The sequence below is a fragment of the Hydractinia symbiolongicarpus genome, chromosome 2 (assembly GCF_029227915.1).
Source record: "Hydractinia symbiolongicarpus strain clone_291-10 chromosome 2, HSymV2.1, whole genome shotgun sequence".
NCBI classification, from domain to species: Eukaryota; Metazoa; Cnidaria; class Hydrozoa; order Anthoathecata; family Hydractiniidae; genus Hydractinia; species Hydractinia symbiolongicarpus.
Genome location: NC_079876.1, coordinates 13,042,602 through 13,186,780, shown reverse-complemented (window position 1 = coordinate 13,186,780; position 144,179 = coordinate 13,042,602). Strand labels below are relative to the sequence as shown.

General features: G+C 34.3%; 7 protein-coding genes and 2 long non-coding RNA genes across 14 annotated transcripts; 3 read left to right on the top strand and 6 right to left on the bottom strand.

The window, feature by feature from the left end:
• Positions 1-13,027: 13,027 nt before the first annotated feature.
• On the bottom strand, positions 13,028-15,242 carry LOC130629512 (uncharacterized). Of its 3 annotated transcripts, none has more exons than XR_008981964.1 (4): positions 15,224-15,242; positions 13,538-13,618; positions 13,305-13,428; positions 13,028-13,167 (listed from the first exon to the last, which is right to left on the bottom strand). It is a non-coding gene; the product is annotated as an uncharacterized LOC130629512 (long non-coding RNA). The 3 variants fall into 3 exon arrangements; XR_008981963.1 differs by lacking the exon at positions 15,224-15,242 and adding an exon at positions 15,009-15,027; XR_008981962.1 differs by lacking the exon at positions 15,224-15,242 and having other exon boundaries at positions 13,538-13,692.
• A 15,737-nt stretch (positions 15,243-30,979) lies between these two features.
• On the top strand, positions 30,980-32,101 carry LOC130629804 (tigger transposable element-derived protein 6-like). The gene has a single exon (XM_057443162.1). It carries the CDS (start codon positions 30,980-30,982, stop codon positions 32,099-32,101), a length of 1,122 nt encoding a protein of 373 aa, XP_057299145.1.
• Positions 32,102-44,747: 12,646 nt separating this feature from the next.
• On the top strand, positions 44,748-67,114 carry LOC130629511 (uncharacterized). 4 transcript variants are annotated; one of them, XM_057442744.1, is made up of 11 exons: positions 44,748-44,873; positions 52,151-52,178; positions 55,380-55,821; positions 56,290-56,317; positions 57,194-57,453; positions 57,540-59,991; positions 60,221-60,475; positions 60,562-60,608; positions 65,146-65,627; positions 66,053-66,115; positions 66,261-67,114. In XM_057442744.1, exons 3-10 carry the CDS (start codon positions 55,401-55,403, stop codon positions 66,068-66,070), a joined length of 3,963 nt encoding a protein of 1,320 aa, XP_057298727.1. In that variant the 5' UTR covers positions 44,748-44,873; positions 52,151-52,178; positions 55,380-55,400; the 3' UTR covers positions 66,071-66,115; positions 66,261-67,114. The 4 variants fall into 4 exon arrangements, with proteins under 4 accessions (XP_057298727.1, XP_057298731.1, XP_057298730.1 ...); XM_057442748.1 differs by lacking the exon at positions 66,261-67,114 and having other exon boundaries at positions 66,053-66,119; XM_057442747.1 differs by lacking the exons at positions 44,748-44,873; positions 52,151-52,178 and adding an exon at positions 52,206-52,988 and having other exon boundaries at positions 53,076-55,821.
• A 16,443-nt stretch (positions 67,115-83,557) lies between these two features.
• On the bottom strand, positions 83,558-99,080 carry LOC130629510 (putative hydroxypyruvate isomerase). Its single transcript, XM_057442743.1, has 8 exons — positions 98,840-99,080; positions 91,811-91,921; positions 90,662-90,761; positions 90,401-90,518; positions 89,717-90,052; positions 89,201-89,270; positions 87,646-87,780; positions 83,558-84,037 (listed from the first exon to the last, which is right to left on the bottom strand). The coding sequence occupies exons 1-5, from the start codon at positions 98,958-98,960 to the stop codon at positions 89,969-89,971; spliced, it is 534 nt and encodes a 177-aa protein (XP_057298726.1). The 5' UTR covers positions 98,961-99,080; the 3' UTR covers positions 83,558-84,037; positions 87,646-87,780; positions 89,201-89,270; positions 89,717-89,968.
• An 11,108-nt stretch (positions 99,081-110,188) lies between these two features.
• LOC130629509 (calreticulin-like) lies at positions 110,189-111,872 on the bottom strand. The gene is made up of 4 exons (XM_057442742.1): positions 111,397-111,872; positions 111,064-111,207; positions 110,751-110,981; positions 110,189-110,491 (listed from the first exon to the last, which is right to left on the bottom strand). Exons 1-4 carry the CDS (start codon positions 111,775-111,777, stop codon positions 110,414-110,416), a joined length of 834 nt encoding a protein of 277 aa, XP_057298725.1. The 5' UTR covers positions 111,778-111,872; the 3' UTR covers positions 110,189-110,413.
• A 3,794-nt stretch (positions 111,873-115,666) lies between these two features.
• LOC130629507 (calreticulin-like) lies at positions 115,667-117,330 on the bottom strand. The gene is made up of 4 exons (XM_057442741.1): positions 116,854-117,330; positions 116,521-116,664; positions 116,208-116,438; positions 115,667-115,948 (listed from the first exon to the last, which is right to left on the bottom strand). The coding sequence occupies exons 1-4, from the start codon at positions 117,232-117,234 to the stop codon at positions 115,871-115,873; spliced, it is 834 nt and encodes a 277-aa protein (XP_057298724.1). The 5' UTR covers positions 117,235-117,330; the 3' UTR covers positions 115,667-115,870.
• A 3,780-nt stretch (positions 117,331-121,110) lies between these two features.
• Positions 121,111-124,335, bottom strand: LOC130629506 (calreticulin-like). The gene is made up of 6 exons (XM_057442740.1): positions 124,175-124,335; positions 123,220-123,622; positions 122,314-122,644; positions 121,981-122,124; positions 121,668-121,898; positions 121,111-121,408 (listed from the first exon to the last, which is right to left on the bottom strand). The coding sequence occupies exons 1-6, from the start codon at positions 124,251-124,253 to the stop codon at positions 121,331-121,333; spliced, it is 1,266 nt and encodes a 421-aa protein (XP_057298723.1). The 5' UTR covers positions 124,254-124,335; the 3' UTR covers positions 121,111-121,330.
• A 1,532-nt stretch (positions 124,336-125,867) lies between these two features.
• Positions 125,868-142,617, bottom strand: LOC130629504 (peptidylprolyl isomerase domain and WD repeat-containing protein 1-like). The gene is made up of 19 exons (XM_057442739.1): positions 142,477-142,617; positions 139,737-139,839; positions 138,831-138,931; positions 138,482-138,577; positions 138,021-138,108; positions 137,842-137,944; positions 137,487-137,630; positions 136,811-136,885; positions 136,645-136,725; positions 136,420-136,513; positions 136,020-136,073; positions 135,533-135,576; positions 135,293-135,367; positions 134,649-134,773; positions 134,444-134,501; positions 133,792-133,874; positions 132,625-132,737; positions 131,451-131,602; positions 125,868-126,528 (listed from the first exon to the last, which is right to left on the bottom strand). Exons 1-19 carry the CDS (start codon positions 142,583-142,585, stop codon positions 126,385-126,387), a joined length of 1,842 nt encoding a protein of 613 aa, XP_057298722.1. The 5' UTR covers positions 142,586-142,617; the 3' UTR covers positions 125,868-126,384.
• Positions 129,021-130,547, top strand: LOC130629505 (uncharacterized). The gene is made up of 2 exons (XR_008981961.1): positions 129,021-129,658; positions 130,214-130,547. It is a non-coding gene; the product is annotated as an uncharacterized LOC130629505 (long non-coding RNA).
• Positions 142,618-144,179: the final 1,562 nt, after the last annotated feature.

Genomic DNA, 144,179 nt, shown 5'->3' with positions numbered 1-144,179 from the left:
TATTATTATTATTATTATTATTATTATTATTATTATTATTATTATTATTAGGATGTTCCTATTTGAAAACAGGATAGCCTGACATCCTATGTATAACGACAACCGGCAGGCGTTGGATCAATTATATTATTGTTGTTGCGCGAAATTTATATTATTGAGATTAGATCCAATAAAAAAAATTATTATTTTATTCCAAACAATATTGATTTCCTCTAACTTAAAAATAGTGATAATAATTGATTCAATAATTATTATTGGTAATACGTTGATCCAATTATTATTTCCAACCGCGGAAACAAATTGCCGTTTGACGATATCGGATAGCCTGCCATCTCTAATTTTTTTCACATATGGCAAGAGAAAATGTTTACTGTATTGGGTATCAGCAGTATTGCGCCGGAATCGTGGAAAAGTCTTTTGCAAGTCAATAGACAGGGAAAGTCTTTGTTAGCCCCTTGATTATTGTTTTCTTGCGCTTTAGGTCATAACTATGAAACCTATGTTTTTATAAAATTACCGATCAATTATATCTTGTGTATTTTTTAATGCAACGATGCGTTTCCTTTTTATTAGGACGCTGACCCACCCCTGTGTAAAAACCCGCATGAATTTGCCCTTCGCATATATATCCCTGCATTTTATGCTTGCTTGTCCGCCTGTCATCATGAACAAAGAAATTACTGATCGGATAGTCTAAAATAACGCAGTGGTGCAACCGTTTCTAACACAGATAGACAACGTATATTATTGTTATAGAGAGGATTTCGGTTTGGCGATTAATGATTTTCCATTTTACTAAGGCCCAGTATAAACGACTTATTTTCAAGTTAAGGAGAGAAAATGTTCCCAAGTACTACAGGAACGAGAAACCGTTCGAAATATTCTGTTCAATTATGAAGACTTCAATTGACAAGATACTTATCCTATTTGGTATGGAAAGTCGCCGCGCCGGAATTATTTACATCAGTAAAATGCTCGGATTAAGTGAAGTCGACTTAAAGTCTAGACCTTCCCTTGCAACATGATAATGCAAATATGTTGAAGAACACAAAATAAGCAATTTAAAAACAGTACAACGAATTAAAAACATAATGTGTTTAAAAGGGGGAAAGGGGGCGGAGTGGGGCAAGATACTCTAACTACATAAAATGGCACCTAAGTTGTGCACGAAAATTCAACTACATACCCGAATAATATCAAGGAAGATATCGCGCCCTAACACAGTGATTATTTGAATATAATCTCTATCATAATTAATACCCGTATACGTCTGTTTGTCACGTAAAATGATAACCATAGTAGCGAAACATGAATTGCGGTACATAAAGGGCATGCGAACCGTGGATTTTTCCACGGGCCACCGATTAGTATTTTCTAAATAACAATGGATCTTTAAAAGCATATATCTTATCAAAATATGCAGACTGACGTCAGCAAAAGTTATTGCTGACAGTCATAATTTGAAGCATTAGTTTTAATTGTCTCGTCATAGATCACGTTTTATGGCTTCTAACCCAAGACAAGGTAAGTTATGGGGGTAGGGCAGTTTTGGCTCTCTCCTCCCTCCTCCCCCTCCCTGACACCCTATACTTCGGCATGCATAGGGTAAAAATACACTGCTGCCTGAGGAGGAGAGAATGAAATTACTTTTTGGAGTAGAAAAAACCTGTACGAACATACTTTGGAGAACAAAAAAAAATCATTTTGCTGGCCACAGCACTGACATAATTATTAGTGTACAATGACGAAATTTACATTTTCACCGGAGGAGATTAATATAAAAGAGTAAATCATTGGGAATTTTTAACCATGGGCTTCTTAGCTTTGCTGGATGTGAGCAAGCTGTTACTGTTTGTAGTTGCTAGCATTACATTTTCTTATCGATAATCGACATTCGTTGTTGGAATTTTATTTCACAGCTTTCATCAAAAAGGTGAAGAGCTAAATTATATTAAAAGTGAAGAAGTTTTAAAACGATGTTAAAATAGCGGAAGGTATAACTAAACATTGAAATTTTAGGGAAATTCCTTTGAATCAATAAGATTGACGCAGTATCAAGTATCAAATAGCATTATCAAAAACAAACTATAAGCATAAATAAACTAAAAAGCTATATGTATTATGAAATTCACCCTTTTTTTCTTTGTAGATTTTTCTCTCGTAATTTATTCGAGTGCGCAACTGAACGAAGGTGTACTTCTCGAACAAGCCACATGATTCTAGATGAGTCCTCACTCTGTTTTCATCTAAGCTTCCACCTTTAATTAGTTCTTTTCCATGCATTAAAATTAATTTTAAATCATGTTTCGGAAACAGTGATTTTCGCTTCATGGCACACGGTGGTGTTTTTCGGTACGCAACTTGTCATAAACCTGTCTAGGTGACGCAGTTAGAGTTGGTACAGCTGCGCATTTTTGTTTTACCTCCGACGAACTCACATCATTATTGACAGGAAACACCTCTTTCAGCTCTTTAATCTCTTGTTCTGACCACACTTTTCTTTTGCTTTCTTGTCTAGCTGCTTCGTTTGACTTGTCAGCTTGGAAAAGTTCTTTAACTGCTGTTGACCCAACCAAGGAAGACTTCTCCATATTTCTTAGGAAATAGTGTTCCTCTGCTGTCCTCATGCTGTGTGTCATCAACGTGGCGGCATCTTTTAAATTACAGCTTTCCGATTCTCTTAATGCTGTGCTAACAGACTTCCGAATTATATTTGCTGAAAGATTTTTTGGAGGACATTTATCATTAAAATTACCAACTCTGTCCCACTGAAGATGAAGACGTTTACTAATGTCCTCAGGTGACACTTTCTTTCCTGACCAACATAAAAATACATACTCGCATTTTGGTAAAGTTTGTGGTCTGGCAAATTTCACGTATGTTGTCAAGAAATCAAATTCTTCTTCATTAAGGATAATTTTAGCTGGGCCATAGGTGTCAAGTGTTTTATGGTCCCAAACATTTATTACACATTTTCCATCAAGCTTCGCTGCCCTATAATATTCATTCATTGTGAGGTTGGCCGTCACACCAGATCTCTGTGCAATTGATAAATGAATAACAGCATATAAATAATCTCTTCGGCGCAATACTCCGTCTGAGTTAGATTATATCCTATGTCTTCCTTTAAAAGTTTTAGTATGGCTTCACCCTTTTTTGCTCCCTTGTTACTGTTAAGGTATCTTCCTACTTGCTCCTGATCAATGAGCATTTCTCGGTCGTCTGTCATCTGCTCAAATTTTACCAATTTCTCTTGCACTTTAAAAATTTTTCTCCACCACCGCAATTTTGAAATAAACGTTGTAATGTCTTGATGACTGCTGTTCATTACTTCTTTTTCCTCAGCGATAAAAAATTCGCAAAAGTCTATTAGACTATATAAATACTTTTTGATACTGGTTGTTTTTTTCCGTTTCTTGACAGTGCTTTGTAATATATTTATCCCGAAAATCATTACCTCCATTTCTAAAAACGACGCTTAGGTCATCCTTTACTTCCATAACACGAAATATACGTCGTATTTCATTCGCAGTCAGGTAAACTGCCCTACGTTTTCTCTGTCTATCAGGGCCGATCCTATAACATATGAACTCTGTAACCAAAGTTTCCACGTTACTAGCAAGGTTATATATTACAGATTCGTTCTTTTCATCAACAGGCTCAAATTCACTTTCCTCACTTTCACTTTCCTTACCAAAAGAAATAGATTCGTTTCTGGTGTTGCATGCAGTGTTTTCAACAACGATCATTATTCACTGGAATCTGAACAGATTGCACGAAACATTCCTCTACGTCATTTTCGTTCGCCTTTTGTTGTAACTGTTTAATAGGTGCAGTTGAAGTTGATACAGTGCTTTCCAATGTTCTATTTAAAAATACTTCCGAGAAAGACTTTCTTGGAGATTCGAAAACATTGCCTTGTATAAAAGGGGCGTCTACCTTGGGTGCCTGTTTCAGCAAATGATAATATAAAGGACCTTTTGGGATATTGTGTTGTTTCATGACGTGATCAGGTAGGTTTGTCCTCACCATCATGCAATTTTTAACAGAACACATTCTCTAGCGATGATAGTTCGGAGCTTTTTATCAATTTTACTTAACTTTTCGTTGCCTGTTTTTGGTGTGCTACTAAAAAACTGACTAGATGCTGGTGCAGCACTTTCCCAGCTCCACTTATGCTTTTGCCTTAAATGTCTTGTGATGTAAGTCTGTTCAACATCACACACAGGGCATTTAAACTTTCGATTGGTCCTTCTTCACTACCTGTTTTATTCTGTTCTCTCTTTTTTTTTCTTTTGACCCAAGCAGCAGCTCAATATTGTTATGAGTATAAGATTTACTTGAATCGTCATAAATCTTGGTATTACAAAAAACGATTTGAGAATTCTTCTTAGTGGTATCTTCGTTAGAGTTTCTAGCCTGCAATTTTCCTTTCTTTGAATCAGTAACTGCAAAGTCGACCTAGATATTGATGACATTATTATTTTAAGACTTGTCAAGCACCCATACCAACGTCTTTAATAAGCGACTATAGGAAAGGTGCAATCTTCAATAAGCGTCATAATTTTATGAGTACACATTTTTTTCGCTCCTGACCATTATGATTCGATTGGATTGACTTACAAGTGAATTTTTGGTTACCGTAATGCTTCGAATATATTGTCCTCTTCCCTCGAATAGACGCTCTCCTTTTCAGTCATTTTTCAAATAAACGCCCCCTCTACTAGACACCCCCTCTAACATAAGCCCCTCCCTCATAAGGGGGCGTTTACTCGAGACGATAGTAAAAGTATATATAAAAATCAATAACTGTTATCGTTTTGGTATTTTATTTGAAATGAAATTTTATTGGTTCTATTATAATATAAAAATTTCATAAATACAACTAAATACAATCTCTCATATTTGATACATCGGTAAAATAAGGAAATTTTCTATAAATAACAGCTGCTGCATCCCGTTTCAATATGGAACCAAAGCGTGTGAGAGAATGGAAAAATGATATTAAGCAAATTAACTTAACAAAATTGAACAAGCTAGGTCTTGAAGGTGGAGGGAGAAAATGCGTAGATGAAAATTGGACGCAGTAGCCGCTTTTTGTTTTTTTAATTTTTCTTGAACTTCTAAACTGAGCTTCAAAGGCTTTAAATAATTAGAACTTTTCCGCCATGGTAAATACTTTCCTTTATCACCGTAATCGTATCGAAGCTCTTCGTTTACGTCGATATCTTTACTTGCGACTAAGCATATCTGTGGCATTTCACCATCATGCTTTATTACCATTCGACAGTTCGAAAAACATTGCGGTGAGTCGTTGACGTATCTTGCCATGCAGTTAGAATTTGTTGCATTGACGCAAAGTTTATTATTTTTGTCAGAGAAATAAAAAAGGTATCTGGATGAAATATTTTCTCCGTACTCTTTTGCGAGATCATCTGCTTCCGTCGCACTAACTAAACTTCCTTTGTAGCTGAGCAAAGCATCTCCGTTTTTGAACCACTTTGTTGCAAAGACACCATAGCCTGATAAAAAGAATTAAAAAATTATTAAACAGCTTCTATACCAGATCAATAGATATAATCTTGCGTATCATAATTCCTCAATTTTGTAGATATTTGCTAAAAATAATAAACTTAATCGACTGCCTGAGGTTGATCCGTCACCAGTCGGTTAGGGCGCAATATTTTCCTCGATATCATTCCGATTTTTTCGTATGGTGTGGAATTTTCGTGCCATTTTATCTATTGTTTTCGCGGTCAAAACAACGGTACTCTTTGGATTAGAGAAGTCATTTTCACTCACTCAGCATGAATGTTTGAGATAAATATTTCCATCAGTTGCTACCTAGGGACGATTTCTCGTCGATGATGATTAGCTGTTATCGGCGAAAGTAACACAGTTGGGCAAGTTCACGCGTGTCGGTTGCTATTGATTGACATATTAACTCATTCTATTTAAACAAAGGCGGTCGCATATAGTTACTAGTACCGTGACACCGTATTAGTAACTATATTGATACTTTTGATATTTATATTTAGCGCCATAATTGAGCCTTTTATTAGAGCGCGATTTTGTTAAAAAAATTAAAAATTCATGCGCCTTTTTAATAAGATATAGCGTTTATTTGGTGCATTGTTTGCTTGGCTGAAAATTAAAAAAAATCCTTAACGTCCTTGGCGTGAATAAGAGATAAAAAAATAAGGCTTAATTATAGAACTCCAACGACGAAAATCATTGTTATATCAAAACATTCGAAACAGATACACGGGTCTTTTAAAGAATGGGCGTGGCATACCACCGACTGGAAAGTTTTTAAACTTTTTTGGGTCGGCTACTAATTGTTACTAAGTTAAAGTATGTCCGAAGGTCATTTCCCCCTCCTTTCCCTCTTCCCATCTCCTGTCTGACGTGAATAATGTTAAAGAAAAAATCAAATATTAAATACTCACCGATTACTGTGTCGATTTGATGCAAAGTAAATCCGTGGCCATCTTCATGGGCTTCCTCCCAATCGCGTACCAAAAATCGATTATCCTGCATGAACATGAATTATTATGTTTTTTACTTTTCCATATAAAGCCTAGAACATTTTCAACATACCTTCGGTATTTTATATTTCTTTTATTTTCAAGGTTACCTCTGTGTAATGTTACAGACTTTAAAAACTGGATGATGACACAATGGTTACTTAGATGTATATAATTTTATTACCTTTTTCCACTTAGGAGGTTTTGAGGTAAACAACCAAAGATCATATTAAAATACCTCGTGTATCAATGTAATGTGCAGTAAAAGTATATAATAGTAACTCTTGGAGCAACATATATTGTGGGAGTAAATTCCTACACACGGGTGAGAACGCAGTGACTTTGGGTTGGTAATTATTTGCATAATTAGAATGTAACATATTATAACTTACACGGTTTCTGAGTGTATATGCTTTCTTTTCAGTATCCATTGTGTTCGTTTACAAAGTCAAGGTGCTAAAAGAAGAAGATGCAGAGTAATTATTTGGGTTGACAGGCTAATCCGTTGAACTTTCCATAGCCTGAGATTTTTTCGCGGATTGTTGTTATATCTCGGCAAACTCGTACCCAGACTGATAAATTTTAATCTTAATAATAAAATCGGATAGTCTGACATCTTCACGTACATTGCTCTTTTGACTCGACAAACTCGTACCCAGACTGATAAACTTTAATCTTATTAATAAAATCGGATAGCTTGGCATCTTTACGCAAATTGCTCTTTTGACTCGACAAATTCGTACCCAGACTGATAAACTTTTAATCTTAATAATAAAATCGGATAGCCTGGCATCTTCACGCAAATTGCTCTTTTGACTCGACAAACTCGTACCCAGACTGATAAACTTTTAATCTTAATAATAAAATCGGATAGTCTGACATCTTCACGCACATTGCTCTTTTGACTCGACAAACTCGTACCCAGACTGATAAACTTTTAATCTTAATAATAAAATCGGATAGCCTGGCATCTTCACGCACATTGCTCTTTTGACTCGACAAACTCGTACCCAGACTGATAAACTTTTAATCTTAATAATAAAATCGGATATTCTGACATCTTCACGCACATTGCTCTTTTGACTCGACAAACTCGTACCCAGACTGATAAACTTTTAATCTTAATAATAAAATCGGATAGTCTGACATCTTCACGCACATTGCTCTTTTGACTCGACAAACTCGTACCCAGACTGATAAACTTTAATCTTATTAATAAAATCGGATAGCCTGGCATCTTCACGCAAATTGCTCTTTTGACTCGACAAATTCGTACCCAGACTGATAAACTATTTATCTTAATAATAAAATCGGATAGCCTGGCATCTTCACGCAAATTGCTCTTTTGACTCAACAAACTCGTACCCAGACTGATAAACCTTTAATCTTAATAATAAAATCGGATAGCCTGGCATCTTCACGCAAATTGCTCTTTTGACTCAACAAACTCGTACCCAGACTGATAAACCTTTAATCTTAATAATAAAATCGGATAGTCTGACATCTTCACGCACATTGCTCTTTTGACTCGACAAACTCGTACCCAGACTGAGAAACTTTTAATCTTAATAATAAAATCGGATAGTCTGACATCTTCACGCACATTGCTCTTTTGACTCAACAAACTCGTACCCAGACTGATAAACCTTTAATCTTAATAATAAAATCGGATAGTCTGGCATCTTCACGCACATTGCTCTTTTGACTCCACAAACTCGTACCCAGACTGATAAACTTTTAATCTTAATAATAAAATCGGATAGTCTGACATCTTCACGCACATTGTTCTTTTGACTCGACAAACTCGTACCCAGACTGATAAACTTTTAATCTTAATATTAAAATCGGATAGTCTGACATCTTCCCGCACATTGCTCTTTTGACTCGACAAACTCGTACCCAGACTGATAAACCTTTAATTTTAATAATAAAATCGGATAGTCTGACATCTTCACGCACATTGCTCTTTTGACTCAACAAACTCGTACCCAGATTGATAAACCTTTAATCTTAATAATAAAATCGGATAGTCTGACATCTTCACGCACATTGCTCTTTTGACTCGACAAACTCGTACCCAGACTGATAAACTTTTAATCTTAATAATAAAATCGGATAGTCTGACATCTTCACTCACATTGTTCTTTTGACTCGACAAACTCGTACCCAGACTGATAAACTTTTAATCTTAATAATAAAATCGGATAGCCTGGCATCTACACGCACATTGTTCTTTTGACTCGACAAATTCGTACCCAGACTGATAAACTTTTAATCTTAATAATAAAATCGAATAGCTTGACATCTTTTGCCACATTAATCTTATATCTCCACATCAGATTCACTAAGATTAAAATTCGGGCAATGGCTTTAATGTCCCACTATAAAGTATAATTTATAATTCCCCCGGTAAAGGTTAAAAGCCTCACAGACTTTCTGTGCTCTCAGGCTATGCATCTTACAAATAAATGCACACGTAGACACACAAAGACACAAAATAATTCTTACTCAAAAATACTGTGCTTTCACTTTACTTCTAAAACGTTGATGATGGTAATGTACTTTCAAAATATCAATAATATTTAATTTTACGCCAATATCGTGATCACTGTTCGCCTTTTATAAACATCCCCCAATATCAATTACAATTTTTCACTACGTTGTCGTTGGGTCATCTAAAGTATCTGGTCAAGTTTTATTGTTTTTCATCATATAGTAGTTTTAACATTTAATCCTTTTATTGTTGCATATATCGATCGTTATTTATGAGTATATAAAGTTTGTAATTATAAATTTGTAACTTGGTTTGGTGGTCATTCTTACCTATTAGATATTATCCTATCGAAATGGTCTCCAGTCTATTAGGACAAATAAATAAATGAATATTTACTTACTTACTTAATTCAGGATAGTCTGGTATTTACACTAAATTCCCTTTTAATCTTAATACTAAAATCGGATAGCCTGACATATTTTTTAATATTTCTCTCATAACTCAACAAACTCGATACACAGACCTACAATGTTTTATTATTTCTAACAGATTTGTGTTTCCATTATCAAAAAGTGAAGAAGAGCCCTGGGGAGGAGGTTGACATTTTGTGTTGTGATTAGCAGTATGATTTTACTAATTTTGCGTTAACGCGGCGAGTTGCCGTAATTGATCACCGCGGTTAAAATAGAAAATAAAATATGATAATGCTATGGCCGCGAATTTTGCAAACTAGAGACTTTTGATTTCGCTGATTGAATTTGTTTCATCTACAAATATTGAGAAAATATTATAGTTGTTTATATCTAGGTCTCAATATTTTGTATAGCTACTTGTAAAGTATATATGTAAAAATACCCCGACCGGAGTTAGCATTTTGTATGTTAAAATTTGTCTATTATTGGTCCTTAGTAGTGTAGTAAGTAGAACGTACTAGATAGTTGAATCCTTGAGTCAATAACATTTTTACATTCACAAGATATTTCGTCATATTAAAAAGTCATGACTTACCAAAGTATTGGAAAACAACTTTATCAATGGCGTTATATTGTGTCAAATATATCTAGTTTGACAGTCTGTTTTCTATTCCCATCAAGAAGCTAAAGTACTTTTTTTTCGCAGATTACTTTTAGCACATTTTGGGAGCTTTTAATTCTGATACTTTTCAAAACTAAGATTGTGTTATTGTTGTGTACTACTAATTCTATTTAAACCAGACCATGATATGTAGAGATTTGTCGGGTACTTCTTAACCAACATTTGACCTAAAATCATAACGACAACCTCAGTTTCTTTGATTTTTTTTACTATACTAGTCGGTAACCCGTGGGTAAATTCACTAACTCGCCCGTCCTTTATTTGCCGCATTATATGTTTCGCTACTGCGGTTATCATTTTGCGTGACAAACAGACGTATACAGCTATTATAAACAAGCAGGGGAGCTTTAAACGCCGGGATCAGCCACAAGTAGCTGTGTGACACTTCGTGGAACGCCCAGTAAAGTACTTAATAAGACCCGCAGAGTCGAGCGCTTCAGTGTAGGAATGAAGTAAAGCACACACAAAATTATGGTGTTTTATTCTCCCACAATTTTAGCTGAAATAAAAACACAGTTTACAACCCGTTGGTACACCGTTATGGAAAAAACAGTTGACCAACCTTTTATATTTTTCAGAATATACTCAAAGCTGAGCAGTTAGGTAAAAAAAGAGGTAAAAAATGCCGCGCATAAAATTTATCGCAACTTCGGTTAAATAGAAACACAGGAAATAGCCTGTCGTTAACAATGGGATGAGCGCTTGGTACAGGTATACTGTCTCGAACATGCTATATATGCAAAATATATACCATTTTCCAAAAAATTATATCCTAACAGCCCGTCGTTGCTCCGTCTAGCTAAAAAATCACTCAGCAATTTTTCTTTGTGGAATATATTTTCATGACTGTTATAAAAGTTGTAGTTACTTAACGTGGCTACGTGCCTCAGCTTTTCACATGCCTACATGCCTTAATTTTTGTGTGATAATTCTTTTTGTTGGATACTCCTCGTTGTTGCTAAAGAATCCAGTAGTAGGCGTTGTTAGTCTACTCTGAGTCAATGGAAAATCACGTGTTTTTTGTTGTTGTTGATACTTCAATGGGCCTTCACAATCTTTTTAAAAGCCTTGCACAGCAAAATTTCAACGCCTTAATTTTAAAAGGATTCATCTTTCGCAAAAATTATTTCCCTTAATTTCCCAATTATTTCGAATCGTGAAGGTTTATTAATAAAATCCCAATTACCGCAGAAGCACTAGGGCACGTAAGTACATAAAGTACGTTGCGAAAATAAGGCGCGTAGACACATAAAGCACGTAACCACGAGGGCACGTAAGGCACGTAATTTAGCAGACCCTGTACATGGCTAGAGAACGAGATGATATACAATCCCGATCGATATTAATACTTTTTTTCCGGTCCTTTTAGTCATCGCACAGACCTGTTCAACTGGTCTGTACCAGAGTGATGCTCGTATCACCGTCTGAATGTTAGAAAAAATACAGATGCCCTGCTTGATTTTTTCACAAACTCGTAGCCAGACCGATAACATGTTAATCTTAGTAATAAAGGTGGATAGCGTAACATCTTTTCACGCATTGATTCTATATCTCCGCAGAAGAGTCGTGCCCAGACCTTATGAATTCTATTTTAAATAACTCCTTTGGTGCATTACTCTTATAACTTGACAAACTCGTACCCAGACCGACGATATTTTAATCCTAGTAATAAATTCGGATAGCCTGACATTTTTTCGCACATTGCTTATATATCTCAGTAAACTCGTACCCCAACCGACATAATTCAATTTTAAGTAATAAATTCGGATAGCCTGACATCTTTTCGCATATTACTCTTAACTCGACAAACTCGTACCCAGATTGACGACATTTTAATCCTAGTAATAAATTCGGATAGCCTGACATCTTTTCGCATATTACTCTTATAACTCGACAAACTCGTACCCAGACCGACATAATTCAATTTTAAGTAATAAATTCGAATAGCCTGACATCTTTTCGCATATTAATCTTACAACTCGACACACTCGTACCCAGACCGATAACATTTTCAACTCACTATTAAATTCGGATAGCCGGCTATGTTTTTGCACATTGCTTTTATAACTCAGCAAACTCGTACCCTGACTGTTTTGCTAATATAATTGAAAACTAGTACCCAGGCTGACATTGTTTCAATCTCTGTAATAAAACGCCAGTTCCGTGTGTCTGTCTGTCATTTTTGCAAAGTGGATTATTATATTCACTACTTTCTTTGATAAAGTCTATAAAACATCACCTATAAATTTGTTCTGTAAAGTACTAAACTTTGATGTTAACATAATGTTGACGTCAAAGGAAAGTATATTAATTAATGAAGCAATTACATTGCACCTAAAACTTTGAGGCCAAATAACTTGGAAATTTTTCACCGCGTGGGTAACTAAGGACCACCTTGGAGCAATTTGGGTAAGTTTCCCAAGCCTGGGTCCCCCATCCGTTTCGGAAGAGACGGGTCGATGACGTCATCAGAAAATATACAAATTTCTTAAAATAATTTTTTGCATATTTGTTCGTTTTTGCTGAGGTCAGCAAAATGTTTAAACCCTCATATCTCCTTAAGTGTTTGTCCAAAACAAATGATCCTATACATTATTTAAATCAGCTATTCAAGCTCTACACCATAAAGGCAACAAGTAAACAAATTTCCAAGAAAAAACATTTTGTCTCTTGACAGATCCTAGCTGACGTCATCAAAATTTAAATAACGGTCCCATTTTCATTATCCTGTCTAAGTGGATTTTTCCACAGGCTTTATCGACTAGTTCAAATACTAATTTTAGACCTTCTTGTTTTTTAATGATGTTGGAAGACCTGCAAAATTTTGTATATAGTCTGTATATTATATTACAGAGGCCTGTATATTATTATACAGACCACTGCTTTTAACAAACAATAAAAAGTTCTATCGGGAGTGTGATATAAAGATAAATAATCATTCCGTTACAGTGATAAAAGTTCAATAAACTATAAAAATATTGTAAGAGTTTTTTCTTTATTCTCTTCTTCTTTTGCAGATATGACTTTCTCGTAAAACAGCATTAAGTTTTTCTAAAATATAAAATCATCTATCCAAATCTGGACAAAACTAAACACTATGCAGTGACGCACTTTGTATGTTTCATGGTGTCATATAAAAGAGTTTTGATAAATTAGCGTGTTGTAATATATTTATACGTTATACATACCTTGAACCTATAAATTAGATCCATTTCTTTAAATTTATAAATTACATCGGTATACTTGTGCTGTCATTAGAGAGCTTCAATTTACACTAAGGTGCCACCATTTACCTGGATACATAAACATGTGCTAAAAAATCACATTGAAATGTGATTAAACATTGTTTTTAACTACTCCACAAAGCAGTTTGTGTACACTCTTACACAGGTGCAGTAGGTGAAAAAAAGTTACTCCATACCTGAAATATCGATAATCCCCAGATTGCACATATTCTTGCCTTTTTCATTTCAGTGCTTCCCATCAGGTAATATTATGAACTCTAAAGTGAAATTGTTTAGAAATATGAGAGGTTTAAAAAAATTTTTAACCATGCTTTCACAGAAAATTGCCCACAATTAAGGACACTATCAATTCAATTTAACAATTTAATTTTTAAATTGTCAGTTTTCTTAATCATTGCTTAGTGTGATATATATATATATATATATATATATATATATATATATATATATATATATATATATATATATATATATATATATATATATATATGCAATTTATAAGTATTTGTAAGTTCTTGTTAGATTATCTAGGTAGATTTTTCCAGACACTTTTCAAATATTTGCAATAATTTTTTTACAATGCACTACAAGAATATGTTAAAAAAATAATTCGAAATAAGAAAATTCTAGCAGTTTTCCAAGTGAAAGGACAAAAAAATTTCAAACGTAAACAATTACTAATAAAACCTTAACAAAACACCCTGATTTTCTACCAGTAGAAGAAATAGTACTAGCAGATCCTATATTATGCGTAATCAAAGCTTATCAAGGTCTATAATTACTGGACAAACTTTCCATAATTTATAAACAGACACAAAATGATAATACTTTAACAATATCTACAAAGTTTCTGTTACTGTTTTACTGTCACAGTATACAAATTGTTTTGACAAAGTAAAACATTTTATCACTTAAATTACAACTGAGTTGAAACTTTTATCCCAAAGTAAAAGAAATTAAGAATGTAGTAAATAAATTGACAAGAAGAATTCTCAAAAAAATTAAGAATATTTTGCCTATGCTTAGTTTAAATATATCTGGAACTTCATCGCAAACTGCGTTTTGACAAGCTTTAGAATAATCTCTTTTTCACAATTAAACGATATAGGTCAGATATGTGATTGAGCATCCTGAGACTCATTTCCTAAACATGAATATATATCAAGAATATAACTTCAGCAAACAGACAAATAGTGAACTATTTTTCTTATGTGGTGCTTGCTGAATTAGTGTAACAGAATTAGTTTAGAAATTTAAAGAGGCAGACAAGATGACTGGGCACATGATAGTCAAAGCCCTGAATAACATATTATCGTAATTATATTTATTGTGAATCATATAGCTATAGTTTCAAAAGTATGAAATGATTTAAGATAATGCTTAGCTAGCTATCTAGATTCGTGGATGTGCAGGCTAGAATTTTCTAATTTTTCCAGATCAGTCATGAAAAAGAATAGCTAGCTAAAGCTACAGAGCACACCTTTCGACTTGCTAACCTTGTTTAATAAAGTTAAATTTCTCTAAAGCACAGGGCTGTGCTATCTAGCTACAGACAAGAGGGTCATTATTAGCTATATATTTATTTTTTAAACAATTGTCAAGTTATCACAACACCAGGCACCTATAAAGTTACACACTCAAACTAACCATAGCAATAAGTCTTGTATTTTTAACTTCAATGTAGCTAGCTATATATATTTAATAGTACCATAACAACAACTCAATATGTATGTTTAGATAATCACGTAATTAGGACTAATACAGCTATTAGTTTAGAAAAACTTTAGTCTCCGTATAACCTATATGATTAGATAGCTAATCATATAGGTTATACTTAGCTTATTAAACAAGCATCCTCTTACAGAGATGGTCCGCCAGACTGTCAACCATTATTAAACACAAGTGGAAATGTTAACGGCGGTCGACAAGGATGGCAGGCTATCCTATGAAGATGGCAGGCTATCCTATGAAGATGGCAGGCTATCCTATGAAGATGGCAGGCTATCCTATGAGATGGCAGGCTATCCTACGAAATTGCAGGCTATCCTATGAAGATGGCAGGCTATCCGAAAAAGATGTCAGGCTATCCTACATCCAATTAGGAACATCCTTATTATTATTATTATTATTATTATTATTATTATTATTATTATTATTATTATTATTATTATTATTATTATTATTATTATTATTATTATTATTATTATTATTATTATTATTATTATTATTATTATTATTATTATTATTATTATTATTATTATTATTATTATTATTATTATTATTATTATTATTATTATTAATATTTTTATTATTATTATTATTATTATTATTATTATTATTATTATTATTATTATTATTTATATTTATTTACAGGTGTCCTAATCAGGGTTCATAAAGACAATCCTGGTATCAATAAGGTTCCTGTATATACAAGTATATAATAAATAATGTTAAAAATTTTAAAAATGATAAAAAAAAATGTATTATCTATAAGACAAAAAATAAAATATACAAGATAGTAGAATAGGCGAATGTGCTGGGATAGATAGTTTCGACACCACACTGAAAAAGACATGAAGAGGAAATACAAAACTGATGGAAAGGAAATCTAAGTGCGCAGAGGTAATTAGACGCGACGCTGTGTGGGAACAAAAGTAAAATTTAAAATTTAATAACCCTAATGCTTCTTTTAAATAAAATAAAGAGCAATAAAATAAAATAAAGCAACAGGTAATATTGGTGTGATTTGTAAATGGGTTAATGCAGAGGTTTTGTTAAGGGAGCTCGGATTGTGTCAAAATGGAAAGATGGAAACATACAATCAAATTTATTCATCACCAACAGACATCATTACAAAACAAAAAATATAACTTAAATGTCACCAGTGAAAAAATGAATGTCTTCCACAAATTTATTGGATCCCTAAAATGCACAAAACGCCAACTAAATTCAGGTTTATCATCGGGGCACCTCAATGCGCCATTAAGCCATTATCAAAATCCATTTCTTCCATTTTAAAGCTATTCAGTTCTCAGATTCAGACTTACCATGAAAAGTCTCATTTTTTTTCTGGTTTCAAATCATTGTGGGTCTTGCAGAAAAATGAACCGGTTATCACAAATATTCCGAATGTAAATTGTAGGACTAGAGTAAAAGGTCTGTCAACCTTTGTCTTTTCGACACTTTATACGAAAATTCTACATCACAAATTAATTTCCATTTTAAATGAGTTGATTGACTTTTGTTTTCAAGGTGGGATAAGCAAACATGTTGTGGTAAATAAGTATGGTGCTTAGTGGGTCAAAAGGACCTAAAGAAAAAGAATCTGAAGGCCTCAAGAAAGTTTGGCAACACCTTTAGATTTATTGATGATCTAATTGCTATAAACGATGATGGTTTGTTTGAGAGGCATTTTCACGAGATCTATCCTCCTGAACTTGGGTTAAAAAAGGAGCTATTGGTGTCAAAGCATCATTCCTAGATCTAGACAATAGGACGTTTTCATTGTGTATGTTTGATAAAAGAGATGACTTTCCACTTTCAATCGTAAGGATGCCTTATAAAAGTAGTAACATGCCATCAAAGATATTTTACTCCTCAATTGGTGCTGAAATACTTAGAATAGGTCGCGCAACTTCAAACATGGCAGACTTTGTAAGATCATCGAACAATATTTCAGCTAGAATGAGGAAGCAAGGTGCTAAGATGGACATGTTACAAAAAACTGTACGGAAAATCTACGGACGACATGATGTTCTTCACAGATTTGCGGTAAATTCTAAACGCTTCTGCAAAATTTTATTGCAAGGTCAATAAAAAAAATAAAAAATAAAATAGAAAAAATAGAAATAGTAAACACTTTTGTTATGACTACTAGGTTAAGTCACTTGAGAGGGAAGTTGAGTCACTGCTGATGACCCGAAAGGGACCTTAGTTAAGGTGAACTCGCTCAACTTCTTAGTGCACCAGTTATTCAGTGAAAGGGTTCGAAACTGATGGCGTACTTTGTTGGATTGGACACGTAGTAGTCATAATAAAAATAAAAACAAATAAAAGAATAGTAAAACATAAAAACAAATATATTTATTTATCTTGGTTGATCGCCTGTATGTCATGGTATTGATAATGTTAAGAATGGAACGGCTGGTGGCTCTCCGTTTGTTTGTAGGATGTGTAGTTGGTAGCGCTCTACATAAGTGTATTGCCAGCGGCAGTGTTAATACATGGTAATGTTTATCAATACATTGTTGTTTTAATTTTGATCTTCGTCAACATATACATGGTATTTATGGATTAGTCTTAGTATTCAAAGAATTCATGTTGTATCGGTTGGTAGCGCTCCACTAGTACAGATGAAATGTTGGAGGTAGCGCTCAACATAAGTGCACAAATAGTGGCAGTGTTTGTGTTAAGTTTAAGTCTACTACAATTGATAATTTTATACTGTGTTCTCCTATTTTTCTTATGATTTGTTTTTACTGCTTGTACACATTTATTTTCTTATTCTGATCAGTAGGTTTTGACGTATTTCTTAACAGATTTCTATAACTATCTTGATTATTACTCTACAATGACAACTTACTATAGCTGCTGAGATAGATAATAATATTTTGTTAAAATACTTTATGTATCTTTTAATTATTTAGGTACCAAATACCATTGCAATTTTTTTTTATAATGTAATTAACTAAAAGAATTAGATTCTCAGCATTTTTACTTTGAGAAATTTAGACTGAAGCATCTTGAAAGACAACGTCATTATCCCATAATCAAATAGAAGAAAAGTATAGTTTTAATTTTAAATTGAATATAATTTGTTGCTATTGTTAGTGGGGTAAGAAATAAAGGCAGATATTAAGCAAATTACCTAATTTTGTATTAGACAATGTGTTGTTTAAACCTTTACGTCAGTTTTCTATCGCTAACACAGTTGTTTTAAGGTTACTTAACAAAGGGTCATTCATCAATGTTATGAAAAAATTAAAATCACGTTAAATAGTAAAAGAAATAACCCTGGTTTCGCTATCAAAGGGGAATATCTCGCGCTGAGATAACTGTTCTAACTCTCCTGATTAGTCATTTTAGGGCGACCTGACTAAGCTGTGCTGGACTCTTTCCCAACCTACTAAATTGTTTGAGGTGATTCCCCCGGATATATGATACCAAAATAATACTAGTGGATACAAAGGTCAGAATAATCAGGAAGATTATCCTCAGTTACTGTAGAAAGTTTATCATTTCTTGAACATGATAGTTTAGTAGGCGACGTTTCGGAAGATCCCCTTTCCTTCACTGGGCAAAGTAAGATGATGTTGAGCATGTATTTATATAATTGCAGAGGATCGAAATTCACAAAAATTAACCAATCAGGAACAAGCTGATGATTACAGTTAATCACGGTAATTAACAATTTTGGACCTAGATATAGATAACTACTTCTTCTGTAGGGCTGGTAACCAAATTTCAGGAAGTTGATACAAGATGTTGGTTATGTGTTTATCACGTTCTACACTGTTGATACTTTCTTTAATCTTCCTAGCAGTTGTTCTCGATTCTCTGTCAATAATTATCTTCTCATCCCAATTAAACTGATGAGTTCTGCTCCAGCTGTGGTCCGCAATTTCGTTTTTCTTAACATCTCCGTTTCTCACTGCGCGCATGTGTTCTTAAACTCGTAGCTTAAACGTTCTTTTTTTCGTCTATATACACTGCATCACAATTTTTACAGGGTATTTTATAAACAACATTGCTTTGTTCTTCCAGGTTAATTTCTTCTTTTAATTTAGACAAAGTGCTTCGTCGGGTGTCATTAGAGTTAGAAATGAATTTGATTTTGTATTGCCTTAAAACTCGACAAAGGATCTCGCTGGGACCTAGCACGAAGGGAAGGAATACTGATGCGATAAATTAAGGTACTGGCCGGTGTGTGTTAGTTTACGATACACTGAAACCGAAAGGGAACCATTCTTGCGTTTGACCAAAGTGTTTAGGAAAGCGATACTTCCATCTTGTTTAGGCTTAACAGTGAATTTAATTTTTGAATGTAGACCGTTGATATGTTCATGGAACACTTTTAGATGGGATCTTTTGATTATGGCGAATACGTCGTCAACGAATCTTTTCCAAACTTTCGGACGTCTGTCTGACGTGACTAATGCTGTTGCATGTGCTTGCGTGTATATTTCTGCGACTACTGATGATGCAGGGCCTCCCATGGCAATTCCGTCTGTTTGAGTGTAAAGGTTGTTATTAAACAGATACCATGTTTTGATTAGAACAAGTTAAATCAAACGAATCTTTGTCTTTTCACCAAATACAAACTGAAATATTTGTCCTTTCACCAAATTATTACTCAGTATTGAATTGTTTTATACTCTTACATTGCTTTTTAATGCATATAGTTGAAGAATCTAGGAAAAAAATTAGGCGCAAATAGACTTGTTTCAATATTTTTATTGAGATCTAATATTGAAAATTAGTTCGACTTAATTCACCCAACCAGAATATTTTATAATGGTTTGACGTAACTTCTTTTGTTTTAAGTAACGGATTGTTTAAAAGTGTGTTGAAAGATTGAGCATATTCAGTTATTTAGTTTTCAACACGTTTTATTCTTTTGTGCAATACTATGAAGGATATTTAAAAAATAATATAATATTATTATTCTTCTGTCAATATTTTTTCGTACAAAACGTTGAAAACTAATTGAAAAAAGCGATAATCGTCAAAAATATTCTTACGTCTATGTCGTGCTTAATAAAAAAAAGAAAATGAGAATGAATCATTTTATTATTTACTTTAATCCACTCAGGCAGAAGATTAGGTTGTTTGCAGGTTTTGCTAACTTCAGCAGTGCATACAAAAAAATTTGACAAAATGTAGTTTATCTGTTGCCTGTAATGCGTACAGATTGGAATGCTGACAAAAATAAGCATAGGATCATGTGTGTTCGCAAACGTAAGGACATATAAGTGTTTTAAAATTTTAAAATTTGCCGTCAGTAAAAGCTCTGAAGTACTTTAATAATATGCACTGTAAAATCCACTTAGGAAGAAGTACATTGGAAAAAAAGAATCGTAACTTGTATTTTGATGACGTCTGCCAGGACCCGTCAATGCACAATATTTTGTTCCTGAAATTTGTTGACACGTTGTGTAGAGCTTGTGTAGAGCTTGAAACGCTAATCAAAATAATTTATAGGATCATGTACAACACAAACAATAATAATAAATTCAGAAATAACACATCTCAAATATTTACATCTTATAAAGTGATTACGTTTGATTCGTTGAAAACCTTTAATATTTCAATCAGAAGTGTCACAAAACATCAAATTTATATCTGGAAAATCATTTTTTGGTTGCATATTATCCTGTTCCCCAAAAATATACACAAAATGTAAAATTACCGGTTAAGAACACCAAAATTTTCATAGTATGATGATCTGTAGTGACCTTTGTCAACCATTTTGAACTTAAATGTCAAAAATGAATAAGGAGTAAATTTGAATCACCAAAGATATTATTTTTGGAAAACATAGTATATATACGGTCCGTCCTCAAAAAAGTTTACACAAATTATAAAATCAAAATCAAATCAACAAAAATCAGTTCATTTAGCATGTTTTATAATGCCATTGCCCATAAATCTTCCACAAAACGGTTATGAAACACATCAAATTATAGAATAATCAGGCATTTCATAAAATATCAAATTCAAAAAGTTTTAGTCAGAACAATTAGTAATTGTTTCGTCATCACCAAACACAATTATTACTACAATTTTAAGATTTTTAACAAAAACGTGAAACCATGGAATTATCTTTCAGCAAAAATGACATCACATACAGTTTAGTTCTCCCCAACAAAAGTTTATAATACGAAATATGAACGAGCCATTAGCTTACACAACAGCCTTCATTGCAGTTCAATTCCACAAAAATTTGTGCTTTCAGTATATTGCATGTGGTCTTTTTTCCACAAAAGTTTACACAAAATTTAAAAAACACCAGTTTGCAAAACAAACAAAAACACAAGCAACCATACAATCCTCTCACAAACTAAAATAAAGTCATAAATCCACGTAAATTTCCAATCAAATTTCTACAAGCTCCTGTAAAAATAGCCTGGTAATTAACATGCAGGCTGAGAAAAGTTTAACAGGATGTCACAAACAAAACAATAAAAAATAATTTAACACACACGCTTTTAAGTCTGAAAAAATTTGTTCCACTTGTCGTGGTGCCCTTGCAAAGTTTACAGGAAATGCGAAAAGAATTATACTCTATGGGCATAAAAATACATCACACTATCCTGCAAAAGTTCAAGTCTTTGAAAGATTTTGTAGGTAGCTAGCTTGTTACATCATAATTCGTGCTCATGAAAGAAGAGAAGTTTGGAAACTCAAGTAGCTAGCTATTGATAATTAAATAAGGGGAATAACAACATAAGTCAGAGGTTAGGTTTAGCTATGGGATGGGGGGAGAAACAGGCCTTGGAGACTAACATTAGCTAGCTAACAGTAGCTAAGACACCCAGTTAAATATACCTTAACTGGGGACACTTAGCTAAAGCTAAAGCTATCTATTTATGCTTAGTAAAACCAATATAAAGAGAAAAAATAGTAATGTAAAAATGACAACATTACAGTGAGTTCAAAAAACCAACGTTTTCCGTTTGTTAGCCAGCTAACAGCTTTATGTGGCGCCGTAGATTAGTGGTTATAGCTCTCGTACTCTGTGCGGGAGACCGGGGTTCGATTCCTCTTGACGGCGATTCAACATGGGCGAGTGAATGTTACCATAGCCCCGGGTTAACCCAAGCCATGTGAGGGAAATTGGGAGGATCGCACACTGTGTGGGCCGTTGGATGTTGCCGGGAGTTGTCTAGTAGAGCGCGGGCTCTAATTGGGTCTGCGTAGCTCAAAATGAGCATTAAATACTCTAGGACTCTCCATCTACGCCATGGCCCTTCCTGAAATAATAGACAGGGTATATCCCTCGATATTTGTGAGGCTAGCCATGTAAAATATGCACATCTATTATCTGTAGCATTTTGAATTTTAGGACAAACACATTAGTTACGCGCCAGGGGATACATTAATTATGCAACAAAAACATAAACAAATATGGTGGCTAGGTTTTTTTTAAAAAACGCGGTAAAATATAAAACTTTTAGAATTTGAGGCTTTTAAGTGCCTTTTTCTGGAAAATGCGAGTCTGATTGCTCCAGCTACATAAAAACCAAATGTCTATAAATATCAAAGTTCTTACTTTTTGTGATTTCAAATTCACTTTAAACTTTAGCCCTTATTTTCTACTTCCAATTTTACTTTACTTCTAGCTCCACTTCTCACTTCCAACTTAGCTAAATCTAAAGCTATCTATTTATGCTTAGTAAAACCCATATAAAGAGAAACAATAGTAATGTAAAAATGATCACATTACAGTGAGTTCAACAAACCAACGTTTTCCGTTTGTTAGCCAGCTGACAGTTTTATGTAGCATTTTAAATTTTAAGACAAATACATTACTTACGCGCCAGGAGATACATTAATTATGCAACAAAATGTAAACAAATATGTCGGCTAGGTGCTTTTTTTAAAACGCGGTAAAATAAAAAACTTTTAGAATTTGAGGCTTTTAAGTGCCTTTTCCTGGAAAATGCGAGTCTGATTGCTCCAGCTACATAAAAACCAAACGTCTATAAATATCAAAGTTCTTACTTTTTGTGATTTCAAATTCACTTCAAACTTTAGCCTTTATTTTCTACTTCCAATTTTACTTTACTTCTAGCTCCACTTCTCACTTCCAACTTCACTTTTCTATTTCTTCACTTGGACATTTTTTTTGGAAATATGCTTTTTTGAACCACGTTTTTTACTTTTTTCAAGATAAAGTCTTCGTTTTTTGTGGGTTTTTTTGGTGGCGAGAGGGCACCATTTTTCGAAAGTTAGCCGTTAAATTTATTTCAGCAAACCAAATTGAGTCGTTTTCATCACGTGATGTAAACAAAATAAACCCGCTAGCAAAATAGACATCATTTTTTCGGCGACTTCAAAAGAAAATTAACACATCCACTATGACCGTCACATAATACACTCCGTATTATTATAAAAGATGCAACTTCACTTGGTATGTGATTGAAGAGAACAATCACAAGCGTGTGTCTCTTTATGTCAAATATCGAATGACGTTGTTTAACTCTATACTTTGGTCTTCATATGTCTTACTTATTTTGAAAAAACACAGCAGTAATTTTAAGGTGGTTCCCCAATAAAAAATCTATGTTTTTTGGAATTTTCAAAAGTACTTCATTCTGATGCAAAATTTATCAGTGAATTCAAAAGTGACAAATACATGGCATGAAAAGTTCTAAAAAAGAAGTTAGGAGCATTTTTCTTGACCTTGGTACGATTTTTTGCCCTTAGCAACACCCTTAGCAACAAGCATTAAGGCTGTGTTTCTTAACGGATTTGCGTGAATTTGACGGGGGAAATTGTGCCCGAACGAGGGCCGAGCATATAGCGAACGTTTGCCGTTTTAAGGATATACTTTGAAGCCCCAAAATAGTTGATCAAAGGGAAGCAACAGGCAAGGTAAAATGTAGAAAAATGGGTTCATTTGAAAGCAGAAAGAGAACTAGAGCAAGGAAAAGAAAGTTTAATCGTAATCAACATTAGAAAACAGTTGTTTTAACAGCTACCAGTACAACTAAGTCAGTAGCTAGCAATAATAAATTTGAGTATTACAGATTCATCATCAACAAAAGCGTTGCTCCCAAAATGCCATCATCGACTACAGATACCCCACTGGTACAAATTGTTTTTGCTTCTGCCAAAACGTTGAAGCTGGATATTTATTAAAAAAAAGATGTGGAGAAACCAGAAAAAGCTGTAGGGGATTGTTATGTACTTTTTAATACAAGTATTTTAAAGGAAATGGTTGGATGAGGACATCCGGGAGATGTCCCACTTGTTCATCAGATGTCAAGTTTGAGCACGACATAGAGATTAAAAAGGGACTTTGCCATTTCTTACGTTTATATTGCATTAGTTGTCATTATATATTGCGGCTTCAAGAAAGGTAAAAGAAGCCAAAGAACAAGAAAGAGGGAGAAAACCTTTTGACACAAAAATCAGAACTCCAATAGCTTTTCGGGAGATTGGTCGTGGACACACCATGATCACGTATCAAAGCCAGCAGCAAACGGTCATCAGTACCTGTTAAATCTAGGTGAAAAGTACTTTATGCCAAGAGGAAAGGATACCAGGATAAAAACCTGGAAAAGGAAAGGGAAACCTATTCAAAAGGAGGATTTTAATTGATTTTCTTGGCTTTTTTTGTATTTTTTTAATATATTTCGACTTTTACGGCTTTTTTCTGCAAAGCACATTTTTTCAAATTCCGACAAAGATATCTCATGAAATATTTATGCTGTTTGCTTCAAATTTTCAGCAAACTTAGTTCTTGTTTTGGTCTATGTACTGAACCAAAAAATAGCACACTTCTTCTGTAAATTTTGGTTTTATTATACATAATTTCTTGAAAATATAACCAAAATATTTGTGGTGTATTGAATTAACGATATTTAAAAAATGGCTGATAATTTTCACTTTTTTATTGCTTCAGTACATGCATACAGATGTGAACCATCTCCATTGTAAGTTTAAGCTTAAAATAAATGTGTTCATTAGTTATATTTGACAAAAGAAAGGACAGTTTTTTAGACAAAATCCTAATTAATTATGTGCATAATTAATTTTTGAGTTTTAAAAAATATTTTTGGGTTTTTTTGATATGGGGAAATTGATTGCACCAAAAATTCTTTTACGAATATGTTCATGTAAAAATATAATTTTTTTATTGGGGAACCACCTTAATTGGAAACTATTTTGATAAGATAATATCAAATGACGATCTATAACAGGTGATAATTTGGTGATATTAATATGTATTTTTAGTAAACGAAGGGGCCAACGCAAGTAGTTTTATAAACTGTATACATATATCTCACAAAGAAAAACACACAACGTTCTGACAACGTATATAATTTCTTAAGCACGTAATAGAAAGTAGTTGTTAAATGTGATGGATTGAACGTATAATAACATAACAATAAAATCTGTCTTCATTTTGACAAATTCAAAGTAAGTTAGGCTATAGTATTCAATATCTCATTGAAGCATGTTTCAAAGTATCATACACAGTAAACCTAAAAATTTGTGGTTAAGAAAGTGAATATTATCTTTACTTTTATACCCGTATTCTGTTTAAAATGGTTTAGACACAGCTTGTTTTCGCAAGCCGCGCAGGGTAATTCCATTACCTTTTACTAACTGGTGAATGAAAATGCTGAAAATATCACTGCAGCAAAGATGTACTACGGCATTGGAATCGTTTATACCTTGACGCTCCTTAAACCGATTTAGTCTTCATAACAGGAAGTACACAAGTGATCAATCATCCAATATAACAACGATGACAACGATAACGAACGATGACAACGATAACGAACGATGACAACGATAACGAACGATGACAACGATAACGAACGATGACAACGATAACGAACGATGTTAGCTTGCAAGTTGCAATTAGTCAGTTAGGAGTTGAGATCTTTTTTTTAAATTCACAAGTTTCGATTTACTTTTTGTCTTTAGAGTCAAGAACAAAAAAGTCCCCTAAGAAAATGTCATCTCACCTTTCAAAAATCTCTGTCATAATATTCACAGGTAGAGTTGTTTGTTGTTTCTTTTATGTTACCTATAAATCATTGCGCACATTTTAGGGATAAACACGTACATGTAACAAACATTTTTTTAATACGTAGACGCTGCAGACGTTTTTCTACACAACTAAAAGTTTCCACATTTTTCCCTGACAATCTTTCGCACTTTAAACGACTTTCTGTCCACCTGCTGCAAAACGTTGGTGAAATTTCTTATGGGCCTTTATCTTGATAATTCACGTCGATTAATACCGGCTTTGGTGCAAAAGCAAAATTATTTATCTTTAGCTGTAATATTAATAAAAGACACGTTCGTTGCTGATAGTTCTTTCATATCTGAAGACACTAAGGGGTGTATTTAACACAAAGAAAGTATAAAATTTTAGCAGAATGTTCTTGGGGATTCGTCGTACTGCAGAAAAGTTCCGCGTTTTAAAATCAGTTACTGCTATTCCTTTTTATTCTTATTTTGTTTCAAACCTTCGTAAAATCAATCACACTGATATTATGTGCACATCATTTTAATACCCCCTGAATTGTTCCTACTCCAACTAGGCACATTGCAATGCAAATGATATACATGACAACATGATTAATCACCATGGTAGACAATTGTGTTTAGTTTAGTTTAATGACAGCTTATGTGAAGTTAATACCGAGGTAATTAAACGTTTTTATTAAAAGATATACGACGCTTACACAGTCAAAACTTTTTGAAAATTTTAAAAAACTGACTGGAAGTTAAGAAAAACGAAATCAGATTTCGATTTTTTACAACATTGTCAAAACAATGAATTGATTCCTGAATTTCTACAATTTTGATTAGCAAACGGAAACGGAAAGAACAACGACACGTACAGAATAAGTCACAAAATCTCACTCAAAAAAGTGTAAATTAGAAGTTTGACGACAGATTTCAATACTAAACAAATCGAAGTAAAAAGCTTACTTAAAACATTTAATTTCGTACACATTTCATTTGTGTTCCTTAGAGGTGATGTTTTCTTGGATAAACCAAAGACAACCAAAAAAAGAAGAATTTTAATCTTGTGAAATAATAGTCAGCTAAAAGCAATCCAGAGAAAGTTATTTTTTATTTTTGTAGAAAACTGTTGTCCGATTTTCTGAGAAATCTATTTTAGTTAAAGGACTTAGATTTTCCATTTCACGTAAAAGGCTTAGATTTTAAGATTATTTATCTAGCTATGAGTTGCTCCATTGAGTGGTCAAATAGGTTTGATATCCTTTCTAAAAACAACACACAAACGTACTAACTTTCTAAAACACAACTCTACGATTTCGTCCAAAAATTACATAAGAAAAGAGGACATCCTCTGAGTTAAATCATTGTTTTTAAAGAACAACAAAACTCTGAATTGTGACTTCAAAAAAGGGAAAACAAATGGGAATTCTCTTGCAAGTCTCCCCAAAACAACCGAAAATTGCTTTCGTTTGCGAACGTTTTTTTTCTCACCTACAAAACAAAAACAACATTGAAGGGGCCGCAAAACGGTGCAAGTAAGATCTCCGTCGTGGACGTTACTCTTTATTCTCGCGCATTGTAAATAACAGTGTGTAATCAACAGACCACTCAAAATGTAAAATTTAAGAAATTATACGCCCGTCATAACTACTTCAGACAACCTTTTTATGAATAATTACTTTTTATGATGTATTTGCCACTTTTGTTGCTATTTCTTGCAAAAAGAAAACATTTTCTTTTAGTATTTATTTAAATTGTAATGTCAAGAAAAAAATGAGAAAACGCATGTTTGAAAAAGAAGAACAACCAGTCAATGCATGTACCTGATGTATCACTGTACAACAACAACTTACTTAAGCTGCCGAGAGGATAATAATATTTTAAAATGGCTTGTGAGAAATTCTCCCGCCATTGTTGTATTCTCTCCTTCGTTAAAAAAAATATACCGCCTTTTTCTCTTTTGGTCATGCACTCGTCAATGCCTGCAAAGTATGTGTTGGTCTCTAATGAGAATCCGTCAATCCATTTATCCATAAGTTGGGAGTCTGTGTCATCAAAAAGTACCATAATTACTTTGTCAAAAGTTATCGAGTTCTAAAGAGTCAAATTTAAGTACTCTTTAAGGCATCGTAATTTGGTACGGCTGCCTGTGCTGATTGAAATAATGTACGATGCCTAACAACCACTTAAAAGCTATAGCCCAGATAAGTCTTAAGACTTTTTTAACCGTCTCAAAAAGTTCACTGAAGAAACACTAACAGGATATTTAAAAAACTACGTATTTTTTCATCCGCACACGCTCAAATACCAGGAAATTTTAACCGCATCCTAAGTAACTTTTTTTGCAACAAATCGAACAAACTTCTAAACATGTCCTGGACCTTGAAAAGTAATAGAGTACAGCTGTGTTCAGCAATAAAAATAATGTATAGAATTCTGCTTATGCGACGATAAGTATGGATGAAAAATATCATACCGAGGTTGCTCCTGTCGTGTCTAATTAAGAGAATTGCAAACAGTTATCTCATCGCAGGATGTTTCCCTCTGTTAGTGTTATTTTTATGTCATGGTTATTTTTATCATTTGATGTAATTTTAGTTTTTTTATAACGTTCATGAATGAACTCAATGAGCTGTTTTCAACTTAGCATAAATCTTCCACAGAAAGAAGATTTTCCATGGAATCTTTTCATAACTGAAACTCCACTTTGCACAGACAAAAAGCGGGAAATCAAATAGTAAACAATTATGTCTGTTTTTAAAAAGAGAGTTCTGATACTGCTTATTCTAAAAAGAAACCTCTTAAGAAGAAGGAAACATAAAAAATCTATATGGGTGTGAAAATTCTATCAGGGAAGAAAAGTAAAGAAAGAGTAGAACGTTCTTGTTCAGACTTTACATCAACATGATCACGAGTTGTGTTTTCGCTATTTTTGCAACCTTTGTTAAGCAGCCTTAAAAACGCACAAATTACCCAAATTACCCCAGATTTTTCCTGGTTCTTCAGTGAAATCTGTAAAAATTCGAGAAATCAGATTAATCACGTGTTCAAAATATATACTGCACGATCCTCCTTTGATGACCAAAGTTATAAATATTGCCGATTATAAGGATTTCATGGAAATTTATTTCTACGTTTTAAAATTGAGACACATCGCCTTTATTGATGTATTATTGTAGAAGGATATAAAATGACCAATATTCATCTGTAAATGAAATAACATAAACTTTTCATGACTTTACATTAAGCCTAGTTTACGCTACAATACAACCTTGCATCATGACAAATATCATAACAAATTTGACGCAGTCAAGCTGACATTCGCCGAAGGCGTAACAATTAATGAAAGCGAACTAAATCTGCCAAGTTCTGCGAAGATAACCCACTATTCATCGTGTGAAAGTCAACTGAGTACAGAAACAACAATAAGCAAAGAGCAAAAAGTCATATTCTAAAAAACGCATGTCATCAAATGAAATCAGAAACATATAAGGATTTATCACCACCCAGTTATCATCAAACGAAAAGAAATGAGTAAAAACATGCTAAACACATACATCGTTAAAGATATGCCAATACAGTGGAATCCCCCTAAAGCGGACACCCTATAAAGCGGACAGCCCTCTAAAGCGGACAAAAATTTTTGCACCGGCAGAATTTAGGTCAAACTCTCATAAAAAAATCTCTATAAAGCGGACGATTATAAAGCGGACACTCTATAAAGCGGACAAAAATCTTTGCACCAAATGACAGTTTCCCTTATAAACACTCCCTATAAAGCGGACAATGGAAAAATAACGAGATGAAATGTCACTTTTTCTTAAAATTTAAACCATTTTACTTAGTACATCTTTGAGTTTTGTTATTTACCGAGTCCAACACTTTCCTTATATTTTTCTCGGCCCACTCAACTGCCTTTTCAACACCAATTAATTGGTACTGGGCAGGAATTCCTAGTCCGTAGCCAGCACCACGGTTCACTCGCTTCCCAGTCACTTTACATCCGATGGTACAGTTAGGAAGCGACATGAATTTGTTGAATAGTTTGCTAAGGTTTTTAGGGACGTGCCCAACTACTTTATCGTCATCTGTAACAGCTACAGCAAACTTGTCATGTTCGTTATCTTCTTCCGCTTTTAAACAAAAATTCTCTTCTCCGACTTTTGGGCTCCATATGTCCATGTAAGCATGGTATCCACGGATAAACGAGTCGAAGCGATATTCTTTCTGTTTTATAAGGATAATTTCAATCTGTTGGTCAATGTTTTTGAGAAGCATCTCATTTAGTTGAACGTTCGACATATCTGTGTTCTCTTCAGCTTCTTTAACTTTAAAATAGCATTCGAATCGTGAAGACATTGCAGCGTAAAATTTTAAACTGGAAAGAATTTCGAATTTTGAATTTCTTATGCACATTCAACATGGCAATGTCGAAGCAGCAGCTTGCTGGTAAACTAGCGAAGAAAACTTTATCATTAGATGATAAGATCAAGTTTTTGGATTTCGCCAAAAAAAATCCAGAACTTGGATGTAGAAAACTAGCAGACATTTACAAGATTGGAAAGACAGCCGCAGCAAATATTTTAAGAGACGAAAAGAAAATTCGTGAACAACATGAAATTTTTCGTGAGAAAACAAAAAAACGTAACCGCCATGGCAAGTATCACAAGATAAATGAGATCTTATTCGAATGGTACAAAAGATGTTGCGCTTCTAACATCTACCCTAATGGTGTAATGCTTAAAGAGGAGGCGTTGGAAATTAAAGAAAAACTTTAGAACAGCGATTTTGATAATTTCTCCGCCTCTGACGGTTGGTTGGATCGTTGGAAAACAACATATTCCGTCAAAGAACGTCGTATTGTTGGTGAAGCTGGTGACGTTTCTACAGAAACGGTTACTTCCTGGATGGAGAGGATCAAAGAATTGGTTGAAGGTTATTCACTAGAAAATATTTGGAACATGGACGAGTCTGGCTGTTTTTTTAAAGCTCTACCGGCCAAAGGGTTAGTGGAAAAAGGAAAACAAGCAAAAGGTGGGAAAAAGTCAAAGCTTAGATTAACTGTCGCTTTTTTTGTAAATGCAGCTGGGGAAAAGATCGACCAGCCTGTTGTTGTCTGGAAGAGTAAAGTCCCGCGTTGTTTTAAAAAATTGAAAGATCCATCGCGTCCAGCTAACGTTCACTACTTTTCAAATCCTAAATCTTGGATGACATCTCAAGTAATGGAAACTGTACTGGCACGTTTTAACAGAAAACTTTTATTTGAGGACAGAAAAGTTATTCTTTTTCTGGACAACGCCACCTGTCATCCGGAGTCAATAATAGGCCAGTTTTCACAAATCAAAATCATTTTCTTACCGAAGAACACAACTTCAAGGCTTCAACCATTCGATGCGGGGATCATCCAAAACTTCAAGGTGAAGTACAGAAAAAGACTGGTCAAATACGTGCTTGCAAGGATCCAGGAGAATAAATCTGCAACTGAAATTATCAAGAGCGTAGACATACTTATGGCTATTCAATGGGTTCAAGATGCGTGGAAAGAAGTAACCAACTTGACCATCAAAAATTGTTTCGAGAAATGTGGCGTAGTTCAAGGAGAAAGTGAATTGATGGAAGATCAAGAAGATGACTTGGAATTTGAAGCTCTGGTGAAGGAATTAACTGAAGATATGTCTGCTGCAGAATACATCGATTTTGACGCCGATGTTCCAGCTTCGGAGCCAAGAATTAACGAATTAGAAATAAATTGGCGACATCAAATCCGAGAAGCTAGCATTAACGCAATTGAAAATCCAGAGATGGCATGTCAGGTCGAAGAGATTTCCGAGGATGATGATGAGAGTGAAGACGTGGTTGAAGAAGAAATGCTTGGTTTCACCGAGCTAATCACTATGCTTGATAAAATTAAGCGATCTACTATTTTTGATGATACATGCCAAGAAATGTTGTCAACCATTACGAAAAAGATTGAGGAACTTCAGCTTCAAAATAGAAAACAATCCTCAATCAAAGATTATTTCAAATAGGGAGAAAAACGTGTATTGAAAGACTTATAAGATAAATGAAATATATCTTCGTAATATAACTTGGTTTCTTAGTTTATAACCTTAGCAACACTTAAAGGTTGGTTGCAACACCGACAAATTTGAGCTGCTAAACTTACTTTACACAGCCAACTTGGGTTCTTTGCTCGATAAGCTAAATCTATTGATGTTGCCGTCTACCCTAGTGTTGCAAGTCACCCCATGATACCCGCCAGTACTACAAAAAAAGCTTTTTTGGTCAAAATTAGGTCTAAAACTAATTTTTTGGTCAAGTTCCTATAAAGCGGACATCCCTCTAAAACGAACACTTTTTTTTGCACCAATGGTGTCCGCTTCAGAGGGATTCCACTGTACTACAACTTCATAACCTAAATTTGTATTATCCAAAAGCAATTGAAGAATAGAATAATGAGCTTATTCCAAACTTTCTTCTTTTTTTCAAAAACAAAGATATTAACGAACATCTAAATGGAAATTTTAATTCGGCAAAGGCTGTGGAGACAGAAGTTGCCTGTATTCTCCGGAAAAGCGGAGCGATTGGTCGATTTCGTGTTAAAATTCCACGATAAACCTCAGGACTACAAAGACAATAAATTACTATCAAACAAATTAGTCATCTTAAAATTTCCTGCATGAATAGTGAATTCTCATCCATAAGTGATCATGTCTAATCATTAGACGACAAGAGCTTAACTTGGCTAGACAAACAGTAGTAATAACCACGGAAGCTAAATGGGTTTATCTCTGGGATCTTAAACTAAACGACGTTGACAACGATAACAGATGACGTACTTGCTGCAATGATGTGCAAGAATTTAGAATGGGTGAAGATGGTGTACAATATGCATACAGGCCACTATTTTGACAGAAATCCTCTGCTGGCTACTAAGTTTGGATATAACCGAAAATTGATCTAACCTGATTTACTACTGAAGACAGTCCAGATAAAACCATTATACGTAGAGGGGCGGAGTCGTTTAAAACTAGAACTCATTCAGATTCGCCGTTGTCCTTCTTGAAGTAAATAGCTGCAATATTCGACACCCTTGGTTTATTAACGACTTTGACACTTGTTGAAGAAATTTAACGACAACGAAAGAATACAACTTTATCGAAATGAAAACTCGTTCTGCAAAATACACCACAAAAATACCGGGGAAAAAATTTCGAGTAAAACTTTAAATTGCTATATGTAAACGAACGAAAGTGAATGTTTAAAATGTCAAAAAAATTTAATTTACTTGAGCTTGAAATCAAATTGCTGGACGTTTTAAATTTTATAGTCCGAATGCACTTAAACAGTACTTAGTTATCAGATCGAAATCTTTAAGTGGTTCGTTCGATACTAGAGCTATAGCCTCTCTTCTCTCTTTGGGCAAGCTTTTCTTGCTATATGACTACTTTTTTCACTTCTCTACTTTTGGAGCATTTTCTGCTTATGAAGAAGTTGTTCCTGTTGTTGATGTTGAAATGAAACATCAAGAACGTTTGATACTGAAAGAGTATATAGAAAAGTTACTTCGTTACTATTTTACTTCTGAGGAAGTCATTTGTGACATTTCGCGTTTTCCGGGTGCTACAGTAAAATATGTACCACGGGCGCCACATTAATTGGCAATATTAAATCTTTTGTCGGCAAAGCACGATAATAGAGTGGCACTATGACTTAAAATTCGCAGAGAGCTTAGTCAGAAATTAGTCCAGTACAAGGCTCTGTACAAAATTTATAAATGAAGTTGGTGACTGAAATGAAAAACTTCATCGCATTATCATATTTATCATTAGACCATGTAGCGTTTTGCAGCTCCTCATCCTTTGGAGTCTCTATAAAAATCTTTGAGCAATCAATAATTGCAACAAAATCATTGAACTTATATTCTTTATTGGTCTGAAATATAAACCATACAGCTAAAAAATTTAGACATAGCTGTAATCCAACAGGCAAATATTTTAGACGTTGTTGCCACTGAAATTTTGAAACAGTCTGCTAAGTTTTTAAACAATAATCCTAGCCTCAACTTCATCAAAACCAACAAAAACTTGGAACGTAATTTACGTGTTTGACCAAATTTCTTTAGCTGAAATTAGCTGATTTTTCTTCACTTTTTGTATGATGGACTTCATTACATATATGAGGCTTTAATTGCTGACAACGCGCAGGGAAAAACAACAATGAAAACTGCAGGTTTGGCGGATATGAGGAGTCTCGGAGGATGTGTGTGTACTGTATATAATTGCAACAGAGGTCAACAAAGACCATAACAAACTGTCTAAGACAGTTTCTCGTAAATGTAGTAGGGTCAACAAGGACCACAGAAACAAACTGTCAATCAATATAAGTAACACAAACTGTCAACAAAGACAGGTTCTAACAAACTGCCAACAAGGACAGCGTAAGATTGATAGGTCATGAATAGCAAAATATTACTTAAGAATACAAGCATGAGTTTCAAATACACAACACACCACCAAACTTGACAAACTATAACAAAATAAAGATGTGTAATGGTACCGCCTACCAGCGCCACCAAACTAGACAAACTATAACAAAAATGAAGAAGGTACGTGATGGTTCCACCCACGAGTAGGTGGCCCAGTGGTGTATAGACTTCGAGAAAGGCCAATTACCTGTGCATCGTCAATATGTAGATAGCGTCTATAGGCATCACTGGTCCACCTGCCTAAAATCTGGATAGTGCTGTCAGGCACCCCTGCTGACGCTGCCGCAGAGGCACCACTGACACAAAAAGAATGTGTATTGATGTGTGGAGTATTAGGCAAACACTAAGCCAGGAGGTTAACTATATCCTGACGAGTCAAAAATTTAAAGTCCTTGTAAATGAATAATGGCCACCCTGGGCCTGGATGACCAGCTAAGAAACGGTTCATACACTAAACCGGGAAAACTTCGGTATTGATTGCGCCAACCCTAATCTGACAACCAACACGAAATGGATCAGTTTTAGACGGATATGAACCAGCATGACCGAATTGTCTGCGGAAAATTGGATATACCCGAACAATAAATTAGTGGATGGGTCGAAGTGACGACTGGATTGATAGGTGTATTCAGAGCAGCGCAACAAGCCAAAGAAGGCCAAAGAGGTAGCAACTTTGAAACGTAGACGTTCATAGACTGTAGCTTGGAGAAATTGAATACGGTAATAAATTAAACACAAATTCTGGTACGTAATTGGATGCCTGCGCGGCCGAGTGAGACAAGCGCCTTGGACTCTTTTGATTCCCCATAGGGTGTAAAACAATCGACTTATGTCTGCTATTCGAGCATTAGTTGCCGGCCATGATGGAGTGATATTGCAAGCCTGCGATGTAAACACGAATGGTAGTGTGAGATAAGCTTTGTGCCAAACTAGAAGTGTAGCGAATTAGAATATCCTCGTTCAACGGCCAGGGAGGATGAGACCACCTGTAACAAAATCGCTGATATGGAGCAAGGCCAGTAGAGTACGTGGACCTAGTGGTGGGTGGCAAAGCTTTAGATTGAAAGTACTGTGAGGCTATGCTAAGATGGCCCAGATGGTTGTTTTGACTGGTGTGGGTGACTCGTCTGCAGACTGAAGGCGTTGTTTGAATCGACGAACCTGTAACGGAGAGAGAAGATCAGCTTGTATCCAGGAATATGTTGAAGCAAAATATTAATGTTCAACCGCGCCGTGAATAAAAATAAATGGCGAATTAACGACATGATGTGTTTATCCCGCGATGTGCCTGAACGCCACACACGGACTATGGACGCGTTGTCCGTGTAAATAATAATCTGTAGATTGCGCCATTCGTGATCCCACGTCCTAACCGCTGCTACAATTGCAAAAAGCTCCAATATATTAATGTGAAAAGAATGAAATGCCGTGGGCCACGGAGCACAAAACCAACTATTGCGAAAGACAGCACCAAACCCTACCCCTGATGCATCCGTAAAGAGGCTAAGTGAAGCTGTGATTGGGTCGCCTTGTATAGCTAGGTAGAAAGTCCACCCACCTTGAACGTCTAAGCGTGCCTCCCCGTTTAATGTAATATGATGATTGAGTGATGCACCTGTGGTAGACAAATCAATCAACCGACGGAGGAACATTCTACCTGGCTTTACTACTTTGGCAGCGAAAGATAATGAGCCAATCAAGGAAAGCAATTCACGTTTAGTGCACTTCTTCCTATCAGACCAAGCCAATAAAGATTCGTGTAACTCCCTATACTATATAGTGCACATGAACTGAATGGATTCCATGTAACTATTTATTTCTGCTGCAGACCTCCCACAAAGGAAGAAATCGTCTAGGTAATGGATCACAAATGGAATAGCAAGCTCAGTGAGGAAGATCCAACATAGCAAATCTGCAAAACAGTTACACAAGAAGGGTGAGGAGCTGCTGCCAAATGGCAAGCGAGTGTCCACAAAATAATAACACTGCCAACAGTATTCTAATAAACCCCATTGAGCTAGCTTAACAGGGCAAAGGCGAAAAGTATGCTTGATGTCAATTTTGGCTAAGAATGCTGTGGGACCCAACCCGGACACCAGTTTTAGGGCATCGTCAAAAGTGGAGTATCGCACCGAAAACTCTTCTTTGCATATGCCTTCATTAATAGCATTACCTCTAGGTGAGGAGAGGTCTAAAATGATCCTGTAGGAACCGTCCTTTTTTGGTACTGCACCTAAAGGTGAACAATGCATAGGTGTAATGGGAGGGCTTAGAAAGGTCCTGAGGTGTGGCCTCGCGCTAATTCTTTAGCAATTGCCTCCCACACTGGTCGAGAATTGAGCGTGCAGATAGTAGGTTACGTGGCCGGGTAGCCGTACATGGTTTATGAAAGCCAATGTCAAATCCAAAATATAAACCAGATACAATGAATGAAACTAAAGAAGGGTGGGGGGCACGAAAGGGCTGCCCACTGCATGCGAAGTTTGAGGGCGCTAATTCGTTCCCAGCTGCTGACTCAGTACGAAGGGGGCAGCTTGATGCAAGATGTTCATAATTCCGGCATCGGGAACACAAGACCTGCAGTGAGGCACTCCGGAGATGACGGTTATAAAGATCGTCATCTACACGGTTCCATGACAAACCTGAATCGAAAGCTATTTGGTACCTAAACATGCGATCGTATGTCGACCATGCTGTAAACGTAAACTGCGAGGCAAAGTCACACATGACGGACTGATAGTGTGAAAGCTCGGCTGACCGATGTGGAAAGAAAAAAGTGAAGCACCGGATAAAATTATTCCATGCTAACATTCAAGATGAGAAGTTACTAACCTTTGGCCGGTTTGATTGCTTGGGCATTAATGCAACTGACGGGCTAGACTCACCTAGAACCTTAAACGTAAACTCGTCGGAAGATGAGGCGGAAGCAGGCAGCAACCTATCGAAATTAACATACTCACCTTTTTTAATCTTGTCCAAAACAGCCTGAGGAAGTGCCGGCAAGGGGGCAGGGCGCGCTGTGGTTGCGACCGTAAACCCAACCTGGGCTGGACGAGGAAGACCCTGTGGAAACTCAACCCCCCTCAGAAAAAGGCTCCTCGTGACCTTAAAAGAATCGTCGTAATTCTTCTCTGATCAAATCAGTCACAACAGCTGTTGTGAGGATAGATGACTCGACAACGTCAGTGGTCGAAGTAGATGATGCCTGACCAGTGAAGACAATTGATGACTCGACAGAGTTTGACTCGACGCCCGTTGCTGTGTTGATCGGCTGACCACGTGTGCGGAGTCTGGTCGATCTCGTGGCCACGTTGGTTGACAGAATTGATGCCATACATGTAGTCGTCGCCGACGTACCTGCCACCGAATTTGGCGTATTGTAGAGCGAAAACAGGCGACGAGCAAGTATTTGGGGCGACCCCGAGTCGATTAAATCTAATGCGCTACACACTAACCGTAATGTTTGCACGGGCAATGTGGTCCATTCTGCCAGACTCTTTTTGTCTGCATCTGGCACTGGCAAGGCTACTCCAGAACGTCGTCGAACAGCGACGCAAAGAACTATCATTATCGTGAGGTACGTAAATCTAACAATAAACATCTTTCGTCACGTAAATGATTATTTACGGAACCAATTAAAGGATAACAAAAGATTAAATAAACCGATTAAAATCACAACTACTGCTGGCTAGCACGAGCGAAAGAGGAACCGTGAAGCTAGACCGTGACTAAAAGAGACGAACGAACAAAGTTAAGATTGGAGCCCAGGCCTGTGAAACTAAAATGGCAACCACAGCTACGTGCTACCGTACTAATGTCAGTCCATGTCGTTTAGCAATTAACTAAAGTTAAGTAAAGTTAACTACCTTTATTGCATCATGATGATACTGTTAAAATATATTATATATCATATAAGTTCATACAAGTTATATTATATATATAATGGCTGATTTCACTTTTGATACACCCGAACATACAACTATATTGTCTTTCAAATGAGGAGAAATAAATCGTATTGTTTTTAAATTCAGCCACCCGTTTGGCAAATGAGTAAGAATACTAAATTATAAATAATTCAGCACTCACAAAGATGTAAACAATACTGGTATTTTTAACAGACTGTTTTATATTTAAGGTCTACCGTGTTGTCGTTCTGCAAAGTTTTAGTAAATATTTACCGTTTTTATGCGAAAAGCGACAAATTGTTTTAACTTTACGAATATTTTTAATATCAAAACTTCTTATTTGTTTGTTTCAGTTTATTATGATGGCTGTAACATGTAAATTGATTTATTATGGAGCAGACCAAGCCAGTCGGTCTGGTCTTCAAAGTCAACACTATCATCATGAACTTTTATTCAGTAGCCGTTTTGTGCACAGTTTGCCATTTGTGTTCTGGGACCGAGGTTGCTTAGTTTTATAAAAAACTATCGCATTTGAGTATTAACTTGAATCTAGAATGCAAAAAACTAACTGTGTTTTTGAGCGAGTATAAAAAGTTGATGCTGTTTGTTAGTAATATTTTTTAAAAGAAGAGAAACTTTCGATGTTATAACGTCACAAAGAGAACTAATTGAAAATATATCAGACAATGATTGTACTTTAATCCAAAGAACGCTAGCTAGCTACCTACTGAGAAAACCAAAGAAAAGCAAGTGAGTTGTTTACAGTTTAGGTTAGAGAGATAAATTTAGGTGTGAAACGATTTTTTAGCCGTTTCAACTTTAAGAGTTCAACTCTCCCTTTAATATTAAGTTCCTTTTTGTGTCTTGAGCCTGCTTTCTTCAGCTTGCTTTGTGTACGGACTTTTTAATAAGGATACACTACCAAAAATATGTCAGAATTTAGGAATATCCTAAAAATAAGTCCAAGCTCGATTGTTTATTTGAGATATGAAAATTTGCATGACGCACAAAATTTAATTTTAAGTTTACTATCTCATTGCATGTCAAATAAACTGAATGTTTTTATCCACTCAAGGAAAGCATAGAGCCGTTAAACGTAGCAGAATTTTATATTGTCTATAAAGTAATTAGTGAATATGTTCTACGTAACAGATTATTAACATCTTTTTACAATATAAGAGGCTTCACTAGACATATGGATAACTTTAACACAGTGCCAAATAATAGCATTCCTTACGCCCACTCTTTTTAATGATAATTGATATATAGTTTTTAATGATACAATATAATTTAATGATCAATTTTAATAGAGTAAACAGATTATGTGTCAGCAGATTTTATAAAAAACACACTGAGTGACATGAGAAAATGTCGATGTTCAAAAATATAAAATAAACTTTGGCAATTAGTGTAAATTCGTGGTACCGCCTAGTATTATTATAAGTATTTATACATGTGAGATCAAATTGAATTGTACCTCAGGAAAAAACAAATAAATGTGAATAAGTTCATATTATTAAACAATAAAAGAAACATTTTATTTTGCCTACTTCATAATATTTCCCTAGATATTTGAAAATAAAAATGACATAATTGTACCCATGAGTGGGCTTAAACGACCATCATTACAGCTTGTTTCGCATGCGTAAGCGAATGTGATACATGTCTATGACGTAAAGACTAGAAATCAAGACCAGAATGGGTAAAAAGCTATTAAACAGCCTATCATTTTCAGTACGCTTTACACATGTTTGTATTTTTTTAGTAAACATGTTTAAAAAGAACTATGCATATAGCTTTATATATACCTTTATATATATATTGATAGCGACACAGCCGTGTTAACTTTTTCGCCTTTTGGTATGAGAGGGTAGATACTGAAAACAGTCAGCTACTGTGCAACCTCATTAGAATATCGAAATACAAGTCAATCATCTCTATTTTTTTCTATTATACGCCACTCTTGTTGTAAATCAGACGTTTAAGAAAGGGAAGGGGAGTAAGAGATAAGATAGGACTGCTTATGTGATAAGAACAAAAACCTTTGCGAGTCGACGATTATCTATATTTTTTCGCGATTTTTTTTAGAATGTTCAAAAACATAAACTTTACTGAGAGGGATAAAAATTGCAAAATTGCAAAGTTTTCTGTTCTTTGAACGCATTTAAGCCGGTACTTCTCCGTATGACCGAGGCATGTCCCCTTCCCCTGAAAGTGACGAAAGAGTGAACCTATTACTAAAAAACCGGGCAAAAACTTTTGTTAGCACATCGGGGGATAATTAGGAACTCTTTTTTCTAGAATTTTCTTCCACGAATTTCGAGTTATATAAGATGTGTACAGGCTTTACACAATTTTTTTAGGGTCGTTTATCCTATAAGCAAGCGCCCTATTACACCAAATGACAAAAAAGTCCTGGGAACGAAGTTACGTAATCTCTTATACTGATAAAAACATGATCTTCTGAGAATCGCCGAAATATACGTCATGATACTAACCAAGCTAAACTTTCTCATTATAAAAGATAAACATTGTCTCTGCAGATTTTTAAAGGACGTTTTAAGTCGCCCGGTGTCCTGGAACATTCCTTTTTGAAGCCAATGAGTTGTTTTTGTGACGGTTTTTGTAATACACAAAGGAAATCGCGCCGGCGTTAATAAAACACTAGGTGAAATAAATATGATGTAAAAATGATTGGGACATTGTTGCTGGACAAAAGTCTAATGAGTTTAACTCCGATGTTATGGTTTAGTTTAAGGATTTTATACAGGCCACCTACATCAACCTAGAGCGACGACGGGCAAGGCACTCAGAGCATTTTAAGATAAAACCATCAAAAAAATGAGAATATTTTCGGGTCACATAAATTCAGTTAAATCATGCAAAAGTCTAGTTTTCATCCGACAAACAATATTGGCGCTGATCTTCTAACTTCTCATAAGACCATTCGGATTTCTTCTCTGCTGGGTCTATAAATTTCTTCCACGTTATATTAAGAATTTAGTCTTTATAGCTTCACTTATAATAACTTTTTAAATCTTCTCCTAAGAATTATTTTTGTCTGTTCCCATTATATTTCATCAGAGAATACCGCAGACGCGTATAATACTGAAACCTAGACTGCAAAGATTCTGGTCGTAGCATATAAGGCAAGCGGTATTATGATTTCTCTGGTTGGCGAGGAAGGTGTTCTGGAAGAGGCTGTAAGTTGAAAAGTACATTTCGAAATACCTCAGCCTTTTTCAAACTTGCAAAGATTTGTTATTATTTTGATGCATAGGAAGGTAGTCTGTATTGTGTTCTATACATGAGTTTTGCATAAAAGGAGGAAGAGTGTTTAGGCCTACAAATATTAAAAACTAAAATACATCAGAGAATCAAATGACTTCCGCAGTGAATTGTATTTCGGTACTGTTATAAAAATTCCCAAATATTTAATTTAAAGGAAAGCATACAAAAAGCATTTCTTTTACAACAACATAATTGGGAGAATGAAAAACGCAAATTTTGCATAAATAATTCTGATATTTCAACGACTGGTACAATATTCCTGCAAAATTATTTTTTTGTTATGTTGGCTTGGTTCAACCATTAGGAAATAATTCAAACATGTTGCGAATTCTTTAGAATGCTAAAATCAATCTTGTTCCCAGACTCTTTTTTCGGACAGTTTTGGCATGATACAATTAATAAGTAGTTTTATTCACTACTTTTTTTTGATATGATGTAGATCAAGAAATTATTACTGTAACAATTTACTTTTGAAAATTTTGCTATCAGAAAAGAAAAGAATTTTCTAGCTGCAAGGGTTGATTTACCTGTTATAAACGAGAACAAAGGACTCAAGTTTGAACCTTTTTTATATTCTTGTCATAATTGAGATATACAAACACGAGTCACAAGGAGTTACCGCATTTTTAATTTTGTTAAAAGAATACACACATAATAGCAACTTTGGCTCTACACAAACTCTGTCAACATATTTTCGTGATAAAGAAAAAAATCTCTAATTAACAGATCTTGTCAATAGCATTCCAACTCCAACGCTTTTCAATGATCTAATTTAAACAACATACTGCGTCTTTACGTAAATGATTCTAGTTGTCATGTGTTCAGATTATCTGTCATCAAATTCATTAATGAAGTCAAAATTTCAAACTGCGTCCGTAGTTTCAGCAACTCTATTAGTGATTAAATATTTTGGCAATAGCAGTTTTTTGTTGTCATTCGAAGGAGTTGAGCTAATGGCAATGAAAAATTTATGAGTACTTAAGGATAACAAAATAGGCATGTTTTAGCTTTTATTGAAAATAGGGACTTGAAGGCTTGCCTAATAGCAACTTTGACTCTAAACTCTGCAACATATTTTCGTGATAGAGATAAAAATCTGAACTAAATTTCTAATTAACAGATCCAGACAATAGCATTCCAACACCAACGCTTTTGACTGATATAATTTAAAACAACATACTGCGTCTTTACGTAATTGATTCTAGTTGTCATGTGTTCAGATTAGCTGTCAACAAATACATTATTGAAGTCAAAATTTCAAACTACGTCTAGATCAGTTGTCAGCAAACTCAATAATGAAGTCAAAACTTTAGCAACTCTATTAGTGAGTAAATATTGGTGATTATATATTTTGACAGCAGCAGTTTGTTGTGGGGGTGACAAAGCGCCCGCGGGTCATAAATCCTGAACCACTTACGCTTAAGTGATGAAACTTGGCACAGTTGTAGAATGTCTTAGTACAAACTCATTCCAGGCAAAAAATTGATGACGTCATAGGGATCATAAATGACGTCATATATATATAAAATTTTCTCCTCCTGATAATACAAAAATTCTGACAACGCAACAAAACTGCTTTATATTGACTTCCTGAAAAAAAAATTCTAAATAAAACACACCATGTGTTCAAAAATGGCGGGACATTCCAGGAAATTGAAATTTTTTTTGCCGTAATCTATAATATAAGTTAGAAAAAGTCATCAAATTTGAACATTCAATATCATGCACAAAAAAAGATATGCTCAATTAAAATTGCCGCGGGCACCTGATATTTTTTCCTTATGCTTACAGTGTGATTGTTTTCTTGAAAATCGAGAACTTGTCGGTAATTATTTTTGCGAAACAGACAGAATAAATATTTACAGTTCAATTTTGTTTTTGTTCAGACATTAAAGCTATTAAAGAGTAGTGCCAGTACCCTCCACCGTAGAGATTTTGAGTTAAACTGTCACTTTAGGTTAGTGAGGTTATATTTATTTAAGGAGTTTTGTGTTTAATTCGATTGCTTAACTTATACCTCAGCGGTAGTTATTAAGCATACCTAAATACTTTTGTGAGATAAACGCAATATGGAACGATTACTACAGTTGAACAATCATCTGACGATTATATCAAATTACAATGATGCTCGGTTTATAGGATTAACCAGATATTGCACTTGTTCTTAAAAATTATCGTCATATTTTTTTAAGTAAACTGAAAGTAACTAATGTAGTGAAGTCACAAAGACGTGACGTAGATATTTAACTATCTTTAGCTTTAACTAATTGAAACTATTTTCAGTGTGATTCTGGCTGAGAAAAGTGTTTAATTTTAAAAAACATTAAAAACGGATTTTTTATGTGTTGGTTTTCTAGATTCATAGAGATTACAAATATGAATAGCGATTCTGGCTTTCTTAAAAAAAAAAAAAAAAAGTTTGAATTTTTAATGATTTTTCCGTCTAAAAAAACTTTAAACAGAAGGAAAATGAAAACTGTATATAAATCCGTCAATTTCAATGATTATTTTTCTCTTTTTCTTTTATTTACACACTTTTTCTGCTTTGGTTTTCCATTTCTTTTTCGCTCTTCCTTCTCAGCTTTCATTTTCCTCTGCTCAATTACACTCACTTGAAATGTTATTTAACGCAGTGACTGGTACAAGTAAAATCAGCAAAAATATTTGGTCAGTTAAACAAATCAGTAAATATGGTTGGTCGACAAAAAATAATAGTTACTTAGCAAGAATTTGGTCACTTTTTGACCTCACTTGTTTATCAATAAGGTAAATTAACAAAAGATACTATAACCGATAATGACTGCGTATCCTAATTAGCTAACATTATATAGCAAAATCAAAAATAAAAATAAAACTTCTGTGATCTCTGTTTAAAATAATATACGGCTACCGTAAATATGAAAGAGATTTGATTGGTTATAAAATTGACAATTGGTTTTGTATTACGTTGCTAAAAATGTTTTTATAATTTTGTGAACAAAGAGATAGCTATCTATAGAACCAATCAAATAACTCGCGACAGTCGATAAAATCAGATGGGCTTGGTAGAAAAAACTTTACCTTTCAGTGAGGAAAGACATACAGATTTTTTGAAACAAACATCGCTTAAAGTCACAGGCAAGTTTTCTGGTTTATTATTTTTATTTTTTTTATTCTTCTTTCTGTTTATCTTTATGTGTTCGTGTATTTGTTCATTTGTTTGTCTATTTGTCTCTAGTTGTGGCTGTACTTAAACCCGAACATAATTTTTGATATTTTCTAGTCTTACACATTTGCTGATAATTTTTGAAAACTTAAGAACATCCGGAGTCTAATTTTTTAAGCTATGAATATTTAACAAGAAAGTTTAAGCGATTTTATTTTATTTTTAAAACTCACAAAGCAATAGAGAAAGTGAATTATTTTCATCTTTCGAGTTATAGCATTATTTTGCAGGGATGTCGAGTTTTTGAAATGTACTTTCAAACAACTATGAACTTCGGAGTTTAGTGGCTTCCACGAAAGTCAAGCTAAACGCAGGGAAACGTTTCATGGGTATTGGAATAAAAAAAAAATCTTTTATCATCTTGAATGTGATATTGGACACGGCTTATTATATATTTGGTACCCATATAACCATTTTTCAAACTGGCTGTGTATTCTCAGGTTTTCGTAAAAGTATACAAAATATGGCTAATAAAGCTAGTTGAGGCAACATAAAAGATTTTAAAATTGTTTCGAGGGTACTGTTGACTGCCACTATCTGGCGCTTGTCAAGAAACTGAAAATTTTGTTCCACATAGGTGGAACTTTTAAATAAAAATAAATTCTATACACTCTTTCTCCCATATGCAAAGCTAACAAAAAGTATTTTATAAGAAAAAGAACATGTTTTATATTCACTTTATCGGCGAAACAAACTTTCGTTTTCACTAAAATGTGAACGTAGCTCATTTTACTGCTAAACAGTCTTAGCTAAATGATAAAAGAGAGGGAAATAAAAAATAGAAAGTTTATCATATAAAACAATTATTTTTAATCTACGTACTACTAAAGTGTATTATTTTTTGAGCTGTTTTTTTTACGCAATAAAATTTAACGGATAGAGAGAAAATACTAAGGACAAAGCGCTTACTCCAACCGTCTCATTTACCTTTTTTCTTTGAGTGCACAATGACATATAAAAACATGTTTATTATGCAGAATTGTAGAGTAACGTTGAAAAACATAAATTCGTCCACACAAATTTCAAACTTAGTTCGTGAGAAGGGTACTAGGTACAAAGTAGCTACAAAAAATGTGTTGTCATCATCTCATGACAAATGTTACGTAAGTAAATAAACACTTATATATGTTTACATTTCAGACAACTTCTTTTATTTGTATTGAATTATGTTGTTCTTCTATTTTGTTTATGGTTAGTCTCAGTGGATAACACTTTCGAAATAAACTCCAACAGGGTGGAAAATAAAACAAAAGTACAAACTTATTGTAATTGTTGGCATGACAGGTTATAGAAACATTAATTAAAGAATATTGGAAAATTAAGTGGCACGTTTTAAAATAGCAAAAAAATTTGGTCAATTATAGATTCTGACAAAAGAAATTGATACAGAAAGTACAAGAACTGACTCATCATGTCATCTCATGACAAGTTGTGTGCAATTAAATAAATAAACACTTGAATAACACTTTTCGAAATATACTATAACGAGGTTGAAAATAAAACAAAAGTACAAACTTATTGTCGTTGTTGTTGTCATGGCAGGTTATATAAACTGTAATTATAGAATGGAAATTAAGTGGCATGTTTTAATAAACTAGCAAAAAATTCGGCCAAGTAGAGATTCTGATAAAAGAAATTGATACAGAAAGTACAAGAACTGACTCATCATGTCATCTCATGACAAGTTGTGTGCAATTAAATAAATAAACATTTAAATATATGTGAATTCTTGTAACGAAAAGTAGCCTATTTATTACGTAGAAAAAACAAAGTGCCAAAAACCCTTTTTAACCCTCTCAGAGTAATAAAATTTGGCTATTACTCATAAATACACCACATATTTCTAAGAAGTTCTTATAATCAGGGAAATAACTTTCTTTATGATTTTCTTAAGAACTTGAAACTCTTAACACAACTTTATTTCATCATATGATTTCATCAAGGGGAATAATTTTGTAGAGTTTAAACATGTTATTAACCGGATTTCCCGATTTTCTTAAGTTAAAATCAGAAAAATCTGATTTATGGGCAACTTTACTGAATTTTTAGTGAATTATATAAAAAACTGAAAATAACATTTTTGGCTATCATTATATCATTATGGAATTAAGGTATATATTATTTTTTAAAAGAAACCAGTAAAACAAGTAGCTACTGGCATGAAAATGGTTATGACAAGTTGTGTAACTAAATAAATAAACACTTGAACATATCTGCATTCTAAACTACTCCCTTCTCCGTGGAAACACTTAGTATGTTCGAAGAAACAATATTGCGTCCTTTTTTTAAAGAATTAAAATTTATAATACGTCTTAAATAATATTTTAAAAGTAGCTATGCCCAATGTATCAGAAAATTAAAAATAGCCATGTGATCAAATGTTTTTGCGTATCATGAAAACACATCATTATATAGTCAACAAGACGTATGATATACGCAAACAACCTCGCGAATAAAGTTTACAAAAAGCTGTCTATCAAATTGAGATTTTTGTTACGAAGTTAGACACGACATATTTTACTATTCAGATACGCAATAATATTTGTTACACACTTATTTTTCAAAATTGATTTCAGAAAATTCCTCGAACTTTTAATATTCGATGGGTCCGTCTTGGGTGAACCGACTGACAGGAAGAAGAAAGACCACAAACCCACAAACCCCAAAATTTGCGAAATTCATTAATTCAGTTAATTCTGCCTACATTCACTTTTAAAAAGTTTGGTGGAAACACCTTTATTTACTAGTTAGTTAAACAAGTGTTTTGAACACTTGTCTTATCTTTTTAAAAAAGAAAAAAGAAAAAAAAAGTAAAAATAGTTACTAAGATGAGATTCGAACACACGACGACTCCCGTGTCGGTGCTCAGAGAGGAAAAAATTTCCATTCTTGTAGGACACATTTGCGTTTTAATACAAGCTCACGAGCTTGTAATAAGACGAAGTGATAGCGATAAGTTGTCATGGATAATCGAGAAGAAAGTAATAGTGATAGATTTTTTACATATACAGAGATTGGAGAAGTCTAAAGAATAGAAGCAAGCGTATATTCAAAGCATTACGGTACAAAATTAAAAATAGGTGTGTACTAAAAGTGGTAATTTTTTAATGATATTTTGGAGTGTGTTTGGAGTGTGTTAGATAATTTTTGGCATAAACAATTTCGTGGTCAGATAGACGAAAGTAAAAAGGAGATAATTTTAATTGCAGCAATTATGGGTTTACGTAAGTAGAGCAATATGAACTTTGGACATATCATGTGGTCAGGTAGACGAAAGTGATAGCGATAGGAGAATGAGAGTAATTAAATAGAAATAGACGTGTATTGATTTATTGACGTCAAAGGTTGAAATTAACATAACTAAAATATTTATGTAAGTAGCCTAGTTAACTAATCTAAGTATTCCTACCGCAGAAAAATCGTTTGAGACCCAGCGTAATTTTTTCCACCTTAAACATTCCGATTTCCTGATGATAAGAAAAATTATGCGGGGTCTACTAGCTATTATGTAAGTGAAGCTGGTGGACTTCGAATCGCAATTTCTTGTGCAAATATGTCCCTCAACCTCGATGGCGGGACATGTTGTCTCTTTATACACTGCAGCGCCGATGGAAGAAAAAAATTTCTGGACCTTGTTGTATTTTTCTGTAAAATATTTTAATATAATCTTTTAATCTCTGTAACAAATAAGAAATAGGACTTTTATCATTGTTTATAAGCTATTTGTAATAATAACGGAAAACATTTTGTAGCTATATTAAAAGTTATAACTCCTGGACTAGGAGGAATATATTTGCAATTTCACCTAAATACTTGATATCGTTAAATTTAGCAAGAAAGAAAAGAGACGTCTCAATCTTGAGGAACTGTTAAATCAGGCATATTTGGAACGACTTTTTGAGTTGTAAAATATTATACCTTATTTGTAAATTTTCCATTTAGACTTTGTTAATGTTTGAAATTTTGGCGCAAATTACTATGCACGAAAATATGCCTTTTTGGGGAGAATGAAGAAGTGTGTAGAAATAAATTACCCGTTAAAATTAATATGCACGAAAAGTAGTGCAAATAAAGTATTTGCAATATTATAATTCTGTGATGCTTAATCATCTTTACATCAAGATCAAATTGTGGCATAATATTTATGAAATGGTAATTGTTTCGTCGGTGGAAAAAGAAACGTCTAACATAATTATATGCAGCATTGAACATTTAAGGAATATTTAATTCATCCAAAAAAGGTCAGTTGACCATTCTGTAGATTTTTTTAAAGGTTCCTTTGTGATCTGTATCACTTTTTCTTCTTTACTGAAAACCTCTCCGGGGGAGAACTATAATTAAACGTAGTTGTTTATTTAAAGAATGTTGACGTATATGTCTGTGGTCTGGTGAGAACTTTTTATAGATGACGCATGTAAAGGATTTTGTGATCAAAATGAATGGCTCTGCGAAAGTGATAGTTTAAATAACACTCGAGAAAATTAAATAAAACAACGCAAAAAGGATTAGCGATATTACTCCACAAACTCCCCAATATAAAAATATTTGTTAACCTGAAACAACTGACTGGTAAATGATAAAAAAATCATCCTGAAATAAAATAAATGTAAAACCAGCTTTATTAAAACTAAAGTTGTGCAAAGCTTTTTGAAAAGGATATTACGGTTAATAGAGCGTATTGATTTACTTAAGTTCTTAACCTGGCAGTAAATGCTGGATTACTGGTGGTTTTAGCCTGAGTATTAACGCAGGGTATCCTGGCTTTTATATGACGAAAAAAAAGTTTATTTAAAGGCGGGAATGAAATAGAACAACATGTTCCATTTGCATATGGAAATAAATGAACCTAGTCTGATCACTTCACTTTTTTCGCATATTTCGCAGGTTATAAAGAGTTAATAAGAGTGAGTTAATATAATAGTCTAATTTTTTAACCCTATTCGTGCTGAATCAGCCCCCTCTTAAACTTTTTTTAATATTATTTTTTTTGAAATTATGACGAAATGTTGCCATGGCAAACACTTTTTTACGTTAGTAAAATTCTAAAAAAAAATTAATAAAAAATGTTTTTACATGTTTTAGAAAGCTTTATGTAACTTCTTAGATTATATCGTTATATTATTTTGTGTTCCTATGATTGGTTATTGATTAGTATGGTTGCTGAGTTACGATACCTAAAAGGGTAAACCTCTGCTTAAAACAAAGGAATAATTACCTAAAGAACCAATCAACTTTACTGAAATCATAAGAATCTCAATACGTAATTATTTCTATAGTAAAGGTGTGGAGCTGTATAATATATGTTAAACGATAAAGTTTAGCCAGCATCAGAGAAAGATCTGTGTTCGAAAAAGTCGACAGGCAACCAAAGTATGTTATCTAAAAAAAATTTTCAGCAGTAATAATTACCAGCATTACAAATATAGTAGGGGCTGTATTGGTTGTGTGTTGTTAATTTTGTTGTGTTGGATAAAATAAACAATGAAGAGACTATGTAGAACTTAAAATAATGTTGAACGATAAGGTTTAGCAGGCAGTAAAGAACACCTTTTGTTGAGAAAGTCGATAAGTATATAGAGAAAATTTACCTTACTTGCTTGTGTCTAAATTCTTCCGATTGTTTGCTTTTCGTTCTTTTGTTAAGTTACCATTTTTTTTGTATTTATATTTGTTTATTTTTATCTTGTCTTGTGGTACATTTCATGATTTTGCTGTTGTTTGTGTTGGCACTGTTGTGTTTGTCGTTTGTGTTTTTATATTTTTCTTTTTATTTGCTAGTCTCCATGCTCACATAATTTATTCGTATATATTTCTATATTTTTGTTCGTTTGTTCGTTTGTTTTGTATATTTGTTTTGTGTTTTACTTGCATCACTTTTTGTTGCTGTTCGTTGTTTATGGGTTTTACGTTTTATCACCTTTTGTTACTTTGCAAGATTTAATAATTGTTTCCTTTTGCATTTTAGTTTTCCTTACCTGTTTGTTTACTTCTTTCTTTCTTTCCTTCTTATTTTTAAATTTGAGGCCGAATAACTTGGAAAAGGATGGAAATAACTGCCGTCATGTGCTGCGTGGGTATTTGCCACCAGAGACCATAATTGGACCAATTTCCTAAAATCAGTCAGCTCACCCGTTTCGGAACATATATACAGGTTAATAACGTCACTAAAAAACATTCTATTCCTAAGAAGTGGACTCATACTCATAGTCATTTTGACTGACGTCAATAGCATGTTTTAAAAATTAGCGAAGCGATTGCGTTGTACTTTTAAGTTTCAAATTTTAACAACTTAGAAACTGACGTGATTAACTGATGTCATCTTCTGGGTAAGTAGCCAAGGACCATCTCGGACGAAAATAAGTCTAATTTTCTACAGCTCTATCAGTCCCTTACATCCAAAACCGATAGGTTACTGACGTCATCAAAAAAAAATCAAATTATTTTATCCCCTTAATCGTTCGTTGAAAGCACACGAATTTATACATGTTTATCAGCGTTTAAAGCTCTACACAATACGGTCAATGGGTCAATAAACTTTTAAAACTTTTTGATGTGTATGGCGAGACACCGTTGATAACGTCATCAAAATATTTGGTTATCGACTAGTCTCTTATAAAAATGGGCTAGTAAACCTTTGTGCCTAGCTCCTAAATAGATATATTCTTGGAAAGTGAGACATTTAATTACTTTGACGCTAAAGATAAACTAGATTGCCGTAAATTTAGTGAAACCATTACATTGCATTTTTGAGTTTTAGACCTATTAGCATAAAAAGTGGAATCGCCTTGGACTAAAATGGGACCAATTATTTGAAGCTTTATCCACTCAACCGTTTGTAAATGAACGGGATAATGACGTCATAAAACTTCATTTCTCTTCACCCGTTCGTCAAAAGCGTATAATCCTATACATTTTCTTGATCAGCGATTTAAGCTCTATTTAATTACAGCGAAGGGAAAAGAAACGTCTACAAATTACATTTTTGGAGTATTAACGGGTTTGCTAACGTCATTAAAATTCAACCCATTGATATTTTTATTGTTCTTCTGCCTAAGTAGATTCTTCCACGGTTTTATCAACTAGTCTATTGAATAAAAGCGTATATATAAAGTAATTTAGTATATATTATTAAGATTATTGTCCCCTCATGCTTTTGTTTTAAATATTTTAATTTCATTTTTTTTTTTAGTTCCAGTAACCAATGTGCCTGCCTGCAAGTAAGTTTTAAAAAGTTCCTTAATAACTTTTTTATTTGTTTACAAATATATTAAGGCATATGAGCTAAAAAGAGTTATGACAATTACTGGAAATTTTATTGATTGGCGAGAAGAAAGGAAAATTCTATCAACAATTGATTTTGTACACTGTCCGATAGAAAAATATTTGTCTCAGACGATTATTTTACCGTCTCAGCGCGGCTCCAACTTTACAAAAAGATAATAATTATTAACTTAAATGATTCATTTCCATCAAAATTTTGAGACAGAGAGGCAAAACATTTTTATTTCAACATCGGTATTTCTTGTTTTCTAACATTGCTTTCAGCGCTACATCTGTGTTTACAAATGGATAGCCACGTACATTACTATACTAACTTATTGAGATTCATCATAAACAAATTTTCAACACTTTAAAGAGCGTCGACTTTAAATATCATATTTCATCATTAACTAGTTTTATTATCACTATAATATAGACTTAAATTTGATATTAAAAGGCATTACAGGATCATAAAGTGTCTCGACAAATTTTATACACTAGCTTGTAACCATATATTAAACTTTAAGTATTTGGATGCATAAAAACACGGGTATGGTTGTTAAGTTTCATGATAAAAGCATTCAAAGCGTTCAAAAAAGGGAAAGGGGAAGATACAATGCTAGAATTGCAAGAAACAGATTACCATGAAGAGAGAAAAGACAATAGACTTGTATTGACGATATATAAAGAAGCCGTCCAATATATTGCAAAGCTCGCCATAGCACTGCTTGATATGGAAGGAAAGCAAAAATTATTTGACATCGACAGTAAGTCACCCAATTACAATTAAATTATTTTTTCTTTAACATGTCCACTGAACCTTTTCTTATCATTTTTGTCTTTAATATTTGTAGATGTCAACATTGCCTGCGCTCACAAGTATGCCTACGAAGAAAGTAACTTTTTTCTCCATACACATCATAGTGACAAAATTGCAGCACATATCGAGTCAATTATCAGCTCTCTATTTAGTGAAACTAACATCCAACTCTTCTGTTGTGGAGAAGTACAAAAAAAAAGTAGAAGCGAATACTTAAAATTTTCAAGACATTATGTTAATGAAAACTGCACATCTAACAATGATTTTCTAAAAGAAGCTGTTCAATTTCCACCACCAATGGTAAATGAAGAGGTATCCGAGCTAGCCTTTCAACTAAAGTCAATTCTAAGTAAAATTAGACACGTGTTCGTCATTTTTGAATACCTTCTGTGATCCTGTTCCTGATTTCAAACACAGACTTTTGCTGCTCAATCCATCTCAAAATACCTTCGTCAATATAAGATACACTAAAACTACCAGTGCGTCAACCATTGAGGAAGAATTTCAAAATGGTGAAGTAGTTATTAAACATTTGTTTTCAATCAATCGACAATTTATCTCGAATAGTACCTCCAGATTTATAAATGTGGTTGCAGCACCAAATTTCCGAAAGTTAGAGAACATCGACGTTTGTGCAAACTGTCAATTGTTAGATCAGTCAATTTTCTCAGATGACACAAAGGTTCAAAATTTCCTTCTATCTCTGGGATTAACAAGAAAAGATCTTGATCAGAAAAGCAAAGAGCAGTACATGAACATATTGGGACAAGCAATGCGCTTCATGGCCAGTAGAGAGATTATGAGCACTGTTCCAACAATCAAAGATGACATCCATGGGAAAATATGCACTGTTCTATTGTCATCTGAACAGTCAAATATTTTGTTTCACAAATCTAAAAAGAAAATTATCGTCGGATATGTAAATGAATTTTTTTTTATTTCAAGTGGCCATAAATCTAATCTTTTTTTAATTTGATAGTTGAAAAACAACATTGGGAAAAATGGAAGAGAATACTGTGATAATAAGACATTGATTATGCAGTATTCTTACAATAAATTGAACCTTAACTCTCCATTTTCACGTTTTAAAGAAATGCGCAGTACTTTTCTTGCGTACGTAGACAATAAAAAAAAGGGGAGATTATCACTATGACACTACATAATTTCGTATCTACAATATTTTAATCCTGTTTTTTTTTTGTCGTATTAATCTCAGGTAGTTTTATACTACTTATTTAATATAATATCACTTATATGAAAAAACATTTTAGAAAACTTTGCAAAATTAGCGATTTGTTTCATGCTTTGGATTTTGATGAAGGAGGATTATCACTATGGCACTACGTATCTTCATTGCTACAATATTATAATCCTATTTTTTGTCTTACAATCTCACGTAGGCTTACACTACTTATGTAATATAATATGACTTATGGAAAAAGAGCTTATATTAAATAATCTTTTAGAATAAATAAAGGTCAAAAACTCTTTATTTTATTGGACGATCATCAATATCCTTCAAATATTGTGTACTAACTATACTATGAAAATCATCCTTATATGCCAACAGTATGCATTTTAGTAATTGCTATTCTAGTATTAGAAATCAGTTTACACACGCCTAATGCCGTCACACATGGTTATTTTTCTAGTTTGGTAATAAATTTAAATTTTTCAAGGATTACTGATGATAGGGCGTCAATTCTTGGATTTATTCACTGGGTAGAAAGATTTTTATTTTGTATAAAAAAATAATTTTAAAATGACGTCATATTTGTAAGTTTCTTACTTTAACGATAAAGCAAAAAATCTGTTTTCCTGAAATATCCATTTTAAGTCATTAAACTTTGTACAAGGTTAGAATTTATAAATGTAAGTAAGGAAAACAATATTGAGATTAGAAATGACAATATTTTAGTGAAACGATATTTCCTTTAAATCTGTTCTGTTTTTTAGCCTTGTGACCCATATATCTTCTTGGCATGCAAGTCAGCACATTATAAAATTTACCAAAAATATACCCGTCCCAAAATTTTGATACCCCGCGCAAAGTATGAAGATCTTTCAAATAGAATTTTTCATTACAAGTCCCAATGAAGGTTAGAAAAAGTCACAAAATTTCAGCACATAATCACATGCCAACAAAACTTATGCCCAGTCCAAGAGGCCGTCAGCACATTGTACCCACCCCCCCTTCCCCTTTCCTCCTCTCCTTAATGTGTACCAACGCAATATGTCTGCAACAATGTAATTACGCTAAACAGTGTAAAAACGAAGTAATCTGTGACAAAATGTGAACGCATTTCAGCACATATTTTATAACATATATTGTTCTTAGATAAGCAAAGAGAAAAAAAAAATGGCCACCAAAGCAAATTGGGATATTATGATATCCTACCATCATGCGTCTGGGAAGGAGTACATGAAAAGGATTAAAGAGTCATTATTAAAACAGGGTTACTCTGTTTGGACTGATGAAGATCATGTGTATGGAGATTTAGGTGCACGGATGGCAGAAGGCGTTGCAGGATCAGAGTTGATCATTCTTTTACTTTCAAAGGGATATGAAGAATCTAAAAACTGTCAGAAAGAATACAACTTGGCCTGTGCGCAACACAAGAAAATTATCTGTGTAATAGTTGAGAAAGGTTATAAACCTCCAGCAGACAATGTGCTCAGTTTGATCCTAGGCAATAACATGTACTACCAATTATACAGAGGTGATGAAACAATTTTTCAAAATCTATTAAAAGACATCTCACAACAGCTATTAGGAGAAGGTATGTGCATTTCAGTTGTAGATTTAAAAACTGCAAAACTGTTTTATCGTTGTGTCATCTTGTGTATGGTTTGAAATACTAAAGGTCGTCGAAACTTGTAGTTCGCAAAACTTTGAGAATTTTTTTGATTACCTTTCCCCCCGTCTTTGTTCGATTAAAGCAAAAAGAAACTACTACATTAGACCAATGTTTGTTTATTTTAAAAAGGTTATTTTTGAAGTAGGGTTCAAATAAATCTGTAGCTAGCCAACCCATAACAACCACAAATTGTGGATATTGTTAATGAGTCCTCAGCTAACGCATGTAAATTCAGTCTATTTTGTTACACTGAATTTGTTGAAATGCTAGATCTTTGCGTTTCTATTGAATAATAGTGTATTTAATGATTTAGTTTAAATTTCTAGGGTTCTTTTCCTTATACTTTTGTTTTAACTATTTTGCTTTGATTTATTTTCTTGTTTATGATAGCTCCAGTAAAGACTGAGCCCATTTTGAAGTAAGTGTCACAAATTTCTCTACAATAAAAAAAAAATATTCTGTTTGTCATGTTTTTTTGTTTTCCTTTTTGTTTTTTTTATCTTTATCTATTAAACCAGGAAAAATTTCCTAAAAGTATATAAATTTAACAATAGCGTCTTTCTTTCGTATTTTTGAAATTTAATTACTAAGTGTATTCTTGTTAAAAGTTCTTGTTACAAGTATGTAGTAAGCAACATCAGTTCTTTATACATCAGTAAAAGATATTTTGAATGGTAAAACATCTTCTTTAAAAATATAATAATAGTAAGAAAAATGATTTTAGAAAACTGACATTATACTGCCTTATAAATCGGGATAAAAAAACATTAGGCGACATCATGTAAAGCAGATTATACATTCGCACCTTGTTGTCGATTGTTTATACCGTTGAAATTTTAATTCAGCGGATTTGTTGATGATTCAGAAAAAGAGATTTTATATGCTAAAACACCTCCTATAGAAATGTAATAATAGTAATAATAATGATTTTACAAGGCTTACTTTATTCTACGCTTATAAAGTCAGTAAAAAAAAGACATTAGTTAATTCAAACTAATCATAAACAAGCTTCAACTCTTTAATTTGCATCTACTTTAAACTTCTCGTTGTTTTATTACAACAGCAATATAGACTCCTAATTAATATCATAAAGTACTAGTCGGTGGTCCGTGGAAAAATCCCCGGGTTCGGTCCTTTTAATACCTAATTGCGTGTGTGGCAATACTTGAGGTACCATTTTGTGTGACAGACAGACAGACAGACGTATACGGGTATTATAATATAGATACAGAAATATAAAGTTCGTTGACAAATATTTTAAAAAATTAGGTTCTAACTATATTTTTAATTTTAGTTTTTGGATGTATAAAGACAAAGAAGAAAATATCATTGTTAAGTTTCATAATAAAAACTTAAAAACCGTTCAGAGAATTACTATACAACAGAACGGTAGTGATACCAAGGTAGAACTGAAAGAATCATCTGACTTTTATGAAGAAATGAGAGACAATAAGCTTGTATTAACAATATATAAGGCAGCTACCCGGTACATCCTAAAACTTGTCATATCGTTGCTGGACATTGATGAAAATAAAGAGATTTTTGAAGTAGACAGTAAGTAGTAACTAATTAGGTTTTTAATTTTTTTTAAAAAAAATTGTTTTAAAAATTTTATTCGTCACTGTCATTACTATTTGTAGATGTCAACATTGCCTGCGCTCACAAGTATTACAACAAAGAAAGTAAATTTTCTCTCCATACACATAATAGTGACAAAGTTGCAGCATATATCAAGTCATTTATCAGCACCCCTGTTCTTGAAACTGACATTCAGCTGCTCTATTGTGGAGAAGTACATGAAAAAAGTAGAAGCGAATACTTAAGATTTTCAAGAAATTATGTTAATGAAAACTGCACATCTAACAATGATTTTCTAAAAGAAGCTGTTCAATTTCCACCACCAATGGTAAATGAAGAGATTTCCAGCTTTGCATTTCGACTAAAGTTAATTCTCAGTGAAATTAGGCACGTGTTTGTGATTTTCACACATTACAATACCACGGACAATCTGAAACTTCTAAATTTTAATACTTATTGTGATCATGTTCCAGATTATAAACACAGACTTCTGCTGCTCCATCCATCTCAAAATACCTTCGTCAACATAAGATACACTAAGACTACTAGTGCCACAATTATTCAGGAAGAATTTCAAAATGGTGAGGTAGATATCAAACATTTGTTTGCAATCAATCGACAATTTATCTTGGATAGTACATCCAGATTTATAAATGTTGTTGCTGCACCAAATTTCCCAAAGTTAGAGAACATCGACGTTTGTGCAAACTGTCAATTGTTAGATCAGTCTATTTTCTCAGACGACTCAAAGGTTAGAACGTTTTTTGTGAATCTCGAATTAACAAGAAGATATCCTGATAATAAAATTAAAGAACAATATATGAACATATTGGGTCAAGCAATGTGTTTTATGGCTAGTAGGGAAACTATGAACACTGTTCCAACAATCAAAGATGACATTCATGGGAAAATATGCACTGTCCTATTGTCATCTGAGCAGTCGAATATTTTGTTTAACGAATCTAAAAAGAAAATTATCGTGGGACCATTGGGAAGTGGTAAATCGGTTCTTGCTTTATCTCATCTAAAACATCTTTGCCAATGTTGTGAAGGAAAATGCATAATATATTATGTTATATGGAGTGACAAAACAATACTGCTGAATGCGGTCGAAGAATTCGTTTTAACATTTCAATGCAATAAAAATATCACGTTGAAAGTAAAGAATGCTATTGAATTAGCAAAAGAGCTCAATCTCTCTAAACTTCCAACCTTATCCCAATTATTACTGTTGTTGTTAAAGAATCACGGTGGTATGTCATTTCATTTTATAAGTGACGAAGTTGATGGAGCGATGTTTGACAAACAAGAAGCTTTATTGTTGAAGCAGATTTTGGAAAGGGAAGAAGCTTTACAGAATTCCATAATTGTGTTGTTTCTGCAATCTTTGGAAAAGCACAGGAGATTGGTTTCATCTGGAGAATCAAAAAGCCATGATAAATACAAATACGAAGAAGCTGGTATGCGTGTGTTTTACCTCAATAAAGCAATGCGAACAACGAAGAAAAATTTTAACTTCTTGGTACAATTTGAGAAGAAAATTTCCGGGATTGAATCAGTTATCAAACATCCTGTTCACGACAAAAATCATGAAACATCATCAGCAAAATCTGGAACGACCAGCTCTACCATTCAAGAAAATTCAAAGCAGCGTAAAGTCTTAGAAATAAAAAATTCACAAGTGAAATCAGGAGAAGAAAGTAAAAAGATTTTTGAAGAACCAGTGGATATAGAGGAAATTGCAGCTGTCTCAAATTACCCAGGTGTTTCTGAAGATGTGAAAACCTTGACCAAAGTGAAATGCAACTCCGCCCAAGCAGTTGGACATAACATTGAAGGTAGAAAGCCAATACTGATACATCTTAATTATGGAAATGAAACAGAAGAAAAAAGTATTGTCATGTTAGCTCTCTCGTTGGAATACTACCTAGATCGTGTTAATATTAAACGATTATTTTTTCATAATACTGTGGAACAAATGATCACGTTTCGAAAAGTTTTGGATTTGATCGGAGAAGATTATTTTGTTTATAACAAACAAACAGAATGGAACATCATCGACAGAAGCAATGTCGTTACCAATCTTCCAAAAAACAAAGGTTATGATCTAATTACTAATGTAGAAGGTAGTAGAGGAACAGAATTTTGTGAAACCGTATGTTGTATTGACATAAATGACACTATGTTGCGACATAAGACGTTAGAAGGCATGTCCAGAGTAACTGAACGCCTGATAATTGTTTGCGCATGTAACATACAGTCTGCTGCTATTAATTCATCAACTGGACATATCATTAAAGATCTGCTACCAGAGTACCTGAATGAAGTTTCTGTGGAATGTTGCAAAGATTCAAATGAAGATTACATTGAAACACAAGTTAATGACAGAAAATCGATAGGTTATGTGAATACAAATTCGTGCAGATACAAAAGTCTCATGGAACGGATAAAGAAGATCGAATATAAAAAGGATGAATCAGACACGCCTAATTTCGCACAAATCATACGTAAAAAGTAAATATATCTTTGTTATTTATTTGAAGTATAAGGAGGTTATCAGTCGGTATAATAATTATTGCAATTTTGGATTTATAGAAACGTTTTTTTTATAAAGTTGTTCTATGTCTCCGTATTGTAAACCATATTGTAAATAGCTACAACATCATCATCAGACTAATTCCTTCCATCCTTCCTAAAAAATATAAACTGTTATACCCTTATAATCTCCAAATTTATTTTCTAGTTTCCAGCCTCCAACAATTAACGTGATCTGCAATTTTTCAAACGACAATTCCTGTACAATTAATTGGAATGAGGAAGGATATCGTTGCGTAATTGAAATGGAAAACGACAGATCTCAATGGCAGAACATAGAACATATCATCACGTTTGGTGGATGTGTTATCAATAATTTAGTTATTGGAAATAAATACAAGTTTCGTGTTTTGGCTAGTAACGACTCTGGTCAAGCTCAAAGTGTTGTATCGTATCGACATGTGTAAGTTTTTTTTTGCGGCTTTACTATTGGTTTTCTAAAGGTATGGTTATTTTTATTTCATTGGGCATTTCATTTTTTATTTTTAGAAATACTCTTCCATCAGGTCATGTAGATAAATCTGTCACTTTTAAAGGTGAGTTCAATTGTATGGAGACTAGCGCTCCAAAAAAATAAGAGTATTATTTAATATTTAGTATTAAATATTTAGTATTAAATTAGAGTATTAAATTAGAGTATTAAATTAGAGTATTAAATTAGAGTATTAAATTAGAGTATTAAATATTTAGTATTAAATATTTAGTATTAAATTAGAGTATTAAATTAGAGTATTAAATTAGAGTATTAAATATTTAGTATTAAATTAGAGTATTAAATTAGAGTATTAAATATTTAGTATTAAATTAGAGTATTAAATATTCAGTATTAAATTAGAGTATTAAATTAGAGTATTAAATTAGAGTATTAAATTAGAGTATTAAATATTTAAGAGAGTTAATTTTTCTAAAAAATGAATTAATTGCTTTCCGTGTAGTGTCATTAAAAAAGGTTTTGATTTTGCTAAGAATGAAAATTTGGGTATCTTTGCACAGTCAAACTAAGGGATGATAATATAGTCTTCAGATGAAGGCTGGTTGAAGTTGTTCATCTTCTGTTAAAATCCATGATTTAAACAGAAGATGTACAAGATGTACATCTGATGTGATGTGATGATGAAGATGTATCTGATGTGATGATGTGATGATGAAGATATACATGATTTCATTTGATAAAAGTAACTATTGCACGTTCTTAACATCAAAGTTCAATTTTAACAGACTTCCGGTTTTATCTTTCGATATTCAGCAAAGTCCGAAAACGAAAGCATGACCTCTTTGAACCAATTATAGGGCATTTACACATCGCGTAAAGTGAGTTGTTCTGTACTCGAGCAGATTTTTAGATTGCGTAAATAACGTGTTTAGACCAGGGAATTTGTATCAGCAAGTTTTAGTCAACGCTGTATATTTATTTTAAAGAATAGTAACGAAACTGAAACTTGGCCATATATTTTTGATCTAGATTTTAGTCAAAGTGATTGTGAAACATTTTAATATTTAATAATTACTGTAACATATCGTAACATATCGTCCACTTAAAAGTCAACGGGAAATGCTTTTAGTGCCTAAAGTAAAACATGGAATTCTTTTATATTGACCATAAAATCATGAAATTCTAACTTTGCTACTATTGTCAAAACGCTACTCCCAAATCAAATGTTTCTTATTATTACAATACCACATTTTCCATATCCATTTGCGGTTAATCAAAACGAGGCAAGTGTTTGGGATGCACGGAAACGTTTAAAGCTTTCATTATAATTTAACTTTCTTTTCAATAAATTGCGTTGGTAGAGGTTGGTTAAATTTATACTCAAGAAAATATATTTACAGTGGCATAATTAATTATGTAGATTCAAAAAGAGTTTGTTTGAAACTGTTTTCAGTTTGAAAGTTTTCAGTTTGAAACTGTTTTGATAAGAAACACACCCTTTGTAATCCACGTTAGTACTCGGTGAAGGCTAGTGCCAACAGATTCTTCAATTCATTGTCTTTTTTTTTACTTTAATGTTTTTTGCTGACGAGGATACAAACTTTTAGCATACTATAAAGTTCTTTTGTCAGAAATGGTCTTCTTGGGAATTAGAGCTTGATGAAAGGGAAGGTTTATTGGAAGGTGGTTAATTAAGCACTTATTGCAATGTAGTTTTCCAGATTCAAAATAGATAGCCATATACGTTGTTTGTTAAACATTAGTATAACTGATAAAAAATATTTTTAAAATTGTAAGGCTTAAAACTAAAAAAAATAGAGAATTGGTCTACAGAAATAATTCAGAGGCATTATAAACTTCTAAGGTACCAGTCAACAATTCAGACTGTTGAAGATTGACTGTTAAACTAATTAGCTAAAAATATATGAACGATGGTATCACCTGACTTTAAAGGGATGTAATTCTCTCACTGAACTTTATAGCATGTTAGCTGTTGACACGTATGACTATGCTCGCTATACTTTTAGAGCACTTGAAATTGTCTTTTAGGAGGTAATATTCCTATAAAAAAGTCTACAGTATTCTTTGGACATCGTTAAGCCTGAATTAAACTAATATTCAAAGTTTTAAAGTATATGACTGACAAATATGGAGATGTGCTATGGCCAGGCATATGAATAAACGGAAATTTGAGGGTTTAGAATGGTGTTGTCCACCATATTAGCTCAAAATAAATTATTTTAACACTAAAGCAAAAAAGACCATATCTGAAAAAACTATCAACTTTACTATCCATAAGTAATTCCAAATTCAAGTTAAATATGAAGCAGGAGGCACAGATTCTCTGCGAGCGCTTGTTTCGTGTATTCTTCGTTACACAAAAAATGACGACATAAGTAAAGTGAAAAACCGAAAAACCTTTTTGTGAAATTTTCATAAGCATTACACAGCAACATCTATTAAATCCCACATACTCAGTTTTTTATATGAAGAAAAACAACAAGCTAGGAGTTGGTTGAGAAAAAGACGAGGCTAAAATTTGAAATAGTGATACCTTAACAATGCGTTTCTTTCTGGTCCTGGGTCTTGTATCGCAGGCTAATAGAAAAGTTGTTAGGGTGTATAAATATATGTTATTATAAGGATAGTGTGGCAAATTAAAAAACGGTAAAAATATGGTGTAATCCTACATAAAAAGATTTAATAATTCTTCTCGCATGAAAATAATTTTTTCGCGTGGGGTTATTAAAAGCATTGCGGTAGCATTTGGGGTAGCAATAGGACTAGCTAACTGTCATAATCGAAGCGTATATTTTGTAAATTCACATTATAATAGATTCAATTTTACTGTAATACGACGGCTCTTTGAATTTGACGCCCAGTTTTAAAAAAGAAGTTTTAACTTTACATTTAGGTTACAACGCGTAGCTCCGCAATATTTATATGTTGCAGAATAATTTGCAGATCTGATAAGGCCCGAATAGACGGAACAATTTTGTAGATCAATTTTCGAAAAATATTATTTGTCGGAATATTGTTGAAAACAATACACGCAAAGATTTTAGGTCAATAATTATTCCATTCTTAAATTGATTTAATATTTTTGCGTACATACACGATACAATAGAAACATCTGAATTTAATTTATCAGTTTGATTTTATTGGATCAATTTTCGAAAATTGATTTGTGTTTCTATGTCGTTTGAGTATTACCGTTCTATTATTTTTTAACGATATATACACAACAATTTTAGATCAATTTTATTTTGAAAATTGATCTGCAAAATTGTTCCGTCTATTCGGCCTATACCTTTGCAAAATTAAACCTCCGTGTAAAATTGATCACTTTTACGAAACGACGAGCAGTTCGGTTCCTATAGGATGGTTGCCAGGACTTGTTAGGATTTTTATAGTTGAATGGCGCAGTATAATACGTATAATACAACCCATTCTCCATAGCTATAAAGGTTTGACTGTACGGATTTTGAACTTAGTTCCTTCAACGCTTTGTTGTCATTTTGTGACAGTAGCCATAGTTGTCACTTTCGTTTAAATTTTCGTAAACAATTTTTGGCGCGTTATTCATACAACGGGCTTTTATGAAAAGTTATTGTCAACATTGGTGCAGATAGTCCCGTTCTTACTTTGTAAAAGTCTCTTACACTTGAAAATTATCGCTAATACAAACAACTCAGTGCGAATCTTATGGGACGGTTTCCATCTGCATAACTTATCAGTGGCAAAGGAAAGCACATAATGAACTGGTCTGTAGAATGAAACTACCACCACAAACACTACCCCAACCTCATCTTCATCAGGACCCCTATTCGCTTTTTTATATTGGAGACGGCGCGAAGAAGAAGAGATATTGGGGACGAGGTTGGGATACTCCATGTTTTCAAATAACCGATCGCGTGTCAGAGAAACATCTTTGAAATATTCGTGCAGACGAAATCGAATATATTGTAGCTAAATTACTTTCAACGTTGTGAGAAAAAATATCGCTCGTATTTTTTGTTATTATGCAGTAAATTATTTTTTCGACATAAAATTTTGTACCGAAGATTTAAATTATCTTCTCTCACTAAACTTGTTCTTTTTATGAAACCGTTTTGTGATAAAGAATTTATTAGTTAAACAAAAATTCTAATGTCATCATGATTTAGACAATTAATTTTGTGTTTCTAATTTTTCTCCATTTGCAAATTATCCCATACATGATGACGTCATTAAATTAGTGTTATTACAATTTTAATTTCATCTGTTTATCAATGTTTGTATTAATTTGTATAATTGTTTATTTTCTTCGATATTTATTTATTTTTGTCGCTACGAACAAATTATCTCAAAATATTTTTTATTTGAAAAAAATTACACTTGCGCAAATTAATCTGCAATGGTGACATCAAAATAATATACTCGAATTTCGTTTGTTCTTATATTTATTTTTGTGTTTTTATAATTATTTGCGAATGTTTAATATATTAACATTCTTTTTTTCACTATTTTTATGTTTATAAAATGTTTAATCTATTACAATAAGAAGAAACATCTTAAAATCGATGTCATAGGTTTTTCGTTATGATATTTCATTAATTTATAAATTTATATTTTTTATTCATTTATTATTTTATTTTTAGATATCGTGAAAATTATTAAATCTAACGATCTCGAGAAACTGAAAAAATTACTATCCATTCATCCAAACATCGTTCACATGAGAGATGAACATGAATACACACCATTGATGTGGACAGTATTTCACACCGACAATACATCAATGGTGGAAATACTCATCTCATATGGGAGTGATGTTTGGGCGGGAAATAGATGGAAAGAAAACAGTTATCATTACGCTGCATATCATGATCGTCACACAAGATTAGATATGTTATGTCGACATGATGTAACAAACATCAACCGTGTAGATGTTAACAACCGCACACCATTACATCGTGCTGCAGCGCTTGGTAACATCTCATGTGTTGATGTTTTGTTACGTCATGAAAATATTGATGTGACGATCGAAGATGGAGCTGGAAGAACAGCTTATGATGTTGCTGGAAGATTGAAGAATGAACAAAAGCGGGAAATAATAAGACGAAAAATAAAAGAATACGAAGTAAGTTATTAAGTTGATTTAATAAATTAGAAAGAAGAGTAAATTTTGTATCTTATTTATTTAATTAATTTAATCATTTTTGTTACCTTGCTAATAAGGAATAAAAATGTATATATAAATATTATAAAAGAAACAGGAAGGAATGATCAGTTTTCGAGCGGAGTAAAATACTTTAACAAAAAATAATTTAAATTAATGAATAAAGTTTTAAATATTTAGATGTGATATTTTTGGTTTAAACAGATGAAAAAGATGAAATAAAATGTTGAACAAAAACATGTAGTTATATAAAAATAATTTGAATACTAGGTAAAATAAAACTTCGTACCCAGACCTCTATCAACTAGATGAAACGAGAATAAACAATCAAACAGCTAGTTATATGTTACGAGTTTATATTTAAATATTTTAAAATATTTTTATAGGATGGAAAGAGGAGATAAATGTCTCAGGAAATTAATATGAAAAAATAACAATCGTTTCACCAGGTGAGATAATTTCTTAGTGAAATTTCGTAAAATTCTGGGAGTTTAAAATGTTTTATCAATTATTCGAGAGTGTAATTTCGCCAGTCTGTTTGAGTTTAATGTTTGGGAAAAATTTTCACATTTTTAATGAACTTTTATTTTTTAGATGAAGAAAAAAAATTGCAGCTCGAATTATTTATTTTATTATTGTACATACATTATTTTTTATTGTATATTTGATTTCTATGTATTTATTTGATATATATATTTATTTCATACGGATTAATTTAATTTGTAAGTATAAATCCATGTTATTTTTCTTTTAAACTATATCAACTAATAAGAACAAGGAAGCTGGATGTGGTTGAGAAATAAAAACAAATTTTGAGAAATAGAAAGGCTGAATATTTACTGATATTCTTTTCACAACAAATATGAAGAAATACATCTTTCAGCGCAGAGAAATTTTCGCAGAGTCAATTGTTGTAGCTTTTCAAGTTTGTTTACTTTGCGAAAAATTATAGAAATTACATCTGAGCATAAAGCCAAATTACATAGTTCTCATAAAATAACGTATTTTCAGCAAGTGTACTGTGAAACAAATTTTGTTTGATGTATTTTCGTAGCATGGATGGATGCATGTTTAAAGTCATGTGGTTTTGTTACAGTCAACTAGTCTCGTTCTCAACACTCTTAAACTCTTGTGTCGTGAGAAAAACAATGTTTCATTCAGAAAATGTAAAGCATTAATTATCCTGCTGAAAAATACATTTTATATTTTACGGAAAGCATTTTCTTGTGTAAGAATAACAAATCGTAAAAATTTTATTTATTTAAATACGGGGAAGTTTGCGGGACGTTAAAACTTGTATTTGTAGGGATTAAAAACTTCGAGGGAAAAGGCTTTAAAGTGTGTTGACGATGAAGAAGACGATAATGATGATCCATTTTTAACTGATTTGTAAAATATCCAGAAATATCTGGGTTGATAATTGGAAAGTTGAAATTTATAAAAAAGAATCTCTTATTGAGTGTTTTTTTGCAACCAGGAAATGTTTATCGTTACGGTTTGGTTACGCGTAATAATTAGACACAAATTAAATTATTCTGAATTTCGGCTGCGCGTTAATAATTAGATGGAAATAAATTATTCTAAATTTCAGCTGCGCGTTAATAATTGGATGGAAATAAATTATTCTGAATTTCAGCTGCGCGTTAATAATTGGATGGAAATAAATTATTCTGAATTTCGGCTACGCGTTAATAAGTACACGGAAATAAATTACGATTTTTCCTAAAAAAAATGGTGCCACGCGTTAATTAGAACACGCGGTAAATTAGAGAATTTACGGTAACACAATCCATCGTAACATTGACGTTTCGAGAGTAATACGACCAAACCTTCCATTTCTGAAAGCTTGTATTAATAATATCGAACAACGTCGGTAATCTGGTCGAGAATCTAAAATTAAAACAGTATAGTTACGTCACCAGCGTAAGTAGCGGTTACTTACTTATCTAACAGATGTTAAACTTGAATAATCAAGACAAAAGTAACATCAGTTTTTTTGTCAAATAGTTTTGACTTTTTTCAATTCTGCACCGCCTCTGGTAAACACTTCCCTTTTATTTGAGACTCCTTATCGGTCACCTCATTTTCAATCTTTTCTATAGACACCCGTGTAATAAATCAAATCCCGTCTCTTTTAAGGAGTGTTTATTTAAAACTTTTTGAAAATGTTGAATTTTACGTTACATTTTAAAAAATGTTGAATGAGTAACTTCTAAAAAACCCGTTACAAATAATAGAAGCGTCGTTACGAGAATTAATGATGATGATAGTGATAATAATTCCATTAAACAGAGAAAAAAAAATTCTGCCCTCCATCCCTCATTGTAATTTTTGGAAAAATGGATGTATACTGATGTCGCTAGCAACAATTAGCACCCTTCACGACTATGAATTTAACCATGTAACCTAATACCTAAGATTTCATATCATGCAACTCAAATATAGAGACTCAAATATAGAAACAACCAATGTAATCACATGTGACAGCGAAGTAGAAAATTTAATGTCTTGTAATTATAGGTAAAAAAATTTAAAGTTAACCCTTCCAAGTCTTTTCTCAGTTAAGAAAGCGCCATGTTATTGGGAAAATCCACATTACCCCTTATAAGATCTCATTGTTGACCTAGTAAATATATAACTTTATCAAATTCTTCGCACGGTTCTTTTAGCGCAAACATCTTTAAATATCTATAAAAATAAAGCACAAGAAAAAAAGATTCTCCAAGTTAATACTCATAAAAGAATATAATGAATTAAGTTATGTTGTATTTACTTTTGTTATAAGACAAGAAACTCCAAATTAAGTTGTTTCACGCTTGAGATTTCTTATTAGTATTAAGGCTAACCTCGTTTTATTAAACTTGCTTGATAATTGATATTAGGCTACCTAGGAGTAATTTAAGTTGGTTTATCCTGTGCATCGATAGCAATTACAAGGCTCTACTGTTATTGAAGTTAGTTTATAGTATAAACCGATGACTAGTATTATAGCTAACCTGGCGTTCTTTTGTTTGTTGAGAGCATAAAGCAAGTGGTCAGCAATAACCGCTTCTCCAATCACGTGATCGGGAAATGTTCCTGCTGAAATAGGAATGTATGTGTCGAGTCATTCGACGCCACAGAAATAAAACTTATAATTCTTCAGATCAGCCCTTCCCGTATTAAAAACGTTGCATTGAAAACCTAAGAAATATTCTTAATTTACCTGAAGTGTCCAACAATAAAATTCTGGGAGATCGAGACATCTATAATTAACAAAACTATTATTTATGAAGATAAAACTCGGTTAAAAGCACTTTAATTAAGACACTGCTAGAATAAACAAACAAACAGTATTACCACACAGGAAAAACAACTTTATGCATTGTATGACAGACCGTGTTATGCCAGGTTTTTTACCAAGCGACAACATTCCTCTGAACAACATTTCCTGTTCAGAGGAGATAAGTATTAAAATGAATAACAAAGGATCCCAAATATATGTGATTTATACTTTATTCTTACGTAGCGATATCCTTTACCTGTCACAAATCTGATACATAAACATAAGGCAGAGCATCGTGTTTTGTTGTAGTTTGTTCTTATAAACAATGTACAAAAAAAGTTGAAAAACATATATTGCATTATTTATTTCATGTAACATGTTATTGATAGTACAACACTATTGTAACCTTATGTTAAATATCTACACTGAGGATAACACAAAATAAGTCGTCATTTTACATGAGGAGTATTTTTCAGAAAAAGGTTTTAACATGAAATGGCGTCTTACAGAGTCTATGAATGATGACTTTTCAACATTTCTATACTGTCGTTCATGCAATCCTCGTGAGACGTTATTACGTAGCAGTTATTCTCCAGGGTCGGATTCAGCATATTTTCACCAACTGGGTGTTTGGGGGCGTTTATCAACTTAATTAAAAAGTCAAAATCCCCTGGGAACGCGTTTGAACACTTAACAACAAGATTACAGAGGTATTTGAAAGGCAAACGACAGGAACTTCGGGATAATTATTTAAAAAGTCTGTTTAAACAGGGTGGCGCCACAATTTCCAAAGTGGAGGGCTTAGGCATGGTAGAAGATTTTGAGATTTTAGTGACAATCAACGATCGAAGCGAGTTGCCGAAACAGCTGCCAATGCATTTTTAGAGTCCTAAAACAAGTAAAACGTCTATACCTTGGACTTCAGAAAAGCTTTGTTTTGTCACTGCATAAAAAATATCCCATTATTTAGTGAGATAGGTAACATCAATTTTTATGCAGTGATAAAGAAAAAATTATTACTTAGTAAAAAAGTGGTGAAAAGAAGTTCACGATGATTATAATTGTTAATCTCCCACAATGAGTCAAAATAAATATTAAAAAATTATATTTAAACGATATTTTGTCTGCTTACATTTTTTTTAATTTTTTTAAATCGAGTAGTAAAGAAAACGACCTTGCTATGAATGAAACAAGATCCGCGTCACGCAGTGGGACTTTTGTCTACAAACGCCTGGGAACGAAGTTAGGATATTCTGTTGATTTTGACGATCGGTTTGCGCAAAGAGAATGTAGGTGACCCTGAGAATAGGATTATCTTTTCGAGAGACATTGCTTAATAATAATAATAATAATAATAATAATAATAATAATTTAAAAGTAAAATTCATTTTAAAATTTGGACTATTTGTGCCCATGATGACGAAGAAATATGCAACTCTGACGGTAAAACGTAATCTTGCCGCTGTTTGTCTAATATAAAAAACCGTGGTAGCACAGATGCGTGAAAGGGAACTTGATTCTCTCCGCATCTCAAAATATACTTTATATATATTATTTAAGATATTTTACTTAAACAAGACATACATAAAAAAAATTTATTAAAAAATCTCTATAGTGTTTTCTGTTGGAGGTAAAATTACTGGTTGAAACTTCGCCCTAAAAAAACTGGACTAGATTGTACTGACCTCTGTGGAGAAAGAGATAAGGAAATGTATGTTCTAGCGCAGTCGCGCAAGCGCACCACAATGACGTCACAGCAAATCCAGCACCATACCATATCGGGCTATGGAATTCAAGGACATATCCCTAATAATCATTGCAAGTGTAGTGACGTCATCAAAGTATGCAGAATAGGAGTGCAAAATTTTCTAGCGCAATTCCTAAAAGTCTACGCATATCAAGGTTAAGTCTCTATCATACAAACATGAGTAGGTGAATTCCCCAAAAAGTGATGAAAATCAACGCATGCGCAGTAAAAAGGAAATAACCGCGTTAGTATTTTTGACCGTTATGATATCTTCCGACAAAGTGAAAATTTTATATAATAAAGAATGAATACATTTACGTGATGAAGCCAAAAGCCGTGGATTATGGGCTATTATAAGCTACGCAAGATTGAATTGGTTACACTATTGGAGAATGTACCGCAATACCCCCTGAGGCCACATAAAAGGATTCCAGTTAAAACAACGGTGGACGTACCGTAGTATGCTTGGAGGCCACCTAAAAGGCTTCCAGTTAAACCAACGGAGGACGTACTCCAGAGACCGGTAAGAAGTGCTGGATAACAAAAGCCGGTAAGGCCCGTAACTATACTACCAACGCCAGAGGCCATGGGAATTTTTGAGAAACAGGAGCTGTCGAAAAACCGTTCCATTGTAATTGATGGAATTAAAGGATTTTATAATTGGCTTGTAGATGCTGTCCCCAAACCTCTAAAAGAGGGTGTCAAGAGTACATATGCGACCCTTAACCTCACGGTGATGAATCTCTATAATGGGACAGCCAACACAAAACCTACACTACATGACGAGGTGGAAAAAGAGGCCGAGGAAGACTATCTATATGAACAGCCGGGGCAAGATTTCACACCTCAAGAACATAAGCATGCTCTCCACAGAACGTTCCGAAGTTTCCGCGTTCCCGGTATAGGAGGGGCCGGTTGACGGGTATATAGGGATATTGCGACCAAACGTGAAAACTTTGGTTGAAGGGCAGGTGAAGGGGTCAGCTGTCACTATGCGGTACAGCTGTCACTATGGATTATGTGGAAGAAGCCGTCAAATATAGAAGGCGCCAACGATGAGTACATTCTTGGAGGTACATTGAGGTGAAGAAGGTCTTCCATAGTAATATGGCCTCAGTATTCCAGGGTAGCAACGTAGATGACCTGCTGGATAGGATGTTTGCCCAAATCAAAACAGGTATGGAACATCCAGCACTAAGCCAAAGTGGTTTTACAATTAGTAGAATACTATACCTTGATGCAGACTTCCACAAATTAAGTCTAACAAGGGGTTCATCGTATACACAAGCACCTAAGTGGATAGCCTCTAAAAGGCCATTATTGACCCGAAAAATGATGTTGAGGAGTGTTTCAAGTGGGGCATCAACGGTGGTCTATATCATATGGAGATTGAAAGAGATCCACAAAGAATCACCAAGCTGAAACTTTATATAAACCACTACAATTGGGATGGTATAGAGTTCCTTACAAGCATCAAGGACATTTCCAGGTTTAAAAATAATAACCCTGACATTGCGGTAAACATGTTGTACGTAATGGGGAAGAAGATTAACATCCGACGTCGATCCGAGTACAACATTAGGCGCAACAAGCAGGTTAATCTGTTGTTATAACAGATAACAAAAAGACCCACTACACAGCCGTCAAATCCCTATCACGGCTCCTAGGTAGTGATACCTCGAAAAATACGGCAAAATTGCACTTCTGTCTAAACTGCCTACAGGCCTTTCCCACAGTTGAATCGAGGGAGAAGTACTATAGATATTGCACCGATCACGAGACTGTTAAAATTACGATGCCAAATGAGGCTGAAATATAGCTATATTATAGGAATGGCCAACAGCATTTCAGGGTACCCTTTGCTATCTATGCCGACTTCGAGAGTCTACTCATCCCAGTAGAAGATGCCAGGCTCAAAAGGACTAAAAAGCTAAGCAAGCATGTACCGTCTAGCTGGTGTATCTATAGCGCCTTTGCCTATGGGGATGTGCCGGACCCCCTAACAGTATACAGGGGTGAGAACTGCGTGGCGAGGTTCGTAAACCATCTGGAGGACAAGGTAAAAAGATTATATTATACCTATCCACAGAAACCTATGACCAAACTATGGCATCATCGCTAGACAAATTGGCAAGCAACCTCAACGATGAGCAGTGTAAAAATCTCCGCTGGTTTTTCACTGAGGATGACACGTTTAAGCTCATGCGCAGAAAGGGTGTCTATCCATGTGAACACATGGATAACTGGCAGCGATTTGAGGAGGTGGAGTTACCCCCAAGGAGGCCTTTTACAGCATGCTAAACATAAATGGGATCAGTGATGAAGATTATCATACGCTAAAAAGGCATGGAATGGTATTACTCCAGAGGGTGATGATGTTACCATGGGAGACTGCCAGGATGTGTAACTGACAACAGACGTCCTGCTATTGGCAGACGTGTTTGAAACGTTTTGAGGCGTCTGCTTGGACAACTACAGCCTTGATCCTGCACAGTTTTCAGTGCACCTGACTTGGCCTGGAAGGCAGCACTAAAATTTACTGGAATTTGGTTAGAGCTCCTTACAGACCCAGACATGCTCCTCATGTTCAAAAAGGCATCCGTGGAGGTATAACCCAGGCTGTACACCGGTACGCCAAAGCTAACAATAAGTACATGATACCTACAGTAATCGATGCAAACAACCTGTACGGCTGGGCGATGCGTCAAGACCTCCCAACAGATGGCTTCAAATGGGTATCAAACGTTGAGGCCTTTACAGAAAGGCGGGTCGGGAAGCTCGTTGAAGATAATAAGCATGGGTATATCCTGGAGGTAGATATTGACTACCTAAAGAGGCTACATGATAAACATAACGAGCTACCATTTTTACCCGAGCGCACGACGGTTCAAAGGGTAGAGAAATTAGTACCAAATTTAGAAGACAAGCGGAAATACGTGGTACATATAAGGGCATTAAATGACGCTATAAATCATCCGGTTCAACCAGAAGGCATAGTTGTAGGACTATATCGATCACAACACCGATTTTAGAACAAATGCCAAAAACGAGTTTGAGAAGGACTTCTACAAACTCATGAATTGGTCACAAATGAGGACAAGTATACGAAACTCATAATGAAGCCAAGTTTTGAGGGTGGAAGCCGGTTTAGCAAAAACCTGGTAGGTGTAGAGATGGGCAAGACCGAGGTGAAGATGAATAAGCCGGTATACATTGGACAGGCCATCCTAGACATGTCGAAGCTAGACATGTACGAGTTCCACTACGACTATATGCAACCCAAATATGGTTCCAAAATACAGCTCTGCTACATGGACGGACAGCTTTGTGTACCTTATACGGAGGACTTTTATAGGGATATCGCACAGGATGTTGAAGCACATTTTGACACAAGGACCTATAATGCGGATGATAATAGGCCTCTTTCCATTGGCAAAAACAAAAAGGTGGTAGGCCTTATGAAAGAAGAGCTGGGTGTTAAAATCATGACCAAGTTTATTACCCTCAGGGCCAAACTCTATGCCTATGAGAGCCTTACAAAAGAAGGCGGTGATCAAAAAACGAAGGGTGTGAAAAGGTGTGTCACGAAAAAATCTATAACTTTCGATGACTTTCAGTGGTGTCTGGAAGAGGGCGTTGACATCCACAAGAGTCAGGTCTTAATCCAAAACAAGGGCCATCAGGTATACACGCAAGAGGTATCAAAGTTGGCACTCAACAGGGCAGATGACAAACGTATCGTACAACCGGACCAGATTACAACGCTTACCAGAGGCCATTACCGCCTAACGTCTACAGGGGAATAAATGGAAGTGTGTTTGTATATTGCTATAGTTCTACCGTATGCCATGATTGCCTATGTACGTCTTCGATATCGACGTATAATAAAGATGTCGTCTGATATTACACAAGCCTTTGATAATGCCTCTACAGGATATGAACAGATAGAGAAGCATATCGATAAACGCCAAATTTTAAAAGAGGCCCTACGCAAAGGTAAAGGACATCTCCTTCCCAAAAAATGCACCGAAAGGTCGACAAGGCCCCAGAGGAGGCGGTAGAAAAGATCCGTACCGAGTACGTACAACGCGAGCTCCGGGAAAAGGGAGAAAAGACGGCAAAAGCACTGTCTACTCACGTAGTCAATCTGTATGCCAACATGATTGGCAACTTTGTGGATATCGACAATGTCGAGGAACTAAGAAGAAGAAGAAGAAGACCCTATAATCCGAGACTCTATGACAGATCTCGAGATCTTGGTGTACTGAACCATCGCCAGATGTCTTGCACCGCCCCTGGTCTTGTCTCACACGGCTCGGCATATGAGCAAGAAGAAAGAGAACGAGGGGAAGGAGGTGGAGGAGGCAGAAGAGGCAGAGACCATATTATAATAATAAAATGAGTGAAGAAGATCAGAAAAAGAGGAGAAAGTCATTACAAAACCACCAAAGCATCTGGGAAGGGTTGCGCAGGGACACAAGTTGGCGGCATTGATGAAGAAGAGGAAGGAAGAAATGAAGTAACAAGAGGCTACTGTAGAGCCTGAAGGCAAAACCTCTTCTGGGACCAGTTCCATACAGTTGGTTCGCATTTGTGGGGTAGGAACGATAGCCGTACTCGCGATAGGTGTCGGGGTTTGGTATATGTTTAGCAGGAGTAAAAATAAATCCCAAAACATCCCACCAGAGACCCAACAGGGGAAACAAGGCAAAACTCAGCCTCAGATCGATATTTTTAAAATGCAAAGAATTTTCTCAAAAACACTTAATAAATGGCAACAAGCAAACATGGTGAAAATATTGGTCCTAAGGAAACCATGGTTATTGACGCCTTGTGGGAGTCCGTCAGGCTGGTATCCTATACAACCCTGATCGCTATGGGTGGAAAAAGGCCCTAGAAGTTTCTAGAACCGGGGTAAAGATGGACTTAGAGGACGGTTTGAAGCTACCTGGTTATATGACGGCGGCGATCCTGTTTGACGAATACGCGATAAAACAAAGTTGGTACAAAAAATCGTAATAGACCGCATGGTAAAGTTTCTATCTCCTCTATAGGAGATAGAAACATGGAAGAGACTAAAAATTGTTCCAAGTGTTCAAAATCTCTCCCCCTGAACCAGTTCAAGGCAAAGGGCAAAGGTCAACTAAAGAGTACATGCATTTCCTGCCTTGATCTTAAGAGGCTGTCAAAGGGTCACCTTAGACGTCGTATCTATATGGAGTCCTTACATGACTTAATAATCATCCTGCAGGACCATATAAAGGCCCAATTTTCAGAAGGTTACACATGGGAGAACTTCGAATTACACGAAACTCATAAAACTCCATTTAGAAAAATTTATATCTCCGACGCTTGCCGAGGTCACCAAGGCATTGCAGCGGGCTCAATATGCTATATTAAATGGATATCACACGTTGTAGAGGATGCAAAAAACTACTTCCCCCGGACAAGTTCCAAATCAGGGGTAATAGTAGAACCAAGACCTGCATAGACTGCCTCAATAAGGCTACGGAGAGGCGGGGTGTCAAAAGGAAAGACATTGAAGACATATTGAGCTCATCGGAGTGAGCTCGGAGAAGGTATTCCTAGCCAAAAGGTACCGCAACGCATTAAGATGCCTGCAAGGCAAATTAAAGTATACTCCACTATCCCTCGAATACCAGGCTCGAAATACCAATATCTGCCAAGTTTGTCGGGAGTCTTTGTTAAACAATCACGGTGGTGTGTTAATATGTTCGCTATGTGCAGCAATATACCCAAAAATTCACGATCGAAAGTGGAACAACTATTAGTAAATGAACACTATTAAAGAGGCGCATACGGCAATCTTTACAGGTCCAACTTCTTGTGGAAAAACGCAACGTGTTTTAGACCTGCTTGAGCATGAGTATAGGGAACACTATCACAATATTGTCATTTTGTGTTCAACTATACGGTGGAATACCACCTACCTCGAAAGGGATTCATTATGGAGGGATAACTATGTGTTCTTTAGGGATCCCAAGGACCAACTGTTTGGATAGCGAAATTGTCCTCATTGTTGGCGGGTGAAGAGAGTCTCTTCATAGTCGACGACATCATAGCTGAGGAAGGCCTTGATAAGCGTCGACAATCACTACTTGAGCTTGCTATCAGTGGTAGGCATCGTAAACACAATCTATAGCTCTTAACCCAATCGTACATTGCATTGCCCAAGAATCTGAGGAGGCAGAAGAAGCAGTTGTTTGCCTGGGACCCTCATGAGAAGAGTGACATGAAGCTGCTGGACGAGGAAACGAATCTCATCTCGGATTGGGACAATATCAAGGCTGATCTAAAAAGATTCAAGCATGCATGCCAATACGTGAGGTTGGAACATCCTAGGACGTGGAAGATCCTTAAGTGACCTCAGTGAAATCCCCCGGCCGGGCATCGATATAAAAAAAGATGTCGTCGTAAGTTTCGCTATTCAACGCAGTGCCCGCAGGAGTCATTGAGACTTTTTTGATGAACAAAATCGACCTTTTTTTAGACGCGCTGATCTTGGTAGGTTTCTGGAGATTACTGATATAGTGTGCAATTTTCAAAATTTGGCTGAAGAAACTACAACAAGGCAAGTAATTGTAGGACAGAAGTTTGGGGGTGCCACCCCCATACGTTTTAAGGGGAAAAATCCGCATGACGTTTTCGTTACGTTAAATGGCGCCATCGAAATGTTATCCCTTTCTTCGATTGCTGCAGCAAGCTCTTCCTGTAATCTCTACAAACCTGCTATGTATGGTTGATAAAAACGATCCCCACGAGCATGGAAAAAAGGGCATACATGAGCACTATATGATACGGTACCAACGCAGGCAGCTCAGCACAAGAATAAACACGTTAAGGGCAATGTATCCTGACATGACGGTGAGGAAACCGGAATATGACGACCTGAATGCCGTACATGCTTGGTGCCGATTCAGAGAAGATTGTCTTGGTATTGAGAATTGTTACCTAAATCACTTCACGCTACCCGACGATGATACGCGGGAGCTATTCGAAGGTATGTTTGATATTGATATGTTGTAAGCGGGCACTAAATTTATAACTCCTCGTGAGTTATAAAATGAGCACGTTGAAAACCTCTGGCTTACATCGATATATTAGAAAGACGTCGTCGCAAGTTATGTTCAACGTAGGAGCAATCGAGACCTTATCCAACAAGCAGGATCAACCTATGTTCAAACGTGCCGATATTGGACGTTTTTGGGGGCTCGTTGATATTCATCATTTGTTCTCAGATATTGAGACCACACCACGCGCCGATCTTATAGGAGGAGGGGTTGAGAACCCACGACTAAATGAGACCCAAAATAGGCATGACGCTTTCGTCACATTGGATCAAGCATTGGAAATTGTGCGTAGGTCAAAAAAGCCTAAAGCAGTGGGCCTAAACAAATGGCTGGCCAGGGCAGCTGTGCAAAAACTACAGGATGAGCTTAAGGAGCAGCGTCAAGCCCTAGAGGACAGGGATGTTAACATTGCCATTCTTGACAATAACTTTTACTCCAGGGTTGAACAACTCGTGGAGACTGGTTACGAACTCGAAGTACAAACCCAGGAAAATGCAAAACTCAAAGAACTGTACGCACCAAATGATCAGGATTCAGGTAAAGATGACGTCATCATAATATACAGAAAACATAGTGCACGGGATGACGATGAATACCATCATCTTCATACTACTGTGCGCGTGTCCGAAGACGTATTATCCCTATCAGAAGGAGATGGCTCGGGGACAACTACCCAAAATACGAAGAGATTGTTGTCATCGACAACCCCAACGACAAACATTTGGAACGTTTCAAGAACCATTTTGGACTAATTGACATTACACGGGATGACCTGTGCCGGCATTATAGGACTAGGCAGACACTAATTTTTAATAGTACCCGCAAGAGTAGTATTAAAAATTGTAGGGTTTAGGGTCTACCACTCTTTAACATATTCTGAAGGTACCTGAACATATTCGGGAATAAGCATGAGTTCTTCCGAGACGAAGCTGCGATCAGGACCGTCTTTCAGGTAGTTTAAAACACGACTACCTGCTACTATACGGTCCAACCTATACATTTTCCAACTCCAGAAAACATCAGTTGCACGTCGTCTCGCATCACCGTGCTCTTCCCCTGGTTAAGTACAATCCATCCTCTGGCAAGGGTTTCTCTTCGGGATATTCTTCGCTTTTTGCGAGCGGTACCTCATCGAGTTTGATAGCTTTGCTGGGCTTAAGACCGATCATGGTAGTCTTGGTATTGTTTAGACTCTTTACGATGGTATACAAGTGCTTCACCTAGGTGCTACTAGGCTCCCCAGAGACTAGCTCCTGCGCATCCTGGGGCTTAACGTATGGTGATATTTGGTAGTGGCCCTCTTAATTTCAACCCTCTTGTCCTCTAACAGTTTCGTTACATCCGATGTCGGAAGGCAACATGTACACGCCATGCATGACGGTAAAATTCACCGGAGTTCGGGCATATTGCAGCACCTTCTAGAATTCGGTGATATCATGCCCTACATTTTCGAAGCGCTGTATCATGGCTTCAAATTTCTGCAGTAGAATCTGCCTTGCTGTGTAGTTGTCAGCATCGGACCCAACTAGGGAGGCTTTGGCCCCAACAACAAGACCACGTAAGCCCTTTTACTTTCACTCAGTTTGGTCAACCTTTAGATGCAAGGCCTTGACTTGTTGGGATGATGAATTTGGCCCAGTCCCCATCAACTTTGGGTCACCATCTCCCGTTTGTCAATGACGACATGACTGCCTTGAATTTGTACAAAGCATCAGGATCTGCTCCATACTCACGGCAAATTTGTGCATATCCCGAGGTGGAATAGGAGTTTTGTACTGCAAGAACCCGTCATCGTAAAGCATGGGTACCTTCATTCTTGCAAGAATACGATGCATGTGGTAGTAGACTTGAAATTTTAAGATGGAGTTGATAAGGGGTACAGAACCCGTCATGTGCTTGGCACAGATGCCTAATGCCGTCGTGGCGCAGTGTGTGGCGAAATTCACCTGGATATTCCAGTAGTCCAAGGCCTGTCATGCCCATCCCAGTTAAACGGGGTCATCAAGGTAGGTTGTTGGGACCTTGATAGCATATTTGCTAAATTCAGGGAATGCCACAGAGATATGCGACTCCGTAGACACGAAGAGATCTTGGTGCTCCAAGTTGGTTACACCAAGGGGCCACTCCTCTCCGTTACTTTTATACTTTGCTTTAGGGTTATACGAATATATGTTCATCCTTTCTTAAAACAAAGGACCGGATCAGAGGGTGACTCAGATCGTGATCATGAATGGTTTATATTGGATAGAAGATATTGCGAGTATCGTCAATAGCAAAGCAGGGCACAAGATCAAGCTTTTTGTCCTGAAAAATGGACTCTGCAGGCTTCGTGTCAGCGATGGGTAAACTGTGGTTATTCATTGACAGCTGCTTGAGCTTTTGGGCCTACCCTACGATCCCGCAAAAAAATATTACACTAGCGGTGACCACGATGCCTATTATAGGAGCGACGTCTACCACAGATTGAGACTTGTGTGCCCTCAGTTGGATGAAGACGACTGCCTGCTTGATGGTAAAAAGCCGAAGATTCTGGCCCTACTTCCCACTAAGGAGCTAAACGCTTGGGGGGATATGTTAACCTGGAGTTTTGATACCCTTGTTTACCTCCCCCTAAAGGGCTCGAGTTCATGTTAACAGACGTCTATCATCATGAGAAGAACGTTACGTTCACTAGGCCTAACTATGTGCCTTCTCATAGAATAAATGAGCGATATCAGCAAACTTTACCCAAACTTACCGAGTGCACCTGCACAAGGTGCTGATATGCAGGATGAGAGCCAAATTTACAGACTCAAAAAAATCGATGATATTGAAAAGTATCTGCGGAATGAAGTTAAGGAGCGGGATAAGCTTGCAAAGAAGTTTAAAATGCATGGCACGTGGGTACGCTTCTGCGACCACGGCCTGCTTGGTGTGAGCGTGATTACGTCCGGGCTTGGTATTGGAGCCATTGCCCCTTGCTATAGCGATGGGGGGGCTAATGATTGCAGCCGGGATAGGGCAAGCCGAGCTTAGAAACGCTTCGAAAAGGCTTGAGGTTAAGAGCAAGAAGCATGAGGGCATCAGGCTATTGGCCGAAAGTAAATTCTGTCGTCGATCTGATCAGCAAGGCAATGGAAAACGGTGTGATTAGCGACTACGAGTACAGCCTGATTAGCCGTGAAAAGGAAAAATGCATGCTATTGAAGGAACAGGTGCGGCGCTGTTTTAATGGTATTGTGAACGCCATTAACGAACAAGAGAGAGCCCAACTAATTGCGAGCGGCCGTGATGAAGGAAGGTAGGAGATACAGGATGAAATTTTAAAAAACGTTCGACCTGCGCAGTATGCAAGCGGTATCTAGAATCCTCACCTGAGCATAGAACATAATTTTGGTATATATTTTGTAGGTCTACAAAGCGTATAAAATATATGGTTTTAATCCTCACTTAACAGCCATTCCTTTTTAAAGTCCTTGTATCGGCATTCTATAATATGTGTCTGGGGGGTTTTATCCTGCATATATACAGATGATATAGCCAGAATGGCACTGACTTGGCAGGGCTCATCATAGGGTACCGGCATACCGTGAAATTTAGTTGTGATTGTATCCTTGTAATATTTGAGTTTGGCGTTCACGTAACGTCCTTTTTTACGGGCTCTGTCGTCAATTGCTCAGATATCAGCCCTTCAATTTTGGACCAAATTTGGCGATACTTCGCAAGCCAATCGGGGTATCCTTCAAAATCGAGACTCATTGGCCGCACTGCATTAGCGTTGTACCGGGTGACCCCATGTGCGGACCAGATTTTAGGTGTTTTTACCCTGAGGGCTACTACAAGATCTCGTGTATGGGACCCTACTACTTACCGTTGATCCAATGACAGGTATGGGATCTGACACTGTTGATATTTGTAGCAGGAAATGAGTAGAATAGTTTTAGATTTACAAGTTCATTCCCAAATTTCAGCATCTTGTTTATTATATATTTTGAACGACTGCAGAGAATTGCATGTCATCGTACATACGCAACCACCTCCGTTGTACGTGATTGTTTCATTATAACAGTACCAACACAACATTTTACCCTTTACCACAAACCTACGTCCGCAGGTACATCTGTCGTACGCATCCAGCATACGTTCAAAGTCGTTACATTCTTCCATTTTATTTACAATTACAAGGACGATCATCTTCCAGGTCATCAAGACTTTCCCTCAAAAGCCTCGATGTCTCATCCATTCATTCACCTCCTCTGATTTTTCTAATGCCAGTGCCAACGCTACTAGTGGCGGAGAGATACCAACGCAAGCTATAAAAATACCGGCTACTGCACTTCCAAATATATTAAATTTTGATTGACAGCTGACGCACATTTATTATGGTATCTTACAGCATGGTTGTAAGATAACAACTTTTTACTGCGATCAAGGGTAAGTCCTTTCATACAAAAATGAGTAGGGGACTTAACCTTGACATGGGTAGATTTTTAGGAATTGTGCTATAAGATTTTGGACTCCTTTTCTGCATACTGTGATGACGTCATCTATTATTAGAGACTTACCCTTACTCAACGCTGCATGATAGGGACTTTACTTCACTAGGCATAGCTAAGCATGGCATGGTGCTGGATTTGTTGTGACGCCACTGCGGAACGCCCACGCGACTGCGCTAGAACATACATTTCCTATCTCTGAGGAGATCTTGGAGTTTTTCAAACTCGCATGTAAAGAATGACACAACATTCTGTTAGATATACACACAATGCATCATGGGAGTAGTTTTAAAGGCACGTAATCACTCTGTAGGCAAGTTGAGGTACCCATTTTATTGTAAAAATTGAAAGATATACATAGGAAAACATTATCCTGAAAATTTTATTGAAAACTGACAACCAGAACATGCTCAAACGTTTCATAGAAATAACAAACTCACCCCAATTTCTCTTCGCATACAGAATCGCCATTGCATTTCATTGCATGAATCATGCGATAATAAACCCACGGCAAAAGCTATCACATGGTTGCTGGATTCATGCCATTACAAAAAAAATAATGACTGAGGGAGAGTATCTATAGCCGTGTTTCCATCGTAATGCTTTTATAAATGTACTAACAAATTTCCGAACATGATAAATGAAATAAATCAATCGAAGTTTCTGTGTTATTCTTTATTATTTCAACGTTATAACTTACTGAAATCAGACTTCTTTGCAACACTGACCACTTCTTGTTGTTGTTTCTGAAGACAGCTTCGCCTCGCTAGCTGTCTTACTTTTTGATTATTTTCCTTTGTTCAAACAGTTAATCGTTTCTTTATGGAGACAGTATCAGATCTAGCCAATTACAATACCTAAACTTTCAGAACTTCCCCTTTCATGCTCTAAATTTAATTATTTCAATAGTGCTTCAACTATCTTCAACTATCACAACGAGCATTCTCCCGGCGACTCCATAATGGCGATTTTATCGAACTCCATCTCAGTGCTGATTTAAAGTTAAGGCCGTTTGTTTACCTGCGGTTTCACACGAACATTTTGCCACGGCCCGCTTATTAGACGAGAATAAGAGATCAAGAAGACCGTTAAATAGCGGCTGGAAAAAACAAACAATAAATTCAAGATATTGAAGTACCATTATTTCCATTTCTAGTAGGTTTTATATCCTCAAATTTTCAGGAAAGTCATAACTCCGTCTGAACTTGAAAATAAATAGAAAATTTGTATATGTTAATTTTTTCGATAAGGGTGATTACGCGCCTTTAAGGAAAATACTCTGAGTGGTCGGACAAACAAAAAAGGAAAGAAAATTTAGTGTAATTAAAATGTACAATAAAATACTAAATGTCAATTTAACAAAATCGAATTCAAATAAAAATTCTTTTCTAATCTTCGTATATGCAAAACCATGACAATATATCGTTAAAGACCCCGTTCAAAAAAGGTACCAACAGACTAGCGAGATTTATCCTTAGATACAATTCGTGTAAAGACAAGAGTTATAAACAAAAAGTATTTATCTGCGATACTTTTTTTTGTTAAGCGGAGATAGAGCTATGGCTCAGACAAGGCATTGGAAAAGCTAGTTATGAAAAGCATTATTGTCATCGTTTTGTGCAGCAATATAAAATGACAAAATGATAATAAACATACAAGCACTTGACTGGATGAAACAACACATCGAAACAACCCATCGAAACAATATATAAAAACAACACGTCGAAACATATTGGAGTCACAAGTCTATACATACAGGTAAGGTTTCAACCAACTTAAATCTGTTTTCGGACCTATAAATAAATAAATACATGATAAAATGACCGATTATTTCATCTTTTGAAGAAAAATCTTCGATAATAGCGGCAAGTCTGCGAGATTTTATCTGTCAAAGATAATGTGCAAGATGTAAGCATGATAAAAGGTTTTTAGCTTTCATGTTAAAATGGCTCTCTCCCCTCCCCTCCCTCCCCTCCCCTCTCTCCCCTCCCCTCTCTCCCCTCCCCTCTCTCCCCTCCCCTCTCTCCCCTCCCCTCTCTCCGCGCATAGTGAACAGTTTATCGTTGCAATTAGGTCTTATCATTACTACGATTTGCAATCTCAATTTCAAATCACATACATGATGCGTTCTGTTACGAAGTCGGATGCAAAAATAGTGTGTGCACATAAACTCTGTTTATGTGGTCTACAAGTGGCACTTCTGTAATTTAGAGAGTTCAACAAATAAATGTTGTTGCTAACATATTTTTATTTGAGTTGTTTCCCTATTAGAAACTTTAAACAATAAAAACATTCAACAAGGTAAATGGATTTCAAGCGAACATGGATAATTGACACATTTCACGCCTCTAATGACATAAAATGCCGAATCAGCAAAATCGATGATTTACGCAAATTTCTGATAAAATGTGCGACAAAATTCTCGCGAAAACTTGTTGTAGGTATTTAAAGCCACAAAACGATAAATTCATTTATTTTACCAGTTTCTTGAAAAATATCTAACATTCAATTGATATTCAATTTTTCTTTATGTCTCAAAATTTGCATTTTTAGACAGCTTCCTTGCCCCTCCGTCGATGTTTAATTGTTTGCAATAGCTAGATGATACTTTAGGGCCTCCTAAGACAACATACGACAGTTCTGAATATTAAATGTGGTGTTCCACAAACATTTAGAAAGCTGTCATAACGACGCACCCTTCGTCAGAGTTTACTCGTCATCAATTAGACTTAAGGTATTTGGTGCTTTTCAGGTTAAAATAGCGCTGGCGTACACCTTTTGTCGATCCACAAGTCAAGAATGTCCATAAAATAATCTTTAAACAAGTTTTTTGCCGTTTACGTTCAGAATCCACGCGAAACAAGAATTCTCAAGATCGAAGCACACACGCTTTACAATTTCTTCTGTCGATGCAGGCATTAGTAACACCTAGTGCTTAAATGAAACCGATTTTCAAATCGAAGTTTTGTCTTTAAGCTATTTTGTCGAGATATTGCCTGTTTCGCCCTGTTTTAGCTTTTCTGTCGTCCAAAAAATACCGCATCAGTTCTCTGAAGGAGGAGTTAGCGAAAATGCGCTTCACGCAATGTATACACCTGACCCTTGATAAACAAAAGCGGTCAAATAGGCGCTTGAAATAACGCATGTTATTGGAAGTGATTCTGATCCAAAGTTTCATTCCAAACGGGGCTTTGCATGAAACAGGAAGCATTCTATTCTTAAGAAGGTCAGTGTTATATGTTCGCATCTGTTTGGTTATGGAAGACCCACTGATCTTAGCCAACACCCTCACTATATTTAAAAGGATATGGTGAAGAGCCTGTTAAGAAAAGAAAACAACCAAGGGATACACAGGTATTGCCTTGTTCATCCAAAAGCGCAAATTAAGCAGGATATCGGCATCTGCAAAATACATTTTTTACCTGATACTGTTAGTTCTTTTGATTTTAGTGTCAGTGTTGAGTTGACATCACCATCATCTTTCCTAGCTAGCTTTTCATCAGAAATCCTTTCACCTATTAGCATCCCTAATTCTTCATTACCTATAAGTACACCTGATTTGTAGTGGATCCACCAAATGTCTCAAATGTCTTGGGATGTAACAAAGATAATGATCGTATCAACAAGCAATATTTTTCCTGATTGGCACCGTATAAAGTAAAGTACAGTATTGTACTTTACTTCATACGGTGCCAATCAGGAAAAATATTTATGTTTATTGCCAACCATGTTATAAAAAATTGCAGTATTATCGAAGCTCTAAATCATCTCTTGATGATGTGAAGAAATACAACGCAAGTCCAATAAAACTGTTTTGTCAACGAAAGGACTGGTCCAATTAGGTACCTCTAATTGGAGGATGAAATAGTAGTGACCTTAATGAGAATTCGATTAGATGCACCTGTTGGGGATTTGGCATTCAGATTTGTGATCTCAGCAAGTCATGTTTCAAACATATTAACAAAATTTATCATGTTCCTTAGTTTGGAGCTAGAAACATTGATTTATTGGCTCAATCCTGATGAGACACTGTCCAACCTAACACTCTGCTAGGACGTTTAACAAGCGTGGAGGAATGGGAGAACAGTGGATAGAACATTCTCATAATGTTGCTGCACAATATCAGAACAATAGCACAAATAAAAGTCACTTTGGAAAAATTAATATTTCGAACAAACGGATTTTAACATCATATATATCATCTGCATACGCTGGTTCATGCGACCGATTTATAACTGAAGAAATAAACCTGAAAATTTTTTTAAAATTTGTGGCTTTAAAAAAGGTCGTTTTATCAAAGCATAAGGCACAGTTTATCAGGGTTGATAGAAGAGCAGTTGATCTAACTCCTTTTGTATGTGATTACTGTAACTCACAGAAACATACTTAATAATTTCATTTGAAACATTTTGCATATATTCAATGGCTATTTCTCCACTAAAAAAAACTGTTCCAAGCTAGGCACTGAATGATTTAAATAAATAGTATTTTTTTCCACTCTAATTGTGCATGATTCTTGTGGTAAATAAATGACAAAGTTTGGATTTGTTCTAGTAACATACATTTGATGCTGAATTTGTGTGAAATAAGGATGACCAGGTTTTAAGGTATAGACAACCTCAGATGTATCAGTGATGACACAGAAGCAAGACTTATTCTATGTCGCATAATCAAGCACATCTTTATCACAAGCGAAAATATGCTTGCACGACTCACTGTATCCTGCAACACAACCACCATTTCAGTCACAGTTTATACACACCCAGACATTATAAGATGTTTCCCTAACTCTGGTTTGTGGCACAACATTACCTCGAATGAAACAATACTTTAAGCAACTTATAATATTTTTAAAATCAACAATTTTAACAAACCTACAAACATCAGATTATGGCCTTCGTTGTAACCCCTTTCTGAAAAAATGTTTTGGCATAGTCCCTGAGACAATTGGTGGTTATGTCTGGGAAGTGTACAAAGGAATTCATCCGGTTTAATTTTACCTCACTCTTAATATAACCAACAGTTAGTTTCGTTGCTCTTAGATCCAGTATCTCTTTGCTCTTTTTCTCCAAGGATGGTAAAACTGGATGCTCAAGTAGCCGAGCAGCTAGGGCTTTCTTAATTAAATCAGCTTTTCCCCCAGATAAAGATATGCCTCGGGAAGACAAATATTTCGTAAGTGCCTCAACATTTCATTTTATTAATTCTTTCTCAGTAAAAACCATGATTAGAACAAATACAATCCAACGCAATCCAACAAGTTTTTCTGTTTACACTAACTTAAAATACCCCAGCTTTCCGTTGATGCATTACAAAACTTTACCAAAAATTCAAAATGATGTCGCTATCGATGAAAAGGTCCATTATGCAAAACAAAATTAGAAAACAAACAACATATTACCACTTGGTAGGTATTTGCAACCAATCCAACCTGTGTAACCGACCTTCAGTAAATGATTGAAAACAAACTGAAAATTAATTTCTCCACTTTGATCAGGTTCATGTCGACCAGGCACTTGACCAATTTGGATATGACCTAGAAAAAATTAAATTACGTCTCTGTACTACACAATACTAAAAGTAATATAACTTTCAATATTGTTATGTTTGCTGTATGTTCTCTATGAGGCAAAAGGGTGTCTGGGAGTAGTGACAAGCAATTTACTGTGTATTGTTCCATAGTTTGTCACTCTTGATTTGAGAAGATTAAGAATTTTTATGAAGATATATTTACCTTTGTAAGGAGATTTTAGGAATTTTTTGTATTTTTTAAAGGAAGTTGATATTACTTGAGGAGAGATTTTAAAGTTAATGCCATCAGTGAAGAAGATAGCATTATATGACCAGTTGTAAAACTGAAATTGAAAAATCTACTTCAGGAGATTTGAAAGGTTATGAGTAAAGTAGAAATTATATCTGCATCCATGTAAAATTTTATGTTTTTAAAACTAAAAACACGTGACAAGCCGTAAAACTAGATTTAAGGGGAGATTTAAGGAGAAAGATGTAAAAAATCTACTTTTATAGAAAAAATAAAAAGTTTTCAGGAGACACTGGCAACCCTTTTTCCTTAAAAAAATGATTTTTATTGTTGTTGTGAATGTTGTGAATACAAACTAACAAATAACACTGTGAAACTAAAAAACAACGTTGACATGAATTTGTAAACAGAGGAAAAAAGAAAATAATATCGATCTGTATTAATCTGTTATTTTAGGTAAAGAAATTTTATATAAATACTGGAAAATTTTTAAATATTTATAACGATAGTTAGTTTATCTGCAAAGTTTGCACCACACGTTTTTTACACAATATGCGTTCGTTTTTTTTCGTCACAAAGTGTAAACATCTTAAACTTAAAACCACATACGAAAACTAAACTTTATATAAAGGAAACCCAGGGTGTAAAATGATGTTGGACTTATATTATAGAGCTTAAAAAGTTAGCTAACAAGTCTTTTTAAATTTTTAAAGCTCTTTTCGTTCTCAAGATATTCACATTTAAACAATTTCAGATTTAATTATGCTGCATAAATTATGATGTCATATTTAAGTAATAGCAAATTATGTCAATTTTTCTATAATTTTAGACCTGTTAAGGGATGTACATTAAAACTTTATCAATGCATAGATAATATATAGATGAATTGATTAACATAAATTTTGTTTTGCAAAAATGATACTTGTTTGCTCGTCCCGAGCTGCCTAATTTTTTGCTGCAAACCCCATAACTTGGGATCTGCATGTCGGTTTGCAATCAAATTTTGTAAGTCAACATATAGGGCTTTTACTGCAAACTAAGTCAATCGTTAGCCCCTTTAAAATGCATGGGTTCCACCTGTTTTCAGACTTTCACCAGTCATACATATCTCAATATCGCTATTTCGTGCATATTTTAGCACGACATCACTTAATGTGACAGACAAAGCACAGTTAAGATGTAAACGCAAACATACCAATGAAATCAATATTTTCTGAGATAGTGTCTGCAATATTTCCATGAGTTCTTTGATGGTGATATACATCCTGAAGTGGAGAAAGGTACACATTGTGACAGAAGGAATATTTCTACTTGTAAAATGCTTTCTATAACTCACATATTAAAATCATAAAATTTTCATCAAAATTTCAGTCATTTATAAGACTTCAAAATTTTAGAAATTTCAAGGAGGACTTAAGAGGAACTGGGGTCAAATTTGGGCTGATTATTAAAAATTCCATTAACTAATACTTATTAATCATCACTTTTGTTGCATGATGAACGCATGCTCAATTTTTATTATTCAAGATTCAAATCATAGGTTAGTTAGAAGATTTTAGAACTGTCATCAAATAAAATGGGGAAGGGGTTGAAGATGGGTTTGAAGTTGCCATAATAAAAAGTCACAGTAAAATAAGCCGAACTCTTAGAATTATACCCACTGTTATTACAGTAGACAGCAAAAACCAACAAAGATATTTAAAAGACTTACTAGTTGAAGAAAAACGTTCTTGCAATTTAATGCTTTTAAGATTTGCAGAGCTACCAAGAAAAAAGAAAACAGTCTAGATCCTTCTGACAACTAATTAAATCCAGTCTTTTAAGGAAATAAACTTTTGTGATATCAAAAAATCACTGCAAAATTTTCGGAATTAACTTTCCAGAATCAAGAAAAGTATTTTAAGAAATTTTACCAGGGATAAAAAATTGTAGATCTAAGAGCTCCGAAATTTAATGGTGCAATTTAATATATCTGACTTTGGTCTGTTCGTGTCAGAAAATAGTTTGGTATGGTTGATATCGGCTCAATCAATAACTTGATGTTTTCCTAAAAGATAAACAGATATACCAACTAACTAAGAAATAAGCATGCAGTAAGGTTAAGGGTTTAAAACGGGGAGAAACGTGGGCTGACAGGACTGTAACTATGTTTCATTACCAAAGGTACGTTTTGCTTGACAGCACAAGGCGATTAACAGTTAGCGGCCTGCAGTCTTGACTCAAACCTGGATCTTATAATTACAAAAATCCTTTCTTTTTACACAACTATTCATTTACTCAAAGCACTTAGTGCTGTTTTACAATATTTTACAAATTCAATTTTTTATTGATGTTTTGAAATGCTATATACACATTATTGTTACTATTGGCTAATAAAAGAAGTGTTACAACCTACCAACTCCAATCTTTGTGATGCAAACTTTAAATTATTTAAGTAGGTTTCCTTATATGACCTGCTAATTTCTTTAGTGATATTTAACCCTTCTGGATATTGGCCAGCCATTATATGCATCCTGTGAATAAAACATTTGAAAATTAAAATATAATTATTATGCGCAAACGTAAGCACAGATTTTCTAGAAAAACAATGAGATGTACTTTTACAAACAACTTTTAAAAACTGTTTTAAATTAAAAGTTGAAGTGCAAATAAGTACCTCTTGCATTTCAGTGCATTACAATACTGAATTGAAAGTTCAAGACATTGTCTAAACTCATCTGCTCTAGATGGTACTGCAGCAATGCCATAATTGTCTCCTGAGAGTAAAAATTTGATGAGCCATGAAAATAAATTTCTGTATCATCAACAAAGCTGTAGTTCTCATCTGTGCAAATCCACATATACAAGTCAGAGTATTAACCATGTTGAACATACGTATAGAATTTAATTTGAGCAATTAGTTATTACTTAATATCATGGAAGACAAGACATTCTGGACATGCATATATAATAAACACTAAATTTTTTTAGTAAGAAACTTATTAGAGCAGAAATACTTCTACGTAGCTAAAATGTGCATAATTTATCTGACTTTATGACACAGAGGTAATGCATTAACTGACATCAATACATTAAACAAGGTTTTAGTGAATCCATCACATCAGATTTAAGTTTAAGCCATAATAATTTAAAAACATATTGATATAATTGATGACAACCAAGTGACTAGGGGCCACCTGAGAACAAAATTTGGTTAACATCCTAAAGCTGGGCAAACCCACTGGTTTTATATTCGATGGGTTGATGGTGTCGTCAAAATACACTTAAATTCTAAATCCTTAAATGTACATCAAAACACACATGTTCTTAATAATTTGAACTAGCACCTTCAGTATATACTTATTAAATTTTTTGATGTTTACATGGATGCTTAATCAAGAGGAGGACCTAAAAGAAAAGCACTTTTTTAAACATTTACGAATTATAGAAAGAAAAAAGATGTTTGCCTTACTTACACAAAATTTAACAAGAATTCTTCAACAATAAATCAAAAAAAGTAATTTTAAAAACTTGAATGTAAACAAAAAAGAAAATGACTTTACATATAGAAAGTTCCTAAATCATAAGAAATAAAATAAAATCAGGTATTATATATATATAAAAATGATTTTTATTTACTTTTAAAAAAAAGTAAAATAAGTTACAATTTAAAATATATATATATACTTAAACATTCATTTATTTTCCCCTGTAAGGCTTAATATGGCTGCTTAACAGAATATGGACGTTTGTTGAACTTGGTGGGACATTTACAAGTATTTACTTAAAAGCACTAACAGAAATCATAATAAAGTGCATCTCATACCTGTAAAAGAGTTTAGCAACACTTGAATAATGTTGGAATTCTCCTTCACAGAAACCAACTCACTTATAGGAATAGCGTATATTTCTGCACCACACTCAACACCTCCAAATCCTAAAACAAGATGATAAGTATTACAGGAAGTGGGTGACAGGTTAAACAAAATGGATGGTTTTTTATACAAATAATATTTCCTAATATGGTTCAGAGTAAAAAAATTCTAATGTTTGAATAAATCTCATACTTTTTATGCCGAATTTATTTTCTGTTTCTTTTCATTTATTTGCCTTATGTTCATTTTTTCTTAAATTGATAATATATAAGTATATAAATAATATCTTAAATTTCACACACCCTGTAGAAGTATCACTTAGGTTTGTTTGCTGTGTGATATTTTAAAAATGTTTAAAAATATTGATATACTATTTTCCAACAATAACATTGGAAAAAAGCGGTAGTGAAGTAACATATTTTCATTAGACTATTTGAAGTATTATAAATGGTTTCATTATTGTTGTACACATATAATGGTTCTACCAAGAGGTTGCATGTGAGGGAGGTCAAAGCTGTTTCATTCGGTTTTATTAGTTAAATACTGAAGGTCCACTGAAATATGTCAAGATTCCATGTTTAAAATGATTATGGTCTGACGCACAAATTGTTTGAATCTTTTACATGATGTCTGCTTTTTATAATTTTTAAACTGTTGTTTGCTGATTGACTAGTTAGAATGGTATGATAGTGCTGGCTGCAATAACTAATTGCAATAATTAAATATATACCATAAAAATTCATAAACCAAAATAAATTTTGTGCAACCTAGGCATAATCCACAGTGAAGAAGATGATTATATAATACTTTTTTCATGAAAACCTGACTTTAACTATATTATGATTTTGCTAAATGCTTTAAATTGTACGTATGTGTGTATTTCTTTTTGAAAGCTAAAGTATTGTTAATATAGTGAGGGAGGGTAATTATTACGCCGGAGGGTTGTTAAGTTAAATATTACGCCCTAAATTTACAAAAAATGGAAGTAGAATTCAACTGTAGCTATCTCTAAGCACATTTTTACTTTCATAATTATTGTTCCATAATCAAATATATAATGCAAAGTTAAGTATTCAACTGATAACTGTAAATAATTCACCAAATTATCATTACATTTTCCCGCTGATAACAAGTTTTTATCACGTCTGAGCAACTTTCGCTTTTATTCCGATGGAAATACCATTCCCGCTTATTAACATTATAGCTTTTAGAGTCGCCATTTGTTTTGATTGGATACTTATGTATATTTTACAGAATAGGAGAGTAATAGATATCAGTTTCATGTTGATATGGGGGAAATTTTTACGCTTCAATGTCAAGGTTGAATCCATGTTACCGAGTGACCTAGACAATTTAATTACGCCAAGTTGTATGGCTAATCTTATTGCAGTGTGTTTATTAACTTGCTTACATTGGAAAACACATTTTTTACTTCTTATAGATGTAAACAATAACACATTTGAAGTACCTGTTGTAAAAAGTTATTGATGTTAATTATTTATAAGACAGTTAATGTTTCTTTTTCAGAGCTTAGTTGTATTATTCACATACAGTGCAGTTTCTGCTAAATCGCTTAATTTTACAGTGTAATAATTTTCCTTAAAGGCGTAATAATTAATAAAATTATGCTCAATGAATTGCGAAAAAGTGTGGAACAAGACAGTTACGAACTAACAATTCTTTTTACTTTTAAAGATGCTACCATAGCCTTTACAATTTTACAACAAAGGTAATTTAAGTCGATTGCACCTAGCAGAAAAACAAAGTTTTGTGATATGACGTTATCATTACCCTCCCTCACTATAATGTTTAAAAACATTGTTTATAATATATGTATAATAATATCATCATCATCATCATCATTCTCGGCTTAACGTCCGTTTTCCATGCTAGCATGGGTTGGACGGGGTATATTAATGACCCTCTTCCAATCTGATCTAGACTGTGTTAGATCTAAACTCAACTTCCTCTCTATCAAGTCTGTTCTTATAACCTCCTTCCAAGTCTTTCTCGGTCTGCCTCTGGGCTTTGCCCCAGGAACTATCAAGTCTCTACACTGTCTTACCCAATTATACTCCTCCATTCTTTACAAGTGCCCCAGCCAATTCAATCTTCTTATCTGGATAACATCTTTAATTCTACGGAGACTTAGCCTGCTTCTTAGCTCATCTGAACTCTTTCTGTCTCTCAGACTGGCATTACACATCCACCTAACCATTCTCATATCATTCCTTTCTAAACGGTCAAGATCTTCCTGCTTCACTGCCCATGTCTCACTACCGTACAACATAACACTTCTTACACAGGCCTCATACAACCTACCTTTTACCTCAATTGACAGGACTCTGCTAGTCAATAAAGGAAGTAACTCTGTAAACTTTTTCCAAGCAGAACCTATCCTGCAAGTAACACTTCTTCCAACACCCCTTTAATGCCCAACATATCACCTAAGTAACAGAAGTTCTTAACTATCTCTAACGAGCCACTGTTGTACATCATTAAAGCTGGAAATACTTCATTCTCTATAATCTCACCTTTGCAACGCTTTCATACAAACTGTATGTCAGCTCTTAACCTTCCACTAATACTACTGCACTTCTTATGTACCCAATGCTTGCAAGTCTGACAAAAAATTGAGTTACTACCAACCCCTTTCCTGCAAACTCCACAAGGCCACTTTCCAACTACAAGGTCACACTTGGCTGCGATGCTACTTATCATGACTTTAGACTTTGCTGTGTTTACCTTCAGCCCTTTCTCTTCTAGTCCTTTCTTCCACTTCTCAAACTTTTCAACTAATTCTTCCATCGACTCTGCTATGAGAACCAAATCATCTGCATACAATAACTCCCATGGACAACCTGTTCTGAACTCCATCGACAGCGCTTCTAAGACTACAATCCTGGCCAAAATTGTTGATAAAATTTCCAATGCAACATAAGCTTATAAGATAAACAAAGATGCAAGCCCCCCTCTCTCCCCATTTCAATGTTGAAGCCAATGGCTGGCTGTGGGTTGAGTGGCCAACTGCATTTTTCCAACTGTGACAATGTGACAGTGACAATGACTTCAACATTGAAATAGGGGAGAGGGGACTGGAAACTAGCTACTATTCTATAAGTGAAAACCTGCACTGTTTTAGTATACACATACCACAATTTTGCTGGCTAGTTTATGTCAACAAAACAGAGAATCTCTACACATGGGACGACAGAAACAAAAATAATGATAATAAAGATAATAAATCCACATGTGTTTGGCCTTTTCTCAACCAATTTTGGCCAGGATTGTAGAATAAACAACAAAGGACTAAGTACAGAACCCTGATGTACACCAACATTTACACTAAATTAATCACTAAGTGAATCGGTAATCCTGACACGACTTCTAGCATTGCTGTACATAGACTGAACCATCGTAACTAGCCACTCATCCACACCTAATTTTCTCATAGCCCACCAAATAATCCTCGTTAATCCTGACACGACTTCTAGCATTGCTGTACATAGACTGAACCATCGTAACTAGCCACTCATCCACACCTAATTTTCTCATAGCCCACCAAATAACTTTACGTGGCACTCTATCAAAAGCTTTCTCTAAATCTACAAAGGCAAAATAGAGATTCTTTCTCTTTCCTAAATACTTTTCCTGAAGCTGTCTGAGTAAAAATATTGCATCTGTAGTGCCACGCCCTGGAACAAAACCAAATTGCATCTTATCTATATCAATTCTTTCTCTAAGTAACTTATCAATCACTCTTTCAATAACTTTCATTACTTGATCAACCAACTTCAAACCTCTATAGTTACCCCTTTCTAATGCATCACCCTTGCCCTTAAAACAGTTCACTATTACACTCGACTGCCACTCACTCGGAATAGCACCATCCTTTATAATCTGGTTAGCAAGACTTGTAATAAGCTCAACTCCAATATATCCAGATGCTTTTACCATCTCTGCAACAATACCTGATACTCCTGCAGCCTTGCCAATCTTCAATTTCCTAATAGCCTCCACTACCCATTCTGTCTTGATCTGCATAGCTTCTACGACATCATCATCAGACAAATTATCCTCGTCCCAATCAAACTCAGTGTTAAGCAACCTCTGATAATGATTCTTCCAAGCTACCCTTTTCTCCTCCTCTGTGCTAGCCAAAACACCTTCATCATTATGTATACACTTCTCACCTACAATATCTTGATTAGTCTTCTTCATTTGCTTTGCTATCTTAAATACCTCATTGCGCTGGTCTTCCCTTCTTAACACATCTGCAAATCTGTTTCTCTCTGCTTCTGATTTTGCCTTATACACTGCTGTACGAGCGCGACGCTTAGCTTCTAAGTAAATATTTTTACTACCACCTGACTTCCACTCTTTCCAAAGTTTCCTCTTTTCCTTTATACATTGGTCAACCTCATTATTCCACCACCAGGTCTGTCTATGTCTAGCTGGTCCTTTCGTCCACCCACAGGTATCATCAGAAGCTTCTAGAAGACAATTCTTCAAAGTAGTCCAAGTACTTTCAACATTGTCACTATCACATTGACTATTGTAGGCTAACTGCTGAACTTTTGCACTAAATTGTCTTGCTACAATCTCTTCCTTCAGCTTCCAGACTTTTCGACGGGGCCTGTACTTTCCCTTGGCTTCTTTAACACTCTTCAAGATAATATCACAAACCAGCAACCTATGCTGGGAAACACACTCTTCCCCCGATATAACTTTCACGTCCTTCACCACTTTCTTGTCTGACTTTCTAACCAAAAAGTAATCTATCTGTGTCTTACAACCACCTGACTCATATGTTATCAGCCTACTCTGTCTCTTACTGAATGTTGTGTTGCAAACCACCATGTTCGTTGCCATTCCAAACTCAAGCAATCTCTCCCCTTCCTTATTTCTGCTCCCAAATCCATAGCCTCCATGCACACCCCTATAACCTTCAGATGACTTCCCAACATGACCATTAAAGTCGCCGCCCACCATGACAAGTTCAGTGTCTCCAAACTTTGATGTGACTGCTATTAACTCATCATAAAACTTATCTTTATCTTCCTCACTGAGTCCACACTGTGGAGCATAAACTGACAGAAAAGTGACAATCCTATTACCTATCAAAAACTTTATCACTATAATACGACTATTAACACGCATAACATCTATTACTTTTTCTACCCACTTCTTCGCAACGAATATGCCAACCCCTCCATATCCATCACTATTACCAATCCAAAAAAGCTTATACCTTGCCCTCCTACCTTCAACAAATCTCACTGAAGCTCCTCTCCACCTAACCTCCTGAACACAACACATATCAACAGATCTTTGTTCTAACATTTCAACTACTTCACCTGCTCTACCTCTCAGAGTACCAACATTTACACTAGCCATCCTCAGCCTAGTGTTATCTACCTTTTGATGTGATAGCTGGGTAACGGTCTGACAATGCTCACATCTGACATCTGTCCTACCGTGCGCGACACCTTCACTCCTTAGAGTTCCAGCCCCGTTTACGCATTTGGTCTGATCAACTATTCTTACGGCCATTAATAAAGAGTTTTGGCATTGTTTTACAGCTGGATGCCCTTCCTAGCGCCAACCGTTCACAGACCGGACTGGGTGTTTTTTAAAGTGACACCATCACTATGTGGCATTTCATGGGACTTCCACAATCGACCCTTTAAACTAAGGTATGGTGGAGGACGTTCAACTCCTCTCTTGTCTCTTAAGGAGACCCTTCACCTTCAATATAAGTAAGAAATCGTTGTCAATGCAACAATCTGCTATTAAAGATCATCTAAAACAATGCAACAACTACGTTCTGTCTCTTGACAATTTTAGCATTCTTACACATGGGAATAATCGTTTCTCACTTGAAATCAAAGAGAGCCTTTTCATCTTGCGTGATAATTCCTGTACTTAATAATAACATCAGGTCAGCACTATTGTATTTATTTGATTAGGTGTAATTTTCCATTGTAATAAACATGCCCATATTATGTTAATTGTGCACCTTTGCAAGAACATCTAATCTATATAATAATACTCCAGTTCTGTCTGTCTGTCACTTTTGCAAAGTGGATAAAATTGCTTTGATAAAGTCTATAAAATATTGCCTAAAAATTTGTTCTGTAAATTAGCAAAGTTTGACGTTAAAGCAATATTGACGTCAAAGAAAAGTATATTAAGATTAGTGAAGCCATTGAATTGCACTTTTAAATTTAAGGCTAAATAACTTGGAAACGGGTGGAAATAACTGACGTCATCCCCTGCATAGGTAACTAGGGACCACCTGGGACCAATTTGGGTAAGTTTCCCAAACCTGCGTCCCCGAATCCGTTTTTGGAATGGACGGGTTGATGACGTCATCAAAAAACCTTCAAACCCTAATATCTCTGCAACCGTTTGTCAAAAATACGCGATCCTATATATTTTCTTGATCAGCGTTTCAAGATCTATACGATGAAGGCAACAGGCATACACATTTCTAAAAAAAAATTGTGTTCTGACATGTCTCTGCTGACGTCATCAAAATTTAAATGACGGTTGTTTTTCATTTTTATCCTGCCCCTGTGAATTTTTTCATGAGCTTTATCGACTAGTTTATATAGTATTAAAATATAGCTATAGCTAATAATATTTTTTTCTTTGTTTGGTTATTTTCCAGTTAGCTTTTCTAATTTACAAGCTAATAGCTAAGCTATGAAAATAAGATGCAGTCGTTCTTTCTCTATTTCTCTAACTATATTTCTGTCTGTAATTTATTCTTATTTAATCCGAAGTAATTACCATGGACACTCCGTCCACTTAAATTCCACATACATTTGTCCCTTTAAATTGCGTTGTACCCTACGCTTGTGGTAAGAAGCATAGCGAGAAGAGGGTTTTGGGGAGCCTTCTCTCGACCTTCAAGATGCATGAATAACAGGTTGCTTACAGTTGAAAAGAAATGTAGAAGAAAAACTGCTTACTACCTGCCTCCTTAGCAGCTGCATACCGCTGTTTAAAATCAGGTATTTCAGGAAAAAGGAATGACAGATTTGCAGCAAAATTAAGTCTTGAAATATGACGTGCAGCATGCTGCATGGCTGCCATTTTTAATGTTTACATGGTCTTGATTATTTGTCTTTATTATCCAAATCAAATTTTGAGTGTGGTGAACAGCCCAAACTCCTTTCCACAGCTTCTTTTTTTTTAATCTCGGCCGGACTCACCTAAACTTTAAGAGACTATAACAGGAATTTATTTAAAAGCAGCCTAACTTGTATCAATAAAAGGCAGCATAGTTGTCGCTCGACTTGCATATCAACCGTGCTCTATGTTTTTTAAGTGTTTTTTAAAGGGACCACGGACCCCCTTTCCTCGTAAAATAAAGAGAAAGGTCGCATGATAGTATCTGTGCAATAACATTTAGAACTTTTTTTTATTCTTTAATTCACATGTGATCGCTTTCATGTCTTACGCGCCCTTTAAAAACCGGAAACCACGTGACTTGCTCTGGCCATACTTTCGAAAACAAATTTGGAAATGCTTGTTCACACGTTTGTAGGCTGATAAAGCAGAAGCCATTCGCAATTTCGTATATTGGTGCACACAGAAGCATGGGTAAAAGAAGCCAACATCGCAAGGCATGGTGTTTTGCCAGTCCAGGCAACAAACGTAATGAACCCTAACCGACGCACATGTTCACAACGTATTAAGATTAAACTAGTCGGTGGCCCGTGGGAAAAATCCACGGGTTCACCCGTCCTGAATTTATTGCAATTCGTATGTCTTGTTACTGCGGTTACCATTTTGCGTGATAGAAAGACGCATACGGGTATTATAATATAGACTAGTCGTTTGCCCGTGGAAAAATCCACGGGTTCGCCCGTCCTTTAAATACATCCGTCGCAAAAGGGTGGACAAAAATATATCGCATTTGGTATTGGTGCGCATTATAAAAATTTCGTGATTCCGTTACGGGACGCGGCTCTCGTGGACAGACAGACAAAATACGGCTATTATTAAAGAGATTCTAGCATACAAAAATAGCAATGGTGCAAGGGGCTGTTAAAGGTGAACGATGTTACCTGGCACCACGTGATAGCATGATATCAAAGTAAATGAGACACCTACAATGGAGAGCGACATCTACGACAAAGTGTCTATAAAAACAAGTTTATTTTATGTTTAAAGGGAGTTGTAAAATGATAACGAACGTGTTTTGATATTTCTCTTTCAACAAAAAACATAAGAAAACACTGCACGGACTGTGTACAAAGGGTTCACATTGCAGAAAGATTATTTTGGAGTGCCACTATTAGTATGACTGGCGTCATGTTATTCGTCAAGGTTATGCGCAGAATTGTTACTGACCATATTCTTCCGACCTCGGTTTCAAATATGCCACCCGGTCAATGATTGGTCCATCAAACTCGTCTCCCGACGTTCTTGCCTTATTGACATTAAAGCAGGCGGCAAAAAAACTCGTTAGCCATCAAGTAAGCGCTATGAGGTCATTTTGCTAATTTACGAACGAACTACTAATTTAAAACACCAAAAAGAAATAAGAAAAGGAATGAAACTTAAAGAAACACAAATTTCGAGCCTGGGCATATTCTTAGGATATTCTTAATTTTTAACCATTTCTCAGTCTTGATATTCTTATAGAGTATATTCTTATAAAAAAAGCGTGTATTTCGTTTATCTCGCAAAATTATTAACTTATGCTTAATACGTACTGTATAATAAGTTAAAGGGGAACTTCAGTAAATCTCTTGAGTTTGAGTTTCCCGCTTGAGAGAAAAGATTCTCGGAATAAAATAGCTGCCGTAAACAGAAAAACCCTTGGCTACGAAATTTTATAATTTAATTACAAAGTTGTTTATATGGCTGTGAATTAAAACAAGACGTAACAGAAAACAACAACTAAGAAAGATGAGAAAACCTTTTAATGAAAAAGGGGAAAGTTATTATGATTTTAACTACCAATGCTTAGGGAAACAACAAGCAGTTTATTTTTGTGGTTAGGAAGATTTAAAAAGAATTTATGAATCCATAAATTTTGTTCACAAATTCAATGCTAACAGGTTTCTCTGCTCTACTTAACGCCAACCACTTTTTTTGAAGTGAAAGGTTGTTATTTTGTAAATAAAAAAGTGCAGAAGAATTGTTGTTGTTTTTAATATTTTTCTTGAATATAATGGATTGCGCAATTGTTTACATTTCCTTGAATTTCATTGGTTAAAAAGCTCGAGAGAAAAAATGCGCGCTGAAAAAGTTGAATGAGTTCAAAATTTTGAGAAAAGCTCGGAAAAATCTTTTTACGCGAGTCAGTGGTTATTCTACTTCATTAAGCATGCTTGTGGGATATACTCTCGAGCTTTTTTTCGCTTAAGCGGAAAATGCATTCGTATGGAAACCTACCTTTAAATGACCTTTAAATGTTTAAGCGCCCGGGGCGCTCATTTAACAATTTCATCTAAACAGGGGGCGCTTATTTGGCAGGGCAGGTAATTCAGCAGGGGCGCTTATTAATTTTCTTTCAAGAAAAACAAATTTTAAACCTTATTCTCATAATATTTATAAATAAAAAAAGAAATACCAACAAAAAAGAAATACCAACAATAGTAATAATATATCTTTTGTGTGTATATGTTGTCCTTCTTGACGATCCGAAAAAGCACCCCCTTTTTTCAAGGGTGGAGAAAAGGGGCGCTTATTAAAGCAGGGGCACTTATTATCAATTTTTTTCATTACCCCGAGAGGCTTATCGAGCACGGGGCGCTTAATCTGTCATTTACGGTATGTCGAAACAAAAGAGTACTTGAACTGTGAATATTCGTTATGATTGATTGTTAGTTTGTTACGTAAAAAAAAAGGAGAAAATTATGGAACATATAAAAACGATAACCTTACTCAGCGTGTTATTAACCAATCAGGAAAAAATATCATTTTATTCCGCGCTATTTCAGCCAATCAGCTAACACGTCTTACAAATTTTTAATTGTTGTACAGGCTAAAATTTGAGTATCAGGCAGTGGCTGCAATGATTGCTATTGTCTGCAGTCTAACAAAGAAGAATGAGAAATAAAATATTTCCTGAAGTCTTATGTCGCATTGTTGTTGGACTATAAACAAATGTCTAAACTGTGGATTATCAAACTCGTCCCCAGGGTCTTGTAGCCCCTGAGTCGTTATTATGGAGTGGGCAACAATTTTTTCGCCGCTATCAACTTCACCAACAAGGCAAAATGCCATGGAAACGAGGTTGTTGAATCATGACATTTGCATAATAATAATAATAATAATAATAATAATAATAATAATAATAATAATAATAATAATAATAATAATAATAATAATAATAATAATAATAATAATAATAATAATAATAATAATAATAATAATAATAATAATAATAATAATAATAATAATAATAATAATAATAATAATAATAATAATAATAATAATAATAATAATAATAATAATAATAATAATAATAATAATAATAATAATAATAATAATAATAATAATAATAATAATAATAATAATAATAATAATAATAATAATAACCGATTTATTTCAAGCATATCTATAAATTACATGATTCTTTACTATATATATTCCTTAGTATGTATAATAATTGCTCTAATATGCGGAAGTAAATCTGTTAAATAAAAGCATTGGTATAATACGATGGCCCCTATGGCTCACATCTCGTCTTGATAAAAACATTTCTCTTCTTAGTCAAAACACTTCTCTTCTTTCTTCCGAAGCACTTGTGGGTTACTTAAACACGCACACAAAATAAAATACTTAAATAAATAAATAGAGGTAAACAGAAATAATTAAGTATCTGAATTAAAGGAAATTGGCATATCAGATCACGTGGCAAAATATGCAAGATACGTAGGATGCAAGATACGTACGTAAAATAAAATTTTTGTCGTCTTATAAGTTTTGATTCTGTTTCTCTCCATCTCTTGCGCTTTTGCTATACAGAAACATCCTTATCCGCAGGGTTTGTTGCCTGATTTCAAAGCCGCTAGCTCTTACTTTACGAATAACAAGATTTCTTCGCCGCCGGCCGCAATTTCCAAAAGACAAAAACCTCTATGGACGAGATTGATAGGGGAAAGCTATTTTTTAACTCGTTTGTTGTCTTTTGTTTCTATTTGCCCCATTCCCCATTTTATTATAATGAAATATACACCAACAAAGCATTCGGGTAATATTATCCACTGCACTCTGTTGTAAACTACAAGCGAGTACGGAAAACTTACATAGTTAGCGAAGTTAATAAAATCTTAGCTAGGTCATAAAGCTCTGATTAAAATTGTAACGATAATAAATATGTTTTTATATCATATCTTTTAGTTGTTTTTTTTGTTGGAAAAATCCAAGGGTGAAAAAATTCTAACTAGACTTGAATACAAACGTGCAATGATATCCCTCTGGAGCGCTTTAAAAATTGTGTCTTTTGTTTAAAATTTATGCTGTTGCTCGAGATTGCTCAAAAATTTTTATAGCATAAACTTTATAATAAGGAAAAGAGCTGTAAGAACCAGCAAGGCCAAAAAGAAACTGAAAGTTATAAAAAGAACTGAGGAAACCAATTTACATAAGGAGAAGTAAGAAGAGAATAATTTATGTTATAATTTTTGCATTCGTTGTATTCTACACTCGTTAGTATTGTAGCATGGCTTGATAACGAAAATTGTCAAAAATATTTTGCATGGGATTCAAAATTATTAATACGAATAGGGATATTTAAAAATATACAGCTCTATCAAGATGAAGGACCGATTGGTAGGCATATAATATAGCCAAAATAGGTTGAATTTTTTTTGCTGATTAAGCATTAATTTGCAAGTCACGATAATTTCTTTAGAAGTAAAAAAAATCAATTCGAATCCGATCTGAAAACGCCCATGCGCAATTAAAATTATTAGGTTTAATACTTAATCATGATTGGTTAAAAAAAACTATTTTTTGTGATAAAAAAACGAGGAAAGTTTATTTCGTTAACACTTGCGTTGAATGTTTGTACGATTTGTATTAACTTACAAATCAAAATACAGTTATTTCTGGACGTGGAAAAGGTGAAAATTTAACGGCTAAAGTCAAGACAAGGTGGACAGACTTTAGTCTCCAGTAGGCAGAGTGCATAGACTCCTTCGTAGAGGACACTATGTTAACCGGTTTGGAAAGCACCAGTTCACTTATCATTCCTTTTCTGCCCAATCTCGAGACACTTTAACTTGGCTGTTAATAATGACGAAGAATCGAAAAAAACTTTTATTAGCCACACATATCCAAAAACACATTAAACCATTTAAAACAAAATTTGCTTCGATTGTTTCACTTTCTAAACTTTTTTTAATTTTTTACACATTCTTGCCTTCTTTCAAATGCCAACAATGACAGATCTGTAACGAACCCCCAGTTGCTTGAGTGCTCTTCCACACAGCTGCAGTAGATGCTGTTTTCTTGGAGGCTTTTCACCAAGAAATCTACGTACCAAATTATATTTTAAAAAATCGCTGTAGTGCGAATACAAGAAATGGTCTAAAGTTTTATATTGCGCGAGTTTTATTTTTCATTTTGATTGACAGCTTCAAAACAAACTATTTGATTGGTGCTAAGAAATCAATCTCCGCGATTAAATAAGTAAGTAAATCAAAACAGCAAGGATTATTCTGATTTGGTGTTTTTAACGCAGAATCTCTTCCCATCAAATAATTTCCTCCATCACACAAAAATAACTGTAACATGATTGAAAAGTATGATACTCACCATGTTCTCAATTTAGAATGCATTCTTTTAATATTTGCAGTGCAAAATATTTGTATTCAAGCTTCAATACTTTCATAACAGCAATTTTATTAACGTAAATTCAGTGATTATTCTTTCTTCATTTTAAACAAGGGGAGAGTGTGATGGCAGACTGACTAGTTAGACAGTCTCCTTTTTATACAAATACCTTTTTTCCATAAAGAATATCTATATCTATATTTACAGTGAAATTTCGGCTAATTAATTTAGTCTGGTTAACCCGAACAGCTCACTATCCTATGAACAGACCCAAATTGTGTCGTGGCTTAAAAAACATCAGCTTCTTTTTTAACTTTTAGTTAAAGTTGTAGTTAGAAATCTTGAATAAAAAACGCAGATTTTCTTTTTATCTCAGGATTTCAGTAACACTTTTCTTTTTAGGACAGCTCGTCAACGGTGGATTTCACGCAAGGTAACAGAAACAACAGATGTTTGGTATTTCAGTTAATCCCTGCGAAGATTGTTTACTTTTTCACATACTACTTTCGTGGTTCGTTTAAACCGTATATTGTCGTGTTCCTCATATCAAATGGTTTATCAGCAAGCAAAGCTAGACTAATTCTCGGGGTCTGTCAGTTAGCTGCGTTTCTTTCTTCACCACTTTTGGGATTTTTAATCGACCGTACTGGGAAAAAAATGGTAGTGGCATTTGTTATGTTGTTCGGCATCGTTGCAACGCTGCCTCCGGCTCCCTCGATAGCTGTATATTATAAATGTGACCACAACATTGCCCGTAATGGAAGTGTTAATCAATACAATAATTCAAACATATCATCTTCTTCAACGGTTTGTTTACGTAGTGATGGCTCTAGAAGTGTCTTTTATGCAATGTTGATTTTATTTACGGCTTGTTCGATGTGCGACCAATCCTTTTGTGCATTTCTTTGATTCTGTAGTGACAAGCATTGCATGAAACTAAAGTTACGTTTGGGCAACAAAGAACATTTGGTTCAATTGGTTATGCAATAGCTGCTTTCGTGTCTGGCCTTGCCGCTGATAATTTTAAACATGTAAATTTACCTTCGTGTAGGGAAGCATTTTTTGTGTTTTTACGATTCTTAGCTGTGTCTATCTAATTTGTTGTTACAGTGGTAAGAAAAGCAAAATTTAAAAACGAAGGTGCTAAAAAAGAAAGCAAACAGACCAAAAGGTTGGTGAAAATAGCATTCAAAAGATGCTGTAACTTTGATAATTTTGTGTTCTTTTTAACTGTTTTTGTCAAGGGAGTGAGTGCATTGATAAATAGCTTTTTGTTTGTCTTTATGGAAAAGGAAATGAATGGCAACGCGTCTGTGATTGGCTTGTCAGTTGTTCTGGCTTGTATAAGTGAAGCAGCTATATTCCATTTTCATCTCTAATTATGAAAAAGCATAAGAAGAATTCCTCTTAAGCTTTTTCTCTTTATAAATCGTATTCCAGAAAAAGTAGTGCTATGGTAACACAAAATGCAATATATAAAGGACGGACCCGTATATTTGTCCACGGACTTTAAGGACTATTTTTTATAAACACGTGAAATCAAGTTAGCTTGAGTTAAAAAAATTCTTCTTTAATTTTCAATTTTTATTCGTGTTTATTGTGTTACTCTGGAAGGTTGCTAGCCAGTAAGTCCTAAATTTTTACATAATTTTTGAAAAATGCTTACACACGTCAGAAAAATACAATTATTTTCTTCATTTAAGATGTGTTTTTTAAAAATGACCTACATGGAGGACTGAATAAAAGCCTTGATTAGGCAAATTTTGTTTTTTTCTTCAATAACAATCTCAAACAATAAAAAATAAGTAGGCAAGAATACTCAAAATTGCATATTAAATCAGTTCTTATCCCTTCATAGTGACAAAAGTACCATGTTCCTTATAACATTTGCGATTGTCGGATGATGTGTCGCAAATATAATGGAGCGCGAACAGATTAATAAAAACACAAGTTACACAGAAATTACAGAATTTTATGTGCGTTTCGTGAAATTTTCATAAGATCCACAGATTAATATCGTATATCATACAGAGTAATATTGAAAACAAATGAGATAAATTGCTCACCTCTTTGTGTTAAAAGTTGATAGTTATCTCTTTTGATGTTGTTGCTGTTGGTGTATACTCCGGACCTTAAAGAGGAATTTGAACGGTAGAAATGTCCCTGCTGGTTAAAACTACTTCGCCTCGGGTTCCTTCGAAAGGGTTGCTGTTGCTGCTAAAACACATTGTTACCTTGCCGCAACTGTTTTAATAAGGCTCTGAGGTGTTTCTCGAAAGAAATCCCAAACAATGCGCCAACCTGTGACAAGGTCTACATATTTTCTTTCAATACTGACTTGACTTTCTTAGTTTTTTGTATAGTGAATGCAAGACATAGTACTGCACTGTTTTATATTTCTGAGTACATCTGGCAGAACCAGTTTACTTTCCCCTGGATTGTCCCTCGCACTGATAATTTCGGCCTAAATACTAGTTAGTGTAGAACGTTCAACACCCTTTGCTAGCTATTGAGGCCATTGTCATGCTTGACCACAAACCCCAATCCCCTTTCAAAAAGGATATCCTTCATGTAGGAATCCAGTATTTCGGGGTCCCTAATGTTGTCGGGGACTAGGTGTTCAGCTAAAATTGAATCCTTTAGAACCTCGTTATCCGCGTTGGATGTCAAAGCATCATTGACATAGTTTTTCATATTTTTAGGAAGCTACCAATACTTTCCCTCTTTTCTTGTTGAATCGGTCATGTTTTATTACTTGGATTCTCAAAGTCTGTATCATCAGAATTGTCGGAAGATGATGAGCTACTGGATGACAAGGATGAGCTGGTTAAAGAAGAACGAGATCTCTTTTTCTTTTTCTTGCTATTCTTCTTCTTTCTTTCTTTGATTTTCCACGATTTTTAGAAAGAACCTCATTTTTACCATTTCTCTTACGGCTATGGTTCCCATCATTTTTTTCGAGTTCACACTTTTTTTTGTAATTGGACTCACTTCCTTCTTAGCTGTACGACTCACGTCCTTTTGTTTTGTTTGATTCACATTCCGTTTTTTTTTGTCACCGATATTCTCACCGTCGACATTCAAGGTGACACTCATAGTCTAGGTAGTATTGAAAAGACACTTATAGACATACCAAATACATGAAGTTGCAAAAATACACATCCGGTTTGTCAATCGAGCAGATTGAAAAGGCCATTATAAGTCTTCGACCGAGCATTAATGTAGATAAAATAAATTTGAAAATACGGTATTAATCTGTAGACTTTATGAAGATTTCACGAAATGAAATTTCATACGGCGGTTATTACTTTAAATAAAACACAATCTACTGTTGTGTATTATGATCACTTAGGTCCAGACAAAAAGCATCAATAACACATTTAGAAACAGAACGTATATCGATTGTTGTACACAAGATACAACATGCTGTTACAAAATTATATGCGATCGAAAGTTAGAGGCGTAAAAGTACCTCGGATTTTTGTTTGTTTCTTTCTTTTTTCCATACTAAAAATTTCTCTAATATCGTTATTTCCTACAGTCCTAAAGTCGCAGCTTTCTTCTTTTTTTATCTTGTGCTGAAACAGGTGGAGTGTTCACGACTGTGGATGAAGGCATTACAAAATTGAAAAAGTTGCCAACGGCTCTGTCTTTTACATGCTCAATATAACATGGTAAAAGATTGTTATGTGGTAGCAAAATCGGTACATTGGTGAAGATGCAGAAACCGATGTCAAAACTAATTCTGGGTGGGAATCTATTTTTAAACAAAGCAACTAAAATTATAGATTGATTAGGTATGTTTTTCTGCATTGTGATTGGGTTTGTTTTCTGCATTGTGATTGGGTTTGTTTTCTACATTGTGATTGGGTTTGTTATATCTATCCTTCTAGAAGTTTATTGGAACGTGGTTTTCCTACGCAGTGACAACTTTACACCCCGTCAATTTTTTAATTTTAATATTTTGGAGTAAATTATAGGGTTGCGTCATAAGTCTAGCGTTCTTTTAAGCCTTAAGGGGGATTTTCACGAAGCGAATTGAGCGGCGAATTCGACGGCGAATTGTATCTGAGCATGCGCAGTTTTGTTTGTTATGATTTTGCATCCAAATACAGAAAGAGTTCCTACTTTTTCGCGGCTAAAGGTTCGCTGATAGTTTTCGACCAATCAGAACGCAGTTAACCAATGTAAACAATGAATTTGACGTCTAATTTATTTTGTCGTGAAAATTAAAAAGCGAATTCGCCGTTCAATTCGCTTCGTGAAAATCCCTCTTACATTAACATCGTCCCGAGACCTTTTTACGTTTTTTTTATCTCGGAGACAACGTTGGCCTAATATTATCTAAGCCTTCTTGCTGCCACTAACCCTGGAAGGTTAAAGGAAACGTTTCATGACACCAATTTGAACCTTCTAAGCTAGTAAAACAAAAGTGATTATGTCAGATAGAAGTTTAATGTTTACAGTTCGATAACTAATTGACATGTGAGCGCATTTATACTCATTAAAAACTTAAAACCACGTGACCTCAAACTTACCTGTGTATATGCCCGATTACTTCAAAACGGTTGGCTTAATAAATATTTCGAGTTGATCAGAGAGATTTTCCTTTAGGGGAGGAAGCCTGCAGCAGAAACTTTTTCTGTTTTGTTTATTCCCGCCAGATGCCTCGTGAATTATTCCCCCGCATCCCTAAAAAGGAAAATATTATTTTTGGAAAAGGTACAAATTCAACAAAGAACAAAAATTTCAATGAGAAGAGAAAAATGAACGGCTTCCATTAAAGGAGAGGCGAACTGCGCTGCGGCGGCGGAATAAAGGTTTATGATAAGTGTTGATTTTAAAGACCAGACTGATTGGCTTGCTCCATAAACTATAACTATAAACCATAGATCATTTTGTTTACATTTTTGTGAGTGCTGATTTATTTATAATTGAGTATTTTCACGCATTTGTCAAACGGGTGACTAAATTAAAAAACAATGGGATACTTTCTATTTATTGTGATGGTCACGGAGTCAATGTTCACAAAGTGATTTAATAAGAAAAACTTGAAGATCAAAATGGGAAAAATGTTGAACAACACATTGCATGTTCGATTTGTTGTTGAAGGTTACCGGACTATATATTTAAATTTGGCACCATCTCATGAAAAAAAAACTATCGTTCGAAGTTGGTAATATGTCGTGGAAAAGGGACTAAAACATGAAGAAATATTGTTGTTGGTTATGATAGCTATTTCTTTAGTTCAGAGAAGTTTAAACGAAGGTTATAAAAAGCTGTTACTACCATAGTACCTAAAATATTCATGGTTATCTCAAGTAAAAGAATATAGTGAATATAGTTTTTTATTTGGCATATTATAGTAGTTATCTTAGCAGATTTTAGGATTTAGAAATATTTTTCTCTCGCTGAAAACTTGGCTGTCACAAAATAGTTTTTTGGTGGCCTCTCCTTTAAATGTAAGAAAAATGCTCCATTTTCCAGACCGTATTGATAAAAAGGGATGCACAAGTAAAACGAAATTGTTTGGTCTATTTTGTTTTTCTTTGTGAAAAGGTGTACAGAACGGAATTATTTTATAAATACAAGCACATTGAAACATACACAGGTGACATAGCCGACAAAACTACTACGACGACGAAACTAAAACGTGATTCAAATAAGTTATCTGATGCGTCTTGATTTAAGATATTTCGTAAAACTATGTTCTAAAAATTGTAAAAATTCATCCTATAACTATTTGCTTATTATAGTTCGTCTTTCACTTCTTTTTCTTCTGTTGAATCTTCGGTCTTTTTGTCTTCACTAGGTTCTTCTTCTTCCTCCTATAAAGAAAAACGGTACATACATGAGATGTATGTATCACCCTTAACTTCGTTAACATTGCGCAGGGACAAAATGTCACTAAATGTCGTGATTGTAACAATTTTAACAAAATTTTGGATTTAATTACTGGTCATTATACTGGTGATAAAAAGAACAGGTACACTTTTTTATACAAAAAAACTTTTGTGATGGTTATTGAATAGCTTAACTCTTACTATTAACAACATGAAAATATCTGTAAGGTTTCAAATAATTTACCTCTTCTTCCTCCTCATCATCTTTATCATCCTCTTTCTTTTCTTTTTCTTCCTCTTCCTTCTTACGTTTAGCATCCTCTTCTTCTTGTTTCTTCCTTTCTTCTTCATCTAATTTCTCTTTCATTGCTTTTTCCTCTTCTTTCGTTTTTTCAAATGTTTCCTTAGCAAATGCTTCCGCCTCTGCAACATCGTCGGTCACAATGATGTTATCAAAGATGGTACCAGATTTGACCTAAAAAGCACGTGCAAATGTTTAGACTGACAAAAATACTGAGGCACCCAGAATCGCATTAATTATTTAACTGGTAACATACCTGCCATAACTCAAATCCAACGAAAGCATTGTCTGGATATTTGTATAGGTCCTTGTCTGCTACATAAGCTGGGTTATCAATTTCTGGGTGGACCCATTCTCCTTTGTATGCAGGATTGTCAATTTGTTTTGGCTTCCATTCACCCTATGTCGAAAAGAAAATATTAATGTTGGCGTTTTGCATACCACTTGTACTTACGTATTTCAGACGACACTCCACAAAAATTAAACACTGTAAATAGACCCAACCCTGAACTTTCATTTATTATTATATGACCCTCATCCTTCCCTCTCTGGGTGAACATTATGGATATAACAAAAATTACAAACAAACCTTATATTCGGGGTTGTTGATCATTGGTGGTTCCCATTCACCGTCTTCCTCATCATCCCAGTCTTCAGGTTTCTTTGCATCTGGGTCAGGGATCAATTCTGGTTTGTCGTAATCTTCTGGTTTTTTATCTTCTGGATCATCCATTTTTGCATTATCTACCCAGTCGTCAGGTTTCTTAGCTTCTGGATCTTTAATTTTTTTCGGCTCTAAAAAGTCCCAATCAGCTTCTAACGAGCCAGACTCTACCTTTGAACCATCAATGCGTACCTCATATGTGTTATCAGGATTTAAAATTAATGTGTATAAATGGTTCATCTCATCATCCTTACATCTGTACAAAAATAATATATAATCAGTTTTCAGATGTTGCAACCTTAACATAGTATCTCCACTTTTTGTGTTATGTAAATTAATAGATAGATAATGTGCATATTTTACATGGCTAGCCTCACAAATATCGAGAGATATACTGTGTCTATTATTTCCAGGAAGGGCCATGGCTTAGAGAGTCCTAAAGGATATCCTTCATGTAGGAATCCAGTATTTCGGGGTCCCTAATGTTGTCAGGGACTAGGGGTTCAGCTAAAATTGAATCCTTTAGAACCTCGTTATCCACGGTGGATGTCAAAGCATCATTGACATAGTTTTTCATATTTTTAGGAAGCTACCAATGCTTTCCCTCTTTTCTTGTTGAATCGGTCGTATCTTGGTGTTTTATTACTTGGATTCTCAAATTCTGTATCATCAGAATTGTCGGAAGATGATGAGCTATTGGATGACAAGGATGAGCTGGTTAAAGAAGGACGAGTCCTCTTTTTCTTTTTCGTGCTATTCTTCTTCTTTCTTTCTTTGATTTTCCACGATTTTTAGAAAGAACCTCATTTTTACCATTTCTCTTACGGCTATGGTTCCCATCATTTTTTTCGAGTTCACACTTTTTTTTGTAATTGGACTCACTTTCTTCTTAGCTGTACGACTCACGCCCTCTTGTTTTGTTTGATTCACATCCCGTTTTTTTTTTGGTCACCGATATTCTCACCGTCGGCATTCAAGGTGACACTCATAGTCTAGGTAGTATTGAAAAGATACTTATAGACATACTAAATACATGAAGTTGCAAAAATACACATCCGGTTTGTCGAGCCAGCAGATTAAAAAGGCCATTATAGGTCTTCGACCGAGCAATAAAGTAGATAAAATAGATTTGAAAATACGGTATTAATCTGTAGACTTTATGAAGATTTCACGAAATGAAATTTCATACGGCGGTTATTATTTTAAATAAATCACAATCTATTGTTGTGTATTATGATCACTTAGATTCAGATATAAAGCATCAATAACACATTTAGAAACAGAACGTATATCGATTGTTGTACACAAGATACAACATGCTGTTACAAAATTATATGCGATCAAAAGTTAGAGGCGTAAAAGTATCTCGGATTTTTGCTTGTTTCTTTCTTTTTTCCATGCTAAAAGTTTCTCTAATATCGTTATTTCCTACAGTCCTAAAGTGACAGCTTTCTTCTTTTTTTTACCTTGTGCTGAAACAGGTGGAGTGTTCACGACTGTGAATGAAGTCATTACAAAATTGAAAAGGTTGCCAACGGCTCTGTCTTTTATAGGCTCAATATAGCATGGTAAAAGATTGTTATGTGGTAGCAAAATCGGTACATTGGTGAAGATGCAGAAACCGATGGCAAAACTAATTCTGGGTGGGAATCTATTTTTAAACAAAGCAACTAAAATTATAAATTGATTAGGTTTGTTTTTCTGCATTGTGATTAGGTTTGTTTTCTGCATTTGTGATTGGGTTTGTTTTCTGCATTGTGATTGGGTTTGTTTTCTGCATTGTGATTGGGTTTGTTTTCTGCATTGTGATTGGGTTTGTTTTTCTGCATTTGTGATTGGGTTTGTTTTCTGCATTGTGATTGGGTTTGTTTTTCTGCATTTGTGATTGGGTTTGTTTTCTGCATTGTGATTGGGTTTGTTTTTCTGCATTTGTGATTGGGTTTGTTTTCTACATTGTGATTGGGTTTGTTTTTCTGCATTTGTGATAGGGTTTGTTTTCTCCATTTGTGATTGGGTTTGTTTTCTGACAAACCTGCAACCAGAAATACTATAATTTAACTCTCGCTTTTTGATTCTAAAAAACATTTTATAAGAACACAAGCATCAACTTTTACAAGAATCATCGATTATAAATCTGAGAATAACTTTCCCTAAATAAGAGTAATCCACCATACCAATTCTCTCAAGCGGCGCTCGATATTTCTCACCCACAATATCTGCGACATTCATATTAAAGCGATTGTTTATGGACATTATTATAAGGTTGCATCAGCTACAAAAACGCTTTTTATAAATAAGAACAAAAAAACGCTAAATTATGTAATGTGTTGGTATTACTGGGTAGAAAATAAGAAAAAATCAGGCAGAGAAAATTAAGCCAAAAAATAAGACCAGGCCTTAGGTCTTACTGGTTCTAAAAAACAGCGTTTACTTCGACTATTAATATGATGTCTAGCGACTCTTCGCCTGTAGAAAGGGGACACTTGTCCGAAAACTCTAGCACACGGTGTCGAGCAAATTATATTATATCTATCCTTCTAGATGATATGCATTCATTCTCCTTCCAGGGCCATGGAGTAGGCGCGAAAAATTTTATTGCGTCTTTTTAATGTCAAATGCGAAAAAGTTTATTGGAATGTGGTTTTCCTACGCAGTGACAATTTTTCACCCCGTAAATTTTTTAATTTTAATATTTTGGAGTAAATTATAGGGTTGCGTCATAAGTCTAGCGTTCTTTTAAGCCTTAAGGGGGGGAGGTCACGAAGCGAATTGAGCGGCGAATTTTGTATCTGAGCATGCGCAGTTTTGTTTGTTATGATTTTGCATCCAAATACTCGCTTCGCTGAAAGGTAGAAACAGTTCCTACTTTTTTGAGGCTAAAGGTTTCACTGATAGTTTTCGACCAATCAGAACGCAGTTAACCAATGTAAACAATGAATTTGACGTCTAATTTATTTTGTCGTGAAAATTAAAAAGCGAATTCGCCGTTCAATTCGCTTCGTGAAAATCCCCCTTATATTAACATCGTCCCGAGACCTTTTTACGTTTTTTTTTTATCTCGGGGACAACGTTAGCCTAATATTATCCAAGCCTTCTTGCAGCAGATGCTGCTGCCACTAACCCTGAAAGGTTAAAGGAAACGTTTCATAACACCAATTTGAACCTTCTAAGCTAGTAAAACAAAACTGATTATGTCAGATAGAAGTTTAATGTTTACAGTTCGATAACTAATTTTCGAGTTGATCAGAGAGATTTTCCTTTAGGGGAGGAAGCCTGCAGCAGAAACTTATTCTGTTTTGTTTATTCCCGCCAGATGCCTCGTGAATTATTCCCCCGCATCCCTAAAAAGGAAAATATTATTTTTGGAAAAGGTACAAATTCAACAAAGAACAAAAATTTCAATGAGAAGAGAAAAATGAACGGCTTCCATTAAAGGAGAGGCGAACTGCGCTGCGGCGGCGGAATAAAGGTTTATGATAAGTGTTGATTTTAAAGACCAGACTGATTGGCTTGCTCCATAAACTATAACTATAAACCATAGATCATTTTGTTTACATTTTTGTGAGTGCTGATTTATTTATAATTGAGTATTTTCACGCATTTGTCAAACGGGTGACTAAATTAAAAAACAATGGGATACTTTCTATTTATTGTGATGGTCACGGAGTCAATGTTCACAAAGTGATTTAATAAGAAAAACTTGAAGATCAAAATGGGAAAAATGTTGAACAACACATTGCATGTTCGATTTGTTGTTGAAGGTTACCGGTCTATATATTTAAATTTGGCACCATCTCATGAAAAAAAAACTATCGTTCGAAGTTGGTAATATGTCGTGGAAAAGGGACTAAAACATGAAGAAATATTGTTGTTGGTTATGATAGCTATTTCTTTAGTTCAGAGAAGTTTAAACGAAGGTTATAAAAAGCTGTTACTACCATAGTACCTAAAATATTCATGGTTATCTCAAGTAAAAGAATATAGTGAATATAGTTTTTTATTTGGCATATTATAGTAGTTATCTTAGCAGATTTTAGGATTTAGAAATATTTTTCTCTCGCTGAAAACTTGGCTGTCACAAAATAGTTTTTTGGTGGCCTCTCCTTTAAATGTAAGAAAAATGCTCCATTTTCCAGACCGTATTGATAAAAAGGGATGCACAAGTAAAACGAAATTGTTTGGTCTATTTTGTTTTTCTTTGTGAAAAGGTGTACAGAACGGAATTATTTTATAAATACAAGCACATTGAAACATACACAGGTGACATAGCCGACAAAACTACTACGACGACGAAACTAAAACGTGATTCAAATAAGTTATCTGATGCGTCTTGATTTAAGATATTTCGTAAAACTATGTTCTAAAAATTGTAAAAATTCATCTTATAACTATTTGCTTATTATAGTTCGTCTTTCACTTCTTTTTCTTCTGTTGAATCTTCGGTCTTTTTGTCTTCACTAGGTTCTTCTTCTTCCTCCTATAAAGAAAAACGGTACATACATGAGATGTATGTATCACCCTTAACTTCGTTAACATTGCGCAGGGACAAAATGTCACTAAATGTCGTGATTGTAACAATTTTAACAAAATTTTGGATTTAATTACTGGTCATTATACTGGTGATAAAAAGAACAGGTACACTTTTTTATACAAAAAAACTTTTGTGATGGTTATTGAATAGCTTAACTCTTACTATTAACAACATGAAAATATCTGTAAGGTTTCAAATAATTTACCTCTTCTTCCTCCTCATCATCTTTATCATCCTCTTTCTTTTCTTTTTCTTCCTCTTCCTTCTTACGTTTAGCATCCTCTTCTTCTTGTTTCTTCCTTTCTTCTTCATCTAATTTCTCTTTCATTGCTTTTTCCTCTTCTTTCGTTTTTTCAAATGTTTCCTTAGCAAATGCTTCCGCCTCTGCAACATCGTCGGTCACAATGATGTTATCAAAGATGGTACCAGATTTGACCTGAAAAGCACGTGCAAATGTTTAGACTGACAAAAATACTGAGGCACCCAGAATCGCATTAATTATTTAACTGGTAACATACCTGCCATAACTCAAATCCAACGAAAGCATTGTCTGGATATTTGTATAGGTCCTTGTCTGCTACATAAGCTGGGTTATCAATTTCTGGGTGGACCCATTCTCCTTTGTATGCAGGATTGTCAATTTGTTTTGGCTTCCATTCACCCTATGTCGAAAAGAAAATATTAATGTTGGCGTTTTGCATACCACTTGTACTTACGTATTTCAGACGACACTCCACAAAAATTAAACACTGTAAATAGACCCAACCCTGAACTTTCATTTATTATTATATGACCCTCATCCTTCCCTCTCTGGGTGAACATTATGGATATAACAAAAATTACAAACAAACCTTATATTCGGGGTTGTTGATCATTGGTGGTTCCCATTCACCGTCTTCCTCATCATCCCAGTCTTCAGGTTTCTTTGCATCTGGGTCAGGGATCAATTCTGGTTTGCCGTAATCTTCTGGTTTTTTATCTTCTGGATCATCCATTTTTGCATTATCTACCCAGTCGTCAGGTTTCTTAGCTTCTGGATCTTTAATTTTTTTCGGCTCTAAAAAGTCCCAATCAGCTTCTAACGAGCCAGACTCTACCTTTGAACCATCAATGCGTACCTCATATGTGTTATCAGGATTTAAAATTAATGTGTATAAATGGTTCATCTCATCATCCTTACATCTGTACAAAAATAATATATAATCAGTTTTCAGATGTTGCAACCTTAACATAGTATCTCCACTTTTTGTGTTATGTAAATTAATAGATAGATAATGTGCATATTTTACATGGCTAGCCTCACAAATATCGAGAGATATACTGTGTCTATTATTTCCAGGAAGGGCCATGGCTTAGAGAGTCCTAAAGGATATCCTTCATGTAGGAATCCAGTATTTCGGGGTCCCTAATGTTGTCAGGGACTAGGGGTTCAGCTAAAATTGAATCCTTTAGAACCTCGTTATCCACGGTGGATGTCAAAGCATCATTGACATAGTTTTTCATATTTTTAGGAAGCTACCAATGCTTTCCCTCTTTTCTTGTTGAATCGGTCGTATCTTGGTGTTTTATTACTTGGATTCTCAAAGTCTGTATCATCAGAATTGTCGGAAGATGATGAGCTATTGGATGACAAGGATGAGCTGGTTAAAGAAGGACGAGTCCTCTTTTTCTTTTTCGTGCTATTCTTCTTCTTTCTTTCTTTGATTTTCCACGATTTTTAGAAAGAACCTCATTTTTACCATTTCTCTTACGGCTATGGTTCCCATCATTTTTTTCGAGTTCACACTTTTTTTTGTAATTGGACTCACTTTCTTCTTAGCTGTACGACTCACGCCCTCTTGTTTTGTTTGATTCACATCCCGTTTTTTTTTTGGTCACCGATATTCTCACCGTCGGCATTCAAGGTGACACTCATAGTCTAGGTAGTATTGAAAAGATACTTATAGACATACTAAATACATGAAGTTGCAAAAATACACATCCGGTTTGTCGAGCCAGCAGATTAAAAAGGCCATTATAGGTCTTCGACCGAGCAATAAAGTAGATAAAATAGATTTGAAAATACGGTATTAATCTGTAGACTTTATGAAGATTTCACGAAATGAAATTTCATACGGCGGTTATTATTTTAAATAAATCACAATCTATTGTTGTGTATTATGATCACTTAGATTCAGATATAAAGCATCAATAACACATTTAGAAACAGAACGTATATCGATTGTTGTACACAAGATACAACATGCTGTTACAAAATTATATGCGATCAAAAGTTAGAGGCGTAAAAGTATCTCGGATTTTTGCTTGTTTCTTTCTTTTTTCCATGCTAAAAGTTTCTCTAATATCGTTATTTCCTACAGTCCTAAAGTGACAGCTTTCTTCTTTTTTTTACCTTGTGCTGAAACAGGTGGAGTGTTCACGACTGTGAATGAAGTCATTACAAAATTGAAAAGGTTGCCAACGGCTCTGTCTTTTATAGGCTCAATATAGCATGGTAAAAGATTGTTATGTGGTAGCAAAATCGGTACATTGGTGAAGATGCAGAAACCGATGGCAAAACTAATTCTGGGTGGGAATCTATTTTTAAACAAAGCAACTAAAATTATAAATTGATTAGGTTTGTTTTTCTGCATTGTGATTAGGTTTGTTTTCTGCATTTGTGATTGGGTTTGTTTTCTGCATTGTGATTGGGTTTGTTTTCTGCATTGTGATTGGGTTTGTTTTCTGCATTGTGATTGGGTTTGTTTTTCTGCATTTGTGATTGGGTTTGTTTTCTGCATTGTGATTGGGTTTGTTTTTCTGCATTTGTGATTGGGTTTGTTTTCTGCATTGTGATTGGGTTTGTTTTTCTGCATTTGTGATTGGGTTTGTTTTCTACATTGTGATTGGGTTTGTTTTTCTGCATTTGTGATAGGGTTTGTTTTCTCCATTTGTGATTGGGTTTGTTTTCTGACAAACCTGCAACCAGAAATACTATAATTTAACTCTCGCTTTTTGATTCTAAAAAACATTTTATAAGAACACAAGCATCAACTTTTACAAGAATCATCGATTATAAATCTGAGAATAACTTTCCCTAAATAAGAGTAATCCACCATACCAATTCTCTCAAGCGGCGCTCGATATTTCTCACCCACAATATCTGCGACATTCATATTAAAGCGATTGTTTATGGACATTATTATAAGGTTGCATCAGCTACAAAAACGCTTTTTATAAATAAGAACAAAAAAACGCTAAATTATGTAATGTGTTGGTATTACTGGGTAGAAAATAAGAAAAAATCAGGCAGAGAAAATTAAGCCAAAAAATAAGACCAGGCCTTAGGTCTTACTGGTTCTAAAAAACAGCGTTTACTTCGACTATTAATATGATGTCTAGCGACTCTTCGCCTGTAGAAAGGGGACACTTGTCCGAAAACTCTAGCACACGGTGTCGAGCAAATTATATTATATCTATCCTTCTAGATGATATGCATTCATTCTCCTTCCAGGGCCATGGAGTAGGCGCGAAAAATTTTATTGCGTCTTTTTAATGTCAAATGCGAAAAAGTTTATTGGAATGTGGTTTTCCTACGCAGTGACAATTTTTCACCCCGTAAATTTTTTAATTTTAATATTTTGGAGTAAATTATAGGGTTGCGTCATAAGTCTAGCGTTCTTTTAAGCCTTAAGGGGGGGAGGTCACGAAGCGAATTGAGCGGCGAATTTTGTATCTGAGCATGCGCAGTTTTGTTTGTTATGATTTTGCATCCAAATACTCGCTTCGCTGAAAGGTAGAAACAGTTCCTACTTTTTTGAGGCTAAAGGTTTCACTGATAGTTTTCGACCAATCAGAACGCAGTTAACCAATGTAAACAATGAATTTGACGTCTAATTTATTTTGTCGTGAAAATTAAAAAGCGAATTCGCCGTTCAATTCGCTTCGTGAAAATCCCCCTTATATTAACATCGTCCCGAGACCTTTTTACGTTTTTTTTTTATCTCGGGGACAACGTTAGCCTAATATTATCCAAGCCTTCTTGCAGCAGGTGCTGCTGCCACTAACCCTGAAAGGTTAAAGGAAACGTTTCATAACACCAATTTGAACCTTCTAAGCTAGTAAAACAAAACTGATTATGTCAGATAGAAGTTTAATGTTTACAGTTCGATAACTAATTTTCGAGTTGATCAGAGAGATTTTCCTTTAGGGGAGGAAGCCTGCAGCAGAAACTTTTTCTGTTTTGTTTATTCCCGCCAGGTGCCTCGTGAATTATTACCCCGCATCCCTAGAAAGGAAAATAATATTTTTGGAAAAGATACAAATTCAACAAAGAACAAAAATTTCAATGAGAAGAGAATCATGAACGGCTTCCATTAAAGGAGAGGCGAACTGCGCTGCGGCGGCGGAATGAAGGTTTATGATAAGTGTTGATTTTAAAGACCAGACTGATTGGCTTGCTCCATAAACTATAACTATAAACCATAGATCATTTTGTTTACATTTTTGTGAGTGCTGATTTATTTATAATTGAGTATTTTCACGCATTTGTCAAACGGGTGACTAAATTAAAAAACAATGGGATACTTTCTATTTATTGTGATGGTCACGGAGTCAATGTACACAAAGTGATTTAATAAGAAAAACTTGAAGATCAAAATGGGAAAAATGTTGAACAACACATTGCATGTTCGATTTGTTGTTGAAGGTTACCGGTCTATATATTTAAATTTGGCACCATCTCATGAAAAAAAAACTTTATCGTTCGAAGTTGGTAATATGTCGTGGAAAAGGGACTAAAACATGAAGAAATATTGTTGTTGGTTTTGACAGATATTTTTTTAGTTCAAAGAAGTTTAAACGAAGGTTATAAAAAGCTGTTACTAATATAGTACGTAAAATATTCATGGTTATCTCAAGTAAGAGAATATAGTGAATATAGTTTTTTATTTGGTATGTTATAGTAGTTATCTTAGCAGATTTTAGGATTTAGAATTATTTCTCTCGCTGAAAACTTGGCTGTCACAAAATAGTTTTTTGGTGGCCTCTCCTTTAAATGTAAGAAAAATTCTCCATTTTCCAGACCGTATTAATATTGTTTAAAAAAGGGATGTACAAGTAAAACGAAATTGTTTGTTTTGTTTTTCTTTGTGAAAAGGTGTACAGAACGGAATTATTTTATAAATACAAGCACATTGAAACATACACAGGTGACATAGCCGACAAAACTACTACGACGACGAAACTAAAACGTGATTCAAATAAGTTATCTGATGCGTCTTAATTTAAGATATTTCGTAAAACTATGTTCTAAAAATTGTAAAAATTCATCCTATAACTATTTGCTTATTATAGTTCGTCTTTCACTTCTTTTTCTTCTGTTGAATCTTCGGTCTTTTTGTCTTCACTAGGTTCTTCTTCTTCCTCCTATAAAGAAAAACGGTACATACATGAGATGTATGTATCACCCTTAACTTCGATAACATTGCGCAGGGACAAAATGTCACTAAATGTCGTGATTGTAACAATTTTAACAAAATTTTGGATTTAATTACTGGTCATTATACTGGTGATAAAAAGAACAGGTACACTTTTTTATACAAAAAAACTTTTGTGATGGTTATTGAATAGCTTAACTCTTACTATTAACAACATGAAAATATCTGTAAGGTTTCAAATAATTTACCTCTTCTTCCTCCTCATCATCTTTATCATCCTCTTTCTTTTCTTTTTCTTCCTCTTCCTTCTTACGTTTAGCATCCTCTTCTTCTTGTTTCTTCCTTTCTTCTTCATCTAATTTCTCTTTCATTGCTTTTTCCTCTTCTTTCGTTTTTTCAAATGTTTCCTTAGCAAATGCTTCCGCCTCTGCAACATCGTCGGTCACAATGATGTTATCAAAGATGGTACCAGATTTGACCTGAAAAGCACGTGCAAATGTTTAGACTGACAAAAATACTGAGGCACCCAGAATCGCATTAATTATTTAACTGGTAACATACCTGCCATAACTCAAATCCAACGAAAGCATTGTCTGGATATTTGTATAGGTCCTTGTCTGCTACATAAGCTGGGTTATCAATTTCTGGGTGGACCCATTCTCCTTTGTATGCAGGATTGTCAATTTGTTTTGGCTTCCATTCACCCTATGTCGAAAAGAAAATATTAATGTTGGCGTTTTGCATACCACTTGTACTTACGTATTTCAGACGACACTCCACAAAAATTAAACACTGTAAATAGACCCAACCCTGAACTTTCATTTATTATTATATGACCCTCATCCTTCCCTCTCTGGGTGAACATTATGGATATAACAAAAATTACAAACAAACCTTATATTCGGGGTTGTTGATCATTGGTGGTTCCCATTCACCGTCTTCCTCATCATCCCAGTCTTCAGGTTTCTTTGCATCTGGGTCAGGGATCAATTCTGGTTTGTCGTAATCTTCTGGTTTTTTATCTTCTGGATCATCCATTTTTGCATTATCTACCCAGTCGTCAGGTTTCTTAGCTTCTGGATCTTTAATTTTTTTCGGCTCTAAAAAGTCCCAATCAGCTTCTAACGAGCCAGACTCTACCTTTGAACCATCAATGCGTACCTCATATGTGTTATCAGGATTTAAAATTAATGTGTATAAATGGTTCATCTCATCATCCTTACATCTGTACAAAAATAATATATAATCAGTTTTCAGATGTTGCAACCTTAACATAGTATCTCCACTTTTTGTGTTATGTAAATTAATAGATAGATAATGTGCATATTTTACATGGCTAGCCTCACAAATATCGAGAGATATACTGTGTCTATTATTTCCAGGAAGGGCCATGGCTTAGAGAGTCCTAGAGGATTTAATGCTCATTTTTAGCTACGCAGACCCAATTAAGGCCCACGCTCTACTAAACAACTCTCACAAAACATCCAATGGCTCACAGTGTACCATCTTCCCAATTTCCCTCACATAGCTTGGATTAACCCGGGGCTGTGGTAACATTCACTCGCCCATGTTGAATCGCCATGAAGAGGATTTGATCCTTGGTTTCCCGCATAGAGTACGGAAGCTATAACCACTAATCTACGGCGCCACAATAAGTATGTAACACATTTACAAAATTTCTGTTTTAATTCAGACAACAGGCAGAAAAGTTTAAGGGTAAATGTTTCATTTATGTATTATCTCCATAAGGTCACTCTGCAACTTGCATAAAAACACAAATTTGATGCAAAAAAAACAAACCTGATGTCTTTTTTTGTTAGAAGATTCTTTCCCTTGTAGTTAAAGATGACATGAACTTTTTTGGTTCCTGGACCGCAAATATCTGGGCCAAACATGACGTTGTATGGGGAATCCCCATTCATTTTTTCTTGATTAATATTGGAAGAGAAAAGTTTTATGTAACCACCACCACAATCAATATTTTGTTCATGTTTAACTTGGTACTGGATTACAAGTGGTTTTCCTTCATTTGAGAAAGGAGTTTCAATTTTTGATGAAATTTGATAAAATTTTGCATCTTGTGATGTTTGAATACCCTGGTCTCTCTTTTCGTCTCCATAAAATTTACCAGCAGTTAACTTGAATTTTGCCGAATCAGCTCCTTTATCAGTGGAATAAACCCATCTTTTCTCCCAAGAATCATCTAGAATAAAAAATTTTTGCTTACAAGGCATACTTGGAATTTAGAAAACTAATTTAATATAACACTAACGGGAGAAATTTTTACAAAACTAATAGTTATACTTTTATTAACAAAACATTGATTTTTTTTGAATAACCTAACATTAAAAGTCACATGAAAATGGAAATAAACACTATTAGCCTCTTAAACCTTGAAATAATCTACAATGATGCAAAACTAAAAAAAAAAATGCTGAAAACCTCTAGCCAATGATACCATATTTGTTTGAACAATTAGATTAATCTGTATCCTTAATAGGGCGCTTTGAAAATGATCCAATCGCAAAAATAAGTTCTGCTAGCTAAATGTAGTTCCCAAAGAACACTTTTTATGTCAAATTGATTACCTGACCTGAAGTATGTAAGGCTAACTGAAAAACCATTCGCTTTTTTTATTTGATTTGTAGAGCAAATCGTACAAATAGCTCTAAGTTGTAATACTAGTCTGCAATTAGGCTAGCAGAGCTCGTTTCCAAGATAAGACCTAACAGATTATCAAAGATAAGGTGCATACCGTCAAAAGTTTCTTTATAATGGATAGTACATTGAACTATAGCCACAAATAGCAGCACTAAACCAATTCTAAAGTCCATAATAATTCTAAATTCTGTTCTTCCTCTCCACGCTTCTGTGATGCTTGCAAGGTACTTGCTAAAGAATATTCGACTTGATGTTTACATAGTTTCAAATTTGGAGCCTGTGACGGCAAAAACCTATCTGCGTGGTCTGCTACGATTGGCTAAAACACAAACGAGCCAATGAAAAGATGGCAGCACGATTTCAAAATCCAATCAAACAGCTCCAACAAGCAAAACACGATGATTTTACTCGATGGCCCAACATGTTTTGATACGTGCGACAACGAAACTGCCTGGTTTCCTCTCTTTCAAAGGACATTTTATGACAAGATTGTTATTACTATTAATTTGAGTTAAAACAAATTCTAATAAGAATTGTACGTCTTATTAATTATGATTCGGTCCGTATTTTTCAATTTACAAATTAATAGTTTGGGTTATTTTGTTGTTTACAATCGACACTAATAAAAACCATGCCTAACATACTAAACATTTGCAAAAATTGTTAGTTATAAGCCACTGATGACGCGGGGGAAGAGTCTCCTTCCTGATCTGATTTTATAAATTAGCCTGTAGACTTGACAAAACACTTTAGCGGTTGGAGAAAATTTGTTTCGGATAAGCCTTTTCTAAAATGTACGCCATAAAATAATGGTGAGGAAGTAATACGTGGACGACTAACCATATTTTTAACCTAAAAAGCAAATGTTGTGTTGGTTTACGCAATTAAGTAAGAATAAATAACTGCCGCGCACAGAATAATCCACATGCGCGTTTTTTTATTAGAATACTAACATTTTAACCAGGCTGGTCATTATTATCACTTCTCTTGTTTTAAAGAATAAAAACGAATAAGACTTGTTGTTTTTAACCTGAAATCCCAGTCTGATATTCTTACAAAGCATATTCTTGTAAAATAGCGTGTATTAAAAGTGATTAGAGTATGTGCCATTATCAGACGCATTATCACAAAGCACCTTGTATTCTTCATAACACAGCACAAACTGTTCAACTTAGCTTAGTCATAAGTCAGCGGTTCTAAAGATAAAGCTTTTAAATAACTCTTTTTTCTAATGTTCCGTGTCCAGTGTAAAAAAGCGTTATTTTTTCCGTTCAGCACCAGATTGCCGAAAAACGGTCTAGTAACATTTCGACCTCGATTCCAGGATCTGCTGTCTCTTTTCGCATATCGGACGTCGAGACGAACATTTGTCAGACTTATTAATGACCGCAGCGCCGGATGAGTAAAAAAGCCCTGGGAAGCAAGTTGGTAACTTTTGTGTCAAAGCATGCTTGTCCCCAGAATCTCTTATTAGACCGCTAAAATTAATATAAAGGAAAAATGCCATGGCAACGGGGTTGGTGCTCTAAAGGCTGAATTCCTGGTTTTGTTTGTTTCTAAGGTTTTTTGATTAAAGGCACCCTCGTCTCCTGGGTTTTTCGATCTCTCATATCTTGAAAAATATGAATGCCAGTACAAAGAAATTCAGTTATTTTAGAATTGCAGTTGTTTAGGTGTGGTCATCCTGGTATCTTCTTGTTTACACTTTCATGTTTCGTCAGTTTTTTAAAGTTTCCATATTACAGTATTGCGGTAATTCAGGCTTTTTCAAAAGAATAAGTCAACGATGAATATTTTTTATCTTTTAAAAGTGTTTATAAAATTCGTATAAACCGAGTAAGGGTAAATAAGTCTATTTTTGTATTTTCAGCAACAGGAAAAACCTGGGTATGAAGATAACATGGTGAAGATTACATCATCACTTGTACATTACATGTATTATCAGCGATTGTCCAATTATCCGACATCACTTTGCCTTTAACTTTCGCAGGAAAAAAATATTGCAGTTAAAACGCGAAATAATTTTGATTTCGCAATTAACAAAAAAGGGAAAAAATTTGCGTTTAAGTAAAATTCGAGTGGAAGTATATTAAAACCAATTCCACTATAAAAAAGAGCGATTTAGACATGTAATTTCTCCATTTCTTTTAAGAAAAAAACCCCGCAAAGCCGCGAAATTTCCTCCGTACGAAAGTTAAGGTGATATATTTTCTTCTTGCGACATCTGACAGAGATTTACTGGTTGAAACGAAATCTTTAAAGGCAGTTTCTCGCTCTGGTTGAACAATATTACGTCGCCGAACATTATTTTACCACCATATTCACAATCTTGATTTCATCGTACGGTTTATCGGACTTTGGATGTGTTCTCACCATACTCATGCTCTGACACACATCCATCCCCTTCACAACTCGTCCGAATACTGTATGCTTATTATCAAGCCATGGCTGGAAAAACAAAAAATATCACAAAACATTGAACACCGAAATTCAATCATTATTAAATTCGGCCAACTTCGTTCCCAGAGACATTGAAATTCTGCGTAAATTTTATATTACGAATCAAAAATTTTGCGTCGATTTTTGTGTGTATTTTAAAAACAAGGCACTGTTTTTGTTGAAAATACAGTCACATTTAATAACAAAAAGGTGCATAAAATTACTGAGAGGATTTTGCCGAATTACAGGGGTAATAATTACAGAGATTCAAATGATAGAAAAAAAAAATATCAGTGCCGTTACCACAATTTTAATATTGGGGGAGGGGGGGTCTATATAGAAAAGTTCAATATATGAATTCCGGTTTACATAGTGACTACCCGAGGCGCCCCCATGGTGGGCGCCTAGTGAAAAAGTTTCAAATTTTACATCTCTAGATTGGCGGTAAACGCCCTTCCAGACGTCAACGATCTCATGGTTTAATGTTAAAAATCACGATGAATGTTTCGATATCTTAGTAATTTAGAAAAACTGCTTTGTTTAATTGGCTTCAAAATTTAGATAAAAATTTCCATCAAAACCAAAGTGTAGAAAGAGATACATATCTACAATAATATAAAAATTGATAAGAACACTAGAAATTTTAGGGGTGCTGGCACTTTTTGATTTCCGCCGCGTAAGGCGGAATCTTTAAAATCGCCTTGGAAGATAGAGAGATAGGGACCACCTATAGCCTGGACGCGCGGTGTCCAGAATAAAGTATTTTACCCTGGGCCTGGAAGTTGTTTAATTTCTTAAAAGCCAATAGAAATGCGTTATTTGATTTTTTAGCCAATAGGGTCTCAGATTGTCAGAACCTGATATCGTGGCTTCCTGTGATGCTTTGTCTCGAAGTTCTTTGAGTTTCAGGTCCCACAGGCCAAAGTTTCTTGCCCAAAACAATCGGTTACCGTTCCTCTTGATATGTTTAAAACTCCAAATCAATGTTTTGCAAAACAGGATGTTTAGTCGATGAGACTTCTCAGGTAAAAAATGCTGTATGTTCTAGCTAGTTTGTTACTTAGCTATGTTAAAGTGATTTACATTTGCGATTCTTCAGAGTGTTTAAAGCTCTTACTTAAGCTACGCATTTCCCTAGCATTTCTGTCCAACTATAAAATGGCCTTCCTTATATGTAATTAGGGATCAAACCCATTACCTGACTTAACAGTTTGGGAACCAAAACTGATGATTAATAGCCTAAAAGGTGCAGTAGTTTTAAGAAAAGTTTGACCAATTTAAGCTACATTTGCATGTCATGTAGCTAGCTAGCTACAGACTGTATTGCATATAAATTTTCACATAAAAAACGTAAAATAAGTGTTGTCTTATATTTAACACGACCATCGTTAAAATGCAGTATCAGCAGCAGATCAGAATTACAAACTTTGACAAGCAAATCTACAGTGCATTTTTCTGATAATATTCTTTATGAACTTTATGAAAAGGGCTGTGTACTTTTGTACTAAGATAACAAGTCCTTTATTAATCGCTATTTTGTTTTGTACACAAATATTCAAAAAACATTTTTATAAATTTGAATCCTAAATCGAACATTTTTTCTTACATATTTTGGCCTATGGACTACATTGTGTTACATTGTGTTACAAGCAAAACATTTTGCTCCATAAAAAACCTGACATACGAGCTTAATTTGTATGTAAGTGTGTCGTAACTTACATAAATGAGGTTATGAATAAAAATTCTCCCTGATGTGCACAAAAACATGTGAATGTAGCTTTAAAAAAGCATCAAGTATACTGTACATATTTACTATATTATCCAGTTTCCCTGTTATTCAAGTAATCCTGCCTTTTTTGCCATGGATTGTAAAAAATATTTTCAAAATTAGCATACAGTTTGTATGCAAGCGTTGCAAAGGTGAGATTATAGAGAATGAAGTATTTCCAGCTTTAATGATGTACAACAGTGGCTCGTTAGAGATAGTTAAGAACTTCTGTTACTTAGGTGATATGTTGGGCAGTGAAGGGGGTGTTGGAAGGAGTGTTACTTGCAGGATAGGTTCTGCTTGGAAAAAGTTAAGTTAAAAAGAGAGTTACTTCCTTTATTGACTAGCAGAGTCCTGTCAATTGAGGTAAAAGGTAGGTTGTATGAGGCCTGTGTAAGAAGTGTTATGTTGTACGGTAGTGAGACATGGGCAGTGAAGCAGGAAGATCTTGACCGTTTAGAAAGGAATGATATGAGAATGGTTAGGTGGATGTGTAATGCCAGTCTGAGAGACAGAAAGAGTTCAGATGAGCTAAGAAGCAGGCTAAGTCTCCGTAGAATTAAAGATGTTATCCAGATAAGAAGATTGAATTGGCTGGGGCACTTGGAAAGAATGGAGGAGGATAATTGGGTAAGAAAGTGTAGAGACTTGATAGTTCCTGGGGCAAAGCCCAGAGGCAGACCGAGAAAGACTTGGCAGGAGGTTATAAGGACAGACTTTATAGAAAGGAAGTTGAGTTTAGATCTAACACAGTCTAGATCAGATTGGAAGAGGGTCATTAATATACCCCGTCCAACCCATGCTAGCATGGAAAACGGACGTTAAGCCGAGAATGATGATGATGATGATGAGCATACACTATCTGTGGAAGAAATTTTTGTGGAACTTTTTTTTGCAGAACTTTGGGTCAAATCTGCAAAAATGTTCCACAGAAATTTTAGAAATCAGTCAAATACGGTTCTAAAAAATTATTCTGCAAAATTTTCCATTTCAGCTAGCCGCAACAATTAAATTTTTTTTTATTTCTCCATACTTTGATTTCTTTAGGATCTAAGTTATTAAGTTCTATGTTGCACATTTGTAAATGCCCTAACTTTTGAATACTATGTTAGACAAAATACTGATTTTGCCTCTGCTAAAATAATTGAACTTTAGGCAACCAAAAATTAATACTGCACATTTCGCATATATTCTGCAAATTGAAGCATTTTTGTGTACCACTCACCCACAAAAATAAGTTTCAGGAAAATTTATTGTGCAAATAATTTGTACCCTTGGTAAGTTTAGGCTCTTACAACAATTTTGAATGCATATTGAAATTGAAAAAAAAAAGTTATAAAGGTATTGCTTATAGCCTGGAAAAGATTTGAGGTAGGTGTTTATACTTCTTATGCTTCATATTTCCAAACTTTGTTAAAAAATTCCTAAGTTTTGCTAAAAACAATACTACACTCAGTCTTTTTACCCAAAAATAATTCAACATATCCGGCCTATATATCCTGCAATATAGGATTCCTGCTAAACCCACCTCTATTTGTTGGTTAAAACACTAATCCAGTGGTGAAGTAATAATAGACTAGAGTAAATATGGTATTCTTGGTCACTGTTGAATATAACATTTTAAGGATGCTTTTAGGCAAGTTTAGGAACTTTCAAAAAAATTAAATATTTATAAAACTTCCAAAATTTGTCTTTGAACACGAGGTATTCTTTTTGGAAAGACAGACATCACAAATACTTGGCGTTTCACAGTATCACCTGATTTTTTTTTCAAAACTTCATAAAATGGTGAAATATTTTATTTTATCTTGCATTTATACCTGTCATCTTTAAATATATAGGGCACAGAACAATATCACATTAATGTGCTAAGATTATTTTGAGTTCTTCATATATGTTTTTTTAGTATTTTTCTTTCGTTTTTAGGTCAGCCATAATCTAACACAGCCATTATCAGCATTTCCAAAAAAATGTTGACAGAGTAAACTGCAAACATTAATTTGTGAAAAATGAATCACTAAAACTAATATATATTTATATAATTTATTATAGTCTTATTTTGGTTAATAGTATTTACTTCACATTATTTTTAAGGGAAACTAGACGTCTATGGTTCTTCTATGATTTTACAGAATTTGTATCATGAAAATTTTTAGAACTTTCTAGGTAGATCCCAAGTTTTTATACTTTTTATAACTGTGTGTAAATCTGTATATTTTTGTTATTTATTCAGGTGTAATTAAATTGAAGTATATCTAAATTGCGTTATTTGTCGCCCATATTTAATACTTTTCAGACCAGGTTACTTTAACCCCTTTTTTATATAAGAACAATGTTATAAGAACATGAACCTTAGACTCACAATCCCAGACTCAAATCATTGTTTTTACAACTAAAACTACTCAAGAAATGGAATAGTCAAAAAGCCTCAAAAAACGGTAAGTCACATAGTTTTGCGCAATTATTCAATCATTTATCCTGTTTTTAAGTATGAAAATTATTGCCCCTCACCCCCCCCGGCGGTTACGGCACTAAAAAATAAGAGTTTTTAGGAAGCATTTACGGTGACTTGAATTTTATCGAAATATCTAGAGGTTCAAATAAGAAAAGGCCAACTGTATATATCGTGTTCATTCACCATTGATCAATTTGTTTAACCTGTTATATAGGAAATTCTGTTCTACAGAAAAATGATTTGTCACTCAATACAAAAAGTTCTTGTTTATAAATAAAAATTTCCACTTGTTTAGGATGACGTGTTGGCGCACAAAAAAATTCTTATTTTTATATTTATTATAATTACTGACTAACAACGTTCGTCAAAAAGTGCTTCCACTAGCAATACATGTAAGAAGGCAAAATTAATACAAAAGTAATAGTGGTAGTAAGGACGAGAATAATTACAAATTGTTCACCGTCGAAAAACTATACATAGCTAAATGGCGTAATTTTCATTTATAAAGCCTATTTTCTCTTCCCTCTTTTTCTGTCCATTGAAATTTCCTAAATTTCTATCCATGGCACTACAACGTGCGATAGTGTCCAATAATAGTGTCGGTGTGCAGGCGTACAAAAACTTATGTAACCTTACCTATCAAGTTTTAAAATTTACAACCTGACTAAATTTGCCACAACAGGCGGACGAAATAAGTAAAATACTAACCGTAGGGACGACGGTGATAAAGAATTGACTTCCGTTCGTGTTTGGACCAGCATTCGCCATGCTGAGTGTATACGGTCGATCGTGACGTAACGTGTGATGAAACTCGTCCTCAAACTCCTCACCCCATATTGACTCACCACCAGTACCATCACCTGCAAGAGAGAAAGCAAGGTGGCGAATATATTTTTTATGTAAAAACGTCGAATAAAAAGGTATCAACACTTTTTTAGGCTTTGTATCCTTAGCTGTGTTTTATTGATTTACCAAAAGCAGGGTGGCCACAGATTTAACACTTAGATAATTTGAGAAAATAGAAAAATTGAGGAGCTCAAATTTTAGGTAAAATCATTAAAAACTAAACTATTTCATATTTTAGGTGACTTTGCGAAAATTTTAGAAGGAAATAATGAGTCAAGCCTTTTCTTAATGGGATGTCAGAGACAGACTGTTTATTTGAAATTGCTAAAGCTATGTATATAGACTTCATCATTCCTATTGGAAGATAAACATAATGCTCAATTTTTTGTCACACAAACGTAAAAACAAAAAGTTATTATTGGAAAAATGGGTACTACCATAAACAGCTTACGATCTTCGTCAGCAATTATTATTTTGGCTCCATATTTTAGGTTATTTATGAGGTTTAGGTGTGGTCACCCTGAGATGAAACAGAGCACTCCGTGCAGTTGCTTAGAAAAGCAACAAAAAGTAGAAAATACCAGTCTTTTCAAAAATAAAAATAGGGAAGTTTTGAATGTTTTGAGTGCATGCTAAATCTCAGATAACGAACCGTCGTCTCAAGTGGACAAAAATTCTGAGTGGAATTTTTGTAAGCAATATAATTGGTTGGTTGAAATTAGCCTCCAAAATTAACACCCAATTTCAATTATGGCGACATAAAAGTTCAATGCTTAGTTGTTTCGACATTAAAAAAAACTGCGGAGAAAATCTTTTCCGCGTAAATTTGTAACAAAAAGTTTTCATGTTTGTAAGGGCAACAAATCAGCTGTAGAATTGTTTTTTGTTATTTTTATAATTTTTTTATAATTTTTTTGTTCTTGACAAGCCGTTTCACCTCTTAGAGCATAGCGCATACAACCAAATAGGAGAATGTATACAACAACAGTATACCACAAATCAGACTAATCAAATCAAAGAAAAATTAGAAAGATACCTAGAGGATCACCGGTTTGCAACATAAACTGTTTAATGATGCGATGGAAGATGTGACCGTTGTAATATCCCTTACGGCAATGAGTGACAAAATTCTCAACGGTACGTGGGCACCTGCAAAAAAAAGTGTATACAGAAAGGTGCAGTAAAACCTCCACGAGTCAATTATCAAGACTGCAAAAAAGAGCTATCTGTTATTATAAAGGTTTTGTGGTATATTATTTCTATATCTTTAATAAATATTTCTTAACAACAAATCAATCATAGCTTGGCAAAAACAGGTAGTTGAAAACAAGGCTTTAACAATACGATCTGTGGAATATGCACAAAAATTATTTAACATTTGCTATTTTGACCAAAGTTACTTGTGCATTCTTAACACGATATCGACGTGTGTGATAGAAACGCAACACGTATTACTTATGTAGAGACTTCAGCAATTCAGGGTGCACTGTTACTAAATTCTACCAATCACAGCGCATTTTTATTAAATTCCACCAAAGTGCAGTTGATGTTAATTTAACCAATCAGAGTGCACTTTTACTATATTCCACCAATCAGAGTGCAGTTGATGTAAATTTCACCAATCAAAGTGCACTTTCACTATATTCCACTAATTAGAGTGCAGTTGATGTAAATTTAACCAATCAAAGTGCACTTTCACTATATTCCACTAATTAGAGTGCAGTTGATGTAAATTTAACCAATCAGAGTGCACTTTCACTATATTCCACCAATCAGAGTGCAGTTGATGTAAATTTAACCAATCAAAGTGCACTTTTACTATATTCCACTAATTAGAGTGCAGTTGATGTAAATTTAACCAATCAAAGTGCACTTTCACTTTATTCCACCAATCAGAGTGCAGTTGATGTAAATTTCACCAATTAAAGTGCACTTTTACTATATTCCACTAATTAGAGTGCAGTTTATGTAAATTTCACCAATCAAAGTGCACTTTTACTATATTCCACCAATCAGAATGCAGTTTATGTAAATTTCACCAATCAAAGTGCACTTTTACTATATTCCACCAATCAGAATGCAGTTGATGTAAATTTCACCAATTAAAGTGCACTTTTACTATATTCCACTAATCAGAGTGCAGTTTATGTAAATTTCACCAATCAAAGTAAAGTTTACGTAAGTTAAAGAAATGTTTGCTTACTCTTTCGGAAAGAGTTTAAAATGTATATCACCCATCGTAGTGTGCATAACGACCAACTCGGCCAGAACTTTCGTTGACGAACCCTAAAATATTGTAAATGTCATGTCAATGTATCACCATTAACAAAAAGCGTTGCTTACCTAGTATACTAAGGTTTCTCTTGGATAAAAATTATGTCAAACGTTTGGTTAAATTTCGATCAATCCAGTAAAATTAAGCAAACCACATAATTTTGGCTAACATAATTGTGTTATAGCATCTAGCAATCTAATACTTTGTAATTCCCAGCGTTTTGACTTTCGAGTGCTACACGTGTTATCAGAAGCTACTCGATTTTTCATTTCGGCTTGAGTGTACTTAACCGTATTATTTCAAACTTCAAAAAGGGATTTCGGCTTTAAACTTGCAACTTTGAACTTTTTAAGTTATTATTATTATTAGAGGCATTAAAAATTTAATTCTTGTTTGCTTTTTAAAGCTTTTCTGTTATTTCAATTTAGGCACTTATTTTTGACCCAAAATTCGGCATTAGAAAAGCGGTTGAAGGTGTTATAAACTTTACCGTGCTAATTGCAAGAATTGAGAAATATTTTGGGGTCATTATTCACTGCTGCCTGTTAGACAGCAGTGAAAACACCCGTAGGAGACATACCTGTGTCGCTGCCACCATTTCTTCTCTTGAAGGCTTCTCATTGAACACGTCACGATCACTAAGAAATGATAAAATATGGGAGACTGGTTGTAAAAAGATTATGTTGTTAGTATTTATACTAACTACAGAACATTGAAGACATTCAGCAAGAACTTTGCTGGTTAGTAGCAACACTGAAAACTTTGCAAGATTTTGAAGTTCCAACCTGTCTCCCTGATCTGGTTCTCTTTTTGTGAACAAATAAAATCTGTTCTTTTTAAAACCGGTACAGACTAACGTAGGATCGGATGTGATTTTATCTAAAGATGGATTTGCAGAAGCTTTCATCTCCTAGAATAAGAAATACACTTTTTAATTACAACAGGTTGGAAATTAGATAATGTGAACAATTCTTGTGTTTTATCAAGAAACAGTTAAATTTAAAGCAGAAACAAAAAAACAACTTCTAATCGTGGTTCACATTTCATTAAAGAAGGAGTTCCTAGTTCTATACACGTCTAATAAAAATTATTAAAAAACGATGTCCTGTAATTTTATTTGTTTATTTTTGGCTAATAAATGTTCATGGTGGTAGTTGGTCATCTGTACGTTGCATTTAAGCATAGCTAATTCTTTTACTTTGAAAATATGATAAAACATTGTGATTGCAGTGTTACTTAGACCTTACATAAACTGTCAATTACATAAATAATAACAATTTTGCCTGATTGAAATTAGAGTAGAAATATACTAATAGCAACATTTTGGGGTTTGCTTATCAGGGTGTGGTACGTTATGACGAGACAGCAGTGATGACAACTAAAGAGACCTCTAACCATACGTATAGTCTGATTGTAAAAAATAACTTACAATTGTGATTGCAGCACTTGATTTGTTCGGATTACCTTGGTACAATGATATGTTCAAAAATCGAACGTTCTCATTCTAAGATAAAGTATTAAACATTCTATATATCCAATCATGCATCACAAAGAGATTTTTGGCAGTAGTCAAATAGTTGCACACAGATTTTTCATATTGTTTTTGAAGCATTTTTCATTAGCTTCTTCTTGATATCAAATTTTTATAGTGTGAGAAAAAAACTCTAACCTTTCCAAGTATTTTAACGCATGTATTTGAGTAGAGGTTTACCACTACAAAAAATGGAGAGGTTTAATACATGTGCAACAACAATAACAACAACAAAAACAAAAACAACAACGATAACGATAACAACAATAGGTGCAACAGCAGCAACACAGAAAATAAAATAAAAATACAATATTACTGATGCAATTCAAACTTCTGTAATTTCAAACAGAAATCAGACATATGTTCTTTGGTTCGTTTGGATTCAACAAATTTTGTTTGAACAAATTTGTTGGTAACTTTACAAGTTTGCATTATGCAAGTTTTACAGCATATGTACCTTGTTTTATGAGTGAGGTGCATCCAGGGTACGAGAAAAACCAAAGAATTACAACATTGCATACAATCATCTGACACAAGGAAGTGTGAGCAACCTTTTGCTGTTTTAGAGTATTAGAGAGATATTCTTTCTGTTTGTCAAAAAATTATTCAAAACAAACAAAGTTACCTTTAACACCAACCATAGTTGCATACAAGATAAAGTAGCCGCTCTCATCAAATACTAAAATAAAAAAACAGAATAGCATAATAGTTTACAGTGAGACAAAAATAAAAGAAATGATTGCAAAATAATTGATAGACAAAAAGATTGAATACGTATTCCATTCATGATTATGTTAATATCTATAAAACCGTAGTTGTTGGAATGCTATTTTACTTCAAACAAACATCATATGTAGGGATTAATTTTAATTCTCAGACATGTTCCTAATTAATTTATTCTATATCATACTGGCCATTAAAAAACCGTCATTGTCAGTAGAATTTAACCAAGTACATGTTATATATTATAAAAAAAAATAAAAAAATTGAAAGAAATGGAAAGTATATAATAGTTAGATATATACTTGGGTTTATATTTCGAAATGCTTCTGTTTTCTCAAGTTCTCTTTCTACAGCGGCTCTTCGACCAAATTCCATATCAGGAACAATTTGATTTTCCTAGATAGAATAATACGATCTGTAATCTACATGCAGTAAATAATTAAAACAAAGAAAAAGACGGACAAACGTACGGAGGGATGGACTAGCAGACAGACAGACAAGATAGAGACAGCTAATAAAAATGTAACCTGCTGCATTTCTGTAAATGTTTTAAGATTTTCATCCAAGACTCTGGTCTTTTTTCCAGTAAGAAATCTAAACACACGAATCTAAACAGATAAACCATATTAGACACATGGAGCTGAAAGCAATACTCAAGGTTTTTTGTAAATTTATCAATCATATCACTCAAACCTTGCGATCCATAGAAGCTGTCACAAATTGTTTCCCGTCGGGTGAAAAACTTAGTGATGTTGCATATGTTTTATTCTAAAGAAAAAAAAAGTAACGTAACAACATAATAATAATTACCGCAAAAGCAGATTTCAAAGCAGTTTTGTGGCAAATCCCAAACAACTTATAGTAATAAGAAAAATAAATTTGACTCTTAGTGTTTATCTTATAATTATGAAAGATATGACCTTATTGTCTATTGCAATGGTATTGCTAATGATGCCTTGTGTTTTTAGCGTTTCTTTGTTAATTTAAAAAACGTTGTTACACGTTCACCATATTTTTAAGTACTTAAACTTCCAATATGCAATTATTTTCTATGTGACAATATCAAATCGGTATCAAATCAATCTTAGAACTACAGTCTAATGGTGTTACTTCGTGTTGAAGTTGGACATGTTTTCCTATGCCTCACTTTTGTAAGAAGTCATGTATTTAACAAACTGTTTATTTTAATTAATAAAGGTCAAAGTAAAAACTTTAAATGTAATTCCAGTGTAGAAGCTGTGTTTACAGACACGCAAAGAAAAGATGTAATTGAGAAAAGTATAGTTTAGGAAAGTAAAGTTAATATCGTAAGTTAATATCATATCGTAAGTTAATATGTGTAAACATAAAATAAAAAATAAAAACTCACAGCTACAAAATCAAACAAATCTGTATCTGTTTTATATTCAAACTCTAAATTGGTTGGAAAATTAAAATCACTTTTCTGACCAGCCCAATATTCAATCATACCAGCTTCGTCTGCTGAAATTGCAACATTGAATACTTGGTTGAACTAAAAGAGAGCCATATTAACCATAAAAAACAAAGTAAAGACAGCTTGTGACTTTTTTAAAAGACAATGAATAAAAAACACTTACGACAAAAAGAAGACAAACAGCCTTCAGTAATGTTGCTACGTTATTTAAGACACAAAAAAAAAACAGTTAAAAGAAACTACCACAATGATAAAGTAATATCATGGTTAATCATGAATAATGGCTTACTTTGATCAGGGTGACGGGTTTTGAATGAAGCTTTAATACGGAAAAAGCAGTACATTCACCTCTTCCGTCGTATATGTTGATGACTGATGTCTCCTTCTCCGAACTAAAAAAATTAGACTACAAAAGTAAAAAGTTTTTTCAGTTTCACTGGTAACAATGTGTTGCATGTAATTCCTTACATTGCTATTGTGGCAATCGGGTCTCCCTTTTTAAAAACCCATTCACAATAACCAGGTTGATACTGAAACTTCATCATGTTGATCATGTCTACAAACAAAATGAAAATACTTAAATTTGTGCTGCTTTTAGAGAGATGTGCGACAGCACATATATGCTCTAGAACACCTGAACACTAAATGATTTAGATGTGCTTTTGATAGTGTATGCAAAACGATAATCTTTACGAGAAGTTGATCAATGCATGGCTGAAACACTTTACATTTTTGTTACATAAAAAAGAGCTGAATGTATGGTGGGAATAGGGTTGATTAAAAAGTTTAATTAGAAAATACGATTCTTCACTTTCTTCTGGTAAAAATTTTAAATTCCCAGAATGGCAAGTATGTTTCATTCATAGACATATAAAGTAAATGTTTGTAAATCAACAGTTTTCTTCTTCTATGTATTCTATTATACATACCGAAATTTATGACATCAAAAACCTTTAAAGCTTTATCACTACCAATGGTAGCATACAAAGCTCCATTGGCACTCACTGCTACATCCTCTATTGCACCTATGTAAGCAAGTTATTTAGGATATGATTATTCAATACACTCTGCTGACCTCCCTTAAAATAGCCTTTGACCTAATAGGTGCATTGCCAAACATAGGTCACATAACGAAATATATTTAATGTATTTATTTATTTATTTATTTACTTATTTATTTATTTATTTATTCATTCTTCATTTTCTTTTACTTTGTATGTGACTTATAAATAAATACTTGTTTTCCTGCAACTTTATAAAGTTGTGATATTGTCATACTTAAATGAGCTCTAAAATGTTTCACAAATTCAATCTCTTCTTCCTTCTTTTTCCAGAATTTAACATGTCCATCTCTGCTTGCAGTAACCACAAAGTCTGTTCTACACATAGAAAAAATAACAAACACTTAGATAAACTTATTTCAGTTTGTTTACATTGAAATACCCTATAGAATAAAACAGTGTTAAGTTTTATGAGGAACTACAAAGCTATAGTTTGAAATTTACAAATAAATGCAGGTCTTTTCCAAGTAAAACCATGCCAGCACTATAAAAAGATAATTTACTATCTAGCCATTGCATGTGCTCGTTTGCATTGATTATAGCGATTTTTTCGTAGCTTCCTTTCATTAATTAAATCATTGATGAATATTTGTATGTATGAATATTTTTCACTTTTACTTTAAATAAAAGAATCATCTAATGGTACAAAGAAGGTTTCTAATTATATTGCCACCATTTGGGCTCGTTTTCTTGTTGCCATGGAATAAAAATCATAGTCACTATGCAATTTTAACAATAAATATTTGTAATATAAAGTTGAAACTTTAAAAAAATCCCTGCACATTGTTACCTAACATGAAACTTAGCGTGTTAAACAAAAATGTTCACTTCCTCAGAGTCTGACGAAAGTCCTGTACAACAAAATGCTAACATTTATACAAAACATTAGTTGTCTGACCAATAAAATTATAATGTTGAAAATTATGCGAAATGGAGAATCTGCCTACATGGCAATTCATAAACATTAACATTTTAAGATCGCAAGTGTGCAAGTGCTCAAGTGAGTGTAAGTAAGGAAATAAAACAAAACAATTGGTTTAACTCTAATAAACAGTCAACTTTGGTTGATATAATTATACACTAAAAGTACACACAAGCATAAAAAATAAAACTGTATGTTTACTTTGTGAAGTTGACGTGAGTCAAGATATCACGATGCATAAAACTTTTTTCGTATGATTCAGCAGATGGCAAACTTTTTAAATAAGTTTGTTCAAATGCGAGTTCTAAATGGTAGAGTAAAGATATTAATGACACAATTATTTCCCCAATTCTAAAAAATTAGGAAGGTGCAGACTATCTATCAGTATACCATAATATCTAATAGACAAATATTGTGAGGGAGGGTAATTATTGTGACGGAGGGTTTCCAGGGTAAATATTACGCCCTTAATTTACAACAAATGAAAGTAGAGTTCAGCTGTAGCTAGCTCTAGGCAGTTATACATCCATAATTGTTAATTAAATATATAATACGAACTCAAATATTCAACTGATAACTGTGAATAATGCTCTAAATTATCACTACATTTTTTTCCCCTGATAACAAGTTTCTATCATGCCCTTTATTTTGACGGAAATACCCTTCTAGCTTATTGTTGACACATTTTGTTCTTTAACATTAGCTTTTAGAGTCCATCATTTGTTTTGATTGGGTACTTTGCATATGTTACAGAATTGCAGTGTAATAGATACCAGCATCATGTTAACATGGCGGGAAATTTTTACGCTCCGATATTAAGGGTTCAATACAAGTTACCAAGTGACCTAGACAATTTAATTAGGCCAAGTTGTATGGTTAAACTTATTTCAGTGTGCTTGATTAACTTGCTTACATTGGAAAACACGTACGTTTTTTACTTTTTAGATGTAAACAATAAGTAGATAACATCTTCTGAATACTTGTGTTCTTTTAAACTACAGCCTATCACCACAGTCATAAGAAAAGTCTTTTTCTTATGACTATGCTTTCACTAACTAAAATCCTTCAAGCTACAGAAATACTGCGGTGCTGTTTGTTCATAATAATAATTGCATATCGAATTAAATAGAAGTCCAGAAGTTCTTTCCCCCAAACAACACAGCAGGCAAAAGTCAGCCCTGCCCTTGGTTTTGTGAGGAGAGATGTTCTGTGAAGACTCTAACAATTGAGTCTCCTGTATAGTTTTGCTTCTGTGCCTGTGACAAGCATTTTCGAAGCATGTCATCAGCGACTTCTGCGATATACAACCTTTCAGTACCTGTTGTAAAAGGTTATTGATGTAAATTATTTATAAGAAAGTTATTGTTTACTTTTCAGAGCTTAGTTGTATTATGCATAATTTTACAGCGTAATAACTTTCCTCAAAGGCGTAATAATTAATAAATTTTGCAGCTAATTGTTACGCTCAATAAATTGCGAAAAAGTTCGGAACGAGGCAGTTAGGAACTAACAATTTTTTTTACTTTTAGGGCTGGTACCATAGCCCTTACAGAATCACAACAAAGGAAACTTAAGTTGATTGCGCTGGGCAAAAAAACGAAGTTTTGTGATATGGCGTAATAATTTCCTTCCCTCACTATACATTATTGTTTGTGGAAATTACCACCAAAAACGCAAATACTTGAGGAAACTATAACCATATAGAACAAGAAGATTTGTTCAGAAAATAAATACAAAAAATAAGGGTTTAAAATCGAAATATAAAGCCATTTCACCAAAATTAGCCTGTCAACTGCTATTGATCCCTTATTAAAGTTTATTCAGTCTTTGAATTTAAGAAATATTTGCTTTGGTTAATAATCGCCAAAGTAGTACCATGATTTTAAAGAATTTACTTCAGCAGTCTTTCTGCTAGGAAGCACTAAAGCCTCGGAATAAGCCGTTTTATTATTCACAGTTTTAGTTAATTTTTATTATTTTTCTAATCGGTCTAAATCAACTTTTAGCTGCCATTGTTGCTTTTAATCATATGGAAATCGCTTTTTATCTGAATCGTTTTAAATCTTTCATTAAAAACTAAGTTTTAAAAATCCTTTTGTTGTTGTATGTATGATTGTGTTACATAGCATAATTCGTTTTAACATTTGAAATCATTCTAAAGTCAAAATATATTTCACAACAACTGCATTCGAAGCTTTTTTATCTTCGTGAAGCAGTAGTTTTAGTTGCCACTATGGAGAGTTTTATGGATTGTAAAGGCATTTTCTCCTCCTTTTAAAAGGAAATATGGTGACTTTTAAAGTTCGAAGGATGTTTTGTCTTCATTTGAGAACAAATTACGGCAATAAGCTTTAAAAGCATTATGGTGATAATAAAGCTTTGTATAGCTATGTTTTTTCTTTGTGTCAGAAGGAAGTATTACAAACTTTAAGCTTTGCATGGATGTTTTTTTTTCCTAATTTTAGAAAGTATGGCAAGGTATGCTTCGTAGGGATGTTTTCACTACCTTTAAACATGAATAAAAGAAATATTTAGCTTTGTAGAGATGTTTTCTTGTCATTCTAGGTCCAACCATGGTATTTTGACAATTGTATTAAATCATTTTAGAACTTTATCAAAATCGTTACTAAATGGTTTCATTTTTCTTAGTCCAATATAAGATTGTTTTTTAAAAACATATGAAAATATATCAAAGAGTCATTTCCTGATACAACTATAAAACGATAAAAATAAGAAAACGATTTCCATCCTATAAAAATTGTTTTATATATAAAAAATAAATCAATCTTGGAGAAAATCCCTTATTGGAAATCAATCTCCACAAGGATCTGTTTTTGCCCACTAACTCTGAAGTTGAAAGACAAATGCAAATTTCAACCTTCAATATTTTTATATTCGTAAAATACCCCGTAATTACAGAACAAACTCAAATCAGACTTACTTTTCTTCTTTTTAATTGGTGCTTCTGGGACTGGTATTGGCCCGATGAATTCATCATTTTCATTGTCATCTAATTTCCTTTTTTGATTAGGACTTCCTTTACTGCTCATTTTTCCTTTAATCAATTTTTATATCAATCTCTACAAAAATATGAACAGCAATATAAGTTATATATATATTTTATATATATAATATATAATCAGGCCATTCCTTGAGATGAGTGTGATCGCCCTCGCACTCGCCCGTACATTCGTAAAAAAATTCACGAATGCTTTTATCACACTCGTGAATTTTTTCTTTTTCTCAAATATTGGCTATAGATTGATGAAAAAAGCTTTCGTGATATTTAAACAATCTACAGCAATCTTTTCGCTGTCTACGATCCTGTTTTCATGATGTTAAAACGATCTACATCGATCTCTTTGCTTTCTACGATGACGTTTTTATGATTTTTAAACGATCTATGGTGATCTTTTCACTGTCTAGGATCCCGTTTTCCTGATTTTTAAACAATCTACATCGAACTCTTCCCTTTCTACGATTCACTTTTCCTGATTTTTAAACAATATACAACGATATTTTCACTTTCTACAATGTCGTTTTTATGATTTTTAAACGACCCACATCGGTATTTTCGTGGAGACGATTCCTTAGTATTCAAACATCATTTCTATGCAGCTTAAATAACATATGTTATTGAAAACAAAAAATAGTTAAGTGTGAAACACACTTGCAAATACTCACATCGCACTTGTAAATTTCGCACAAAAGTGCAATTTTTCACACACCATAGCACTGGTAATTTTTTTAGCAGATGCTTTTTGTAGCTCTGGCATAGTTTTATTTTAGAAATGGCCTGTATAATGTATAAAAAATATATATGTAATCAAAATATTGTAAAATTAGCGACATGACAGGAAATATGTAACTCCTGATACAAAATTAAACTACGTTAGCAATTACTAAGCTCATTTTAAGAGGTGTGTTAAGGGATTAACAATAAAAATATACAGAACCTTGGGTGTCATCAAACGAACGTTTAAATACAAAACCAAAAGCAACTTGTGTATATTTTACAAATCCCTAGTGAGACCTTGTGGTGAATACAGCATACAATCATATTTGATGTTTAAAAAAATGATGCCTTTGCCTTTTTGGAGCTGAGTGAGAATTCACTGAAAAGAGAACACTGCAAAAAATATGGAAGCTTTATAGTCGTCTGGATAAAAGAAAATTTTTATTTGTTCCTCAGGTTATTAATGAATGGAATATTCTTTACTAGAAAAAGCAGTGTCTGCTACTTCAATAAACATTTCTAAAAAGTTTATTAAATCACATTTTGAGCATGTTAGAGGGCTCTAAACAAGTCAAAGTCAACTGCCTGCCCCGTTTCTAAAACAACCACTGATGTTGCCCTACTAAAGACCATACCGGTGGATCCGGTAAATTTTTCGGTAAATGAACTTGCCCTCGACTCCTACTTTAAGTTTAGGTTAATAAGTACACGTTTTTTATTTACAAAAATTGATTAGGTAAAGTTAACTAAGGGATCGTTTCCAGGATAGTGTCAAAAATTATTGTTTAAATTTGTAAATTATTTTATTTGAAACGATCTGCATGTGATTTTAAAATAAATTTAAAATAATGAAAACAAGATCATACATATCAAAAAGACCACCATAGATCATTATAAAAATAAAAATA

Coding starts and splice junctions, on each gene's coding strand:
- LOC130629511 (XM_057442744.1), top strand. CDS start 55,401: ATGGCCACCAAAGCAAATTGGGATATTATGATATCCTACCATCATGCG. Junction 55,822..56,289: donor ACAACAGCTATTAGGAGAAG/GTATGTGCATTT, acceptor TGTTTATGATAG/CTCCAGTAAAGACTGAGCCC. Junction 60,609..65,145: donor TAAATCTGTCACTTTTAAAG/GTGAGTTCAATT, acceptor TTTTATTTTTAG/ATATCGTGAAAATTATTAAA.
- LOC130629510 (XM_057442743.1), bottom strand. CDS start 98,960: ATGGCAGCCATGCAGCATGCTGCACGTCATATTTCAAGACTTAATTTT. Junction 90,519..90,661: donor AATGCACTGAAATGCAAGAG/GTACTTATTTGC, acceptor TTTTATTCACAG/GATGCATATAATGGCTGGCC. Junction 90,053..90,400: donor CATCACAAAGATTGGAGTTG/GTAGGTTGTAAC, acceptor TTTATCTTTTAG/GAAAACATCAAGTTATTGAT.
- LOC130629506 (XM_057442740.1), bottom strand. CDS start 124,253: ATGGACTTTAGAATTGGTTTAGTGCTGCTATTTGTGGCTATAGTTCAA. Junction 122,125..122,313: donor TCAACAACCCCGAATATAAG/GTTTGTTTGTAA, acceptor TTTTCGACATAG/GGTGAATGGAAGCCAAAACA. Junction 121,899..121,980: donor TTGGATTTGAGTTATGGCAG/GTATGTTACCAG, acceptor CGTGCTTTTCAG/GTCAAATCTGGTACCATCTT.
- LOC130629804 (XM_057443162.1), top strand. CDS start 30,980: ATGGAGAGGATCAAAGAATTGGTTGAAGGTTATTCACTAGAAAATATT.
- LOC130629507 (XM_057442741.1), bottom strand. CDS start 117,234: ATGTTAAGGTTGCAACATCTGAAAACTGATTATATATTATTTTTGTAC. Junction 116,665..116,853: donor TCAACAACCCCGAATATAAG/GTTTGTTTGTAA, acceptor TTTTCGACATAG/GGTGAATGGAAGCCAAAACA. Junction 115,949..116,207: donor ATGATGAGGAGGAAGAAGAG/GTAAATTATTTG, acceptor TTTTCTTTATAG/GAGGAAGAAGAAGAACCTAG.
- LOC130629509 (XM_057442742.1), bottom strand. CDS start 111,777: ATGTTAAGGTTGCAACATCTGAAAACTGATTATATATTATTTTTGTAC. Junction 111,208..111,396: donor TCAACAACCCCGAATATAAG/GTTTGTTTGTAA, acceptor TTTTCGACATAG/GGTGAATGGAAGCCAAAACA. Junction 110,492..110,750: donor ATGATGAGGAGGAAGAAGAG/GTAAATTATTTG, acceptor TTTTCTTTATAG/GAGGAAGAAGAAGAACCTAG.
- LOC130629504 (XM_057442739.1), bottom strand. CDS start 142,585: ATGAGCAGTAAAGGAAGTCCTAATCAAAAAAGGAAATTAGATGACAAT. Junction 133,875..134,443: donor AAATGGTGGCAGCGACACAG/GTATGTCTCCTA, acceptor ACAATATTTTAG/GGTTCGTCAACGAAAGTTCT. Junction 132,738..133,791: donor TTTAAACTCTTTCCGAAAGA/GTAAGCAAACAT, acceptor TTTTTTTTGCAG/GTGCCCACGTACCGTTGAGA.